The 144,179-nt window shown below is 38.0% G+C and overlaps 1 long non-coding RNA gene across 2 annotated transcripts; it reads right to left on the reverse strand.

The window, feature by feature from the left end:
• Nucleotides 1-43,676: 43,676 nt before the first annotated feature.
• On the reverse strand, nucleotides 43,677-109,538 carry LOC136308629 (uncharacterized). 2 transcript variants are annotated; one of them, XR_010726139.1, is made up of 4 exons: nucleotides 109,324-109,538; nucleotides 54,816-54,908; nucleotides 47,309-47,371; nucleotides 43,677-44,971 (listed from the first exon to the last, which is right to left on the reverse strand). It is a non-coding gene; the product is annotated as an uncharacterized lncRNA (long non-coding RNA). The 2 variants fall into 2 exon arrangements; XR_010726138.1 differs by lacking the exon at nucleotides 109,324-109,538 and adding an exon at nucleotides 60,677-60,865.
• Between the last annotated feature and the right edge of the window lie 34,641 nt (nucleotides 109,539-144,179).

Raw genomic sequence — 144,179 nt, forward strand, 5'->3', positions numbered from 1 at the left:
ATAAAAGGCATTTAAGTTGGAAAAGAAGAAGTAAAACTACCATTATTTGTAGATGATATGATATTGTATATAGAAAACCCTAAAGTCTCAGTCAGAAAACTATTGGACCTGATAAATGAATTCAGCAAAGTGGCAGGATATAAAATTAATACTCAGAAATCAGAGGCATTTTTATATGCCAACAGTGAACAATCAGAAAGAGAAATTAGGGAAACAATCCTGAATTACCCAGTGCAGGCAGCAAGGACGCCCCTTTGCTTACTGCCCCACGGGGTTTCCCCCTTCTACTTGCTTAATTGCTTAAAGTAGAGTGCAATGAAGGAAACCACTAGCGGTACATTTCTTAAGAGCCACTACTAGCTCAATTAATAAAGATGATTTAAATAATAAAATGTTAATTCACATGTCAAAGATCTCTTTGTACACAACATTTCTTGTGTAGATCTTTCCATCATTTTTAAGCTCGCCCTGAGACTTTTGATGGTCATAGCAAAGGCAAGTTTTACAGGAAATTGTCTACGTCTCAATTGAAACGGCAACCCGGTTTGAGATGGAGCCAAATCAATTCTTGGAATGACATGTATTTCTCCTTTAGAGGAGCCAGTCAAAGACTTAGCTATTATGACATTATTTTTCAATTGGAGAACCTCTAGTCTTGTACCATTGCAAAGACCCCTTCTGGTGTTAAGATTTCTTAACAGCATAATAATTGCTCCAATCTTTAACCTCAATTTGTGAGGTAGCATGCCAGAAGGCGGGACTATTTGAATGCCATGGCAACTTCACCCCATTGGCTAGTACAGTTACGCAAGCAACCAATAAGCTATCGGCGACAAACAGACACTTAAGCCGCATATAATAAAGATACTACAAAGCTATTGTACTCAAAACAGCCTGGTACTGGCATAAGAACTGGCATATATATCAATGGAACAGAACAGAGAACCCAGAAATAAACCCACAGCTCTATAGACAACTGATATTTGACAAAGGAGGTAAGGAAATATAATGGAGTAAAGACAGTCTCTTTAATAAATGGTGTTGGGAAAATTGGACAGCTACCTGCAAAAAAATGAAACTAGACCACCAACTTAAACCATTCACAAAAATATGTGAAACCATAAGCATCTTAGAAGAAAACAGACAGTAAGCTCTCCGACATCTCTCAGAGCAATATATTTGCTGATTTATCTCCATGGGGAAGTGAAATAAAAGACAGGATAAACAAATGGGACTATATCAAACTAAATAGCTTTTGCAGAGCTAAAGACAATAAGGACAGAATAAAAAGACAAACTACACAATGGGAGAACATATTTGACAATACGTCTGATAAGGGGTTAATAACCAAAATTTATAAAGAATTTGTAAATCTCAACACCAGGAAGACAATCCAATCAAAAATGGGCAAAAGAAATGAATAGACACTTCTCCAAAGAGGACATACAGATGGCCAAAAGGCATATGAAAAACTGCTCAACATCATTAATCATTAGAGAAATGCAAATTAAAAGCACAATGAGATATCACTTCACACCAGTCAAAATGGCGCTCATCAACAAAACAACACAGAATAAGTGCTGGCGAGGATGTGGAGAAAAGGGAACCCTCCTGCACTGCTGGTGGGAATGCAGACTGGTGTAGTCTCTATGGAAAACAGTATGGAGATTCCGTAAAAAATTGAAAATCGAACTGCCTTTTGACCCAGCTATCCCACTTTTAGGAATATACCCCAAGAACACCATAGACCTACTCCAAAAGGAGAAATGCACCCCCATGTTTGTGGCAGCATTGTTCACAATAGCGAAGATCTGGAAACAGCTCAAGTGTCTGTCAGTGGACGAGTAGATTAAAAATCTTTGGTACATATATACTATAGAATACTACTCAGCCATAAGAAATGATGACATTGGATGATTTACAATAACATGGATGGAGCTTGATAACATTATCAAGTATATACGGAGTGAAATAAGTAAATCAGAAAAATCTAAGAACTACATGAATCTATTCATAGATGGGACATAAAAATGAGACTCAGGCCTGACCTGTGGTGGCGCAGTGGATAAAGCATCGACCTGGAAATGCTGAGGTCGCCGGTTCAGAACCCTGGGCTTGCCTGTCAAGGCACATATGGGAGTTGATGCTTCCTGCTCCTCCCCCCTTCTCTCTCTCTCTTTCTCCTTTCTAACATGAATAAAAAAAATAAAATAAAAAATAATAAAAAAATAATTCTTAAAAACAAAAGAGACTCAGAGACATGAACAAGAATGTGATGGTAACGGGGGTGGGTGGGAGGGATGGGGCGGGAAGGAGAGAGAGGGGGTGGGGGAGGGGAGGGGCACAAAGAAAAGCAGATAGAAGGTGACGGAAGACAACTGGACTTTGGGTGAGGGGTATACAGCATAATAAAATGTTAAAATAATCTGAAGATGTTTTCTCTCAACATATGTACCCTGATTTATCAATGTCACTGCATTAAATTTAATAAAAAAAATTTTTTTTTAAAAAAACCCAAAAAACCCCCAAGAAATATCCACAGTCTTTATAACTTTTTCCATTTTTTTCTTGTATTTTTTATTTTTTATCCTTTTTTTCCCCCTTCCACCTTGGTCATTTTATCCTCTTTCTGTTTTATTCTTTTCTTTTCATTTTGAAGAGTATTACCCATAGGTGTTACATTTTCCATTTTTTTTCCTATGAGTGTTACATTCTAAAAAAATTAACTCAATTTTTTTCCCTCTCTTTTTGTTTCTTCTTTTCTCTTTCACTTTTTCTCTCTATAGAATCTCACCCACAAACAAATTATTTTATTCTGGATTCAAATTTTTTTGTTGTGGCATTTTGTGTGCTTTTTACTTTGCTCTTTATCTCTTTAGAATTTCCCCCAACTACAGCTCTCCATTCTATAGTTTATGTACCACTTAATACAATAGAATTTTAATTTTTCACTATATTGTTTTTCTTTTTTCTCTTTTTCTTTTTTCTTACATCATATTAAATGGTATAAAACTGAGGATTTTCCCCCTAAAATCAGGAACAAGACAAGGCTGTCCACTCTCTCCACTCTTATTCAACGTAGTGCTGGAAGTTCTAGCCAGAGCAATCAGACAAGAGAAAGAAATAAAAGGCATTCATATTGGGAAAGAAGAAGTAAAGGTTTCACTTTTTGCAGATGATATGATCCTGTACCTCGAAAACCCCAAAGACTCCACAAAAAGACTATTAGAAACAATAAACCAATACAGTAAGGTCGCAGGATACAAAATTAATATACAAAAATCCATTGCCTTCCAATATGCCAACAATGAAACATCAGAAAACGATCCCCTTCATGGTTGCAACAAAAAAATAAAATACCTAGGAATAAACATAACAAAGAATGTAAAGGACCTATATAATGAAAACTACAAAGCATTGTTAAGGGAAATTGAAAAAGATATAATGAAATGGAAAAATATTCCTTGTTCTTGAATAAGAAGAATAAATATAGTCAAAATGACTATTACCCAAAGCAATATACAAGTTTTATGCAATTCCCATCAAAATTCCAATGTCATTTTTTAAAGAAATGGAACAAAAATCATCAGGTTTAGGCCCTGGCCAGTTGGCTCAGTGGTAGAGCGTCGGCCTGGCATGCAGAAGTCCCGGGTTCGATTTCCGGCCAGGGCACACAGGAGAAGCGCCCATCTGCTTCTCTACCCCTCCCCCTCTCCTTCCTCTCTGTCTCTCTCTTCCCCTCCCGCAGCGAGGTTCCATGGGAGCAAAGATGGCCCGGGCGCTGGGGATGGCTCCTTGGCCTCTGCCCCAGGCGCTAGAGTGGCTCTGGTCGCAACAGAGCGACGCCCCGGAGGGTCAGAGCGTCGCCCCCTTGTGGGCAGAGCATCGCCCCCTGGTAGGCGTGCCGGGTGGATCCCGGTCGGGCGCATGCGGGAATGTGTCTGACTGTCTATCCCCGTTTCCAGCTTCAGAAAAATACAAAAAAAAAAAAAAAAATCATCAGGTTTATATGGAAGTATAAAAAATCCCAAATAGCCTGAGCAATCCTAAGGAAAAAGAACGAAGCTGGGGGCATTAGAATACCTGACTTCGGCCCTGGCCGGTTGGCTCAGCGGTAGAGCGTAGGCCTAGCGTGCGGAGGACCCGGGTTTGATTCCCGGCCAGGGCACACAGGAGAAGCGCCCATTTGCTTCTCCACCCCTCCGCCGCGCTTTCCTCTCTGTCTCTCTCTTCCCCTCCCGCAGCCAAGGCTCCATTGGAGCAAAGATGGCCTGGGGGCTGGGGATGGCTCTGTGGCCTCTTCCTCAGGCGCTAGAGTGGCTCTGGTCGCAACATGGCGACGCCCAGGATGGGCAGAGCATCACCCCCTGGTGGGCAGAGCGTTGCCCCATGGTGGGCGTGCCGGGTGGATCCCGGTCGGGTGCATTTGGGAGTCTGTCTGACTGTCTCTCCCCGTTTCCAGCTTCAGAAAAATGAAAAAAAAAAAAAAAAGAATACCTGACTTCAAATTATATTATAGAGCCACGACAATCAAAACAGAATGGTATTGTCAGAAAAATAGACATTCAGACCAATGGAACAGAATAGAAAGCCCAGAAATAAATCCACATGTATGCGGTCAAATAATTTTTGATAAAGGGGCCAACAACACACAATGAAGAAAAGGAAACCTCTTCAACAAAGAAATGGTGCTGGGAAAACTGGAAAACCACATGCAAAAGAATGAAACTCGACTACAGTTTGTTCCCTTGTACTAAAATTAATTCAAAATGGAACAAAAACCTAAATATAAGACCTGAAACAATAAATTACATAGAAGAAAACATGTACTAAACTCATGGACCTTGTTTACAAAGAGCACTTTATGAATTTGACTCCAAAGGCAAGGGAAGTGAAGGCAAAGATAAATGAATGGGACTACATCAGACTAAGAAGCTTTTGCTCAGCAAAAGAAACTGACAACAAAACAAACTGACAGCCAACTAAATGGGAAATGATATTTTCAAACAACAGCTCAGATAAAGGCCTAGTATCCAAAATATACAAAGAAATCATAAAACTCAACAACAAGCAAGCAAACAATCCAATAAAAAAATGGGAAGAGGCCTGACCTGTGGTGGTGCAGTGGATAAAGCATCAACCTGGAAACGCTGAGGTTGCCGGTTCAAAACCCTGGGCTTATCTGGTGAAGGCACATATGGGAGTTGATGCTTCCTGCTCCTCTCCCCCTTCTCTCTCTCTCTCTCTCTCTCTCTCTCTCTCTCTCTCTCTCTCTCTCTCCTCTCTATAATGAATAAATAAAATCTTAAAAAAAAAATGGGAAGAGGACATGAACAGACACTTCTCCCAGGAAGAAATACAAATGGCCAACAGATATATGAAAAGATGCTCATCTTCATTAGTTGTTAGAGAAATGTAAATCAAAACTGCAATGAGATACTACTTCACACCTGTTAGATTAGCTATTATCAACAAGACAGGTAATAACAAGTGTTAGAGAGGCTGTGGAGATAAAGGAACCCTCATCCACTGTTGGTGGGAATGTAAAGTAGTACAACCACTATGGAAGAAAGTGTGGTGGTTCCTTAAAAAATTAAAAAAGAACTACCATATGACCCAGCAATCCCTCTACTGGGAAAAAACCCCAAAAGTAAAAAACATTGGTATGTAAAGACACATACACCCTCATGTTCACTGTAGCATTGTTCACAGTGGCCAAGACATGGAGACAACCAAAAAGCCCTTCAATAGATGATTGGATAAAGAAATGTGGTACATATACACTATGGAATACTACTCAGCCATAAGAAATGATGACATCAATCATTTACAACAACATGGATGGACCTTGGTAACATTATACTGAGTGAAATAAGTAAATCAGAAAAAACTAAGAAGTATATGATTCCATACATAGGTGGGACATAAAAATGAGACTCAGGGACATGGACAAGAGTGTGGTGGTTACCGGGGGTGGGGAGGGGAAGGAAAAGGGTGGGGGGAGGGGAGGGGCACAAAGAAAACCAGATAGAAGGTGACAGAAGACTATATGACTTTGGGTGATGGGTATGCAACATAATCAAATGTCAAAATATCCTGGAGATATTTTCTCTGAAACTATGTACCCTGACTGATTAATGTCACCCCATTAAAATTAATAAAAAAAAAATTTGCTATCAGGAGTCCAAAGAAATATAAAATGGTCAGAGAAAATGGCTTGAGAAATATATGGTTTAGGGAATAATAAAAACTTCAGCTTTACTTTGTAAGTTTTTGTGTTGGTTCTCTATCATAAATAATAGAAAAGGTTACATCTCCGGAAATCTTGCTAGGATAATAAAAGACTTGCTCAGAGCACTGTAACCTCCCATGGTCTACTATTATTTTTCCTCCATGTCAGCAAAGTTGACTTTGTAACAGCAAGTTTAGCAATGTAGAAGCCATTTAAAAGAAATTTTAAAAAACAAGTTTAGAAAATGTTATTAGCTTCCTGGAACCAAAGAAGCCATGCAAGAGAACAATGTGACACAAACTTAGTGGTTTAAACAAAACGTAATTACCAGGATTGAACCTCCTAGAGATGAAAAGTTATGTACAAATTTCACCAAAAAACCTCATCATCTCATAATTATTAAGCTTAGAAAAATGTCTTAATACTTGCCTAAACTATGAGATAGATCCAACCACAAAAGTCTAAATGGATAGAAGCTAACACCTTGCATGGTGAATGGGAAATGAGTAGTAAGCATTGCATGGGATAAAAGAAGCAATAATATGCAGCAATTAATAGGATTTACTCCCCAAATTAAATGTGCATAAGATTTGTCTAACCATAGACAGCTTTTAGGTAGGTAGTGTTCTGTACTTTCAGACTTCATATCAGTACCTCAAATTTAGAAATCATTGTTTTAAAGTGTCTTTTTACTCAGTTGAGTAAAATACACCAAATACTAAGTGCTTCTATTTCACATTACTCTCCATCATTTTACACTCTGGTAATAATTTGAATTTTTTTGGGATCCCAAGTTGGAAGCCAAACAGGATAGGTTTGTCTTACCCGTCTTGTAATAAGAAACTCCAAGAGCGCCTGGCTGCAATGTCTGAGGTTCCACAAGTTCTTTTAAGATGAAGGCTGGGGCTGTGCTTTATATTCTCCCACAGTGTTGGACATCCAGCGGTCCAAGCTGAACTGAACTGAACTGAAAATTTTGGAACACTACAGTCTCAGTGATCTGGCACTTGGAAAAATAAGAATTATAGTAGATTCAAAGATGGATGAGGATACTTTATGCAAAGAGTCTGGAAGACAATTCAATTAAAGACTAAAACATAGTATTTTTCTATTTTATGTTTACTTGAGTGATTACAAAATGAGATGAAAATATAGATGTATATAGAAATACCAACTAGTTGAAAGTTACCCAAAATTATACATTTAATCAGTAAAACAGCACAGCCAAAATTGGAATATACATAATTTGCTAATAAAAATATAATGCTACAAGAGTGCTTAGTAAATAAGTTCAGAATGAATGTTATAGGACTACGATCGACATTAAATCTTGACTCACCTCCATAATTAAGTCATGAAAATATACCTGAAGTCAGTAAATCAGGCATATTAGTTAGCTATAACTAAGATGGAAGTACAGAAAAAAATGTTCCCATTTCTGGATAACCTGATTTGAAGTTGTAGGTTCACTGAACTTGGATTAATCAAATGGTTCAAGGATTCCAGTAAATTGGTCTAAAAGATCCTAGCATATCCAGAAGACATATTGTTGAGTTTTTGAGTCTATTTGGAAGCACAGATTAACATTTTAAGTTTTCTTACATGTCATTAAAGTAGAACATATTAAAAATCAATTAAAGATGTAAAATAATAGGGTATTTATCTAATGACATGGCTATTTTTTCATGGCAGGTGGTAACTACGTAAACAGAGCAAGATAATATGGCTTACTAAATAAGAATCCAACATAACAAGGTTTAGCTCTTAGCCAAAATATTTGCTTTCAATTAATTAAAAAATTTTTTTTTGCTTTAGTCACTTTTTAAACTCCTGTGTACAATTTAAGCAGTACTGAATTCCTATTTGATTTTTTTTGGCTAACATTTTTCTTCAGAAGCAAACCCAATTTAGGGTGAGAAGGAGAAAAATTTTCAGACCTCTTAGAACCTTCATTTCCTCTTACCTCTGTTTCTCCATCAAAAACAAGTATTCAAATAAGGAATCTCAATTATCTAAACCATTTTTGGCCAGCTTCCTGAATTTCTTGTTATACCTCCTTTGAAATGCCACTGTTACACTCTTGAAAAACTTGTCTTCCTGGTTTTCAAATTTCTGTTTATTATTACAGCTCTTCAGCCAGAATGCCAGGTCTTTGTGCTGTTCTGTTTCTTGAAACCAGAGACCAGCACATTTCCCACAATTCAATTACTTGCCTTTCCATTTGAGAAATTAAAGTCATGTCAATTTTATAAAGTTTTAACTACTGAACTATTTAAACTTTAAATTTTCAATTTCATTCCTTCAGTCTAATACTGGGAGATTTTTGTTTTATTAATGGAAGTAGAAGTCAAGGTTCAAGAATATTAACACATTTTAGTCACTGATCCTCATAACTGATACAAATGTAGGGATTTTCTTACAAGCACAAGCTTGAGATATGACACTCCAAAGAAAAAAGGGAGAGTTTTAATTCAATTTTGGAAATGTTTATTTAAGATTACATACCTAATCAAATCACTTACATAATATGTGTTTATATATTCCTTTTTAAAAAGAAAGGGATCTACCATGCATAGTAAAGAGCTTCAGTTGGCTTGCCTACACTTGCCAGCTTTATGTGAATACTGACAAATTTACCTCTCCCAGACTGACTTTTCCATGGAATTACAGTTCTATATGTTCAGCAGCCCCTAATCAAATCATTTCAAACAAAATGCCTGCATATCATCACCTGAAATTCAGTATTACAAAAATGGGACTTATCTTTCTTTCTCAAATTTCTGTTAATTGTTCACTTTCAGTGATACCATTTTCTAGTATAGAAAATGTATCATTTTTGACACTACCTTTTTTTCCAATTTATCATGATGTTCTTCAATTTTTCATTTTGAAATTATCTTTACTACTCCAACTCTATTCTCATTGCCACTGTTTTGTTGAGGATTTCTTCACTCTGAGATCACTACCATAGTCACATGCCCAGTTTCCTTGCCATTAGACGTTATTTCTTTTTTTTTTTTTTTGTATTTTTCTGAAGCTGGAAACGCGGAGAGACAGTCAGACACACTCCCGCATGCGCCCGACCGGGATCCACCCAGCACGCCCACCAGGGGCCATGCTCTGCCCCCCTGGGGCGTCACTCTGTGGCGACCAGAGCCAATTTAGCACCTGGGGCAGAGGCCAAGGAGCCATCCCCAGCGCCCAGGCCATCTTTGCTCCAATGGAGCCTTGGCTGCGGGAGGGGAAGAGAGAGACAGAGAGGAAGGAGAGGGGGAAGGGTGGAGAAGCAGATGGACGCTTCTCCTGTGTGCCCTGGCCGGGAATTGAACCTCGGACCTCTGCACGCCAGGCCGATGCTCTATCACTGAGCCAACCGGCCAGGGCCTAGATGTTATTTCTTAGAACCCTTATATACATAGTACTGACACATTTATTTTCCAAAAATTCCATAACTTTGTCAGATTCCACTATGTTGTTTCAAGAGGCTGGCTATGCTGCCTCCCAGTTCTTTGCTGTATCAAGACTAAAGTCCTCAAAGTGGTTTTCCAGGCAAAGGTCTAATAACTTAATTCTAATCTAGTTATCTCAGTTCATGTAACTTTGCCTCAGATTTTGAGATAAAGGTCCCAAGTCTCATTTGGGGGAACACTGCATCCTACTTTGGCTTAAGTTCTCACCCACGAACCACTCCACCACTTGACAACTTAGTGTATCTTCATTTACAAGCATACAGGCCACAAATTACAAAAAGGACATTAAAAAAAATTGAGTCAGCAGAGACAATTTTCTAATCCCCCTGTAATTACTTACAGTTTTGTGTTGAGGGACCATTTCATACGGCATTTGCTGCCCTGCACTAGAGTGGTCTGTTGTCAGGCACAGTGCTCAGTACAGACATGTTTGCAGCTTCCAGTCTCAGTCCTTCCTCCAACTGGTCTAGGTACCCATGGTCCAGTCAGTTCTCACCTGTTTTTGTGTGTGTATGTGTGTGTGGGGGGGGTAGTGGATGGTGTCATAATATATGCCTAGAAAACAGATCATAAAGTAAATCAATATAGAGCGATATTGCTTTGCCATAGGAACCATTATTTAATTGATGGTTAAATTCCTGACTTTTGACTAAATGTTAAGCATAATTTATACCTAGATTCTGGTAAAAAGACATGTTATATTAATAGATTTTACACCAAAGCTCTTGGGTACATAAAAAGAATTGTCACATTATGAATGTGACTTCAATGTCCTAGTAGAAAACAAATACTGTTTTCTTTAGAGACTCACTTTAAAGAACTAAGGATGATACTCAATATATTTGTTTCTGTGATTATGGGAATGGTGTTTCTTTTTCTTTTTCTTTTTTTTTTTGTATTTTTCTGAAGCTGGAAACGGGGAGAGACAGTCAGACAGACTCCCGCATGCGCCCGACCGGGATCCACCCGGCACGCCCACCAGGGGCGACGCTCTGCCCACCAGGGGGCGATGCTCTGCCCCTCCGGGGCATTGCTCTGCAGTGACCAGAGCCACTCTAGCGCCTGGGGCAGAGGCCAAGGAGCCATCCCCAGCGCCCGGGCCATCTTTACTCCAATGGAGCCTTGGCTGCGGGAGGGGAAGAGAGAGACAGAGAGGAAGGAGGGGGGGGGGGTGGAGAAGCAAATGGGCACTTCTCCTACGTGCCCTGGCCGGGAATCGAACTTGGGTCCTCCGCACGCCAGGCCGACGCTCTACCGCTGAGCCAACCGGCCAGGGCCTGGTGTTTCTTGAAAATAAGTTTTTTAATGTAAGGGCTTTTCACTTCACTACTATCTCCTATCTCCTCAAACACACAAATAAAAGCCAACAGAAAACAAACAATACTTTTTTTGGAAAACTTTACATGATCCATTATATCACTAATGGCCCTCAAAAAGGGATATTAAAATTTCACAGGCCTTCCAACTATTTATACCCCACTGATAGGTTTTTTACTTAATTTTTTATATATATAAAAAGGACACTGTAAGGTAGCTAAAACTTGAGGCATAAATGTTAATAGATAGCAGAGAATGAGAAGAACCCCAGTAAGTATCAATAGTAAAAGGTAGAGGACTCCTAAAGTACCAGGAAAGAGTCTAGACATTACATTTATCTAGCTGGCATTTAGCCTTTCCAGAAGATATTAATTTATCATAAAGGCATTACTGCCAATTTTCAGCCATCAATGCCATTTATCAAGCACCTGTTATGTTAGGCATGCAGAGTACACAATAAAAAAGAAGATAGTCCTTACCCATAAGGTAGGATGTATTCATTGTTCTAAGGTATAGAAGCACAAAAAAGAAATAAAATTTGTGGCTGAGGAGGAAAATGAACTAGGAAACTTCATGCAGGAGGTAGATAGCCTAAGATTTAAGACAGTTGAAGATGAGGAAAAGGACATTCTAAAAGTAAATAACTTGAGCTTAAGGCTTGAATGCAAATTAGAGGTTTGGAAAAGTAGTATTTCTATTTGGCTTAATGGTACTTTGGTATTAATTCACAATTATTCCCATGGTGGTAAAGTCAGTCTTACAACGGCAAAAAATATACCAATAGTAATTTTCTATGTAACCCTTTCCTCTCAAGATTTCTCATTTGATTTGTTGAGTTACAAGCCATAGACCCTCTAATGTTTAGGGTAAAATTGTCTAATTTAAGCCTAGATTTCCTTTCAATATTTCTTACAGATTGTGGTCCCCCCCTTCAAATCATCACACCTTGGCTATCAAGGGCTCCTGGCAATCCAGATACTTGTTTTCTTCTTTTAGAAATGAGGGCACCTTTGGTAAAGGAAAGAGAACAATATCAAACATGGTTACACTCATTACCCTACCTATTCACCAATTCAAATTCTGCTTTCAATCTAGTGTATCCTAACTCTTTCCTACCTGATAATACCTTGATTCATGATCCTGCAATTGAAAAGTATACAATTCCTTCATTTTACTGAATTAATCTACTTTTAAAAAAGACTTTATTTATTCAATTTTCAGAGAGGAGAGAGAGAGAGGGAAATGGAGAGAGAGAGAGAGAGTGAGAGAGAGAAAGAGTGTGAGAGAGAGAAGGGGGTTGGAGCAAGAAGCATCAACTTCCACATGTGCCTGACCAGGCAAGCCCAGGGTTTCGAACTGGTGACCTCAGTGTTCCAGGTCAACACCCTATCTCACTGAGCCACCACAGGTCAGGATAATATAATCTATTTTTAAGCCTGGCTCATCTTCCACCTCCTCTAAGTCTTCTCTGATGAGTCTTTGTCTACATTTCCTTTGAGCTTCTGCTGCACTTCAAGTCAGCAAGACAGACTTTATATTCAAATATTCTTTAGCTGTTTATCTGAGTATAATATTTCTATCTAGGCTAAAAGTTTTTTGCTAATAGAGGCTATTTTTTTTTTTTTGAAGACTACAGCGAAATACTGGGCATAGAATAGGCCCTTAATAATAAAAGATGATCTCACTTAAAATGCAAGCAGAAAGAGAAAAAAATACAAGCAGAAATATTTTAAGGCATTTTAAAGTATAATTTAATAACTCTTTTTGATGAATTAAAATTATATTCACTCATTTACAGAACCTGAAATCTCAAATTATCAACACTTCATATTTTTACTATTTAAAAATAGATTTGCATGAATAAAACTGTCGCACTATACCACATATATGTAACATAACCATAATTGAAACGGTCACCAATCTTGATAATCTAATCCTTCTGACAGTAGGAGATATTGCAAGTATAATATATGACCTTGTTTATAACCAAGAGATTAAAACTAAAGTTGGTAATTCAAATCCTTTAGAGCAATGGTCCCCAACCTTTTTTGGGCCACAGACCAGTTTAATGTCAGAAAATATTTTCATGGACCGGCCTTTAGGGTGGGACAGATAAATGTATCACGTGACTGAGACAAACGTCAAGAGTGAGTCTTAGATGGATGTAACAGAGGGAATCTGGTCATTTTTAAAAAATAAAACATCGTTCAGACTTAAATATAAATAAAACAAAAAATAATGTAAGTTATTTATTCTTTCTCTGCGGACTGGTACCAAATGGCCTACGGACCGGTACTGGTCCGCAGCCCAGGGATTGGGGACCACTGCTTTAGAGGGTACATGTTTCAAATGTGTTGTGAAATCATGACAATATGATTTTGTCGAGTTTGAAGTAAACTGAGATTTTGCTTAAAGGAAACTGGAATTCTTAAAATTGAATTTTTTATTTCCTTTTTCTTTTTTTTTTTACAGAGACAGAGAGTCAGAGGGAGAGATAGGGACAGACAGGAACGGAAAGAGATGAGAAGCATCAATCATCAGTTTTTCTTTGTGACACCTTAGTTGTTCATTGATTGCTTTCTCTTATGTGCCTTGACTGTGGGCCTTCAGCAGACCGAGTAACCCCTTGCTCGAGCCAGCGACCCTGGGTCCAAGCTAGTGAGCTTTGCTCAAACCAGATGAGCCCTCGCTCAAGCCGGCGACCTTGGGGTCTCAAACCTGGGTAGTTCCGCATCCCAGTCCATGCTCTAGTCTATGCACTGTGTCACCGCCAGGTCAGGCCAAATTGAATTCTTAGTTGACCTAAATAACACTTTTTTTTTTTTTTGTATTTTTCTGAAGCTGGAAACGGGGAGAGACAGTCAGACTCCGCATGCGCCCGACCGGGATCCACCCGGCATGACCACCAGGGGGCCCACTCTAGCGCCTGGGGCAGAGGCCAAGGAGCCATCCCCAGCGCCTGGGCCATCTTTGCTCCAATGGAGCCTCGGCTGCGGGAGGGGAAGAGACAGAGAGGAAGGAGAGGGGGAGGGGTGGAGAAGCAGATGGGCGCTTCTCCTGTGTGCCCTGGCCGGGAATTGAACCCGGGACCTCTGCACGCCAGGCTGACGCTCTACCACTGAGCCAACCGGCCAGGGCTAAATAACACTATTTAAGAGAAGAAAATATGTTGAAATTGCTGTTTTAGAAAATATTCCAAGTTTAAGATTGTAAACTTCAGCTAGCTAAATCTAATTATGTAGTTAGCTAAATAATTGTCCTATTAATTCAAGTAAATGCTTTATCTGATAAACCTTTAAAAATTTATTATTTTTCACTTATAGTACCTCTCCCTCTCTAAATTCCAGTGGGGTTGTTTGTTCTTTTGGTGCTCATCTCATATATCAAGGTATTGGTCTGATAAATGGTAGGAGAAACAAACCTAAATTATTTTCCTATTATGGCAAAGTTAAACATAACTTTCCAGAACTTTAATGTGATATTGAAGTTTCCCCATAAATCGGTAAGATTTTACTTTTCCCTTTGCTTTTATGAGTAATGTGTCAGTGTTATGGGGGGGAAGTAGTTTATAGTTGTGAATATGTGAAAGTTTATCCTTATATTATTAATTTTCCACAAGAACAACTATAAACCTACTTTTGCCTCACCCTATAGAGAAGACTAACTGTTCTAGGATTATAAAAACTTGAAACGAGTGACATCACGGAAATGGCGCCGTGAGCAGCGCGTCTGACAGATCTCCCCAAAATCACATCAACTAGAAACAGAAAAATTTATCCTCGGAGCATTCCGGAGTTCCACACAAACTGAAAACGAAAGGACTGTTATCACTTGAATCTGAGAAACGAGGGTGTAGAGGAAGCTACCGCAGGGATGTTCATTCAAGCCGCGGAGGGAGTGCGCCTGTGGTGAGTCAGCCCACACTCGGGAGCAGCGAGCAGCCGCTGGCGCGCGCCCGGTCTGGTTGCAGAGCGAGCACCGCTAATGTTCCCAGCGGCCTGCGCACTGCGAGTGAGAGTCCCCAGCCACCGGTGCCCGGAGCACCCCATTTGAGTGCATGCCCTGGGTATTCCACGTGCCCAGAGCGCCCTACTGGCCCGCACACCCAGGGTGCCCCATTATCCTGTGCCCGGTGCGCCCCAGCCGCCAGCAGCGGGGCGAGCGGGAGAGGCACCAGGGCGGTCTTCCCTACTTGGGAGATTCTCTCCGTGGGCGGGGCACCTCACCCAGCCATTCAAGCTAACAATCAAGCGTTGGGTGAGGGGCACTCAGGCAGCCTGAAATACCTTCGGGAGCACAGCTGCGGACCCAATCACTGAAATTAGCTTAACCCATGAAATCTGCGCACCCACGGGTTCTAATTGATAAGATCTCTCTCAGTTCAGCAATCCAAGACAAGAGGCGTGATATTTTTTAGTGCCTCTCGCTAAAGGGGCGGGGGAACTTCTGATTGATAGAGCCTCCATATTCAGGGATAAACGCTAACAAGAGGGACTTGGCAGATAATAAGATCTATACTACACTAGTCGCAAGGAGAGACTAGTGCCTCTTCTTCCCAGCCAAAACAGGCTACAAAGTGTGGAAAGCCTGGGTTGAGTGGTCCAACTGAATGCTAGGCGCTAAACAGTCACCTTGACAACAATTGACTCCCACCCCTGCCTGATTACACTGGAGGTTCTGACTGCCAGAGCCTTTCCCAAAGCCTTGCGCTGAGTGGGGATAGAGTGGGGATTTCCCAGCTCTTTGAGCCTCTTACTCCCCAGGCAGAAGCAGTTGCAGCCTTATAGCTGGATCACCAGGCTGCTAATTCAGGAAGGGGGGACTAGGAGAGAGACTCCAGGAAAGCAAACTCTCTCATCGTTGGACCCTGCAAACACCAACAAGCCTTGACTACCAGCAAGTCTAAAGCCAATTATATGACATTGCCATAGAATCCCATCAACTGCAAATCCCTACCTAAGTGTGACACAAGGGCAGAGCCTGGGGTACAGAGTCACCGACCAGGAAGAGGGAGAGAAAAGAAAAAGGAAGAAGTTAACCTCTCAAAATCAAGAAAAATCCACAGACTTTACAACTTGTTCCACTAATTTTTTTTTTGTTATTGTTTGTTTCTTCTATCTTATTGCCTTTATTATTATTATTTCTATTTCCTCCACCTCGGTCCTTCTATTCTCTGCCCATCTTATGCTTCCCTTTTCTTGAACTACACTACCCATGAGTGTTACATTTTATTTCTCTTCTTCATCCTCAGCCTCCTTTAAGGTTATACTCCAAAACACTTAACTCTCACTCTCTCCTCTTTTGTTTTTTTTTTGTTTTGCTTTATTTTGTTTTTTTTTCTTCCTTCGTTTTTCTCTTTTTCTTATTTTTTCCTTTCTATTCGTTTTTTCTTTTCTTGTTTTACTTTCCTCCCATTTAATCCTCAATCACGAACAAATTAGTTAATTTGGGACTCAAGGGTTTTTTTTGGCTTTATTTTTCTTTTTCGCTTTTGTTTTTGTTTTTTTCTTGTTTGTTTATTTTTGTGGCATTTTGGGTACTTTTTACGTTGCTTTTTAACTCACTGGCATTCCTCCCAAACCAAGGTCTCCATTGTATTTAGTCTTCGCTCCACTTAATACAACAGATTTTTACTTATTATTTTTATTTTTTTTTCTTCTTTTTTATTCTTTTTTTTCCTCCTTTTTTCTGGTTCCCTCTTATCCCTCTCATTATATCTCTTAGATGACCATCACTTACAAGCAAATCATCTTATGCTTGTCTAAGATTTTCTTCCTTTTTTTTTTTTTTTTTTTTTTTTGCATTTAGTAGGTCCCTACTCCCTTTTTTTGCCCCTTGAACTCTTCACCCCAAATCAGGCCCTCCATTATAGGCAGTTTTTGTTCCATTTAGCATAATATAATTCACAGGTCATCATGATATTTCCCTGAGGAGGGGACAGGAGGGAAAGAGAAGAAAGAAAAAAGGGGGAAATAATAAATTATTACTGTTTTTTTTTTTTGTGGGGTGTTTTACCTTTTTTTTTTTTTTTTTTACTTTTTACTCTTTATTAATTCTAATTAGTGCTATCAACAAGACCACCCTCAGATGCCAATAAGAAAGAGGAAATCGAATATTATGGATACAAAAGAAAGAGAGGTAACACAAATAGATGTAGAAAAATCTATGGAGAAAAGACTTAACATATTGGAAGCCTTGGAGCTAAATGACAGAGAATTTAAAATAGAAATCTTAAAAATACTCAGAGATATACAAGAAAACACAGAAAGGCAATTTAGGGAGATCAGAAAACAACTCAATGAACACAAAGAATATATTACCAAGGAAATTGAAACTATAAAAACAAATCAAAAAGAAATGAAAAACTCAATTCACGAGCTGAAAAACGAAGTAACAAGCTTAGCTAACAGAACAGCCCAGATTGAAGATAGGATTAGTGAAATAGAAGACAAACAACTTGAGGTACAACAGAGAGAAGAAGAAAGAGACTTAAAAATAATAAAAAACGAGAAAGCCCTACAGGAATTATCTGACTCCATCAGAAAGAATAACATAAAAATAATAGGTATATCAGAGGGAGAAGAGAAAGAAAATGGAATGGAGAATATACTCAAACAAATAATAGACGAGAACTTCCCAAGCCTGTGGAAAGAACTAAAGCCTCAAATTCAAGAAGCAAACAGAACACCGAGTTTTCTTAACCCCAACAAACCCACGCCAAGGCACATCATAATAAAGATGACACAAACCAATGACAAAGAAAAAATTCTCAAGGCAGCCAGGGAAAAGAAGAGTACAACATATAAAGGAAGGCCTATTAGATTATCATCAGATTTCTCAGCAGAAACTCTACAAGCTAGAAGAGAGTAGACTCCAATATTTAAAGTCCTGAAAGAGAGGAACTTTCAGCCAAGAATACTATACCCATCAAAGCTATCCTTCAAGTATGAAGGAGATATAAAAACATTCACAAATACAGAAAAGATGAGAGAATTTATCAGCAGAAAGCCTCCACTCCAGGAAATACTAAAGGGGGTTTTCCAACCAGATTCAAAGAACAAAAGAAAACAACACCACAAGTAACAGCTCCACCAAGAACACAATAAAACCAAACTTAAACTGTGACAACAAAGGAAAAAAAGGGGGGAGAGGATGGAGATTAACAGTAGCAAAGGACGATGAAGTGCAGAAATTCTCATAAGATAGGGTACTACAATGAATATGGTAGGTACCCTTTTCATTACTTAATGGTAACCACCCTTGAAAAAACCACCACAAAAACACTTGACTTAAAAAAGGTAGCAACAGAGGAAAGAAGTATGGAACACAAACAAACAAAAACAAATGATAGAAAAACAAAAGAGAAGAATCAAACAAGATACAAAACTAACAGAAAGCAATTTATAAAATGGCAGTAGGGAACCCACAAGTGTCAATAATTACACTAAATGTAAATGGATTAAACTTACCAATAAAAAGACACAGAGTAGCAGAATGGATTAAAAAAGAAAATCCAACTATATGCTGCCTACAAGAAACACATCTAAGCAACAAAGATAAAAACAAATTAAAAGTGAAAGGCTGGAAAACAATACTCCAAGCAAACAACACCCAAAAAAAAGCAGGTGTAGCAATACTCATATCTAATAATGCTGACTACAAGACAGAAAAAGTACTCAGAGACAAAAATGGTCATTTCATAATGATTAAGGGGAAGTTGAATCAAGAAGACATAACAATCCTTAATATATATGCACCAAGCCAAGGAGCACCAAAATATATAAGACAGCTACTTATTGACCTTAAAACAAAAACTAACAAAAATACAGTCATACTTGGAGACTTCAATACACCACTGACGGCTCTAGATTGGTCATCCAAACAGAGAATCAATAAAGATATAGTGGCCTTAAACGAAATACTAGAACATCTGGATATGATAGACATCTACAGGACACTTCATCCCAAAGCGACAGAGTATACATTTTTCTCTAGTGTACATGGAACATTCTCAAGAATTGACCATATGTTGGGCCACAAAGACAATATCAGCAAATTTAGAAAAATTGAAATTGTACCAAGCATATTTTCTGATCATAAAGCCTTGAAACTAGAATTCAACTGCAAAAAAGAGGGGGAAAAACCCACAAAAATGTGGAAACTAAACAACATACTTCTAAAAAATGAATGGGTCAAAGAAGAAATAAGCACAGAGATCAAAAGATATATACAGACAAATGAAAATGAAAATACGACATATCAGAATCTCTGGGATGCAGCAAAAGCAGTAATAAGAGGAAAGTTCATATCACTTCAGGCCTATATGAACAAACAAGAGAGAGCCGAAGTAAACCACTTAACTTCACACCTTAAGGAACTAGAAAAAGAAGAACAAAGACAACCCAAAACCAGCCAAAGAAAGGAGATAATAAAAATCAGAGCAGAAATAAATGAAATAGAGAACAGAAAAACTATAGAAAAAATCAATAAAACAAGGAGCTGATTCTTTGAAAAGATCAACAAAATTGACAAACCCTTGGCAAGACTCACCAAGGAAAAAAGACACAGGACTCAAATAAATAAAATCCAAAATTTATTTTGGAGAGATCTTTGGAAAGAGGAGAGATCACCACAGACATCATAGATATACAAAGAATTATTGTAGAATACTATGAAAAATTATATGCCACCAAATACAACAATCTAGAAGAAATGGATAAATTCCTAGAACAATACAACCTTCCTAGACTGAGTCATGAAGAAGTAGAAAGCCTAAACAGACCAATCAGCAGGGAGGAAATAGAAAAAACTATTAAAAACCTCCCCAAAAATAAAAGTCCAGGCCCAGAAGGTTATACTAGTGAATTCTATCAAACATTCAAAGAAGACTTGGTTCCTATTCTACTCAAAGTCTTCCAAAAAATTGAAGAAGAAGCAATACTTCCAAACACATTTTATGAGGCCAACATAACCCTCATACCAAAACCTGGCAAGGATGGCACAAAGAAAGAAAACTACAGACCAATATCTCTAATGAATACAGATGCTAAAATACTAAACAAAATACTGGCAAACCGAATACAACAACATATTAAAAAAATAATACATCATGATCAAGTGGGATTCATCCCAGAATCTCAAGGATGGTTCAACATATGCAAAACAGTTAACGTAATACACCATATCAACAAAACAAAGAACAAAAACCACATGATCTTATCAATAGATGCAGAAAAGGCTTTTGATAAAATACAACACAATTTTATGTTTAAGACTCTCAACAAAATGGGTATAGAAGGAAAATATCTCAACATGATAAAAGCCATATATGATAAACCATCAGCCAACATCATATTAAACGGCATAAAACTGAGGACTTTCTACCTTAAATCAGGAACAAGACAGGATTGTCCACTCTCTCCACTCTTATTTAACATGGTGCTAGAAGTTCTGGCCAGAGCAATCAGACAAGACAAAGAAATAAAAGGCATCCATATCGGAAAAGAAGAAGTAAAGGTATCACTTTTTGCTGATGATATGATCCTATACATCGAAAACCCGAAGGACTCCACAAAAAGATTATTAGAAACAATAAACCAATATAGTAAGGTCGCAGGATACAAAATTAACATACAAAAGTCCATAGCCTTTCTATATGCCAACAATGAAATATTAGAAAACGAACTCAAAAAAATAATCCCCTTCACGATTGCAACAAAAAAAATAAAATACCTAGGAATAAACATAACAAAGAATGTAAAGGACCTTTATAATGAAAATTACAAAGCATTGTTAAGGGAAATCAAAAAAGATACAATGAGATGGAAAAATATTCCTTGTTCTTGGATAGGAAGAATAAATATAATCAAAATGGCCATATTACCCAAAGCAATATACAAATTTAATGCAATTCCCATCAAAATTCCTATGAGATTTTTTAAAGAAATGGAACAAAAAATCATCAGATTTATATGGAACTATAAAAAACCCCGAATAGCCAAAACAATCCTAAGGAAAAAGAATGAAGCTGGGGGCATTACAATACCTGACTTTAAACTATCAAAACAGCATGGTATTGGCAGAAAAATAGACACTCAGACCAATGGAACAGAATAGAAAGCCCAGAAATAAAACCACATATATATGGTCAAATAATCTTTGATAAAGGGACCAACAACACACAATGGAGAAAAGAAAGCCTCTTCAACAAATGGTGTTGGGAAAACTGGAAAGCCACATGCAAAAGAATGAAACTCGACTATAGCCTGTCCCCGTGTACTAAAATTAATTCAAAATGGATCAAAGACCTAAATATAAGACCTGAAACAATAAAGTACATAGAAGAAGATATAGGTACTAAACTCATGGACCTGGGTTTTAAAGAACATTTTATGAACTTGACTCCAATGGCAAGAGAAGTGAAGGCAAAGATAAATGAATGGGACTACATCAGAATAAAAAGTTTTTGCTCAGCAAGAGAAACTGATATCAAAATAAACAGACAGCCAACTAAATGAGAAATGATATTTTCAAACAACAGCTCAGATAAGGGCCTAATATCCAAAATTTACAAAGAACTCATAAAACTCAACAACAAACAAACAAACAATCCAATAAAAAAATGGGAAGAGGACATGAACAGACACTTCTCCCAGGAAGAGATACAAATGGCCAACAGATATATGAAAAGATGCTCAGCTTCATTAGTTATTAGAGAAATGCAAATCAAAACTACAATGAGATACCACCTCACCCCTGTTAGATTAGCTATTATCAACAAGACGGGTAATAGCAAATGTTGGAGAGGCTGTGGAGAAAAAGGAACCCTCATTCACTGTTGGTGGGACTGTAAAGCAGTACAACCATTATGGAGGAAAGTATGGTGGTTCCTCAAAAAACTGAAAATAGAACTACCTTATGACCCAGCAATCCCTCTACTGGGTATATACCCCAAAACCTCAGAAACATTGATACGTGAAGACACATGTAGCCCCCTGTTCATTGCAGCACTGTTCACAGTGGCCAAGACATGGAAACAACCAAAAAGCCCTTCAATAGAAGACTGGATAAAGAAGATGTGGCACATATACACTATGGAATACTACTCAGCCATAAGAAATGATGACATCAGATCATTTACAGCAAAATGGTGGGAACTTGATAACATTATACAGAGTGAAATAAGTAAATCAGAAAAAAACAAGAACTACATGATTCCATACATTGGTGGAACATAAAAACGAGACTAAGAGACATGGACAAGAGTGTGGTGGTTACCAGGGGTGGGGGGAGGGAGGACATGGGAGGGAGGGAGGGAGAGAGTTAGGGGGAGGGGGAGGGGCGCAGAGAACTAGATAGAGGGTGGTGGAGGACAATCTGACTTTGGGCGAGGGGTATGCAACATAATTTAATGACAAAATAACCTAGACATGTTTTCTTTGAATATATGTACCCTGATTTATTAATGTCATCCCATTACCATTAATAAAAATTTATTTAAAAAAGAAATTGAAACAAGATAACCAAATTCAACCTCTTATTTAAAACTGAGGCCTGGAGAGACAGCAACTTTGTTATGGTCACACTAGAAGAAAAGCCAATTTTTAAGTATATGACCACACTTAAGTTCTCTGGAGTAGGAACAGTTTAAGCTTCTACTTACATGATTATTCCTCTGAAAACGTAAGCAAGCTACCTAAACACTTCTTAGCATATTCTCTAGCATAAAATTCAAAAATATAAATTTTACTGCATTATAACCTTTTGTTCTGCTTCATTTCATGGTTTTCTAAACCAGTGGGAAATTTTAGCTTTCTTACTTGCTTGTATATTGATGACATTGAAGAGACTGGTATCAGAGGCAAGTGAATTTGAGCATAGTAACTTATTGCATGAATGTATATACATTACTGAATGAGACTGACATGATGGAAGTTTCATTGAGACAATTTAGATTTTCATGTCTAGAATCATCAAATTAATCTAATGGACATTTTCATTTCTAATTTATATTACTTACTTGACTTTCTATATTATTCTTATTTTGTGTAAACCCTAATTCAGTTACTTTTTCAAACATGCCTTTATCAAACAAAATTTTTTTTCTTTTTTCAGTGAGAGACAGACAGGAAGGGAGAAGTATCAACTCATAGTTGAGGTATCTCTGTTTATTTATTGCTTTCTCATGTGTGCCTTGACCAGGAGGCTACAGCTGAGCCAGTGACCCCTTGCTCAAGCCAACAACCTTGGGGTTTTGAACCTAGGTCCTCAGCATCCCAGGCCGATGATTTATCCATTGCATCACCACCTGGTCAAGCTAAACACCTTCTTTTCCACAGGAGCAAATAACAAAACCAAAAGCATAGCCTAAAAAGATTTAATCTAAAAAATTTATTTTACTATTTCTATAAGGATTTTCATCTTACCAACTGAAAAATATAAAAATATTGAATATTTAAACACTTTGAAAAAAGTCTCTAAAATTATGATTTGCTGATAACAGAATTCTAAAAATTCAAACTTACCTTTTAAAACCATGTTATGTAAATCAGTTAATTCATTCAATATTAATGTAAATGTTTATTAGATATCAGCTATGTGTCAGATGTTTTAATTTTGATGCTGTTCTTACATCTGTAAAGAAATTGTTACTTGAAATAATATATCAGGTACCATATATTGTAATATTCTATGGTACAAATGAATAAATTAAGAAAATTTAAAAAGCATGATTTCATATAATCTAAGACAGGAAATAAAACAATATAAAAATTACATTTATTAAAAAAAACACGAAATGGATTTCCAACCTCTTTAGACCTCTCCAGGGCTAATATCAAATATTTATGCAGGACTGAAGATATTTTAAGATGATTTCATCATTCTTATATTTTCTTCCACAAGTCTCTGGATTTATTCAAGAATAATTATCTATTTAAAGCTAACTAAGTTCTGGCACTGTGCCATGTGTTGTATTTTAAAATCTTGATGTCAAAATCCTATTCTAATGCAACACTATCTTTGGTTTTTTCATTGTCTATAAATAAGGAGGGAAATGAGTATTATCTGGCAGTAAATACTTAATTTTAGAAAGCTTCTTAAAAATAAAAATAACTTAAAGTAGCAGACATATCAGGTAAATTATCAAGGAATACATGTGGCAACTATAAAACATCCAAGTATTTTTCTCACAGGAGGATTTGCCCAATATGGGAGGAATTATGTATGAAAAGCAATAGAGGCCACCAACTGAAATCGATCCAAGAGGCTACATACAGCAAGCAGGGTATTAAGGCTAGAGATCCAGTTCACTTTTGGTTTCCCAAACAAAAGTAGAGCCCAGAAGCCAGATTATTTCCCAATGTAAGGCAAAGTATCTGAATGCCATGGATAAAGCAGAAAAATAATTAATTTTAACAGTTTAAATATTACTTAATACTTTACAACACCCTGAATTATGACATGATTGCAAAGCCAACCGGAATTCCTGACCTCCATAGTGCTTTCTTGTAAATTCTCAGAAAGAACATCTGGGAATCCATCTCAGTCTGCTAAAGACAATTTTTCTTAAGACTTACAACAGACACATTGTCAAAATTCCTCATTATGAGATAAAAAATGCTGTGAAATTATTCTTTAACTAGTACAACATCTCAATGAGAACTAAAGAGCCCTTACAAAGACTTCTTTTACATATAAAACTGTATTACCTGACAAGTACTATTTCATGTTTCTCATTCCTTTTAATCCTTCAATGTAGTTATGATACAGGTGATCCATATAGATTTGACTAAATTGAGCCTGGGAGAATTCCATTGAAAAGTAATACCTAATTTCTGGCTATTTCATCAGTTAATTGTTTTGAGCAGCCATATCAAAATTGGTATCACTGTATTCTATCTGTAATAAGGGAACAAACATATTACTGAGTGCTATGTGAGGTTATCAGCTACATTAGTCACCAAATGAGCTAAGATAGTCTCTGGGCTCAAACCTTCTGGTTCACAGGCTAAAAAAATAAGAAAATAATCACAATATGATGATGTATCATTAACAGTATTAAATTATAAGGGTGATACAGTAAAGGGAGTTTTTTTTTGTGTGTGTGTATATGTGTGTGTGTGTGTGTATGGAGAGGATGGGAGGAGGTTGTCTGTCTGAGGTCATACCTAGGAATATTTCTGAAGGCTATACTGCCTGGACTTGATCTGAGACAGAATGAAGGTAATAATTATTATGGCTTTCCAGAAGTGCAATTCTTTAAGTTGACAGGCAATACTAAAAATGTGTATGATAGCTTAGAGATAGGTAATCTCCAAAATAAGTTTACTATATAGATGCATTATGTAGTTTGCAGCCTTTTAGTTACAAAAGATTGTCTTTAAGATTTTGATGAGCTTCCAAAGACAAGTGTGCTTAAGTGAGATGACAATGTTTGATGCTATAAATGCCTTAAAAACAATGTAACCAAGTATGACATATAGCTTGTGTAGACTTACTCTAGACAGTTGGGCAGGGGCAGTTTTCTCAGCGGACAACTATTACATTAACCCATTTATGTAATAAATACCAGATGTCAAACTTTTTGAATTTCAGTTCTTCAGTTTCCAGAAATTCAAATCACTTTTTGACAAGCTCCCAGCATGCCAGTATCTGCAGTAGTGACTAACTCTGTGCATCACATGGTAACATGTACCCTCAGGAGGCAGACACATGTGAAAAATCAGACCTTGGCAATGACCTTGAGCAGTAGGATATAAAATAACTCCAATGTCACTACCATTCCAATAATGGAACATGAGGCATTAAATGTGTTGAGCTGACTGAATTCACTATCTGCAAGTATATCCATGGACCCCCTCCCCCCACACACATATATACACATACACAGGACACGGGCACATAAAACAGCCATGTGCATGCAGTGTTACATAAACACACACTTTTAAAAACATGCCTCCTTGTAGTGGGACAGTACCACCACCATGGAATATTTGAGAAAATAATTTGTGCTCGGCATAGCACTACCATATACAAACCTATCATTTAAAAAAATTATTTATTCAATTTTGAAGAGGAGAGGAGCAGGAAGCATCAACTCCCGTATATGCCTTGACCAGGCAAGCCCAGAGTTTTGAACTGGCAACCTCAGCATTCTGGATCAACACTTTATCCATTGTGCCACCACAGGTCAGGCTACAAACCTATGTTGAAAACATTCTTTGGAAGGTACCCCTACTGTTTTGTGCATTTCATGGCTTAATATTTGTTAAGTTTTGTCTCCCCTACCTTTTGTTGGCTATAGGACAGAGGATGTAGATATAATTTCTAAGAGCCTGAGCTCTGCAATTAAATAAACCACCTGAGCTTGAATCCTGATTGCACTTACTAGTTATGTGACATTAGGCATGCTATTTCCATGTGACTTAGCTTCCTTACTTATAATGTGAGGATAATGATGTACCTCCCTCATAAGAGAGTTATGAGAATTAAATGGGTTATTAAATAAAATTTCTGGCAAAGGATTAAACAATGTGTTATTATTTCTATCACTAATAGTAGCACCTAAAGCTTGAGTGGTTTCTATATGCCCTTTAAAAAATCAACAACCCTATGGGGTATTAAAATGGTTTGATTGATTTGGGCCATTTTTATTAAATTAACCAGTCAAAATAAACAATAAAAATTTACTGGCCTATTTCCCAGAGTGGCAAATAAACATTAACACATGTGCCAGGACTGATGTTCATAAATCTATGTACAATTCTCTCATATTAAGAATCTCATAGCCCTGGCCGGTTGGCTCAGCGGTAGAGCGTCGGCCTAGCGTGCGGAGGACCCGGGTTCGATTCCCGGCCAGGGCACACAGGAGAAGCGCCCATTTGCTTCTCCACCCCTCCGCCCCGCTTTCCTCTCTGTCTCTCTCTTCCCCTCCCTCAGCCAAGGCTCCATTGGAGCAAAGATGGCCCGGGCGCTGGGGATGGCTCTGTGGCCTCTGCCTCAGGCGCTAGAGTGGCTCTGGTCGCAACATGGCGACACCCAGGATGGGCAGAGCATCGTCCCCTGGTGGGCAGAGCATCGCCCCATGGTGGGCGTGCCGGGTGGATCCCGGTCGGGCGCATGCGGGAGTCTGTCTGACTGTCTCTCCCTGTTTCCAGCTTCAGAAAAATGCAAAAAAAAAAAAAAAAAAAAAAAGAATCTCATATACTTTGGAAGAGAACCGGAGTAGGCTGAAAAGTTCTTGAATTGTAAAAACTAAGATGGCTGCATTAAAAGATGTCATAAAATTCATCTTTATAGCCAAGTCATAACATTGTTTAATCAAGTCTCAACGACGATTTGGGCTCAAAAGACTGGTAAAGAGATATAGAATGACCATTTCCTGCATATTGGATGCCAGAATCAATTAGATCCACTGCCAATTTCAGATTGGTATTCCTGGGAATATCACATTTAATATTTAGCTGAACACCTAGCATGTGCCTGGTAAGATGAGAACAGCTCCAATTGAAACTGAATTCCCCTATATTTAACTACAGGAAGAGAACTCAAGAGTGGTAATTCTAAGACCAAGCTATGAACCTTCAGTCTTATTAATATCCAAACATCTTAGAATATAAACACCAAAGAATAGTCCACTGACGCTATAACCCAAGTCTCCTCAAATCAAAATTGTATGATTTAAATTAACTTTCTTAGAATTGATTCCTGTTAATTTATCCAATTTTTTCAACTTTATTCTCCTTTGAGGAAGTGTAATAATCCAGTTCTGTATTGGATTTGTCTAAGAACCTTCAAGAAGTAACTCTCCTTGAAAACAAATGCCAACTCATAAAAGCTTTTACTAATAAAAAAAATTTATGCTCCAACTCTAGTATTTAATGAAATTGAAACCTTGATCTTGAAAAGAGTACCTTTTCTAGATAGTTCTGTTAAAACAATGACTATTTTCAGTACAAACTGTCTTAAAACAAAATATCCAGAAGTTCCCCTATAATTTTCTTTAGTAAAAAATCCTTTGCTAGTGAAGACACATGTAGCCCCATGTTCATTGCAGCACTGTTCACAGTGGCCAAGACATGGAAACAACCAAAAAGCCCTTCAATAGAAGACTGGATAAAGAAGATGTGGCACATATACACTATGGAATACTACTCAGCCATAAGAAATGATGACATCAGATCATTTACAGCAAAATGGTGGGAACTTGATAACATTATACAGAGTGAAATAAGTAAATCAGAAAAAAACAAGAACTACATGATTCCATACATTGGTGGAACATAAAAACGAGACTAAGAGACATGGACAAGAGTGTGGTGGTTACCAAGGGTGGGGGGGGAGGGAGGACATGGGAGGGAGGGAGGGAGAGTTAGGGGGAGGGGGAGGGGCACAGAGAACTAGATAGAGGGTGGTGGAGGACAATCTGACTTTGGGCGAGGGGTTTGCAACATAATTTGATGACAAAATAACCTAGACATGTTTTCTTTGAATATATGTACCCTGATTTATTAATGTCATCCCATTACCATTAATAAAAATAAATAAAAAAAAAATCCTTTGCTAGCACACATTTTAAAGGCAGGGTTTGTTCAAGCAGATGTGCTTCATTTCAAATGTCTTTAAAGCTCACTTTCTCCCTTATTTCATTTTAAAGGTTCTTTCTTGGTTCAAGCAGTCGAATGCATACATCCAGTGCGTATAAAACCCTTGCTTGTTTTAATTCATATTTGCATCCCTGAAATGTGATCTCCCAAGTTTTGTCATCTAGTGCAATACAGAACAAGTCTCAAAATTGTCTTTTTTTCAATTATTCCTTAATACATTGGAACACATCCTATTTACTCATTTTCTGAATGGCCTCTTCACATCCATATTCTCTGTGGCCTGACATGAGCCACACACACAGATTCCCAATGAACAATGGTTTGGGGAACAAGATTAGCAATATTAACCTGAATCATCTTTAAATCTGTTGAACATTTCCAAATTAAATTAATCTCCAAATTAAATTACCTATTTTGGCTATCCAGAAACTAAGAGTTTCATTGTGCTATTAAATATAACTATAAACCAGATTTCTTTATTTTTATAGTTTCAAAATTAAAATATTTACCTACTACTTTTCTTATACTTACCTTTTGAGATTTTAGGGGCTGGAAGTGTGGAAACGACAGCAAAACCTCTCAACAAATTAAACAATTCCTTTTTAACACTCCTTTGAGAACACAGAGTAGGTTGCTCCACTGAAGTTTAAAATGACACTTATGAAATGATATAATTTTTTTTTGAAAAGATATAATTTTTAAAAATTACCTTCCCGGCCCTGGCTGGTTGGCTCAGTGGTAGAGCGTCAGCCTGGCGTGTAGAAGTCCCGGGTTTGATTCCCAGCCAGGGCACACAGGAGAAGCGCCCATTTGCTTCTCCACCCCTCCCCCTCTCCTTCCTCTCTGTCTCTCTCTTCCCCTCCAGCAGCCAAGGCTCCATTGGAGCAAAGATGGCCCGGGTGCTGGGGATGGCTCCTTGGCCTCTGCCCCAGGTGCTAGAGTGGCTCTGGTTGCAACAGTGACGTCCTGGAGGGGAAGAGCATCGCCCCCTGGTGGGCAGCGCGTCGCCCCCTGGTGGGTGTGCCGGGTGGATCCCGGTCGGGCGCATGCGGGAGTCTGTCTGTCTCTCCCGGTTTCTAGCTTCAGAAAAATACAAAAAAAAAAAAAAAATCTTCCCATGATCACTAATCCTTATCACTTCTACAGCTCCTGAACCAAGTAGGACTTCCATTTACAGATTTCCAAATGGGGTGATTACATGGTGGTAAGGCTGCTTCAAATAATTGGGTTTTTTTTCTTTTTCAAGGATTTTCTTAGTCTCCTTAAAAAAACCCAAAAACCGAAACTTTCCCCCATTCACAAAAATCATACATGCTATTCACAGTACACTGCCTCACTGTAAGATTTTATCTCACACCCATAGTAAACCAGTAATGATTACTTTAGCAAATGTATTCTTCTAATTAGTCTGTTTATACTTTTTGGTCACCTTTTTCATTTAATCTGAACAACTTTCTAGCTCATTAAATGTAACTATATTAATTAAAATAGCTATACAGTATTCAACATGTTATTAAATCAGCTTTTTGTTAGTTTTTTAACTCTTCTAATCTTTTATTATAAACACTATAATAAACACATGGACGACTTCTTAAAAGAGTATATTTATTAACTGCTTTTACAATATTAGAAAATTAAAGTAGATAATTACTTTTATTTATTTATTCATTTTAGAGAGGAGGGAGGGGGGAGAGAGAGACAGAGAATGGGGGAGGAGCAGGAAGCATCAACTCCCATATATGCCTTGACCAGACAAGTGCAGGGTTTTGAACCGGCAACCTCAGTGTTCCCAGGTTGACGCTTTATCCCCTGTGCTAAAGTAGATAATTCACTATTCTTTCAATGTGCTAAAATCCCAAAAATATATTATGGCTGGGCTGGTCCATATTCTATGTGAGATTTTATATATATAATTTTTCATATAACAGAAAAATCAACTATACCACTTGTTAGCACAAAGTTAATATTTAAATTTTGGGACCCGACATTTGGCTGGTGTTTTGAAGTTCTGGCTATCTTAGTCCACCTGTTTTTTCTTCTTATATTTAAAATTCTTGTTCATATTGCTAATATATTTACAGGTTAATATGTATGGATAAATGAGATGCAATTTTCTTCTCCTAGATATGCAAGTAATATGTTTAAATATTTAACTAGAGCCAAATCTACCTCAAAAGTATAGGAAATTAATTTTCCTCCCTTCTGTGAATATTCAATAAAAAACTTTAAAGTTTTCTAACTTTTTCCATGAATAAGGGATAGTAATATCCACCTGCAAAAGGAAAAAAATTGAATTAGAATGTCAACATCTAAATAAATACATTTAGATTATAGCTTATTAAAGCATTATCTTGCTAATCTAATTATGACTAACCCCTGGTCTTGTATCAGTAATGATACTTAGTGGATTAAAACATCAATAATCCTATGACATCCAAAGAATATAAAATAAAAAAAATCTTTACTGCTAAATACAGAATTTAGTCTATGGCTAAATTTTCAAGTCTACTATCACATTATCAACACGTGTGCTCTTAAGAGATTTGCATCTGAATATAGAATGCAAACTAATTTGATGAATAAAATATTCTTCTGCCTGTCTCCTGGATACTTGCCTGCAATCCTTTGAGTTAGTACCAAACTCAATCCATACTCCAAAGTAACATATTTAAGATGCTCAATATTGGATTTGGCATCAATTTAAAAAGAAACCTGAATAAAAAAGATCAGGGATTTTTCCCCCCAAAGATCGAAAAAATGAAACCAATACACACGTGTATAACTATTTATTCCTTGCAAAATAAACAGCCACATTAATATCAGAATTTTATTTTACTATTTGCTTTTTATGTGTATATTAACTTTTACAAATAAAACTCTCACTCTTGTTATCTTACCTAATGAGTTTCAACAGGTACTGAGAGGCTATTTCCTCTTCTCTAATGAAAAGAAGCTGCATACTGTTATAATAAATTTCAATGCAATATTTTCTTACTCTCCCAATATTTCAATTTTTCTTTAATTTATTCTCAGGATTAAAACAAGAAAGTTTTCTTTTATCTATTATAGCCCCAAATGGTCCTTCTTCATAGCTGGAGCACTGAGATATAAAGATTCACCTAGTAAACGTAAAATGCAAGCTTTCTGTCATTAGAAAGCAGCTTAAATATAATTTCCTAAACTTAGACTTCAAATTCATTTAGAAAAACAAAACAAAAAATCAAATCCTGGGTTGCTCTGGAAAATATTGGACAAGCTATGTAATTCACTTGGTAACTATTTCTATAAGAATCTATGTGTTAGACCTGGTAATATTTTTATATTAGATAACCAAAAACTATCATATAATTGTTACAGTCTTCCATAAAATGGTTGAAATGAAATAAAGAAAACAGGTTAAGAGCTCGGTGAATGATTTTTAGAAGCACCAGGCAATACTATTTACATGTGAAAGCTGGCATTTAATTTTAACAATATGGTATAGTGCTTCTTTATTTTGGAAAAAAAAAGCTGGGAAAAAAGTGAGATTGTTCTTTAAAATGATAGCTTAGTCTTATATACAGTGTGTCCGTAAAGTCATGGTGCACTTTTGACCGGTCACAGGAAAGCAATAAAAGACAATAGAAATGTGAAATCTGCACCAAATAAAAGGAAAACTCTCCCAGTTTCATACCTATTCAGTGTAGTTTGATGTGGGCTCATGCACAGATTTTCTAGGGCTCCTTAGGTAGCTATCCCGTATAGCCTCTACAGACTCGTCACTGACTGATGGCCTACCAGAATGGGGTTTCTCCACCAAACTGCTGGTTTCCTTCAACTGCTTATCCCACCGAGTAATGTTATTCCTATGTAGTGGCACTTCATTATAAACATGCTGATATTCATGTTGCACTTTGGTCACGGATTTGAATTTAGCGAGCCACAGAACACACTAAACTTTCCTCTGTACCGTCCACATCTCGACTGGCATGGCCGTGGGCTGCTCCGCTGTGTATACGGTGTTATGTCATCATCTGCGCATGCTGTCACAACATCCTTCAGAAACTGGGAGGGTTTTCCTTTTATTTGGTGCAGATTTTACATTTCTATCATCTTTTGTTGCTTTCCTGTGACCGGTCAAAAGTGCACCATGACTTTACGGATACACTGTATTTTCTTTATCCTCAAATCAGAATTTAAAAAGAAAATCCCTGAATACAATTTCTTAAATTACATCTAATATACCTTTAGGGTTTCTAAAACTGAAAATTATAATCAGAAATAATTCATTAAGAACTTTTATTTTATAGATCTTCTGCGTGGTGATAGAGAAAAGGATAAGATATTCCTGGTAGGAAATAAGACCAGAAGTATGGCACCCTACACAAACTCATTTTAACCTGAACATCAATTTTTAGTTGAATGACTTATAAAACACCAACAGATAAGAAATAAATGGTGAAGAAAACATTTGCCTTCAAATTTTAATAAAAAATTTTGATTTATGTTTGCATCTATAAGATTTATAACTACAATAATTTTGCTTTTACTCTGAAGTTAAATTCTGGGATATAAAAAGCAAATAAGGCCTTCATATCTTTGACTTGTCATACAAAAATCTTAAAACATTTTAATAAAAGAAAAAGAGAAAATAAGAACATAAAGTTAGAAAGCATAGAATTAACATATTAATCTTTCATATATAATAAATTACTTTGAGTTTCTGTTTTCTGAGTTACCCAAGGAATAGGTTGGTCATCTGTAAGATTTCCTACTTTTAAAATTATGATTGAGTGCATTTTGCGACCCAGGATTACAGAATCTTAATTCACACGTTTTGCTACTTTCCCCTTTCCCTTATAAGGAAATAGATAGAAACATTACTAGTCTTCTAAGTTCTGTTCAGAATGTGTATTTCATAATGTATATTTAACTCTGAGATAAGCAAATATCTTTAAATTTCAATTTACTAGAGAAAAAGAAAATAAATATTTGTTTAATAAGTAAAAATCTGAATATTTACATTGAGTATAAATGTTCATTAAGATAAACTTATTTGATGTTTAAGCTCTCTCAATAAACTTTTTTTTTTTTTTTACAGAGACAGAGAGAGAGAGAGTCAGAGAGAGGGATAGATAGGGACAGACAGACAGGAACAGAGAGAGATGAGAAGCATCTATCATTAGTTTTTCGTTGCGACACCTTAGTTGTTCATTGACTGCTTTCTCATAGGTGCCTTGACCGCGGGCCTTCAGCAGACCGAGTAACCCCTTGCTTGAGCCATCGACTTTGGCTCCAAGCTGGTGAGCTTTTTGCTCAAACCAGATGAGCCCACGCTCAAGCTGGCAACCTCGGGGTCTCGAACCCGGGTCCTTCGCATCCCAGTCTGATGCTCCATCTCCTGTGCCACCGCCTGGTCAGGCTCTCAATAAACTCTTGATGGAATTGAACACAATTATTAAACTGCAATTATACTATTTTAATGAACACAATACATCTGAAAAGTTAGTACTTATTTTTATGGAATCATACATAGTAAACATAATATAGGGTTATCAATAATACTGAAAACACACGATCAATAAAACAAAGTACATCAGTAACATTAATACATATTAAAATACAACTGTAGAAATGGCCAACCTTACTTTAGCAGCACAGTTAATACTGGAGATAATTTTAGAATCTTAACGCCAATATTTACGTGCTGCTAAGGCACTGTTGACATCACTATCATGAGAGCTATGAATAAAAAAGAAATACATTTTCTTCAGAAGATCAGATCCTTGTATTTTTGAGGCAGCACAATATGGCCTGCACCTTTTCAAAACCCACAAACCATTATGTGCTGCTACTTTACTCCAAGGTTTTATTTTTTTAAATACACATTAGCACCTAAAGACAAAAGAAAATTTTTTTCTTTTAGAAAAAAAGGATAAAACCATTTAAAAACCCATATGTAAAGACTCTAACATTGACATAGTATGCATAGTTGTTTCTTAGAAGCTTTAAGTAGCATAATTTAATTTTACATCAAAAATTTAAGAAAGCCTATTATATATTTGCTAAGCACATTGCTATAAGTTAGAAAAATAAAAATGCATAAAGTGAGGAAAAGAACATTTTCTCCTGTCAACTCAATAAGTCTATACAGTTAAATATTTAATCAAACTTTTGAATATATTAGTTTTCTTTTCCTTTTATAAAAAGTAAATTAATAATTTGGTTTTTACCTTTTTAAAAGCATAAATTACAAACAGCATTTCATTCCTGGAAGTACACCTTTCAAAAAACATCTCATTAAGTAGGTGAAGACTTCATAGCAAGGGAAAAATAAAAAATGACATTCAAGAGCTCAGTTTCAATAAACTTAAACTAGCAAAATGAAAATACACTTTCTAAAGTCACATGAAATATTTTAATGCTAAAAGTAAAAATAGTCAAAACAAAAAATTTTCTTAGATAATTTATATTTAAAAACTCAAATATTTTACCCTCTACATTTATCTCTATATTATAGTTATTCTGTCAAAGTTGGACACCACTTCATATAAGAATTCTAGAATATGAAGCCCTAGAAAGATGAGTTAACTTTGTACCCAGAGATGATAAATAAAACAGGAATCCTATGGCTCTTGATCTTTCTACTTCCTCCTGTCTCCACTTTTCATCAGCAAAGAAATATACCCCTAAACTGTTTCCACTTATTCAGCTTTGGGAATGAAGTTACTTCTCTCAAAAAGATACCAGAAAACTGCTACCATGCTATCTCAAGGCTTGACACCTCTTTTGTCTCAATTTCTTAACCTTAAAATGGCTATGCTAGAGCTATAATACTTCTATCACAGATTAAGGTGATGTGCACTGAAATTTGGCCATGCCTTCTAATATCTAATTGATTATACAAGGCACAACTGTCATATAGTCTTTATTTTCTTGTGAACATTTTATAGCTAAATCTCCTATCTGGGCAACTTGTGTTTCACATAATACTGATCAATTAGTGTCTTACTTTTCTACACAGTTTTCACTATGCAGCCAAAATAAATGCTTGAAAACACATAATAGTACTTATTTGTATTTATTAATTACAATAAGAAACTGTCCCTTAGGCTACCCTCTCCCCACAAACCCACTTTCCAGACAAAAACCACACCCATTTTTCAGACAAAGATGTTAAGCATGACATTTTCAAATATACAGAACTTATATACATAGTTTTTATTTAACAAATGCTTTACTGAAGACATATGTACCAGACACTGTCCCAGTTGTTACACTAATCGGTACACTAATGTACCAAATAGACAAAATCCCTTCCCAGAAAAAATTTAAAATCATTTAAATTGAGAGAAATGAAATTAATAAGAAATCAATTGGGTCATTTCAATTCCAATCAATCCTTTTTTGCTAAGTCTATATATTTTAAAATAAGTCAGTGTACCATACTTGCAAGAAATGTAAATACTGCAAAATGCACATATTCAGTTTTAAAAGTCTTTAAAGATTTTATTTATTCATTTTAGAGAGGAGATGTCAGGCAGTGTGAGTGGTTTTAATGCCACAGAACTGTATACTTTAAATGGTAACATTTGTTAGGTATATATAACTACAATTTTAAGAAATAATAAGTGACATTCTTACTGTGAAGTTCTTTTTAAAGATTTTAAAAACTGGCCTGACCTGTGGTGGCTCAGTGGATAAATGTCAACCTGGAATTGCTGAGGTGCCTGGTTTGAAACCCCAGGCTTGTTTGATCAAGGCACATATGGGAGTTGATGCTTCCTGCTCCCTGCCTCTAAAAATGAATAAAAATCTACAAAACCAAACCAAACCACTCACACAGTTGTGCAACCATCACCACCCTCCATTTCTAGAGCCTTTTTATCTACACCAACTGAAACTATAACTATTATATACTAAGTACCCATTCCCCCACCCCTGCAACCTCCAGAAATCACCCTTCTTTCTGTCTATAAATTTGACTATTGGGCATACATTTTTAAAATCAGGCTTATTTCACTTAGCATAACTTTTTCAAGGTTCATCCATGTTGATGTATATATCATACTCTCCTTTTATGGTTGAGTAGTATTTAATTGTGTGTATGTATTACATATTGTTTATAATTTATCTGTCTATGGACATTTAGGTTTTCATCATCTAGTTATTATGATTAATACTGCTAGGAGCATGGTATAAAAATGTTTGAGTACTGCTTTCAACTCAAACCAGTATGAGTGATTCATATGACAACTCTATTTTTAATTTTTTTTAAAATTTTATTTATTCACTTTTTTAGTGAGGAGTAGGGGAGAGAAGGGGGGGAGGAGCAGGAAGCATCAACTCCCTTATGTGCCTTGACCAGGCAAGCCCAAGGTTTTGAACCGGCAACCTCAGCATTCTAGGTTGTTTTTATCCACTGCGCCACCACAGGTCAGGCTATTTTTAATTTTTTGAGGAACTGCCATACTGTCTTCCACAGTGGCTGTACCATTTTACACTTCCATCAGCAATGTACAAGGGTTCCAATTTCTTCACCTTTGCCAACACTTTTTTTTTTTGATAACAGCCATCCTAATAAGTGTAAAGTGGTACTTGACTGTGGTTTTGATTTTTATATCCCAAATTATTAGCAACACTGAACATCTTATGTTTATTTGCCACTTGTATAACTTCTTTGGAGAAATGTATAATCAAGTCCTTTGCTGCCTGACCTGTGGTGGCGCAGTGGATAAAGCGTCGACTTGGAAATGCTGAGGTCGCCGGTTCGAAACCCTGGGCTTGCCTGGTGAAGGCACATATGGGAGTTGATGCTTCCTGCTCCTCCCCCCTTCTCTCTCCTTTCTAAAATGAATAAAACACACACACACACACACAAAGTACCCTTCAAGTCCTTTGCTCATTTTATAACTATTTTTGTTGTTATATACTCTGTACATTAATCTCTTATGAGAAATGATTTGCAATTTTCTCACATTCTATAGGCTGCCTTTTTACTTTGTTGGTAGTGTTCTTTTTTGCACAAAAGGTTTAAGTTTTGATGATGTCCAACTTATCTTCCTGTTATTGTTTCCCATGCTTTTGGTGTGATATCAAAGAAATCACTGCCAAGTCCACTGTCATAAAGCTTTCCCCTGTTTTCTTCTAAGAGTTTTATATAGTTTTAGTTCTTATGTTTAGGTCTTTGATCCACTTTAATTTTTATATATGGTATAAGCACCCAACTTCATTCTTTTACATGTGGATATCCAGCTTTCTGAACATCATTTATTGAAAACTGTCATTTTCCCAATTAACAGTCTTGGCACACTTGTCAGTCATTTGAACATACATGCAAAGGTTTACTTCTGGGACCACTAGTCTGTTCCACTTGGTTATGTCTCTATATGCTAATACCATACTGTTTGATGACCATGGCTTTGTTATTGTCTCAAAATCAGAAAGTATGAGATCTCCAACTTTATTTTTTTTAAGACTGTTTTAGCTATTTGATATTCCTTGAAATTCCATATAAATTTTAGGATGGGTTTTCTATTTCTGCAAAAAATGTCATTGGGATTTTAATGGGGATTGCACTGTCATCTTAATATGAGGATACTCAGTACATGAGCATGGGATGTTGTTCCATTTTGTGTGTTTTCTTTAGCTTAGCAATGTTTTTGTAGTTTACAGTGTACAAGTATTTCACCTCTTGGCTAATTTTATTTATAAGCATCTTCTTTTTCATTGGGACTATAAATGGAATTATTTTTTTTAATTTCCTTTTGGATTGTTCATTGTTAGTACACAGAAATGCAACTGTTTTTTGAGTGCTGATTTTGTATCCTGAAACTTTGCTGCATTTGCTTATTGGCTGTAGGTTGTGTGTGTGTATAATAAGGGTTTTCTACATATATGATCATGTCATCTGTGAATAGAAATTTTACTTTATAAATCTTTTAGATCTAAAATTGGTTCAAGAGCTGTCAACAATGTTGGTTCATTCATTCTTTCATTCTTCTGGAAAAACTTCAGACAGGTGTGTCTCTTCTCTTGCTTCAAATTTCCAATACCTTCCCCTCATTCTCACTTTCAGAAAAAGAAGTTATCAGAGAATTTTTGCCAACCTCCACCACATATGTATATCTCTACTACATATATCTATACCCATATAATTCTTTCTTCTCTGTATTATATATACTTCATAAAACCAATACCTTCCCTTGTACTCTGGATTTTATCCTCTTGCTTATTGAAGAATACTCCTCTAGCACTCTTCCTTGCATCTTTAATTTCCCTCTCTATTGGATCATTCCTATCAGCAAACATGCTATCATTTCTCTAATCTTAATTTCATCTCTTAAAGGTTATTACTTTCTGTGACAATACATATTGTTATTTTACACTGTTTTTAATAAACACCTTCAGAAGATTTTTCCTATTCTTGTTTCTATTTTAAACTAGCTGAGATAATTAAAAATAACTACTTTCTATTGGAAAGCTTGACAAATTTACATTAGTAGAAAAAATTTATTTCCATAAAATATGGAAATTCTTGGTTGAAATTATTAATAAATTGAAAGATTTCAGCAGAACATTTCTAGTCAGACAGGGAAGGAACAGCTATCTTTCACGGCCTAAAAGCATTTCTCCTACTTTGCTGCTTAGAAATATCCTTTATGTGTCACTCTATTACTTTAGATTTTTCAAATGTCTTCATTTTACTTTTAATCTGGCATCAAAACAATTTGTAATAGTAATTACTTTCTTCGAGTATGCTTCAGATTCTGCATATAAACCTCTAAGGAGCTGGATACATATAGTCCGTGGGCCACAGAATGATTCTCCTTGTTCAGGACAGAGGAATATTATTTTTATAAAAACATAAATATGCTATTTATCTTAACATTTTTTTTGTACTCAAATTATGGCTACTTGTCTATTTGTACGAACTTTTGAATACAGAATTCTCTGTGCTGAGCACATATCTGGTTTCATTATTTCATATCATTCCTCCATTCAAACTGGACTATATGGCAATGATTCTTGGAATAACCCAGGCCATTTCTCCACTGCTAGTGCATTGGAAATATAGTATTTCCCGTCCCTGCCTTAAATCTCTGCTGCTAAGTTCACTGACTAGAAGAAAAGCTACCTTCCCTAACTAGATATGCAAAAAGACTTAATGGCTAGTTGTAGAACCTCAAAAATAGAGCTATTAAAAAAATCAGAAAAAAAAAATTCAGTTCTTGCCCTTTATATAACAGTCTTACTTCCATGTCTGGTAGATTATATTCTGGCCTGTAGGGCTATTAATGATCTCTACTGGCTTTTGATATCAACTTTTCATTCTTATGATCTTCTAAGACAAACGTCATTTTGAAAGGTGAGATAAAATAAGTAAATGTCCAAATATAATCTGAGTAAATAGAAATCTTTAAATACTTTAGTCTTCTTTCACCTCCTTGTAAATGATTTGCAACCCGACTTTTGTTTCCATTACATTTTTGTTCAGGTAAATTTTTTCTTACTTTTCATTAAGTGAGAGGAGGGGAGGCAGAGATAGACTCCCACATGTGCCCCAACAGGGATCCACCCGCAAACCCCCTACCCTGGGATACTCTGCCTATCTGAGGACGGTGCTCTGTTGCTTGGCAACAAGCTATTTTAGTGCCTCAGGCGAGGCCATGAAGCCATCCTCAGTGACCCAGGCCAACTTAGCTCGAACCATTGGAGCCATGGCTGCAGGAGAGGGGGCCGAGGCAGAGGCGGGGGGGGGGGGGGGGTTGGAGAGGAGGAAGCAGATGGTTGGCCCTCCTGTGTGCTCTGACCAGGAATCCAACCTCGGACTTCCACACACCAGGTGGACGCTCTATTGCTGAGCAAACCGGCCAGGGCCCAAATTTTCTTTTTTAATTTTTACTGCTCTAATTTCAGTTCATCTAACTTATATAAGGCAGTATTGTATTTAACAAAAACATTAATAATTCTAGGCATGTCTTAAGTTCTAAAACTGTCTTGAGTGCAATAGACTCTACTAGTTAATTTCTGCATTTCTAATATTATCAATATAATAAGCAGCAGAAATAATTTATTGAGGCAGCAATAATACAGAACTGTGATTCTGTCACAAGAAGACCCATGATAAAATCTTGACCCTGGGTGTTATTTCATTACATAGAACCTCAGTTTCTTCTTTGTTAGATAGGCCTATTAATGTTTACTTCATAACCCTATTGTTAGACTGTATACTCTTAAACTTTTATGAGCACATCTAGCAGTGAATAGGTATTCAATAAATGGCCGCTGAATCTAAATTTATAGAAGGATTTGAAACACACTTCTGACAAAGTTAGGATTTCAGTGGATTGTAAGTCAATATGAACCAATAGTATTAATGACAAAGAAAGTTTGTGAAATCAGGCTACGTTAATAGAAGTATCTAATTCGTGAGAGATGCACTGTATTTTGTAGCTCAAACCTCTTTGAATATATTTGGTTCTGTTATATAGTATATACAATATTCTAAAAGAAATACTGACAAAGTGGAATATCTAATCTACTAAGCCAGAATTCAAACTATGAGAAATAGTGAAAGGATTTGGGTATGGTTAGCCTACTCTAGGTGAAAGATATAGAAGGACAATATCTAGGGCCAAAGGATGAAATTATGTATGTACTAAACTGAAATCTGTTCTCTTATGAGAATTTTATACTTTATAAATTATTACTGATGAATATAATTTATTACACTAAGGAAAAAGTTTATTATAGCTCTAATTCCTTTTAACTGATTTTAATTTATTGTGTTTACATAGATTCTAGTGTCCCCCCAAATGCATCCCCCCTCCCCCATGTTCCCCTCAACATCTCCTGCCCCCTCCCTTCAATGTCCTCCCTGCTTCCCTCCAGGATTTGCCTTTCTGTATAGCTCTAATTGCAATATACTGAAGCTAAAATAAAATGAATACAGATCAATTTAAAAATTTACTTTTAGAAAAATTCAGTATATTTTACCAAGCGGTCTTATTAACGATTTGGAGGACAACTGCCAACTTTTTTAAAGTTCTGACTCTACAGCAGCAAATACTAGGGGCATAAAAACAAACTGAAGAGCCAAACTAAGGAAAACAAAACTGAAAAAAAATTTTAATGAATTTGTCTGCATATAACAAGAGTGAAACTGACAGTCTAGGCAAAAATATGTGACTGTTGACATCTGAACATATATTTATTTCAATTCTGTATTCAGTTTACTCCTATTTTTACATGGAGATAACTTTGAAAACTCAAATATTTCAGACAAATTAGTGATAAAGGGTAAGACTGCATTAGTAGTCTATTGATAATATCTATTACATTTATCTTTAGAATTTGAAATCCCTATTATACCAGAGTTCATTACATTTGTGTATTTAGTTCCTATTTAAATCAAGACCAGTGCTATTTAAGTTTGCCTTGTGTTCATTTTCCTAAAAAAAATCCACAGTAACTTCGTAAGTAAGGAATTATTGGGGGGATCATTGGGGGTTGAAGGTGTTATATTGAGTGGGACACTTGAATCCATGTTAACACAATAAATTAAAAAATTTAATAAAACCGCATGTGGGAGTCTGCCTGCCCCCCCCCCAACTTCTCACTCCGGAAAAATACAAAAAAAATAAAATAAAATAAAACAACAAAAAGAAATTATTCTTTGAATCTTTCCCCGTGAATCGAGAAGTTGTACAGGGTGAGAAAACAATAAATCCACCCTATTTCTATAATTTTTGCACAAAAATTTAAATTTTATGGTTATAATTTTGTTGAGATAAACATAACCTTGGCTTAAATATAAGAGCTCAGATTTAACTCAATCATTCTGTTAAAGACATATACATCAAATATATAAGACTGTGAGATCATGAACACCTGGCATTTGTTTAAACATTGTCAAATTCTCAAAAATAGCCGTTATTTGAACAATGATGGAAAAACATCTGTAGGATATTGTAAACTTTTTCTATGTTCATAAATTATACATTACACATCTTAAGAGCTTAGATTTTATATATTTACTAAGTTAATATTGATTATACCAGAAAGTTTGCAAAGTCTTCTTTATCACCAAATGCTGACAGTACCTAGCAACCTTACATTTCTGTGCTTTATAAACACCCTTTACTACTAATCCAAGTGCCAACAGCAATTTCTTTCCTCTTTTGGCACACATCTTTCTCCGAGCAACATGCTTATTATAAAATTATTCAAGATAATAACAAAGTCCTCATGCATGTGCACAGGCAGATAGATGGTAACTTAACCAAGAGTAAATTTCCATGACAGATAAAAATAGAAAAATTTCCAGCTATATCTAGTGATGCACACCAAAAGAATTATTTTATTGAAAACAAGATTTTATATCATTTACCATATCAATTACTTACTGTCCTACTGAGTATAATATTCCTATTTCATTTGCACTACTTTCAGTCAGTCCTACATTTACACTATTTATAATTTAAGAACTGTCAATATTTTCTAGATGGATATGATTACATGACATTGATTCTATTGCTAACTTAATAACATTTCTAAAAACTTATCTTGATAACCAGTCCAAGAGAAAAAATTTGTCATTTCTTTTTACTAGCCTAGCTCTTGAGAGCAAGCAAATTTGGTCTCCTGAACTACAAAGTAATTTTTCTAACACTTTTGTTTACAAGTTTACTAATACTGATAACAATGAATGATCAATTTTCTGCTTTATCTTGTTTCCTAGTTATAAAGTTGGTGTCTTAAGATTTCTGTTGTAGATTAAAAAGATAGAAGCAATGATCTTATCTGCTGACAATGCAACTAAAGATATTTTATTTAGCACCAAATGATATATTTAGGAATTTTAAATTCACGTAACAGAATTATATAATTTGTCTATGTACCCCAAAATGCAATGTGAACGATCATAGTTCAAAAAAAGAATTTGTGGGGAAAAAGAAAAGAAATACGATGTTTTGAATGTTTTATGTTAAACAAGTTTTAAGAGCTTTAAATTGAAAATGCATATTTCATTTCTCAATTTATAAAAATAAACCCAAAACACTGCTATTATTTAATTTTGAAAGCATCAAACACGTGAGACAGCAATATTCCACAATTTCTGGATCATCTACATTCCATAAGTGAATAGCTTAAAATAAAATTCCTATCTTAAAGAATCAATGACATTAAAAATTTAAAAAAATAGGCCCTGGCCAGTTGGCTCAGTGGTGGAGTGTTGGCCTGGCATGCAGGAGTCCCGGGTTCGATTCTCGGCCAGGACACACAGAAGAAGCACCCATCTGCTTTTCCACCCCTCCCCCTCTCCTTCCTCTCTGTCTCTCTCTTTCCCTCCCGCAGCCAGGGCTTCATTGGAGCAAAGTTGGCCCGGGTGCTGAGGATGGCTCCGTGGCCTCTGCCTCAGGCGCTAGAATGGTTCTGGTTGTAACAGAGCAACGCCCCAGATGGGCAGAGCATCGCCCCCTGGTGGGCATGCCGGGTGGATCCCGGTCGGGCACATGCGGAAGCCTGTCTGACTGCCTCCCCGTTTCCAACTTCAGAGAAAAAAAAAAAATTAAAGAAAAATATAAAAAAAATACAAGAGGGTATACATATACAATCATACAGAATCACTGACAACTGTCACAATGTCCTATTTTTCTGGATATCACTTAATTTGAAACATCACATTTTAGTATCTTAAGAGGGAACTCCCAGCATATTACCTAGAACAAAAAACAGAAAGCATTCCAACTATGAAATATTACATGTGACCTATGTTTAAAAGATACCGGAGCCCTGGCTGGATGGCTCACAGAGTGTTGTCCCAGTGCACCGTGGTAGTGGGTTCCATTCCTGGTCATGACAATGAGTACACAACTAAATGAAACAACTGAGTGAAACAATGAGTTGATGCCCCCCCACCCAATCAATAGAAAAACGTAAAAACAAGAAATGCTGTTTGTGCTTATAAATTTATAAAGGAGATGAAATAAGGTTAAGAATGTGATGTTATATGTGCTTACGAATTTGTTAAGTTAAATGATACCAGGCCCTGGCCAGTTTGTTCAGTGGTAGAGGGTCAACCTGGTATGCGTATGTCCTGGTTTCAATTCCTGGTCAAGGCTCACAGAAGCACCATCTGCTTCTCCACCCCTCCCTTTCTCCTCTCCCCTTCTGTAGGATAGCTCTATTAGAGTGAGTTGCCCAGGTGCTGATAATGGCTCAATGGCCTCCGCTTTAGGTACTAAAAAATGTAAAAAGAGCAAGGGTCCCAGATGGGCAGAACATCACCTCCTGCTGGGCTTCCTGGGTGGATCCTGGTAGGGGGTGCATGCAGGAGTGTCTCTCTGCCTCCCTTCCTCTCACTAAAACAAACAACAAAAAAAGGTAAATGATACCTATTTCTTTCTGAAATGTAGACTGCCATCTAGTCTATAATAAGAGTGTAATACCAATCTAAAAGACTTCTTTTTCTAAGACTTAGATTGAAGAAAAGCCAAGCTGGCTACCAAGGGACCAATTAAAAAACCCAAGCCTGGATTATATAGGCCTCTTTGGAGATTTGCAAATGTTTCCATTTTTGTTTTCCAGAGACAAAAATGTAAAGGGAAAAAATTAGAAAAATAAAATCGACCTGTGACATTTGGCTACTTACTCTTCAACTGGCTCATTATTAAAAGTTTTCACTATTTAATTTATATCTACCTTAAAAACTACTTATTGCCTGACCAGGCGGTGGTGCAGTGGATATAGCGTCGGACTGGGATGCAGAGACCTAGGTTCGAGACCCCGAGGTCACCCGCTTGAGTGCAAGCTCGTCCGGTTTGAGCCAAAAGCTCACCAGCTTGGACCCAAGGTTGCTGGCTCAAGCAAGGGGTTACTCCGTCTGCTGAAGGCCCGCGGTCAAGGCACATACAAGAAAGCAATCAATGAACAACTAAGGTGTCGCAATGCGCAACAAAAAACTAATGATTGATGCTTCTCATCTCTCTGTTCCTATCTGTCTGTCCCTGTCTATCCCTCTATCTGATTCTCTGTCTCTGTAAAAAAAAAACACCAAAACAACCCATAACCTCCCCCAAAAAACTACTTATTGAGCCTGACCAGGTGGTGGCACAGTGGATAGAATGTTAGACTGGGACGCAGAAGTCCCAGTTTCAAAACCCTGAGGTCGCTGGCTTGAACGCGGGCTCATCTGTTTGAGCACAGTTCACCAGCTTGAACCCAAGGTCGCTGACTTGAGCAAGGGGTCACTTGGTCTGCTGTAGGTCCCCCTCCCCATCAAGGGACATATAAGAAAGCAGTCAATTAACAACTAAGGTGCCGCAATGAAGAATTGATGCTTCTCATCTCTCTCCCTTCCTGTCTCTATCTGTCCCTCTGTCTATCTCTGCCTCTGTCACAAAAAACCCAACTACTTATCAAGTTAAATGGCTGATCATAAAGTCACGCCTTGATAAATACACATTATTTACCAGGACAGTAATGTAATGTTATGAGATAATGTACGAAAAGCATCTGAAGTATTAATTTTCATTTCAAAAAGGGCCATTCTTTGGCCCTGCCATTTGGTTCAGTGGATAGAGTGTGGCATGGCACGCAGATATCCCAGGTTCGATCCCTGGTCAGGGCACACGTGAGAGGTGTGACCATCTGCTTCTTTCCCCCTCCCTCTTTCCCTTCTCTCTTCTTTTGCAGCCTGTGGCTCTACTGGTTCAAGCTTCGGCCCTGGGCACTGAGGATAGTGTGGTAGATTCTAGTATCAACCCCAGGTGGGGGGTTTCCGGGTGAATCTCGGTCAGGGAGCATTCGGGAGTCTGTCTCTCTACCTCCCCTCCTCTCACTTAAAAAAATAAATAGATAAAAATTTTAAAATGAGGAAAAATAGAGGGTCACCCTTCAATATAAAGAACAGAAACAGTTGCACTTGAGTTTCTTTTACTTAGAGATACAGAATTAGTTTAAGAAATAGATGAAAAATGAATCTTTTTGGTATAAGGTCTGAAAAACTGATATTTTTAGGTAAATTAATAACTTGTGCATTTACCGTGACCTGGATAAGAGAGTTTTTCCAGGGGTATAATAAAATTTTCAGCTAACCTATTAGAATTATTCCCTTAGAAGTTATTATTTTCTCAAAAGTTAAAAGAATCAGTGTAAAAATGTTTGTTATTCTAAGAAAAGAGGTATGCATGTGTATATATAAAAGGAAAAAAAAGGGATTGCCTTCCTGTTTTTCTCACTGAAGTTTAACAGCTCCATTTTAAGGACTTCATGAAGAAGTCTGAAGTGTAACCTAGTGAAATATAAATTAATGAAAAACAATTTAAGTGGTGAGGCTACTTCCAAATTATAAAACATAAAAAAAATTGTTATTGAACCTGAATAATGATGATAAGAAAAGACCTTTATGTGTAAATTCCTTTGAAGGAAAAGGGTTTAAAATTGTGATTCTCAGATTTAGAGATGCTCGCTCGGGCCTGGCTGTAAAATACTTTCCCAAATAGAAAACTTTCCTATCGCAATGGCATTATTCTTGCTCTAAATTGGATTAAGAAAATACCAAACTTCAATGTGTAAAGGGTGAGGGGAAGTTAGAAAGCTATCATTCTAGGATGGTAAAAAAAATCATAAATAAAACAAAAAATGACATCAAACAACTTTTTATAGCAATGGCAGAGGGACTGTGAATTAATACTTACAAGGTAAGAATTGCTGAACTAAGCACAGGGTCATTTTGTTATGGTCTTCATTCATTATTAAACCTAGGAAAAAGATAAAGATGAAGACTTTAATAAATTTTTCACATTATATAAATTAGAATAATTTCAACTGAGGTTGACAATCAGTTTTCTGGTCCCTATGAAGCATAGAACAATCACAGATTATAAAAACCAAGAGCAGCATTTATATATTTCAGTCCAGACTATTATCATTAGTTTTGAAAACTCACTTTGCTATTAATATTACTGCCTTGAATTTACAAGTTAAGTGTAAATAATACTCATCGTCTAACTTGAAGTATAATGAACTTCTAGAGAATATCACATAACTGCAGATTTTTTCAGATAAATTCAAGATCATACCTCAAGACCGACCAACCTGTCTCACACATCACAGATATGTATGCTACTGCCAAACCTAAATATCCACATATTACCCAGTTTCAAGAATTCTATTATAATACAGTATGAATACAAAGCTTAAGGAGAAGTTTAAAAATGCAAAAGAACTCTTTGAGCATAGTGTTATAATCATTGGCCAAAAGAAAATATAGTTGTGAAATTGAATTCAAGAGTAAATAAAAGAGCAGCGATAAGAAAAATTATTTCCATTGTTCTTTACTTAGAAGAACAGGAGGAATTAAAAGCCAGTATGCAAAAGAAGAAAACATGACATCTTACCTTTAAAAACTGAAAAAATTTAAAATATCTTAGAAATTTAAGTTGGTTAAAAGGTTTGATTTTTTAAAAATGTTTTTCTAATGTGTTTTTTCTTTATTTTTTCAACTTTTGAGGCAGAGAGAGAGAGAAAAAGAGAGAGAAAAAGAGAGAGAAAAGGGGGGAGGAGCAGGAAGCATCAAACTGCCATATGTGCCTTGACCAGACAAGCCCAGGGTTTCCAACTAGGGACAGCATTCCAGGTCAACGCTTTATCTACTGCGCCACCACAGGTCTGATTTTTGAGGGGCATGTAAGTTGTAGTTTTTACATCAACAGTTAAGCACTTAATACAAGTCATAGACTGGAAAAAAAGAATAAAACCATCCATGCTCTTAGTGAAAACATTCATTCAAATTGTATATCTTCTTGTACCTTCACCAAAAAAAAGGACAGCACATTTTTTCCCCATTAATTTGAAAAAAAAAAATCAACATTTTAAATCCACAGAAAAACCAAGAGAATACCAAAATGGATTTCCACACCCTATCCCTGGCTCTCCAATCCAGCTGTATTTAATTATAATATTCTGCCATGCTCACTTTACTTAATTAAAAATTTAAAAAAATTTCTTTTAAGAAAAGGACTACATGTATAGTTGAGCCCCTTTTGCATCATATCCTGCGACCCCATTCCCCACTCTCTTGAGATACAATCACAATTTGGTATGAATTTGGTATGAATTTCCTATGATGCTTTTACATTATTACTACAAGTTCAAGTATTATATTTAAAACTATATGTTATGCTACCATCCCATATATATTATTTTTACATTGTATGTGTCCTTTTGCAACTTAGCTCTCTTAAACAGCAGTATAACAAAGAGTTCATCATATGACTATGTCACAATTTGCTTTTCTCCTGTTGCTCTCAATTTTTTCCCTATTAACCCTTTGAGTAGTATGAATGTTCATCCTCATTCAAAGGGTTAACAAAAAACTACTCAAAGGGTTAAAAATAAGTCAGTAAGACTTTTTTGCACATCTTAGTTTAGCTATGACATCTAGGACTGAAACTGTTGGTTTCACACCAATGTATATCTTCAACTCTACTAGAATTTTGTCAAATGCCCCCACAAGCAGCATAAGAAAAGTTCCCCTTTCTGTATTTTCTCTATTATTTGAAACTACATTTAAGAAAAATAGCTACTATCCAGATGAAAAATTTAAAAATTCTTAAGTGACCAATTCATCAAGTGTGGGTCTACTAAATGTTGCAAAGAAATAGACTAAAATTTTGCCCAAGGTTCTTGCATAAAAATAAAGCTCACACAATACATATTTTCCTCTTATAACTGAAGAAATGTCAAGACTTAACCTAGAACTACTGATAGAAATGATAAAATTCATAATTAGTTCTTCAGCTTAGATATACAATAACCAAAAAAGAAAAAAAGACCCAGAAAACGTAAATGGTTTATTGGTGTAAAGAATCCTCCCTTCATTTTATTTTGGGCAGTGCTTTTCAGATGTGGTGCTTCTTTAAGAAAAAAAAACAACAAATCACAGCTTGGAAAAAAATCTCAAATTCCTGAGCCTCAGCTCTAGATTCTGATTCAGCAGGTCTGGAAAAATGTTTTATTTGAGGTTATTCTGGTACAGGTAGTACACAGATACTTTACACAGTAATTAGTAAAAACAAGGTGTTTTCAGTATAAAGGATTATGTACCTAACTTTTTAATTAAGGGTCATTTAACAATTAATGTTATCTGTTAAATAACATCTATATTTTAAAGAAAACACTTCAGTATTAGGGAAAAAAGTAATCTAAATATATGGTTGAATATATTTGATTTCACAGTATCAAACTAGGTTTAAAAGAGTGGACTCATTCATCACTTCAGATAACCAAGCACATACTACAACAAAGCTTCTTTTTATAATATTAGGAGAGAACTAAGATTCTTAGTTTATTGTAATAACATTCTTCGTTTATTGTAATTAGTAAGAGAAAACATTAAGAGTGGGAGTGATTAGAGGAGAAAAATATAGTTATTTAGGTGATGTAAATCTGTGCAAATTCAAATTGTAAAAATCAAACACTCTTCTATACTATTTGAAATTACAAAGTCCTATTTTCAAAAGACTTAGAATAAGCTAAACTTGCTAAATAAAAGACATTATTTTAATAGTGAGAAAAAGTAAAGACTTAATGAGTTTCCATCACTAGTTTGCTTTGTATTTAGTTATATAAAATACAAAGATGGTCTTTTTCATTATAGTGAAATCAACAAGTTGGCCTTATTTAGACTGGGCTATAAAATATGGGCTCAGAATATGTCCTCAAATATGCTCCTAGCTGGTTATAGTCAACTTTTCTTTCCTCAGTATATTACCTAATTTGTGTTATCAGCAACTAATTAATTTTTCTCGGTCTACCAGCTTAAATGTGGAAAACATGAAACCCATACATACTTCCAGAAACAGGTTTTGAAACAGAGGAATTAAACTGAATAAAAATTATATTTACTAAAACCAGAGGAAATAGTAAAAATATTAAGTGTCTAAAAATCTTAAGTATCCACTGTTCTCTTATGCTCCTTTGGGAAGAAGATACCTTTTTTGTCAAAAAATGTATTCATTATAGCATATATGGGTTACATTGACAATTGGGCCTTTCCCACCTATCTATAGAAGCTGGTAGGTGCAGGCTCTTTGGCTATCATTATTGCATATTTGAAGCTATTAGATACAATAGCTGGGTAGTAGAAGCAATCTCACAGCCCCTGTTTCCAGCTATAAGGGACAAGACAAGAGCTGTGGTGATACTTGTTTATTCACTGTTGCTGCTGCTGAAGCAGCAAACTGAGAAAAGCATATAAAACTAATAAAAAAAATGGTTCAGCCCAAACCTACCTAGCCGGTCAGCTTACATCATTATATAATATACTTATTTAGAATGATTTTTTTTCCCTTAAAAAGCATGATGGGAAGAGGAAAAGACAAAGTTCGTGTTTTGATTAAAAGGGAACCTAAAATGTAACTAAGGAAATATATTAATAACACATGTAATGATCTGCAACTCCTAGTTTAGATCTAACTGCTCAATTATCAAACTTCCCAGTGTTTTATCCCAGTTCAGGGTAAATTCGTAAAGAGTATCTTCCCTAGCTATTCTCCTGGAGAATAAGAGAGTATCTAAGCTTTAATCATGAAATGAAATTATATTTTGCTTATAAAAAGCTCCAGGCTCCCAGGTTCCACATATCTAATCAACCCCATATGTTTGACATTTGACACTATTACCAAAGAAATAAGATTTTAGTGCATAAAGAGTTTACAAATATTCCAGCTATTTAAATTTTTTTACATGTAATTCACCTACTTTAAAAGTGCAATATTAAGCTGAAAGCTTAATATATATCAATTGATGATAAATAATATATATAGAAATTGTCAGATCTTTAAATTTAATGCTATTTATGAATTTAAAATTTTACATTTAAATGAAATTTTTATCTTCTAACACTTAGAAAACTTTTGATTCTGAAAAATATTTAAAAAGAAAAATTAGAAAATCTACCAATATTTTTATAAATGCCAGAACTGGCTGATAAATTTAAACTATTTGATGAAGAATGCTGGGTTTGAGATTTATTAAAAATATAAAATAGAGTTGTATTTTTAAAAATTTATTTACTGATTTTAGAGAGAAGGCAGAGAGACAAACATTAGTCTCTATCTGTATATGCCCTGACTGGGGATCATACCAGCAATCTCTGTGCACTGGGACGATGTTCTAACCAAGAGAGTTACATAGCCAAGGCTAAAATACAGTAATATTTAAAATTCAGGTCATCATACTTTGTAAATAAAGAACAAAAAAAATCTTTTATTTTTCTCAAAATTGAAAAAGTAAATTTTCTGCTTAGCAGCTCAATAGGAAATAAATACTACTACTAATCATAAAAAATAATTGAGGATCATAACATAATAAAATTACTACATATATGTACTTAATGTAAAAGCTATACAATAAAAAACTAATAGCAAATATCAAGGGATTTTTAAAAATTAAGACATTTACAAACAGTAATAAATTAATAAGTATATTAATCAGTATCAGCAGCTACATTTGAAACATGTTCCAAGTGACTCTAACCATGAAAATAGGAAAATAAAACTAAACCAAATTGTGTTAATGAAATATCAAGTGTGGTTTGTGTTGCTGAGAACTTAAAAACTTCAAAATAATATTTAATAGAAAATGTAAATAAATCCTCACATTAAATATTGCCTTTTGAAAATGATCAGAAAATGTAATTTTGATGCATGAGGTCTTATTTGACAAAAAAAGTAGATTAAGAATATTTGCTAGTCAAGAAAAAAAATATACACACAAACAAAGCTGCTTCAAATATTTTAGAAACTTTTAAGATAATTGTATCTATAATGAATCCTCAGCAACACTATAAAATCTCTATTAAAGAAAGTTTTTATAGCTGATAAATTGTTTAAAATATAAGTTGTCCTTAAAAATTAACATTATACAATGACAAAAATAATTTCAAGTCCATTCATACAGATATATTAAATAACCTCTACTCTAGTTTATCCAAATATTCTTTCTAAGGATAACTATTTTAATAAAATAGAAACACTACGAACAATTAAAAATTTTTCCTTAAAAACAAATTTAACCCTAAAAATGCATTTAACCAAAAATATACATTGTACAAATAAGATATAAATTTATCACTATAAAAAAAAATAACAATAAATCCTTTCCCCCAAGTGCTGACACAATGAACTCAATATACATATAAAGGCTTAGTTAGATACAGGTAAGCAGGTTTGCAAAATCCTTACAAAATATCCTTTTAAGGGGTGGTTAAAAGATGGCCAATCACACTTAGCAGTAAAAGCTCCTACTAACTTGTCTCCTAAAACTACACATACTACAAATTAGGTTCAAGATTCCCACTCTAAAAGAACTGACCAAATATAAGAAAATTATTATCTGCATTGATTCTTTTAGATGTCAAATTATTTACTAAACTCAAAATTGGAAGTTTATAAGCTAGTATATAGAGAGGACAATTTTATGATGCTAAATATTTGTGTCCAAACAATAAGTTTTGACAACTTCAAAGAACACAAATCATAAACTCTAAATTAGAAACAACTGTGGATTTACGTCTTTATCTACAATATAAACGCAAAAGCTGTCTCTCTTCACCCCATATAATTCATTAAGGTTGTGTGTAAATATACCTCAATTGAAAGCAATAAATTGAACTTGGATTTTTTGCCCCAGACACTCAGAAACCATTGTTTTAATTTTCATTTTTAATGTTCTCTAACATGTAAAACACTGATTAAGTTAGAGAGCAAATTTTCATTTTCTTCCTATTCAAACTAAGCTGCCTTTTTTTTATAACAGTCGCAAACCAAAGTTATAATTTCTAATTCTAATTCCAAATTAGAATTTCTAATTCTAATACCTTGTATTTATCTCAATCACCTACAGTATGACATCAATACCTTAACTTCGCCTTTATATAAACTGACTTCTATTAAATTTTAATATTTTATTTAATCTTAACTGTTAATAGATTCAGATTCCTGTATTATCTATCTAATATCTACAAATACAGAAACTTCTAGTATTAGTTTAGTGTTTTGGTATGTATCTCAATATTCAGAAATTCTGAAAATACACGTATGAGAATTTTCTTTAAAAATATTTTAACATTTAAAGATATTGTTTAAAGATAATACATGGCAGTTTTATGGCCATGGTAATTACACTTCACATTTAAGACTAAAATTACACTTATGAAAACAAAACTTTGTAATTTCCTTTATCTAAATTATATAAAGTATATGTTTCTAGGTAAAAAAATTGCAGTACGTTTATTTTAGTAAACCTCACTTTATCTAGCAAAGTTAAAAAAATAGTATGGTTAACTCTTTATCACATGATTAATAATTCATTATGCAAAAATTATCAAGTAAAACAGTAATATTGTTCAAGAGGTTCATTTTCATTATACCAGATTATTTAAAAAACAATTCAGAATTTTATTAGATAAGTATTTTGAAAGTTTCAACTAAAACTATGCAAATAAAAGTACATAAATATGCTATAAAAGTGGTTCTGTTATGTTTTTTGGGAGAAAAGACAGTAAGTCACTAGAAATTTTGGCATTCTACAGTGCATTTTTAAAGTCTGTAACTTTTGATATTAACGATTTAAATATTTTACTTGAAGTACATATGAGTAAGATCCTAGTTTCTGCTTAAAAAGTGGGTTTTTCAGTTTCAACCAAATTGACACTTTTAGTTAGGATACTATTTGGAATACTTTAAATGCTCTTAAAATATTCTAATTTTATCTAATTTTGTAGGCTTTAATTACCACACCACTATACCTGTCACACAGCCAAGCACCAAATTCCATTTGATTTAAAACTTCCATTATATAAGATGTAAAGTCTATTATTAAATTCTTTTACATATAACACTATAATAACAATCTTAAGAGTAAAAAAAAAAATCACTATATATATTTATTTTTAGACTAAATAATTTCAGTTGGAGTTATACTTAATACAAGATATGAGAACATCAACTATATAAAAAAAATCCTGGATTTTTTATAAACAAGAGTATTCAACTGTGGCCACTTCACAGGATGATTTCTGTGTATTAATAAATCTTCACTTATGTTTAGCTCACCTACAAGTTCTAGCTTTACCAACTGTCTAGTCCAGTTATACTGCAAAGATATAAAATTGTATGCCTTTAAAATTCATTAGTATACCTTAATCTCCTAACATGTTCCGATGCATTATGCAAGTGCTCAATCAAAGAAGTTAGGTTGTTCTCCAGAATTGGCTCTCCTAAAGGTCGAAACCTGCAATAAAAATGTCATGTATTATGGCATGAAGACACTCAACAGATTTCCGCCTCCTGCAGTTCCAAAGTGGATCCTTGAACACAGAGGTATGGTCTTCAAAATTACCTCAACCTTGCCTACATTCAACCTCCCCCCAACTAACTTGAAAATAATGTTATTTAAACAACAAAAAAAACTTCATTAGAAACACCTGTGATAATGCTTTATCATTCAAAGACCCTACAATCAGAGTAATAGGTTTCTGCTTTCATTTCTCTTAGGCCCTTAGGGCATTCATTTTCAAAGGGGGCTGGGTGCACGTGTAGTGGGTGTTAGAGAACTGGTAAAGGGGACTCGTGGGGGTGGGGGTGTGGGTGTGGGTGTTACATAAATAGATGTTAATGGTTGTGTGTTACATAAGTAGATGTTAGAAAACTGGTAAAGGGGACTCATAAGGAGATATCAGATCTGTCCTTCTAAAACTCAGAAAACCCAGTTTAGAAACTTTTAACTGCCTTTCTCCTCCAATTGTCAAATTTTTAATGACAGAAATTACCATTATCTTCAACTTTCATTCTTTGCCATGACTGAGGGAACAATGCTGGTATTCCAAATTTCTTAAGACATTACAATTCTAACAGAACGTACTCTATGTGAACCATAATGCTCTGAGTTTTCCATTTTTATTTAAAAATAGCTTAGGAAAAGAAATGAAACCAAATAAACCTTTGATCCTCTGCCACCAAATACCTGATTGTTTAATGGCACAAACCACACAACACGTATAATCCATAAACACTAATTCAAATACCATGACATTCTTAAAAATTAAAATTTCTACATAGTCCTCCTCAAAGATATCAAGTTTTCTATATTTGAGCACTCTAAAAACTAAGGCATCTTTTTTCTTTTTTTTTTAAACTAAGGTATCTTAACTTTAAAAACCACAGAAGGAAAATAGTGGACACCAATATGTACTCTATGCCAAATGTTGTTTTTAAATAGTACAAAAAACAAATTATACTAGAAATCAAGAACAAAGAAAGGTCAAATAAAGACAAATATTAAACCAAATGATAAAAGATGTATAAAAACCTTGAAATAGTAAAACTCAAATCTCAACTTTATTATAAAAGTTTATTTATACTTAGAACCCACAAGTCTTGCCAGCGCAAAAATTCTTTAGTGAAAGACAGGATTGAACAAAATATATTAAACTTCTCATAATTTGATAAAAAATACTTAGAATAAAATTCATATATATTTAATACCAATTCTAATACTGAAACTTATCTTTCTAAAAGGAAGACCTTTTAAAGCATCTCTAAGATGGTCAAGAGGGATGGGGCGGGAAGGCAAAAAGCAAATCACTTCTCCACCTGAAAGCAATATTATAGGAAGGCTTTACAGTCATTTGTATATGCAAATAATCAGACAAATATATAAACACATATTAGTAATGTGATATTCTAAAACTGATATTACTCTTATACTATTAAGACAATCAACTTTAAAGCATTAACAGTCACTAGTAAAAAATGCAAAAGAGCTTCATCTCATTTTTGACACTTATTTCAAAGAAAAGTAGTAGTTTATTACTGATTTCCTTTCATCTTGAGGGGCTACCAAATTTCAGCAAGTCATTGTTTTGAGTTCTAATTACATGTCCAAATTAGTCTCCTGGCACAGTGTTTTAAATATACTGAATAATAATAAAAAAGAACAAAAGTGCATGTAGACGAATTCCCTAAAATGTGACAATTCTTTCTAAGATGTGTTTTCTAGTTATAATCAGATCAATATTCTGTTCCTTTTAAGAAAGGGTTAAAAAGAAACCAATATGGGGATCATTAAGCTTCATTTAACAAAAGGAATAAAAGACAGGAGCTAATTTTAGGCCAGTAATTTTTAAAATATAATAGACAGATTTTTGTAGAATAAAATTTCAAAATAGTGTGTAAATTTATACTTTGATTTTTTTTTTTAACTGGAGAGAGCTTATGTATCATGTAGAAGAAATACCTAATATAGTCTTCTGGCTATTTTTTTCCTTTTTGTAGATCCAATCAACTGATTGAAATTTCTGAATTAAAGTATATATTTTGTTACATTCAAAACTGTTACTATATACCAATATGTAAATAAATAAACAGAAACAAAAATATACATAAGTCTTTACAGAACAAAAATTTAGTATACAAAGCAAGATGAAACAAAGAATCCAGAATATGAAAGTTATTTTGAAATTTTTATCCTTAGCTCTAGTTCATGATAAACATTGTGATACTAAGCTGCTTAGAAAAACGTTACATACAAATACCTGAGGCTACATTTTGTAAATGTACAACTAACACAGTTGACAGCACTAAAACAATTCTATAATTGTTTTATTTAGATTTTAAAAAATAGTAAGAAGGAAATACAGTGTACAGATATATGTTGTAGAATTGGGCACCTGAAACCTGTATAGTTATGTGAACCAGTATCACCCCCAATAAATTCAATTAAAAAATAAATAAAAATGCTAAGTACATAAAAATGAAAATCAGTGCTACCATGTAGACTGATACTTTCTCTAATTCCCTCTCCTACACAATATGTAAACTTAACAATAAAGAGTTGAGATACTGTAGCAACACCTTTCTCTACTATTTTCCTATAATATGACTTCTCTAGTCTTTATAATAAAATAGAAAATAAAATACATGATATAACAATTATAGGCATCTATTGGAACTCATACCTTTATAGCCACAAATCTAAAACCAAAATCTTCCCCTTATCTACTAAGATATCACATAAAAGGGAAAATATTTTGAATGCTGTGGATTTTATTTAGGTGGTAGTGTGCTCTCAAGCTTCAAGTGTAGTATTTTAAATAAAGGAATCCTTTTAAGAATAAAAATGGCTATTAAGCAAAATAACCCTTCACCCATCACCCCCAAAACAAACAAAAACCATAAACCAAAGCACTGAAAAAGTATGGTTAAATTTAACCAACCTGGTGGAATTTGAAAGCCTTCCTCAACCCTCAAAACTCCCCAAGTCATATAATAATTTAAATAAAAATTAAAATACACAAAATATAAAACCCGCACTAGTTCTGGTATCATAGGTAAAAATGCATTTGAAATAGAAAAGAGGTTTCCTACAATTTCATCAAATGAAATTTTGTAACGGATAATTACTATTTTCAATGAAATTTTCATGAGATGACTGAAAATAAAACAGCTTTAAAAAAAAGTAATGAACACAGGTTCTGTAATTGCAATTCATGTTATGAAGGCAATGCAAAATAGTATGATTTGTAAACTCAGGTATTCCACTTATTAATATAAATTATATTTATTGCCCTGCAGAGATGAATACATGACCTAATGTGATAATACAAATGCTGTTTCAAAATTTCAACTATTTAAAAAAGGATATAAATTTATATTAAAAAATTTTTAAAAAGGATCAACATTTATCTTGTTTATCAGTGAGTTTACTGATTTTCTTTAAAAATCACACCCGACTTTTATCAAGATACAACTAAACGGAATGACAAGTGTGGTAATAAACAGAAATATATTGACGGCTGTCTCAAGCAATGTTAACCAAATATTAACTTAAAACTAATCAAATAAGAACCACACCCACTGTTGTATGCAATATTTTCTTCTTAATAAATTTATCAAAGGAATGAAATCATATATCACCTGTGTGTACTTACCTGCTGTATTGTGTAAATTAAACTATACAAATTTCTTGTAAATAAAGTTTTTAGTCCACTGCAATGGCTAAATTAGTAAAACATTTTATATTACATGTGAAGTTTTGAAAATATATCCAATTTTTGCTAAGAATGTGGAAAAGCTCTTTAACAGTAAGAAAATGAAAGTTTCTTTTCTAAAAAAAATTCTGTAATCTGCATCTAATAAATATACGTAGTTTAAGATGAAAAATTTCTGTCAAAAGAATAAAAAATCTAAATGCTTCACTCAGTTTTTAACCAATCGACAACAGGAGCAAATACATAAGTCTTGCAATTTCTGCCAGCAGAATTACTATTTTGCGAAAATTGCCTCCACACTTTTCCTTTAATATAATTTCAGAAATCACTCAAAGTTCTTTTATGGAGAAAAATACCAACTTTTTATTTTTTTTCTTCCCGTTTTAACGTTTTGTAATTATTTCCGTGGTTCTCTAAAAATATAAATTTTTCGTAAAGTCGAGAATTATAATCTCTAGCCTTTAACATTCAAACCCCACATTCCGCTTTCTCCCAGCCAATCAGGGGATAACAAATCCAGTGTTTTGGGAGCTCCGTTACACACAATTTGAAAAACATCACATTGCCCTCTCCTATTCTCTTCGGAGAGAGATTATAAGTGAGGGCGGGTCCTCTAGTCATTACAGAAATAAAAAATCAATCAGCCGTTACACCAATTCCGGGGTGCGGGAGACTTGACGCAGGAGGCCCTGAAGAGTAAGTGGCTGCGGTTCCCCTGAAGCGTTATTCCTCTTTGCGAACAATTGAATAGCTGTAGCAAAAAGCATCTCCAGCGTATTCGCAACCCGGAGCGGTGCGCCCGAAAGGCAAACCACCACGCCAGCAAAGGGTTAATCGACTGGCGCCTTCACCGTAGAAAAGGATTCCAAATCCAATATATTTACAAAGGTCATTATCTAGAAAGTATTACTTAAAGCCGTCACTGGCTCAAATCATTCAAATTGTCGAGTAGAAACTGGGAGCTAAAAAAAAATCAATCACTAAAGGGAAAGACAAATAACATCCCTCTTCCCTCCGCCTCAGAGTCAAGCGAGTTCCCAAGAAAAGGTGGGGGTTGCAAAATTACCGCTAAATTGTCCAGGCAAAGACTTTTCGGGAGGAAAATAACAATGCTGTTTCAGATTGCTTTTCTCCTCGCGACACGTTCCAAAGACTGTAGTAAAAAGTCTAAGAAAAGTGCGACTCGGAGGAAATGGCAAAGAGAAGGAAATCGCAACTCGAAGCCCCATCTTTCATCTCATTCAAGACGCCCCCCCCCCCCCAAAGGACAACACCGGCAAAGCAAATGACAAAAATCCCAAGGAAAAAGCGAAAGTCCAGCATCTTCCCCAGGAGCCCGCTAAAACCTCAAAAGCCTGCCCCCGCCCCGTTTGGCCCAAACTGTGGAAGCGGTCAGTGCTACCCCAGCCCGGACCTGGGCGCCCGGAGCCCGAGGGCAACAGCGGGAAACTCACATTCCGAGGGCACCTCACGTTTGGGCGTCAAAGACGACCGTATACTGGGCCGGGTCCCGCACGACGGACGGGAGCCACCCGCTACTCCGAGTCCTCAATTTTCCGCCGACCTTAACTTTCTTGTCACGAGAGAAGTCGGCCGTCAGCAGGCCGGGAAAACTGCGATAAAAGACGGCTCGCCTCGGCAGTGGGGAGAGGCGCTCGTCCCTCTCCTCCTGTCAAAGGAGCGGCGGTCTGCAGAGCCCCGCCGCGCCCGTCTGGGCCCTCGGGGGTCCTGCTGACAGATCCGCTGGGCGGCGGCCACTCAGCCGCAGCCCGTCGGCGTCCCGCTCAAACTGCAACTCCCCTCCCCCACAGCCCCGTCTCCCCGCTCTCCCGCCACATCCCGCCCAACACCGCCCACTCGCAGACACCCACTTACCCCCAGCCCTATCTCTTCGCATTTTCTGTGCTTAAAAAGAAGGCGGACCAGTGCCCACTCCCTGCAACCCCCCCACCGCCTGCCGGTCCCCCCACTGCCACCTCCCGAGTCCCGCTCTGCTACTTCAGTTTCTTACCGACTGCGCCAAACCCTGCCGAGGCTCCACGAACTGCCCTTTGCTCGTAATAATTTTTGGCGATTTTTAAAGTGATTTTTCGGTGGGGTCCTAGCGGAGATATACTCTCCGACAGGTTATCCCATCTCTTCCGCTAGATTGATGGGATCAGGCATCACTCGAAAATGGCGCCGAAAGCGCTGAGGCTCCTCATTCAAATTCGTTAGAGCCAACCCCGCCACCCCGGGGCATGCCGGGAACGCGGGCTGTCTTCAAAGCTGTCAATACCGCTTCCAGTGCCCCCCTTCTCTTGCTTTCCCGAAAACTTTGCGCACGCGCCGACTCCTCCCACACCTCCGCGCCTCGCACATGCGCAGGATTATTGCTGTTCGCAGCTTTCCCGACGCTTCCTTGATGGAAATCCTCCTACCTCTTTTCCTTGCGCGTGCGTGCAGGTCCTTCTTTACTCAGGCTGGGTGGTAGAGGGACTGTGTGTGGAGTGTGGGCCGAAAGGTCCATGGGCGATCTGTCAGTAGGTAGGCATTTAGTCTACTGTTCGAGGAAAACAGGTAAGGGTGCAGCTTAATTGAAAAGAACAACGGAATGTGTCTTCGAGACCATCTGTATTGCATGGATACACATGTACTTAAAACAGCCCCGCCTCTGTACCCAGCTCTTTCTCTATGTCAACGCTTTACAGGAGCTATCGCACTTAAGCCTCAGAACAACTTTATGAGGTAGGTACTATTATTATTTTCAGTTTGCAGACCAGGAAGCTAAGACTCAGAAACTTTAAGTGATTTGCATAAAGGAGCACAGACCGCCTAAATATGGGGATGTCCGTATTTGTCAGATTATGGAGACGAAGACCTTGCTGTGCGATCCAACCTGAACACAAACAGGGGGTGTGGTTTCCCCAGCTGAAGACTGTGCGCGCCTGCCTGCCTGCCTACTTGCAGTTAAGGAGTAGTACATACAGTACGTACTTAAATTTGCCCGAGTGCGTCCCGGCCCTGTTGCGAAGGCGCTTTCATGGAACCCAGTTTTTCTCACCATCTTTATTGTCTTTAAGCATTCTCTCGCTTTGGACTAGGTGAATGGACAGTCTTTGGGTGTCACGGTGATTTAATAAAGAAAGGCGTGTTAAGTGAACCGAATCTAGCAAGATGGGTTCCGTTGTGCGACACACTTGATAAGGTAATATTACCTAGTTACCGCGTATTGTCTGTGATAGGCACGGTGCTAAATAAACGATTTATGGATTGGTCCTGTTTATATCTCACAACAGCTCTAAGAAGTAGGTGTAATTCTCATTTTACACATGAGGACACCCGAGACTCAAATCAAGAAACTTGCCCCAAAGTCTTCTTAACAACTAGTCAGTGGAAGGACAAGACCTAAGGAAATCTGTGTCCACCTTCAAAAACGGGGCGCTATGGTAGGACTAAATAAATGATGTCAATATTTTAACACCTTAAAAACCAATTTTAATAGTTTCCTTGATAGAGTTAACCTATCTGCCAACAGACAACTGAAAATAAAAAAATTTAATTGCTGTTGATACTAAATAATTAGATAAGGTTATTTTTGATTGGTTACTGTTTTCCCGATTTCAAGTTATCATGAAGTTTCTAAAGAATCCAACAGCTTAAAATCTGTGGTATTACTCTGATTTTTTTCTTCCAGTTTTTGTTGCAAAGTTGTGATGAACCAAAACTGTTTAAGTATCCTAAGACTTATCATTGTGAGGGTTAAAACAATGACTGTGAAAGTGCCGGAAGTACGAAAAAGTAAGGAAATGGGAGAAGGCTGGCACAATTTGCATTACTGAAGTACGATTGGGAAATAAATGGATATTAATAATTTGAGATCAAGAAGTAACATGGCTGAGTAGTGTATGTGTGTCTTATATCTGTATGGTACTTTTGTGCACTAGTTAAGTGAGTGGACTCTGAAATCAAACTGCCTAAGTTTGAATCTCAGCTCTGCTAATTGCTAGCTGTGACCCTAGGGACTTTTTTTCACTTTGATCTTCTGTAAAAGGAGTAATGCTAGTACCTCATTGAGTGGTTGTAAGAATGTAAATAAGCTAATATATTAAAGGCATTGAACCATGCTTGGCATATTAGTAAATATTAGCTAATAGTCTTTAACATCAATCTTTCAAAATGGCTTAAGAATTGTTTTAAAAATCAAACTATAGTTAGTGCCATTAGGAAGTTAGCATTCGCGTTCAAGAATCCCTTAAAATGGTAAATTAGCCTCACCTATGATTTTTGCCAAATATGAGTATTGATTTCTGGCGGATGAATATGGATTGTAATTTGTTTTACCATGTCATAAGAGTAACATGAAATTGAATGCTTTTTCTAATTACTAAAGTTAAAAAATTTAAGCCAGCCTAAAATATATAAAGTAAAAACCATCCAAATATCAATTGTTCAGAGATAATTACATATTCTCTATATTTTAAAAATATAATGTACCTGTGGGCAGAATCAGCTAGAGGAAGTCTTGATAAGTTATATATTTAGGGAACTTATTTGCAAGATTGTAGTGAACTACACGAACTGGTAAATTTTTGATCTAGCTTTCTTTTGGTATAGTCTGTGAATAAAGTGACTGTATAAAATTGTGTTGTTATTGATAAATAACATTGAGTATCTACTATGTGTCAGGTTTTGTGCTAAGTACATACGCATTTTTCCCTTGAATCCTCATAACATATGAAGTGGGTGCAAATATTATCTCCATTTTGCACAGACTAAAGTTTATATAGAGGTTACTTTTAGATTTAAGTCCTGTTTTGTTTGAAATCTTAATTAATAAGCCCCATATCCTTCATTAAAGCCCCTTGATTCACTAAAATGGGAGAAAACAAATCAAGTAACATGGTTCCTATTCTTGAACAAAAAGCCTAAATGGGAAAAATGGTATTTTGCAAGTGAAGAACTTTATTTGACCGCAAGGGGGTGCAAATTCCTGAGTTAAATTTTAAAGGAAAAAAAAACCCACTTCTACTTCAGACCATCAAATTCATTGGTAAAAATCCAGGAAGCCTACCTTCCCCAAATTTTAATACTTCACAAAGTGATATAGTTTATGAAAATAAAACCCTCTATTATTTAGGTACTCAATTTGGGCAGTTTTCAGCTTTCTTTCATCTTGAATACAGTGAAGAGTTAATCATTCCTCCCCCACCCCTTTCACCCATCCAGTTTGTGTCTCTGTATATTTTTTTCTTATCCTAAGAGGAGAACTGAAGTCATAATTTAAAATGAAAGTTTTACTTGGAAACTGGAATGCGATCACCAGTTAAGGAATAGTAAATATGAATAGCGTGAAGAACAGAGGTCTTGTACTTTCGATGCTTGGTTTTTTTCCTCTTGCTATTTCTGAGTGAGCTACAACTGATGGATGTTGGTGTCAACATAATAACTTATTGAGATAAAATTGTGAAAGCTATAGGTCTTTTCATCTTTTAAGAAAGAATGAAGACTCTTAGAGAAGAAAACATTTTGAACAGTAACTTGAGAACTTAGTACATGCTATTGAATTTTCTTTAAAACTTACTTAAATGGGTACCTTTTATTTTCCTGTTGGTCTTCTTTCTCTGAGGTGTGGAATATCTACTGCATTTACGGTTAGCATCATCACAAAATGATGCATACCAATTTGGAAAAACAGTTATATGTGCAACATGTAAGGAAGTGTAGTTAGCATGACTACAACTACTTCTAAAAATACCCAGGGGAAAATACACTTAAGCAAAAACTTCCAACCTATAGTAAGGTTTTCTAATCAAAATTAAAAGTATACATGTTAAAAGGCCAATCTAAAATTTGGCTGTTGACAACACTAAACTATGCTTCTAAGGAACACTGCTGTTCTATGACCTAGTCCAATGATTCTGAAATGTTGAGAATTTGTTGAAAGTTATAAATCCTTTCTCTAGAATCACACATGTGAATAGTTAGCATAATTTCAGAGATGGATGATGGCTGATGGTTCCTGAAGTAAAACAGAGGAAAAAACTGTACATTTATATATATGGTAGAAGAATAATGGGCCTCCCCAAAATGTCCATGTCTCTGGATCTCTGATTGTGTTTTGTTACTTGGGAACGGATGCAGACAGAATTAAGGTTTCTACTCAGATGCCCTAAAAATAGATTATCCCAGATTATCTGAGTAGGCCCATTGTAATTACAAGGTTCTTCTGACTGAGGAAGAGGGAAATGAAAGAGTCAGTGTCAGAATGTAAGATCTGAGAAAGACTCAACCAGCTGTTGCTAACTTTGAAGGTAGAAGGGGGCAAGGACCAAGAAATGAGGGCAGCCTCTAGAAGCTGGAAAGGCAAGAAAACAGATTCTCTCCTAGAACCTCCAGAAAGGAATGCGGCTCTGCCTACCCTTTGCTTTTAGCCCACTGAGACCCATTTTATTTTTAAATATTTATTTATTTATTTGAGAAAGGCAGGGGGAGAGAGAGAAACAGGAACACTGAGCTGCTCCTGTATGTGCCTTCACCTGGAATTGAACCAGCAGTCTCCGTGCTCCGGGATGACGCTCCAACCAACTGAGCTATGTGGCCAGGGCCACGGAGACCCACTTTAGAATTCTAACCTCCAGAACAGTATGATGATATATTTCTAGAGTTTCAAGTTACTAAAGTTTAGAGTAACTTGTTATAGTAGCAATTGGAAACTAACATATACATAAACGGCCATTTTATCTGTGAATTGATATGTGGCTGAGGTAGTGAATATATGTACAACATATAGAGATATATTTCTTGGTTTTGCGAATTTCCTGATAGCTGGGATTATTTCTGTTCTTGTTTTGTGTCTTTAGCAGTTACTGGCATTGATAAATATTTAATAGGAATGAATGGTACTCAGCAGAGAGAGAGAGGGTCACTAATTGCTCTGCCATCTGAACAAATTTGAGAATCACGTTCTATGTATAATCTGTGGGTTAACCTTGTAAAAAATATAAAATAGTAAATATTTGTTATATATTTAATATGAAGGCTATTTTCTAATTGAAATTAATTGACATTTACTGAGTATCTATTATAAACATGGTATTGTGTTTTAAGACTGCTTTGTACTTACAAATATTAATCGACTTACAACCTATGCAACTTACGACCATTTGACCTTATTACCACAGTCGCTAGCCATGACTGCCCCTTGTCTGGCAGCGCAAGCGTTGCCCAGCTGGGTGTACGACAGTGCGGACCAGCTTCCGGCAGCACTACCATCTCCATATGAACCATTTCAACTGTTATCCCAGACTCGGTACAGCAATTTATGTTTTGTGTCTTGGATATTTTTCATCAAACCCCTCCCAAGATGTCTACCAAGAGGAAACTGTCTTTGCAAATATTAAACCAGTTGTACTGGTAATGCATTGTTTTACTTAAACCTGACGAATGTAAAAATAAGAAGCAAAATGGTGTAGAGATGATAAAAATGGCATAAAATGAACAAAGAAAATTATGATATATTACAATAATGAAAGAAAATTATGATAAAATATGACTTAAAGATTTTTATAACATCATTTCACAGTTCTGTACATATAGCCTACTCAACTTATGACCAAATCGTGTTACGACCGGTCTGCTGGAACTAATTGTGGTCTTAAGTCGAGCACTAGCTGTATTATCTTGTATTTAAAACATTGTGCTATAAATAGCTATGCTTAGGATTTTTACCCTCTAGAAATATTATAACTACTAAGCCAGAAGAATTACAATAAAGGCAGAAAGGACAAGGTTTCATAATAGGTGGTTTAAAAATGTTTCTAATCTATGTCCTGTATCAGTGGTCCCCAACCTTTTTTGGGCCACGGACCTGTTTAATGTCAGAAAATATTTTCACGGACTGGCCTTTAGGGTGGGATGGACAAATGCACAAGATAAAGTTATGCAGCCGGCGTAAAAAACTGTGGTATTTTTAAATATAATTGTCGAACTTACGAGACAAGCGTCAAGAGCGAGTCTTAGACAGATGTAACAGAGGGAATCTGGTCATTTAAAAAAAATAAAACATCGTTCAGACTTAAAGAAAACGGAAATAATGTAAGTTATTTATTCTTTCTCTGCGGACCGGTACCAAATGGTTCACGGACCGGTACCAGTCCGCGGCCCGGGGGTTGGGGACCACTGTCCTATATCATAGCTATTTATTTTCTACTATGAGTTTTTAATTTTTCAAGTTTAATATTTACCTGAAATTTTCAAATTAAACTTCTAATCATGGTAAGTATATTTTTAATACCAAATCTAGGTATTTTTCTGTACTTTCTATAACAAATTCATAAAAGATACCTTTTATCTTTTTTAGATCTGTGGAGTGACAGACCTCAAGATGGACAACTGTTTAATTAGATACAGCTAGCTATTAGTCTGCTACTGAAATCATAAACCTACACAACATTTATGAAATTGTTGGTAAGAATGTGATGAGTTTTTCCTACAAATCACTGGTCCACATTTCCTTTTCAAAGTGAAAGCTTATAGTTTATTTTAGATACTGACTATATTTTTGTTCTGCCAAATAACTTTGATAGTTTATTTTCCCTATAGCTATTTGTAACATTCAAAAACAATTATAAAATCTTCCTCAGAGGTTACTTAAATGGTTCATAACTGTGTACTTTAATTAAAGAGGTATCAGTTTAAAAGAACGTACAGTTTAGAAATAGATTTCTACAGTTGGGTAGATTCCTTTAATGAAAGATCAGTGCTTTATTATCTATAATATTGTGGATGATCCTTTAAAAATCATATAAGTCATAAACGAAACTAAAAGTATTTTTGTTTTTGCTTTAAGTAATTTTTAAAGTATGTCAATATTACTTACATGGGAGAAATTTTATGCTTGCATCAGGAAGTGCACTTTTGAGAAATTTACTTTGCATGGTTATAGCCTCAGTTTTCGGAAGTTACTAAAACAGAATCATACATGTATAGTGTTTTCAACTTTGGTTTTATTAAGATGGAGCTATGCCTGACTTGTGGCGGCACAGTGGATAAAGCGTCAACCTGGAAACGCTGAGGTTGCTGGTTCAAAACCCTGGGCTTGCCTGGTCAAGGCACATATGGGAGTTGATGCTTCCAGCTCCTCTCCCTTTCTCTCTCTCTCTCCCCTCTCTATAATGAATAAATAAAATCTTAAAAAAAAACAAAACAAAAAAAAACAAAAACAAACAAACAAACAAACAAAAAAAGATGGAGCTATAAGGTTTCTTCCCTATATGAAGAATTGTTTTGCTCCCATAATCTTAGCCCCAGATTATGGGACTGAACTGTAAAAGAACTGTAAAGGAAGTGTAAAATTCCTTTACAATTAATAATGGTTAATATTCATTGAAAAAGTTTGAACTTTTCCCCTTCTTTACCAATAAGTATACCTGGAATTGGATAAATCCACTAAACTACTTTCTAAAAAGTTAGTGTGACAATGCTGGCTTTAGTTGAAGTATTAACAGTGTTTTGCAATATTAAATACTACGTTTGAAAACATTGTTTTTAAAATAATGTAAATTTCATAAGAGCTTAATAAAGAAAATTTAGCCTATTCAGGTTTGGAGTCATAGACTCTTAATTGTGAAAACATGACTGTTAACTACCACCATTGTCAAAGTGCCCCCTGTAGCTATGCGCAACAAATTCATTTCCACTACATGTGATAACCCTTTAAATATGACCACTGTTATTTTCAACCAGAAGGCAACTGAAACCTCACTCCCCAAATATCCTTTTAATTTCTTTAATGGCTTTATGATATTAAACCCTTCACTATTTTGGCTCCCTTCTTCTGGTTATTCTTTAGTTTAATAGGGCCTCTTTTAAAAAGTGACACCCAGAATGGTAAGTCATAAAGCATATTTGGTCTGAAATATATGAAGGGTTGGTTAACTTTTTTGGCCTAGCCATTAAAATGTTTGTGCTTGGGGAGCAATTTTAGGTAATAAAAAAGATTGTAAAATAAAACAAATAGGTCTGTTCTTGGCTCTTTATCAAAAGAAAATTGGAAGGTTTTAATAAAGTAAATGTTACAATGGATGAAAACTTTTAAAAACTACAACTCATGACTCTCAGAGACTTTACTTACTTGGGACGAGCCTAATACTGAAAGTTGAGAGGACAGGGTACCAGGAATCTATTAACATTTATTTCTTATTTTTAATAAACAAAAAATGAGACCCTCTGTTCTCTCTAGAAGATATGACTGAGGATGCATGACCAAGTTCTCTCTGGCAGTTGAGAACTACATTTATATACTTAATATGTGAAAAATTATTTCTTATAGAACAAATCCATAGGGAAATCAGAATAAAATATAGTACATTCTCTTTTAGCAAAAAGAATGCTTATGTGTTTAAAACAATGTGTTTAAAATTAACTTTTTAAGGCAGCTCTGAAGAATTCATTTTAAATAGGTGAACAGTTTACAGCTTTTGTGGGAATACTTTTTCTGTACTTTCCTTCATCATCGGAGTAGGACCTATGTTTTTAATTTAAAGCCTTTAATTTTTGCTGTTAACATTTAATTTACTTGATGATCCCATACTGTCAACTTTTGACCCAGTGAACTCAGGATGGTATAAACTGCAAAACTATTTATATAGTACGGTCGATACAAAATCTTCTCCTGATAAGAAATTCTTGTAGCATATGGCTAAATCTAATACTCCCCCATGCACCTTTATTTTTACTCGTTTCCTTTCCTTTTATATAAAATTGAAATTCCTAAAGTTTAATTATTTAGATGTAAAAAATGTTAGTACATACAGTTGCATAGAACTTTTATTTGCCCTTAAAACAAGACCTCTGGACTTGCTTTTGAATATTTCTCCCCTAATATAGTTACATGCATTAAAGAAAAATTTTAAAAAATCAAGAATGATTGGAAGGCGTTCCTTCTGAAGGCCCTTTAACAATATACCACCTTTTTTCCTCATTCCCAGTGATAAAGGAAGGCTCTTATTAGTCCTTTGTATATTAGCATTATTGAAATTAATTCATTTATTATCATTGAATTGCTGTTTGTATCTTATAAACTAGAGGGTCTATTTTGTAAGCATCAGAAAGCAAAGTAGGAAAGACTTGGGAGACAATGGGATCCCTCTGATTCACCTAGGTCACACTATTACTGTAAAGGTATCCATGAGAGTACATTAACTTTCATCATTTTGAGGATAAAGACAGGGTAGAGACTGAAGGAGCATAAATAAAGTATTGTCTATGACAGTGGAATAGGAATGAAAGAAAGCTCAGTTTATAGGGAATCCAATTCCTGATGTGGTGTGTTGTATGTGTTTTAAAGAAATTCTGGTGAAATAACAAGTGTACAAATTATGTTTGATTAATAAGAATCCTATTATTATTTATTGAGTTGTTTAGCATGCAGCTTAATAATTATCATGGATATGTTTAAATAAGGCATATTTATTTACTTTACTCAAAAATGAACAGATAGTTAAGCAACAACTGCATTGTGCTAAACACTATTGGGTACAGGGTTATAAACAAGATTTCTTATCTCTGGGAATAGTGCAAGCTGTGTACATTTCTGTATAAACCTTTTTTTGTGTGTGTGACAGAGAGAGAGAGTCAGAGAGAGGAACAGATAAGGATAGACAGACAGGAAGGGAGAGAGATGAGAAGCATCAATTCTTCGTTGCAGCACCTTAGTTGTTGATTGATTGCTTTCTCATATGTGCCTTGATTGACTGTGGAAGGGGAGATACAGCAGACTGAGTGACCCCTTGCTCGAGCCAGTGACCTTGGGCTCAAGCTGGTGAGCTTTGCTCAAACCAGATAAGCCTGTGCTTAAACTGGCGACCTCGGAGTCTTGAACCTGGGTCCTCAGCATCCCAGTCCGACACTCTATCCACTGCGCCACTGCCTGGTCAGGCTCTGTATAAACCTTTATAGTTTGCTAATAAGGTAACATGGTTTTCATTTCATAATTTAAAAACTAGGGGCAATGCAGTAAGATTGCTTTATTATCATTATTCTCTTTTAAATGAAGTTTTTGTTTTCATTTCATAATTTAAAAACTAGGGGCAATGCAGTAAGATTGCTTTATTATCATTATTCTCTTTTAAATGAAGTTTTTGTGTGCTTTTACAGTCATGGTGGGAAATAATGAGATTCTGGATTTGGGAAGGGCTAGGGATAAGAGAGAAGTCTAGAATGACTCCCTCGTCCCTGTTGTGGTTGTAGAGTACAATGGTGGTATAATTCACCAGGATAGAGACGAATAGAGGAGAACAGGGCTTTGGGGAGAGTGTGTGTGTGTGTCTGTGTGCAGTGTGGGGGGATGGAACACTGAGAAAGGAGAAGGCAGTGAGAAACTCATAAAGACATAATTGAATATGGGAGATTAAGTGGCAATGGGATATCTATGTAGAGAAAGAAATTCAGTTGGGAGCTCCACATATGTGTCTGAGGCTTAGAAGAAAGGCCTGGGCTGGATGTGGAAATCACTAAATAGGCGATATTAAGGGGATAGTGTATGCCGTTGCTCCCAGGGACTGAATATAGTGAGATGAAATGAGGATCAACATTAGTCAGTGGGCAAAGAAGAGGCAGTAAAAGAACTGAGAGGAACTAGCAGAAGGGTAGAAGGGGAGCACCAGTAGTGCTCAGTGTTAGAGAAGCCAATGGGGAGAGGTTTCAGAATGAAAGAAGCCAGTAGTATCAGAAGATAAAGACAGGTCAAGTCAATTGAAAAGATCATGGGATTTGGTAATTTTGCTATTAGTAATGTTTGCCAGAACACTGTCAATGGATTGATGGTGGCAGAATTCTGTTTGTGTTGTGTTGAAAATGTATTAAAATTGAGAAAGGTTACAATAGATTTATATTACTCTAAGGCTCTTCATTTCTTCTTTAAAACAGAAATAAAGGGTGATAACTATGGGGAGTAGGTTACAAAATTGAGATCCTACAGGGAAGAGAATTTAAAATGTGGGGGAAAAGTCATCAGAGAGGAGAGATAAAGGTAAAGCAGGACTCTGTAGGAAAAGAGGGACTATGGGATCAAGGGTGCACATAAAGGAATTGACTTGGAAAGAGAAGAAGGATACTTTTCCTCTGATTAGAAGGAAGGAGGTGAAGATAGTTATATGTATAACTGGTAAATGTGGAACAAGAAGATGAAGGAGGTTCATAACTGATTTTTTTTTCTGATAAAGGAAGCATAACAGAGATAAAGACATAGGTGAAATAGCAAGTTAGAGCTGAATTAAGATGGTATAAATATATGCTCTATGGAATGGGACAGGGTATTAGCTAGGGGACAAGGTTATTAGCAGGAGAGACTGATGTGCCTGGGAATCTAGCCTGATAGGAAAAGACAGGAAGCTATGTGGGAGATTGTGATTTGAAAGAAAAGGGAATAGTTGAGCAATGGAGGTTAAGAAAAGTAACAATGCAGGTGTTTAGGGAGTAATTGAGTGGCAAAAAATGACTAGGACAAGTGGTTGTGGTCAGAGATTAACATATTGGAGTCTAAGGCTGTGGAGCAATTTCCTGGTAATCAGAATATTGAGGGTGTGGAATATATGTTGCTGAATGAAGTAGATGTTGGCTGGTAGAGTCGAGAATTCAAGGTTGTGTCCTGGCTGGGTGCTTCCGTGTAGTGTTTTTCAACCACAGGTCTGTAGACCCATCCACTAAAAATTAGTGCCAGTCCACAAAAAAGTTAACCACCCTGATATTGTATGAAGATTATAGACCAAATTATCTTAGTTGAATTCACTTATGCTTAGGGTGATTTCTGCTTTAGTGGTCATGGAAATAATTCTTCTATTTTCACTGGTCCCCAATTGTAAAAGCATTGAAAACCACTGCCTTAGTGGATAAAACGTCATCCTTGTGTACCAAGGTCATGGGTTTGAGTCCCAGTCAGCACAGGTACCAGAAGCAATCAATGAATGCATAACTAAGTGGAAAAACTAAGTGGAACAATGAGTTCATGCTTCTCTCTTTGTGTCTCGCTTTCTAAAATCAAATGAAAAAATTCCAGGTTGTTGGATGGGTTGTCTATATGGACATTTGAAGTGTCACACAATGGCAAAAAATGTAAGGAGATAGATACTGAAAGCCAAGTGCCAAAGTCCTTGGTGAATAAGAGAGTGAATGATTGGGCAATTAAGTAATGAGAATGAATAAAAGGAATAAAGGGTTTCTAAGATTGTTGATTTTTTTCCTCACAAATTAAGAGTCATGAAGGCAAGGACTATGTCTCATTTTATACTGCAAATATTAAATTAATGAATAAACATTATGTCATCATTTAGCGTATTTATTCACATTGAATAAGTATGAAAATTTTGGGTTTTTCTTATTATAAGCAGTTAAATATTCAGCTATAATTTAATGGCTGCATATGTATTTTGTTGTAGAATATAAAGATGTGCCATAATTTAAACAGTTTCTCATTTTAATTGCAACCAATTCATTTTCTACTGGTAAAGGAACAATCTAATAGTTAAATTTTGGCTTATTTATTTCCTTAGGATGTAGTATTGGAAGTGGATTTTTTTGGTAGGGTCTTCTTCATGGTAAGCCCACTATCACTATTTTAGGCCTATTTCTAACAGGTTTGTTTATGTGCATTCTTATCCTATACTGAATTGGAGTCAGAAAATTGGATGGTTTTGCTAACAGCCAAAAGAGTGAGAACTGGTCCTTCTTCATGGGAATAATGATGTGAGTTTTAAAAACTTGGAATGAAGGCCCTGACCAGTTGGCTCAGTGGTCAAGTGTCCTCCCTGCATATGGAAGTCCTGGGTTTGATTCCTGGCCAGGGCACACAGGAGAAGCACCCATCTGCTTCTCCACCCCTCCCCCTCTCCTTCCTCTCTGTCTCTCTCTTGCCCTCCCGCAGCCAAGGCTGCATTGGAGCAAAGTTGGCCCGGGTGCTGAGGATGGCTCCATGGCCTCTGCCTCAGGCGCTAGAATGGCCCTGGCCACAATGGCGCAACATCCAGATGGGCAGAGCATCGCCCCCAGTGGGCATGCCGGGTGGATCCTGATCGGGCACATGTGGGAGTCTCTCTCTCTGCCTCCTCGCTTCTCACTTCAGAAAAATACAAAGAAAAATAAAACAAAACAAAAAAGACTATAGTAGTCAATTCAGAAATGCATATTCAAATTAAATAAAAGCCTCTATAATTAATCTACATTTGTTGACATCCAGTTTTAGGAGATGTTTTAATCATGAATAATCGTCAAGTCATTGCTCCTCAAGCTTTTTGACAAAAGTGTTGTTCAGGGGTCCCCAAACTTTTTACACAGGGGGCCAGTTCACTGTCCCTCAGACCATTGGAGGGCCGGACTATAAAAAAAACTATGAACAAATTCCTATGCACACTGCACATATCTTATTTTAAAGTAAAAAAACAAAACGGGAACAAATACAATATTTAAAATAAAGAACAAGTAAATTTAAATCAACAAACTGACCAATATTTCAATGGGAACTATGCTCCTCTCACTGACCACCAATGAAAGAGGTACCCTTCCAGAAGTGTGGCGGGGGCCGGATAAATGGCCTCAGGGGGCTGCATGTGGCCCGTGGGCCGTAGTTTGGGGACCCCTGGTGTAGTTAATAGCAGAGAAGAATGAATAATTGCCTAGAAGTTCGGTCCCAGGTTAGAATTTTCTTTAGTTTCATATTTTGTCTTAAATTTAATATAAATGTTGCATTGTATACCATAATAATCTGATGTGTGGTATAAAAATACTGCTTATAAATTTTTTCAAAATCTCTAAGTAAAATTGGTATCTGAGAAGATGCTTCATGTTTATTCAGTCACTTTTAACACCCTGGCATGCCACAAGCCCTCTTTCCCCAAACTGGACTTTCAGAGGCAAAGTTCTAGGCTATTTCATGGTTGTATAATATGCTCCTTTTCATTTTTTCTTCTAGAGTTTAGCCAAGGCTACTTATAGTATGGCAGGGAGTAGATTAATTGATGCTTGCTCACTTTGAACCTGAGAGTGTCACAAAGACTCTGAAAATTCAATATCATCTCCAATAGACTGTACTATAAGAAACGTTAAAGTCCTTCACACAAAAGGAAAGTGGTACCACATGGAAATATAGATCTAAGACTGGAACAGTGAGCACTATAAAAGGTAGATACATGTGAAAGATTTTTAAAAATTCTCTTTTAAGATAATAAAAATTATAACAATGTATTGTGGGGTTTATAACACACATAAGCAAAATACATGACAAAAATAGTATAAAGGCCAGGAGGAATAAAATAGAAATATGATACAAGGTTCTTTTGCTGTATGTGAAGTGGTGTAATATCACTTTAAGGTAGACTGATAAGTTGAACATGTAGACTGTAAATCTGAAAGCAAACAGAATAATAAAACAGTTATAGCTAATAAGGCAACAAAGGAGGAAAATCAGTAACAGCTCACTGGAATATCAAATATTTGAAAACAAAATCACATGCTTCTCTATAACCCATTGATTACATAAGGGCTCAAAAGCGAAATTAGCATTTTGAACTGAAAGAAAATAAATATACAACATTATCAACTTTTGTATAAATGAAATGCCTATATTAGAAAATACAGAAAATCTCAAATCAATGGCTTCAATTACCATTTTAAGAAACTAGGAAAAAAAAACTAGAAAAGAAGTGCAAATTAAACTGGAAGCAAAAGAAATACAGTATTAAAGATCAAAGTAGGGATAAATGAAATGGGAAACAAATCAATTAACACTATTGACATAATTCTCTAGATATTTAAAGGAAAATGTCTGACTGTCTCTCCCTGTTTCTAGATTCAGAAAAATATAAAATATATAAAAAAAGGAAAATAAGGTAATACTATTAACAACTTTAGGCAAAAAAATTCAACAACTTAGATGATATGGCAAATTCCTTGGAAGACGTAAACTACCAAAGCTTACTCAAGAAGAAATAGATAACATGAACAGTCATATATCTGTTTTTTAACAACTGAATTTTGGGTTCAAAACTTTCCCACAGAGAAAACTTTTGATTCACAGGGCTTCAGTGGTAAATCCTTCCAGATATTTAGGGGAAAAATAATACCAATTGTTCATAAACTCTTCCAGAAAAATTAAAATGTTTTTTGAGGCCAGCATTACTCTGATTTCCAAACCACACAAGTATATTACAAAAAAGAAAACTCAGATCAATTTCCCCCATGAACATAGCTATAAAAATTCTAAACAGAATTAAATCAATCCAACAATATATTAGAAGGATAATATTATTAGGTGAAGAATACAGGATTGGTTTAACATTGAAAAATCAATCAATGTTAATTCACTAAAAAAAAGAAAAACTGATCATTTCAATAGATGCAGAAAAAAATCTGACAAAATCTATTATTCATTGCTGACTTAAAAACTCAACAAACTAGGTCCTGGCTGGTTGGCTCAGTCGTAGAGTATCAGCCCGGTGTGTGGATGTTCCAGGTTTGATTCCTGGTCAGGGCACACAGGAGAAGTGACTATTTACTTTTCCTTCCTTTTCCTTCACCCTTATCTCTCTCCTCCTTCCACAACCATGGCTCAATTGGTTCAAGCACAGTGGCCTCGAGCACTGAGGATGGCTCCATGGAGCCTCTGCCTCAGGTGCTAAAAATAAGTCAGTTGCAAGCATGGCACCAGATGGGCAGAGCATCAGCTCCAGACCAGGGTTGCCAGGTGGATCCCAGTCAGGGCACAGGCAGTAGTCTGTCTCTCTATCTCCCCTCCTCTCACTTGGAAAAGAAGAAGAAAAAACTCTCAGCAAACTAGGAATGGAAGAGTACACTTCAACAAGGTAATGGCCATCCACAAAGTAACTGCAGGTTAACCTCACAGCTAATTGTGAAAGACTGCATGCTTTCCCCTTAAGATCAGGAACAACACAAAGAAGTCTGCTCTTACTACTTTTATTCAACATTGTTGGCTCTGACCAGTGTAATCAGGCAAGAAAAGATAAAAACACATTCAGGTTGGAAAGGAAGAAATAAAACTGACATAATCATCCATCTATTCCACTTGGTGGTCTCTACAAAAAAGCTATTAGAACTAACAAGTAAGTTTAGCAAGACATGATAAATATACAACAATCATTTATATTTCTACATTCTAACAAACAAATACAAATAAAGATACATAGCATTTACAATAGCACAAATTATGAAATAGGAATAAAGCTGACAAAGAGCATGGAATATCCATATACTGAAAACTGCAAATACTGCTGAGAGAAATTAAAGACGACTTAACTAATTGCAGAGATATATCTGGCTTATGGCTTCATATTGTTAAGATGTCAGTTCTCCCCAAATTGATCTATAGGTTCAACGTAAACCAAATTAAAATCCCAGTAGGCTTTAAAAAATTTGATAAGCTGATCTAAAATTCATATAGAAATGCTGAAATAACTAACTGATTAAAGTTGGAGGGCTAAAACTACCTGATTTTAAGACTTACAATAAATCTACAGTAAGCAAAATAAAGATTTTTGACAAAGGTAATTCAGTGAAGAAAGATTTTTTTCAATACATGGTTCTGGAAGAACTGGATATCCATATACAAAAATATGAACTTCAATTCATATATCACACCACATACAATTAACTCAAAATTGATCAAAAACCTAAATGTAAAACCTAAACTTACTAGACAACTTATACAAAACATAAGAAAATTTTTGTGACTCTGAGTTAAGACAGGTTTTTTTTCCTTTTTTCTTTTAAAGAACAGATACAGAGATGGGGACAGACAAGCAGGAAGGGAGAGAGATGAGAAGCATCAGTTCTTTGTTGTGGCTCCTTAGTTGTTCATTGATTGTTTTCTCATGTGTGCCTTGATTGGGGGAGGGGCTCCAGCAGAGCTAGTGACCCTTTGCTCAAGCTAGTGACCTTGGGCTTCAAGCCAGAGGCCATGGGGTCATGTCTATGATCCCTCGCTCAAGTCAGTGACTCCGCACTCAAGCTGGTGAGCCTGTGCTCAAGCTGGATGAGCCTGCGCTCAAGCCCAGGACCTCGGCGTTTGGAACCTGGGTCCTCTGTGTCCCAACCCGACATCTATCCACTGTACCACTGCCTGGTCAGGCTAGACAAAGATTTCTTATAACCAAAAGCACAAGTTATTAATGAGCAAATTGATAAATGAGACAAATATTACAAACTTCTATTCTTCAGAAGGCATTTCTAAAAAATAGAACAAACCACAGACTGGGAGAAATATTTACAAAGCATAAATCAAGAATTTGTATTAAGAAAATAAACTCAAAACTGAACAATGAGAAAACAAAAGTCTCAAAAAATGGACGAAAGACTTGAATAATCACTTTACCAGGAAGATACCTGGATAGCAAATAAGCATATGAAAAGGCACTCAACTTTATTAATTTCATTAGTCTTTAGGGAAACAAAGTAAAAACCATGATGGAACAACTAGTTATCTGTATATAAAAAAAGTATACACATGTATTAGAACAACTAAAATGAAAAGAGTGTTGAAGATGTGGAAGAATGGAAACTCTGATACACTTCTAGTAGGAATGTAAAATGATACAGTTTGGAAAATAGTTTGCTGATGTCTTTAGAAAGTTAAACATACGCCAACATATGATCTAACCATTCTAGTCTAGTTATTATCCCAAGAAAAGTAAAAGTGTTCTTACAAAGATCTGTACATGAATGTTCATAGCAGCTTTATTTTTAACAGTCTCAAGTTAAAAGCGAATCAAATGTCCTTCAACAGGTGTACGGATAAATTGTGATATACTCATACAATGGAATACTCAGTAATAAAAGGGAATGAACTGTTGTTACATGCAACAACATGGATGAATCTCCAAATAATATTCTGAGTGAAGAAAGAGACAGAGTTGAGAATATCCCATATGAGTCCACAAATACAAAATTCTAGAAAATACAAACTAATCTATAGGGACCAATGATAGACCAGTGGTTGCCTGAGGAGAGGGATGCAAGGATAGAGGGATTATAAAGAAGCAAGGAAACCCTTAAGGATGTCGGATATGTTCACTATCTTATTCTGGTGATGGTTTCACAGGTGTATACATATTAAAACATCAATTGTACACTTTAGGTACACACTTTAAGTTACCAGCTGTACACCTTAAGTTATGTGTGGCTTATTTGAATATATACCTTAATAAAGCTAAATAAGTATATGTTTAAAATGTATCTAAAAAAATTCAACTGTAATATAAAAGGGATTAACATTTACTTGAAACATATTAAGAGGCAAACACTGGTTAGGTACTTTAAATAAGAATTATAGTACTAAGCCTGACCAGGAGGTGGCACAGTGGGTAGAGCATCGGATCGGGATGTGGGGGACCCAGGTTTGAAACCCCACGGTCACTGGCTGAGCGTGGGCTCATCCGCCTTGAGTGGAGGCTCTCCAGCTTGAGCAAGGGGTCGCTGGTTTGAAGCCCTGGGTCACCAGCTTGAGCCCAAGGTCACTGGTTTGAGCAAGGGGTCATTCGCTTTGCTGTAGCCCCCCAGTCAAGGCACATATGAGAAAGCAATCAGTGAACAACTAAGGAGCTACAATGAAGAATTTATGCTTCTCATCCTTCTCCCTTTCTGTCTGACTCTCAGCCTCTGTCAAGGAAAAAAAAAAAGAATTACAGTGGTACCTTGACACACGAGTTTAATTAGTTTCATAGCTGAGCTTGTGACTCAGTTTGCTCATGTGTCAAATCTAATTTCCCCATTTAAATGAATGGGAATGCAATTAATCCGTTCCAGCCACCAAAGACCACACAAATTTTTTGTTTTATATGTTTTTAAATAAGGAAATGTACTTTATAAAAAATAAATACACACATATATATACACACACACACACACACACATAATAAGAGAGAATGTAAAGAAATAAACTGGTTAATGAAGTGTATTTACCTTCAAGGTCAGGTGAAGATGCTGGCAGAGGGGGAGGAGACTGGCGGAGGCTGTTTTCATTTCCTGCGCTATCGCTTAACATAACTTACTCTCCACACACTTAATGCTACATTTAATTGCAAAATTGACCGTATACACTAGGTATGATACTGTATGTACGTTTTATCAATTTACTCGTGTAACCTGTGAAACCAAACTTTCTGCAGGCTATCTAGTGGAGGGTGGTGGAAGCTCATGATTCAAATATCTGCTTGTGACTTAAAGCCAAAAATTCTGTGAGTAACTGCTTGTCTCACATTGCTTGTGATTTAAAGTTCTCATGTGTCAAAGTACCACTGTATAGTATTTAAAAATGTCTCATTTTCTGTGTGCCAGGCACCTTAATGTGCTCTATGTATATTAAGGTATTGAATCTTTACAACTCCTTGAGGTAGGGATTAATATTATCCTCATTTTACAATTGAGGAAATGGAGGCAAAAAGTCACAAATCTTTTGAGTGAGGGAACTGAGATTTTGAACTTGGGCAATATGGTGTTTCAGTAGATCTTTAAGATAACTCATTAAGCTACATAATTTAATTTCCAGCTTACAATGAGAAGACTGACTACCTCACAAAGGCAGTAACTTTTTCAAAGTCATAGAATGTGTAATACAGTTAAAATTTAAGCTCAAACTTGTTTTACTCCGAAATACACATTTTACACTAGCTTACCTCCCATTTTTATTTGTAGTTAACTAGCAGGACTAAGGGATGCTGTAACACTACTGATAATGGCTCAGTTTTAGCCACTTCCACTTCAGGTTACCCATTTCTCTCACACCTCTTTACCACTCACTATGTGTCTGCTATGTTTGTTGGGTATAGATGAGAACATACATAGCACCAGTAAGCAACTATGAACTTAAAATTATTTGTTGCTTTGTTTTGATACAATTCCATTTTCTGTCTTCATAGTGTAGCTGTATCTATTGAAACTAAGAAGTTGAATATGTGACTTTGGAAGATCTTTTCAGGCTGATATTAAAGCCAAAAACTTCTTTATGTATTTCTATAATTACACTTAAGTGGAATTAAACTAGTATGTTCCTTTATTCCTAAAATTGAACTGTAGGACACTTTTTTGTGTGTGTATTTTTCTGAAGTGAGAAGCAGGGAGGCAGAAAGACAGACTCCTGTGTGCCCGACCAGGATCCACCTGGTATACCCACCAGGGGGCGATGCTCTGCCTATCTGGCGTGTTGCTCTGTTGCAACTGGAGCCATTCAAGCTCCTGAGGCAGAGGCCATGGAGCCATCCTCAGCACTCTGGCCAACTTTGCTCCAATGGAGCCTTGGCTGCCAGAGGGAAAGAGAGAGATAGAGAGAAAGGAAAGGGGGGAAAGGTGGAGAAACAGATGGGTGCTTCTCCTGTGTGCCCTGGCCGGGAATCAAACCTGGGACTTTCACACACTGGCTGATGCTCTACCACTGAGCCAACCGGCCAGGGCTGTAGGACACTTTTTATAAAAAAGCAATCTTCCTTTTAAGTATGTGTTGTTTTAATTATGGTTACTAGTCTGGAAGATTTAAATCCAAGCTCTGCCTACTTACCAGCTAGCGATGTTACTTTGAGGATATAACAACTTGTGCCTCAGTTTTGCCCATCTTTGAAATGGGTTAGTAATAACTACCTCAGAACAGTTATGAATGAGATAATATTTGAGCACTTAACACAGAGTCCACCATACTGAATAAATGTTCCATTGGTAGCTACTATGAAGACAGTGGAAATATAGGAATCCAAGCTATATTAGATTAGGTAATGATGAAGTGCCATAAACATAATAAAATCTCCTGTTTACAGAAAATGAATCACATAAATTCCAAAAACTTAGTTCAGAGATGATCAAACTTGGTCCTTTCCTATTTAAGGAAACACGTAGGACAGCACATTCCAAAATTGAATCTGCTTTGAAAGTGGTTTTCTACTTACAAGTTCCACAGCCAATATTTGCTTTGGGGATAGAAATTCACATTGACCCTGACAGTTTTACATTAAAAAGGAAAAAAAAAAGAAAAAAAAACCCCTCCATATTTAAGAGCTAAACAGTTACGATGGCATGTGTTAATGTATCTTATATATTCTACACTTTTTGAAGCCAAAGCTTCTATACAGAAATACATTAGTGAAAAAAAGTTGCAGGCATTTACTTTGTGTGTTTCATTTTAAGGCATTCAATTTTTGTAAACTGTCTAGGAGCACATTCAATTAAAAATTCAGAACACTAGCCCTGGCCGGTTGGCTCAGTGGTAGAGTGTCGGCCTGGTGTGCAGGAGTCCCAGGTTCGATTCCCGGCTAGGGCACACAGGAGAAGCATCCATCTGCTTCTCCACCCCTCCCTCTCTCTTTCCTCTCTGACTCTCTCTTCCCCTCCCACAGCCAAGGCTCCACTGGAGCAAAGTTGGCCCGGGCGCAGAGGATGGCTCTGTGGCCTCTGCCACAGGCGCTAGAATGGCTCTGGTTGCAACAGAGTGATGCCCCAGATGGGCAAAGCATCGCACCTGGTGGGCATGCTGGGTGGATCCCAGTCGGGCACATGCGGGAGTCTGTCTGTCTGACTGCCTCCCCGTTTCCAACTTCAGAAAAATACAAAAAACAAACAAGTAAAAAAATTCAGAGTGAGATAATCTAGAAAAACCAAGCCTTTCAATTTTATTCATTCGGTTTGTTATTCTCACCCACTAAAGGATCAGCCAAAGTGAGGAGATAATGCTTAATAAAGGCCAGCTTTGACCTGAAGCAAAGAGTTCCTAAGCTGTATCACCTACTTGAAGTTGCTCTGAAATTATACTTCATCTTATAATCAAAGTTCATACATAGCCATTTTGATTTTATTGTATTCCCTTATTAGTTCATGGGGTTTCAACCAATTTCTATATGACTTTTGCATTTACGTCATCAGGCCCAGTAGCTTATCGAAAAAGCTTGAGTCCTCCTGTATATTCTAGTGACATCCCACTCAGACCTGACATTTAGTTTGTTTTTTTCCTTCAAGCTATTTCTTTCAAATTTCTTGGCTATTGGTGACAAGTTTTTTTGAACTTATAAACTCTGTTTCATCACCTTACATTTTTTTCCTTCCCAAGGTAAACAATTGCTAAACTTGTTACTTCTTATAGTTACTTCTTTTTAATGTACTTCAGAAATGTCCTTTTTCATTATTTAAATGCTCATTTTCTTAATCCACGCTCTTAAATACCAAGTGTGTGTTGTAGCCTCTTGTGCTGTGTTGTATTGTAGCCTCTTGGTATTCTCCCTGGCCTTCATTCTGTCTTGGCCCTCTCCCACTAGCCTGTACAAAACATAAAATACTTGTCATCAATCATTGTGTAGAGAAGTTTCTGGGTGAATAAGGGAAATCTGATTGACTAGAAAAAGGGAATTTAAATGGAATCTCCTTTTCTTGCAGAGATTCTACCCAGAAGGAAAGTGGGAGCAGAACCTTCAGGGGAATTGAATCACAACTTAGACAAATACCGAATGGGAGATTGTTAGTAGGAAGAAGCTGATAATATAATATAATAATCATTGTAAAGATAAAAGGAGACACCCTGGCCAGATAGCTCAGTCGGTGAGAGCGTCATCCCGATATGTCAAGGTTGTGGCTTCAATCCCCAATCAAGACACAGAATCATCAATGAATACATAAGTAAGTGGAACAACAAACCAATGTTTCTCTCTCAGTTTCTAAAAATTCAATCAATTAAAAAAATAATAAAAGGATACATAAATTCAACTCTTGCTAACTATTCTTTTCCTTTTCATCCTCTGTATACTTTAGCTGGGAATCTATAAATGTGCAGTATTTATTTTGTGTTATACTGTTATTATAAAGTTATCTAGGAGAGCAGTCTTTTCTAACTAGTGACAAAAGGAGTTCAATTCACACCAAGTATCTCTCTCTTGGTTAGAAGCATCCTGGCATTTAATGTGTTTCGTTTAAGCCCATTACCAGTTCTTTTACTTTCTATTTAATTTCTCTCTGCTGTTATTTGTGTTCTATCAGATGTGTCTGGGAGATAACCTGCCTGTTCCTGCTCTGCAGTAGTTTTGTACACTGTATTGCTATCTGTATATTTGAATGTCTTAACACATAGTAAGCACTGAATAAATATTTGATGAAAGAAAGAATGGGTATCTTTTCTCTCTGGCAATCTAAATCCATTACCACTTAAAAAATTCTACATAAGGCCTGGCGGAGTGGTTTAGTGGATAAAGCATCGTCCGAGCACGCTGAAGTCACAGGTTTAATCCCTGGTCAGGGCACTATGAGAAGCAACCAATGAGTACATAACTAAATGGAACAACTAAGTGGACCAACAAGCTTATGCTTTTCTTTTTCTCTCTCAGATCAATGGAAAAATTAAAAATATGTTTAAAAAATTCTACATAAGATTTGGCTATTCTATAAACTTCAATTATCAATCTAGTTTTAAAGCACTTCATTTTTCACATTCCCTTAACACTTATTTATAAATGTTTACACTTCATTATATACTTTTATTATGTTACTTTTTCCGTATACCCACAGCCTTCCTATGTATGTTGAATTTTTAATGCCTCAAATGTTTTATATTTTATGTGCTACAGAAAAGTAGACAATAGATGGGCAGGCGTCCTCCTTTTAGACATTTTGGCTGGATCAATGTGGTCCACCTTGAAAGGGAATTTGGAAACACAGGTCCTGATTTTTGCTGTTTCACTCATATATTCTAACTTTGAGCAAAACTGTTTCTTTGGTGTTTCAAGAACAAATTAAGAAAAGAAAAAGTTTCCTAAGGAAAAACAGCAAATTACAGAGCATCTATATATATGTTGGTAACATTTCTCCAGAAATATTTAATGTAATATAAAAGTTCTAGACTAGTCAATTTGAAACTTTTCTCAGAGTCTCCATAGAAATGTGTGTGTAGCAGAGACACTAGTGTTACATAGAAAATATTATTGACTATTAAAAACCCATAACTTATTCAAAGAGAACCAGAGATAATATTCTGGATTTTTATATACTTAAGGTCTTCCTTAGTTGTCTCATGAAGAAATTAATTTAGTGGAACATAGTCAAAGACGGCTGAGCTGTCAGTGTAAGACTGTACAAAGTGTAAGCTTTTCAAATAGCTAAATCAAGCCATTCACTCTCTGGCCTCTCTCCATCTACACTGTCTTCTGACAACAATAAAATTGGGTAACCTATACATTAAAGCAATTTCTAATAATGCCAAATGGCAGTTTCTAGGTCATTTCCATTCACTCCTCCATTAAAGTGTTCAATTAAATTATTCCACATATGTATTTCCCCTGTACTCCAAAGTGTTTGGTTGCCTAGAAAATTGATCAAATAATATTACTACTTGCTTCATGTAGTCATTCTAAGTACATACAAAATTAGATATTAACATGAAAGTATGAAGGGAAGAAAACATTAAACCATAGAATTGCATTTTAGTTTTACTGACATATATCACACTTCCTATTTATGATTTCAAAAGTGCAACCATGCAGTGCTTCTATTAAAAACAGAATAATTGAGAACAGTTTGGGGATTATAATGATAACTTACCCAAAGGAAAAAAACACTAAACTTACCGCTGCCTTCATTTTGAAAATGCTTATCTTTGTTGTATACAAAGTTGAATATTTTTCAAACAGCATTTACTAAGAGTGTAGTTAAAAGGGAGCTTGATGGCTTTGGGCTCCTAAAACAAGCAGTCAGACAGGCGTTTAGTTCTGAATCTGACTAGTTAATGGAATAAGAAAACCAAGCCAAACTTCCTTACGTTTATGTTAAGGTATGTATTTGTATATGTGTAAAGATAATGCTTGCAAAACTTTGCTTTTTTTCCTCTTTTTGAGGTTTCAGGTGATTATTGTTATACATTCATTAACAGTTCTGCCTGAGGGAGGGGAAGGGTAGAGGTGAATACAATTCTTCAATAAAAGTCAATTTACCTATTGTTCTATTTGAAGTATAATTAGGTGAATTTATTTTTATTTTTTGGTGAGTACTCAGATTGTGTGTGTGTGTGTGTAGAGAGAAGGGGAGAGACCCGTGTGTGTGTGTGTGTGTGTGTGTGTGTGTGTGTGTGTAGAGAGAGAAGGGGAGAGACCTGTGTGTGTGTGTGTAGAGAAAGAGAGAAGGGAGAGACCCGTGCGTGTGTGTGTGCGTGTGTGTGTGTGTGTGTGTGTGTAGAGAGAGAGAGAAGGGGAGAGACTGTGTGTGTGTGTATGTGTGTGTAGAGAAAGAGAAGGGAGAGACCCGTGTGTGTGTGTGGATGTGTGTGTAGAGAAAGAGAGAGGGGGACAGACCTGTGCATGTGTGTGTGTGTGTGTGTGTGTGTAGAGAGAGAGAAGGGGAGAGACCCGTTTGTGTGTGTGTGTGTGTGTGTGTAGTGAGAAAAGGAGAGACCTGTGTGTGTGTGTGTGTGTGTGTAGAGAAAGAGAGAAGGGAGAGACCCGTGCATGTGTGTGTGTGTGTGTGTAGAGAAAGAGAAGGGGAGAGACCCGTGCATGTGTGTGTGTGTGTGTGTGTGTGTGTGTGTGTGTGTAGAGAAAGAGAGAAGGGAGAGAACCTAGGTGAGCAATGATTGCTAGCGAGGCATCAAAATCCACGGTCTCACTTCTGGGCCTCCCTTGCAGTGAGATGTGGCATGTGACTAAGTTATAAGCAAAGGAATGAGAATGGGGACTATATGCACTACTTTGAGTCCCCTTGCCTAAAAAATTCCTCTTCCAACAGACTGAAATAGAAGAGAACTGCTCCCCCACCAACCCCCAAGACCTCAGAATTTAGTACTGGAAGCCTAGGTACTGAAAGACCTAGGAAACAAAATATTGAGGTACTTGTTTATTTTAGCAAGAAACAAATTTGAATCATACATTTGGGGGTTGATCTGTTCTGGCAATTAGCCTACCCTAATTAATTCAATACACAGCTCTTAAAATGCCCCTATGATTTACAACTACAGGGGCACCATTCACATTGCAGTGTATATAAGTGGTATTTCCTGAAGCATGCTTCAGAGGCATATGGATAGACACAAATGTCCCCCACCCCCAAAGGAGTTGTGCAATGATGTAGCTCCTTCAAACTAATTCCAACTTCTCTCTTGGGTTTTATTGCACATGAACAGCAATTTGTGTAATGGTACTTCTCTTTTGTGTCTGTGATAATCGATTAAGTTGGAATGGATAATACAGTAAGAATCTCAAGAGGAAAAGGTATACTTAGGATCAAATTAGACATCTTTCTTGGATTTGTTCAACTGTATTAGCTACATACTCTCTTTTTTTTTCTTTTTCTTTACAGGGACGGAGAGAGAGAGAGTCAGAGAGAGGGATAGATAGGGACAGACAGGAACAGAGAGAGATGAGAAGCATCAATCATTAGTTTTTCGTTGTGACACCTTAATTATTCATTGATTGCTTTCTCATATGTGTCTTGACCAGGGGGCTACAGCAGACCGAGTAACCCCTTGCTCGAGCCAGCGACCTTGGGTTCAAGCTGGTGAGCTCTGCTCAAACCAGATGAGCCCATCTCAAGCTGGAGACCTCGGGGTCTCGAACCTGGGTCCTCCACATCCCAGTCCGACACTCTATCCACTGTGCCACCGCCTGGTCAGGCCAGGCTAGAGTAGTTTTAAAGCAGTGTGTCACATCTTTGATTACTCAGTGAGTAAAGGAGTTTGAAAGCTGATGTAGAATGTGATTATCTGTTGACATAATATATTACAAAATAAGTAAAAAACTAAATAGATTATATAGTTATTCATCAAATTTAGTTCACTAAATTTAGCAGTTAAAATATTTATATAAAATTTTATGTTTCAATTTAATAATACTATAGCAAGTTTAGGATCATGGTAAAATCACCAAAGACATAATATTCTTTGTCATAGTTAAGTAAGTCACATGACTTAGTGCTAAATCACATTTGGGGTATAGTTGACAGAAATGAACCTTTACCTGTTTGCTGGTTCAGTTTTGATCTCATGGAGTTCAACTTTGGTGAAATCTAAAATACACATGATCCACACTTGATATAGAAGTGGAATTGGCTTTAACTCCCATTCTTTTGCTACAACAGAGCTTCAGAAATATGTACCTTACTCAGAGATGATACTGTTTTAGGAAGAAGAAAGGACAGGCTCCACATTGTCTAAAGTGGAGTTTTTAATGTTAAGAGAAAGCCATGTATAAGCTGGAGTAGATATGAAGGAATCACAGTAGCCTCTTTCCACAAAAGAAGACAAAGAGAAAGCTTACAATATTATTTTAAGTACCAGTAGGCAATTATGGATTCTAAAATATTAATTGCTGTTATTAGGAAACAAATCTTTTTTATTTTACAGAGACAGAGAGAGGGACAGACAGGGAAAGAGATGAGAAGCATCAATCCTTTGTTGTGGCACCTCAGTTGTTCATTGATTGCTTTCTCATATGTGCCTTGACCGGGGACTACAACAGAGTGACTCCTTGCTCAAGCCAGCGACCTTTGGGCTCAAGCAAGTGACCATGGGGTCATGTCTATGATCCCATGCTCAAGACAGCAACCCTGTGCTCAAGCCAGCAACCCTGGGATTTTGAACTTGGGTCCTCTGCATCCCAGTCTGATGCTCTGTCCACTGTGCCACCATTGGTCAGGCAGGAAACAAATTTTTTAAATGATAAATAAATTTTGGTATTTCTATATGTTGGAATGATATGTAGATATTAAAAGCATGTTTTCAATATATTTAATAGTATGGGAAAATGGTCAGTATAGACTATAAATCAAGGCCCTGACCAGTTGCCTCCATGGATAGAGCATCAGCCTGGCATGCAGGCATCCTGGGTTTGATCCCGGGTCAGGGCACACATGAGAAGTGACCATCTACTTCTCTTCCCTTCCTTCTCCCACTTCTCTCTGTCTTCCTTTCCTATAGCCAGTGGCTCGACTGGTTCAAGCATTGGTCCTGGGCGCTGAGGATAGCTCAGTTGATTTGAACACCGGCCCTAGGAGTTGCTGGATGGATCCAGTGTGGGAGTCTGTCTATCTTCCCTCCTCTCACTTTAAACCAGGGGTCTCAAACTCAACTCAGCATGTGGGCCACAGAGCAAGATCACAGCCGTTTGGTGGGCCGCATTAGGTCTACAAAAGGCAACTGTTACGCAACATTTTTCTCACTGCAGTTGAAAACAAAAAAAAATCAGTACAACAAGCACAATCGTACATGCAGTTTACTCAGTGTCACAAAACGACCAGAAACTGTAGTTCGCATCACAACTGCTGTTAACTAAGCTAATATCTAGCTAGGATGCTAGAGAAATGAAAAATACAAGTAGGCCCCTAGGCTTACTTAATTTTATCCAAAATATTTTGAACTTTGTGGATTAGTCTGCGGGCCGCACAAAATTGTTCGGCGGGCCGCGAGTTTGAGACCCCTGCTTTAAACAAAACAAAACAAACAAACAAAAAACCGACTACAAATCCATTATTCCTATTAAACAGAAATTTTACTTTTTGCCATTTCCTCACCACTCCTAGTATAAAAAGCATAATGGCAGAAGTGTTTTAAGGAGAGATACATAGGCAGTGAATTTTAAAGCTTGAAGGGATGTCAGAGATCCCTTTGTCAAAAATACATCACTTTGCAAAGAAAACTGACACTCTGGAAAATTAAATGTCTTATCTAAGGTCTCAATCCTAGCATTACCACTTGCTGAAACTTAAGTTTCCTTACTCCAAAATTTGGCACATTGTACCTTCTACCACAACATGGTACGTTTGAGATTGGGTCAGACTAGATTACAGTCTCCCCTTATCCACAGGTGATATATTCCAAGACCCCCCAGTAGATACCTGAAACCCAGGATTGTACTGAACTCTGTGTGCTATATCTTTTTTGCTATACATTCATCCTTGTCTCTTCAAGGAAACACCTTATGATTTCTCTTTGGCAGATTCAAATTGCCAGGTATCACCACTCATGTACTTGGAGGTGATTAATAAGTAAAGTTAAGGTTACTTGAATATAAGCACTGAGATATGACCACAGTTGGTCTGAACAAAGATGACTAAGTGACCAACTGGCCTATAGCATATACGTGTGGATGTATTGGACAAAGGGATACTGGACAAAGGGATGATGATTCATGCCTGACCAGGCAGTGGCGCAGTGGTAGAGCATCGGACTGGGACACAGAGTTCCCAGGTTCGAAACCCCACGCAGGCTCATCTGGCTTGAGCATGGGGTTGCTGGCTTGAGTGTGGGATCATAGGCATGGCACCATGGTCACTGGCATGAGCCCAATGTGGCTGGCTTGAGCAAGGGGTCACTGGCTCTGCTGTAGACCCCAGGTCAAGGCACATATGAGAAAGCAATCAATGAACAACTAAGGAGATGCAATGAAGAATTGATGCTTCTCATCTCTCTCCCTTCTGTCTGTCTGTCCCTCTCTCTGTTATAAAAAAAAAAGAGACCTGTGGTGGCGCAGTGGATAAAGCGTCGACCTGGAAATGCTGAGGTCGCCAGTTCGAAACCCTGGGCTTGCCTGGTCAAGGCACATATGGGAGTTGATGCTTCCAGCTCCTCCCCCTTCTTTCTCTCTGTCTCTCTCTCCTCTCTCTCTCTCTGTCTCTCACCCTCTCTCTCTCCTCTCTAAAAATGAATAAATAAAAAAAAAAGAAAGAAAGAAGAAAAAAAAGAATGATTCACATCCCAGGTGGGACAGAGCTAGATGGTATGAGATTTCATCATGCTATGCAGCAAAACACACAATTTAAAACCTTTGAATTGTTTATTTCTAGAGTATTCTATTTAATGTTTTTGGACCATGGTTGTTGACCCCTGGTAACTGAAACTGTGGAAAGAGAAACCAGGGATAATGGGGTATAGAAGGTTAAGCCAAAGAGTATGAACTTTATCCTAATCTATCTTTTTTTTTTTTTTGCAGTAGGCAGTGCAGGCAGGGCACAAGGAAATGATAATGATCAGTCATAAAATATCTGTAGGGATCATCTACAGTTTCTCATAGTTCTAAACCTTTAACTTTTTTCTTATTACAACTTTAAAAATGCTTGAGGGAGAATCCAGATCATTCCTTTGTCTCACATAAATACTGAGTAATGGAAGTGACTAGAATAGAACTTAAAACTATTTTACTTATTCAATTGTTTGTGTCCATCTCTTTCACCTGAATGTTTCTTCCAGAAGGGCAGGCCTGTATTTTTTGTTGACCACAGAGCCTAGCAAGTGTTTTACACATATAAGATGTTCAATAAGTATTTTAATAACTTGAACAGGTAAGTGAATTAATGAATAAGTGATAGTTACTAAAACACAATAATCCTTTATTGACTTTGACTACATTTCTTCTGGGAATTTTCCCAAGTTTGTCATTCTATTACCATTCGAAATTAATTTTAGAATTGGGTGAGTCTGCTATATTCTTCATATGCTCTGCATTTCAGTCTAGCACAACTGAACTGTTTTATAATTTTAATTTAGGCACTTTTAAAAGATTTGTGCCAGATTTGTTAAGTTTGAGAATGACTTTAACCTGTGATTTTATTTATATTTTTATCCACAGATGAATATGCATCCTTACACCATGCATTAATGGTGTACATGTGAGATTAAACTGATGAGTCAGAGGGAACACTGTTGGGTGAGCATGTTTAGAAATAGAAAAAAAAGAGATGGTGAATCCTCAAAAAATATATTAGGCTGAAATAAGTACACATGTAAACTTACATTTTCAAATTAAGTGTAAGTTTCAAGCCTGACAAAAATAAGTAAATATTTTTAAAAGCACATTTTTCCTTAAAGGTAAAACATTAAAACAAAACCAAACCACTGAAGCTAAATGTAAATAATCTCAGTTTTAAAAGGCAGAGCACATACATTTTTCTCCTTAGATTTATTTTCAATATGAAAATATATTGAGAGAGTTAAAAGATATTTACTTTTTATAGCAAAATTTTGCCAGATGAAGAAGCTTTAAAATGTTGGCCTTATAGACCATTTCTAGGAATTTATTCTAATTTAGGAAATAATATGAAATGTTAAAACAGATTTATGCCTAAAAAAGATCATCGTGACACCATTTATAAGAAAGTAAGGAAAATAGCTTAAATAACCACTTATGGAAATAGTACTCCATACAAGTAACATTATTATGCAGTCATTGAAAATGTTTTTGTAGAGTTTTAAATAACTTGAGAAAACATTTCTGATAAATTATTATGAAAAAGGCAGTATACTAAAACAGTTTAAACTTCATAAACTTAAAAACTGTATGGAAATATGTGAACTACAATAGTCATTGCATCTAAATAAAGGAATTATGGTTTTTTTCTGTTATCTTTCTAAAAATATTTTAATATATTTTCAATTTTTTTTTACCTTTGTGTATGTACTACTTTTATAATCAGAAAAAGAAATCCAGTACTCACCATAAATATGTTTATGTCCCAATGGTACGTTTTCTAATTTATCTATTTTTTTTTTTTTTACTTTTTTAATTACGTGAGAGCAGAGGAGGCAGAGAGATAGACTCCCACACGCACCCTGACCAGGATCCACCTGGCAGGCCCCCTATGGAGCAATGTTCTGCCCATCTGGGGCTTTGCTCTGCTCTGCAACTGAGCTCTTTTTAGCATCTGAGGTGGAGGTCAGGGAGCCATCCTCAGGGCTGGGGGCCAACTCACTTGAGCCAATTGAGCCATGGCTTCACAGGGGAGAGCAAGAGAAAGAGATAGAGAGAAAGAGAGAGAAAGAAGGGAGGGGGAGGGATGGAGAAACAGACGGTGGCTTCTCCTATGTGCCCTGACTGGGAATTGAACCTGGAACATTCACACACCGGGTTGACACTCTGCCAACTAGCCTGGGTCCCAATGATATGTTTTCATTATCATCATGTGAGTATAAATATTGTTGACCAGAAGAAAGGTTTGATATTATTTTAATTCAAATAATGGAGTTTTCAAAACAAACACTGATACATATCCTACAACTTGTAAAATTACAGTGGTTTAGTATAATTTGTTAATTATTTTGACATGGTGGGCTCTCAGTATGTTCACTGATAGTTGATAGTGGAGATATCTCAATTCATTTACCAAGTTCCTTGAATCTGTTAGTTAATAACTCCCAACAAGAGTTTAGTGATATGGTATGATGTCAAAAATCTGTCTATAAATTTGCCATTAGTTTGTGAGGTGCACTTTTGCTAATTATTATTTTGTATGTCAAGAAGAATGGTCTCTTGCCTGACCAGGGGGTGGTATGATGGATAGAGCACTGGCCTGGGACACTGAGAACCCAGGTTGAAAACCCCGAGGTTGCTGGCTTGAACATGGGCTCATTCAGCTTGAGTGCAGGGTTGCTGGCTTGAGTATGGGGCCATAGATATTACCTCATGGTTGCTGGCTTGAGCCCAAAGCTTGCAGGCTTGAAGCCCAAGGTTGCTGGCTTGAGCCCAAGTTTGCTGGCTTGAACAAGGGGTCCTGGCTCAGCTGGAGCCCCCCTAGTTGAGGCACATATGAGAAAGCAATCAGTGAATTACTGAAGTGCCACAACAACAAGTTGATGCTTCTCATCTCTCTCCCTTCCTGTCTGTCTGTCTTTCTAGCTAGGAAAAAAAGAAAAGAAAAGTGGTCTCGTAAGAGCAAACATTTTACTAACACAAAAGAGAGAGAAATTTGTTCTTTGTTTATTTTGGCCAGCTGTGAGCTTCAAGTAATAAATACTCTGTGATCTAGCATCATCACGAGTAAAAAAGGTTTCTTGTGGAAATAATCAGCAACAATACTTACCTTGCAGGGTTGTTATAGGTTGTAGAGATCTTATATGTAAAGTGCCTACTACAGTAAATGGTGGCTATTATACTAATATATAATATTACATGACTTCTTAAGTATTAATATTCTTCTTATAGAGTGAATTGAAAATATATGAAGTACAGTCCATTTAAAACTTTTTTCTTGATTTTCAGATAAAGATGGGAAATGAAGGAAGACCACAAAACCTTCCTATCCAAATACTTTACAAATCGGGCAAAACAGAGAATAGTAAATATTCTAAGAACATTACAGAAGTAGCCAAAAAATGTCTATAACCTAAACTAATGACGGCCAAAGCAATATTGTTATTTCAAAACATGAATTTCGGACAACAAGAAATGAAATAGGCATGACTGGAAACTGAATTCTCACCAAAAGGAAAGACAGGCAATCCCAACACATTCCCTTAGACAACTCATTCTATTTTTCAAGACAGTTATGCCTTCTCTCTCCTAAATCTCCCACGTCTCTACTTCTTACTTCAAATTGTTGTTTTGTTGTTAAAGTTGTCACAAGAGAAACTCTTATTTCCAATACTAATCTACCAACCTGCTTTCATCTCTACTCATATATACTCTCTTCCTTTATAAAGGATCAACTATCCTCCTCCTATCCAAGGCAAACCTCTCTATTTATGTCCCAGACTCCATCTTGTCTTGTATAGTCAAGGATTGTGTTCCTGTGACTATTCCCTCCATTTCCTACATCTTCAATTTCTTCCTCTCTACTGGATTATTCCAGTCAATAAACATACTGCAACATTTCCCATCCTAAACATAGCATCACTCTAGACACCACATCCCTCTCTACTTACCATATTTCCCCATGTATAAGACGCACCTTTCCCTGAAAAATGTGGGGTCTAAAAACTGGGTGCGTCTTATCCAGTGGTTGAATATTTTTTTTACTTGCATTTCCTCCTTTTTTTGCACGGATGAGGAGTTGTATGAATCTTACGATGAATAAAACTTGAGTTCAATAACTATATAATACACTTTTTTTCAAATTTTGGGCCCCAAAATTAAGGTGAATCTTATACATGCGAGCGTTTTACACATGGGGAAATACGGTACATGGTGAGTAGGAGTCTATTTTTCTGCTCCCCTTTATAACAAAACTTTTCAAAGACTGTGTACACTTGCAGTCTCCACATCCTCACTTTACATATCTCTTCAATCCATTCTAGTTATGTTTACTGTCTCCACAGTTCCACCCTACCTGCCCCTTTGGAAAACATGATTACACTTTTACCAGGTCACTTTACTCGTCCCAAATGTTTGGGACCCCCATGCACATTCCTCACTCTTTTTCTGTTTCTCCAGCAACATTCATTTCCCCCAGTCATCTCTGCAACTTTTCTGATTTTAAATATTGTCAGTGTTTTTAGGACTCCTAAAATTCATTTTATAGCCCCTAATTGAGCTCTGAACTCATATTCAACCTTCTGCCTGAGAACTCTACTTAGATGTCTAATAAGGACCTCAAAGTTAGCACATTCACATCTCTTAATTTTCTCCAATTCAATTTATATCTCATCCATGCATGAAAATGACATTTTTATCCATTTGCTCTTGCTCAATGCAAAAACCTAGAAATCATCATTAATTCCACTTTGTACCAGTTTTTAAGATGTTGCCTCTTTAACAATAAAACCCTCTGTACTCTGCTTTGTGATGCTGGGCCTGGGACTTTACAAACTAAACTATATTTCTATTTTGCCAGCTGAATTCTTCCTACAGTTTGTCAATAAGGGTTATTAGAGAAAGACTAGTCAAGAAGAAGGAACAAGGACTTGTTCCTTTTAGGTTTTCTGCACTTGTTAGTATTGCTCTAGTTACTAGTCCTCCTTCTTGACAATGGCACATAGCTCCAAATTTCAACTTTTTTTACTCTTCGGTAATCAGCCCCAACATACCCTCTCAGAAGTACTGCAAGCAAATGGGCAGCACCCCCTCCTCTGAGGCCAGGGTTCCAGCTCTGCTGAGTCTTTCCTCATAGCTTCCGGATTTAATAACTTCCTATCTTCCCCGTGTTTATCCAGTACCAGAGGCAGCAGATCCTTCCTGAAGTTGCTCTATTATCTCAGTACTCCCTCTTTCCTTTTTCAGTTCTGCAACACTTATCTGATCAATTACTCATATAGTAGTCATCCCTTACCCACAGTTTTGCATTCTGTGATTTTAGTTAACCCAGAGATAACTGCAGCCTGAAAATATTAAACAGAAAATTCCAGAAATAGGCAGTACATTTTAAATTGCATGCCATTCCAAGTAGCGTGACAAAATCTCGTGCCATCCTACTCCATCCTGCCCAGCATATGAATCATCCCTTTGTCTCCACTCTGCATACACTCCCCGCCCCTTAGCCATGTCGTAGCTGTCTCAGTGTTCAGATCAACTACTGGAGTATGGAAGTGCTTCTGTTCAAGTAACCCTTATACTAGCCTCGTGCTTCGTCACAATGTCTTCTTCACATTCCCCTCAGTTCATCTCATTGCACAGGCACTTATCACCTCACATCATCACAAGAAAGGTGAGTACAATACAATAAGATATTTTGAGAGAGAGAACATTCATATAAATTATAGTATATCATTATAACTGTTCTGTTTTTATTGTTTTTAATCTCTTACTGTGCCTAATTTATAAATTAAGCTTGATCATAGGTGTGTATGTATAAGAAGAGACATAGTATATGTAGGGTTTGGTGGTATTATCAGTGATTTTTGGGAGTGGTCTTATAATGTATCCCCCACCTAAAGCAGAGTATTGCTATTGAAGTATTTTGTGGCAGCCAGACTGGCTTCCCTAAAGCACTTACCACCTCCCTGCTTCTCATCATACTCAAAACAAAATTCAGCGGTAGAGCCTCGGCCTAGCGTGCGGAGGACCCGGGTTCGATTCCCAGCCAGGGCACACAGGAGAAGCGCCCATTTGCTTCTCCACCCCTCCGCCGCGCTTTCCTCCCTGTCTCTCTCTTCCCCTCCTGCAGCCAAGGCTCCATTGGAGCAAAGATGGCCCGGGCGCTGGGGATGGCTCTGTGGCCTCTGCCTCAGGCGCTAGAGTGGCTCTGGTAGCAACATGGCGACGCCCAGGATGGGCAGAGCGTCGCCCCATGGTGGGCGTGCCGGGTGGATCCCGGTGGGGCGCATGCGGGAGTCTGTCTGTCTCTCCCTGTTTCCAGCTTCAGAAAAAAAAAAAAAAAATTCAGATCCCTCACTAGGGCCCACCACCCCTCTTGTGACCTGCCCCATCCCATTCTCTAGTCTCATCTTTCACCACCTTCTGTTTACTCTGTTGGCTCCAATCATCCTGTCTTGGACATGCCATCTTCCTACAGCATGGCCTTTGTCCTTGCTCTTCTCTCCATCTGGATTACCCAGGTGTCCTAGCTCACTGCCTCACTGCATTCAGGTCTCTTCTTAGATGCCATCGTAGAGAGGCCTGCTTTCACTGCTCTCTGTAAAATGCACAATTCCTTCCCCCACCCTTCTAATTCGTTACTTGGGTTTCTTATTATTACTACTGGACTTTATAAATTTCTTTACTTCTTCCTCCTCACCCTCACTAAAAGCTTTACAGCTTCATAAAAGTAGGGATATGATCTTATTTACTACTGATCTTGGCACTTAGTAAATTCCAGCTGACAAATGAATTTAATAAATAACTTGAAGCAAATACAGAAGTAGACCAAAGTAGTTGCAAAGAAGATAATATTCTAGCAAGATAAAGACAATATAGAATAGCCTGATTCAGCTCCCTGAGTATGTGATACAGCGAATGGATAAGATAAAAGCACTTAAAGATGTAATAAAAGAACATTTCCACAAAATAATGAAAGAACTGACTCTGTAGTAAAATATATATATATAAAAATATACACAATATTCAATATGGAGGCATCTCATGATTAAGCTATTAATGATAAAGAATAAAGGAAAAAACTTTTCAGACCTCTAAGCAGAAAATGAAATAATGTGAAAAGGGAGGAAATCATGTTGGCTTTAGACTTCCTCTAAGCAATATCAAAGCCAGAAAACAAAGGAAAAACTGTCTGCACAGTTTTAAGGCAAAGCCAGGGTAATCCCAACTATTATATCTAAATAAGTGCCAGGTAAGAATTACCGAAAGCTTGATCAGGTGGTGGCAAAGTGGATAAAGCATCAGATTGGGATACAGAGGACCCAGGTTTGAAACCTCGAGGTCGCCAGCTTGAGCACAGGGTCACTGGCTTGAGCATGGGATTATAGACATGACCCCATGGTCACTGGCTTGAGCCCAGAGGTTGCTGGCTTGAAGCCCAAGGTCACTGGCTCGAGCAAGGGGTCACTTGCTCTACTGTAGTTCCCCCGGTCAACGCACATATGAGAAAGCAATCAATGAACAACTAAGGTGCCACAACGAAGAATTGATGCTCCTCATCTCTCTCCCTTCCTGTCTGTTTGTTCCTATCTGTCCCACTCTCTGTTGCTCTCTCTCTTGCAAAAAATAAATAAATAAATTACCAAAAAAGGCAAATACTATATAATGTCTATGAGTCGATGTTAAAAAAAAAAAAAGGAAACTACTTAATTAAGGGCAGATAATTAAATGATGAATGAAAATTAGTAACTAGCATTTGGAGAATCAAGGCACGTTATGAGCACTGGATTTTAAAATCCAGACCAAGAACAAATGACCAAAAGAATTAGGATTACAAAATAAAAATAAACATCAATACCTTGACTTTCTAAAAATAATTATATAACCAATAAAAATGCATTTTTCCTATCAGTCTATTGGCATTTTTACATTTGAAACATACAAAAAAAGTGTCCAAACAATACTTTTTTAAACTTTGGATAATTTAGAAAATAAGATCTTTTATGGCAAACATACTTTTTAAAAATAACTTCAACAATTCCTTCAGTTGATCTTGCTACTATCAAATTGAAATTTAAATGTCTGCCTGACCTGTGGTGGCACAGTGGGTAAAGCATCAACCTGGCTTTATCCCGGCTTGCCTGGTCAAGACACATATGGGAGCTGATGCTTCCAGCTCCTCCCCCCTTCTCTCTCTTTCTCTCTCTCTCCCCTATTTAAAAAAAAAAAAAGAATAAAATTAAAAATAAATTTAAATGTAATACTTTATTATTTAAAAGTAGTGTGCATGTTCCCATCTTAAATAAGATCATATTTGTATAATTGCATAAAAATATGCCTTCCATGAAGTTAATTTAATATTGATGGTAAAATAATCTGGGATCTCTGGAGATTTGAAAACTTTCCTATAACTTGTTTGAATTATTTATAAGTGAACATATATCATTTTAATGAAACCAATAAAGATATCCTTAAAATACTATTATTCACAACAACATAAATCTACTGAACACTACTAAACTGTATACATTTTCAAATGGTTTAGTTGGTAAATTTTCTTTTTACTGCATGTAAAATTTTTTAAATTTAAAATGCTATTATAAAACTTGTAAAATTGATCTAGCCATTATAATTAGTTAGCAATTGAATTTTGATTCTACCAAATTTTCCCCAAATCAATTTTGCCACCAAACTTTACCCCTCAAATTATACCCTCCACATAATACTCTGTACCTGTCTATACCCTATATAATTTAATTTTAGAAAGCATAGATTATTCACTAACAGACATTGTTATAAGTACACAAAATGAAAAGGTACTTATAAAAGGTAACTAATAGCCCAGGCCAGGTTGCTCAGTTGATTAGAGTGTCATCCTGATATGGGAAGGTTGCAGGATGTCCCATCAGGGCATATATAAGAGAATGCATAAATAACTGGAACAACAAATTGATGATTATCTCTCTTTTCCTCTTTCTCTTCCCCTTCCTCTTTCTCTAAATATGTAAATAAAAAATTTGAAAAAGTAACTTATATGTTATGTTCCTTTATTCAGTATCTTAGGTTATAAGAATGTAAGTAAGTACAGTGGTACCTTGACACAGGAGCACTTTAAATCACGAGCAATTTGAGAGATGAGCAGTCACTCGTGGGATTTTTTGCTTTAAGACACGAATGGATATTTGAATCATGAGCTTCCACTACCCTCCACTAGATGGCCTGCCAAACGGTCTGAAAGGGAGGAAGAAACAAACTTCCATGGAAAGGTTTTTGTTGAAATGGCTTCTAAGTGAAAGCGAGGAAAGTGGGGTGAAAAAGCCAAAAGTCAGTGAAGAAGATGATTGTTGGGCAAATGAGTTTGTAAAATTTGTATTTTCTGGCCCTGGCTGGTTGGGTTAGTGGTAGAGCGTTGGCCTGGCATGCAGGAGTCCCAGGTTTGATTCCCGGCCAGGGCACACAGGAGAAGCGCCCATCTGCTTCTCCAGCCCTCCCCCTCTCCTTCCTCTCTGTCTCTCTCTTCCCCTCCCGCAGTCAAGGCTCCAATGGAGCAAAATTGGCCCAGGTGCTGAGGATGGCTCTGTGGCCTCTGCCTCAGGCGCTAGAATGGCTCTGGATGCAACAGAGCGATGCTCCAGAGGGGCAGAGCATCGCCCCCTGGTGGGCATGCCGGGTGGATCCCGGTCGGGCGCATGTGGGAGTCTGTCAGACTGCCTCCCTGTTTCCAGCTTTGGAAAAATGCAAAAAAAAAAAGAAAATTGTATTTTCTGAGTTTTCTCAATTTTATTGTTAAAAATGGAGCTGGGCAGCTATCTGTGAAATTGCTAATTACCTTCCTGCTTAGGAAGGGCCATTGTTATGCTAATGTCTCCTCCCCTTCCGCCAGCATCTTTGCCTGACTGTGAAGGTAAATACACTTCATAAACCAGTTTATTTCTTTACATTCTCTCATTATGTGTGTGTGTGTATATATATACATATATATGTATTTGTTATTTATAAAGTACATTTTCTTATTTAAAAGCATATAAAACAAAAAATTCATATGGTTTTTGGGGGCTGGAAAGGATTAATTCCCATTAACTTAAATAGGGAAATTCGATTTGACACATGAGCAAATTGAGTCACGAGCTTGGCCATGAAACAAATTAAACTCGTGTGTCAAGTTACCATGGTATTTGTCATTTGATTTACCCGTATTTCCCCATGTATAAGATGCAACTTTTCCCAAAAAATTTGGGGACTAAAAACTGGGTGCATCTTATACAGTGGTTGTAGGGTTTTTTACTTGCATTTCCTGCTTTTCTGTGCTTGTTTTTGTGCTCATTGTTGAAGACAGTGATTCGTCATCAGACACAGATGAGAACAAGTTAATGGATGGGAGTTTTGACAGTGAATTTTATGAATTTTATGATGAATAAAACTTGAGTTCAATAACTTTATATAATACATTTTCCCCCCAATTTTGGGCCCCAAAATTAAGGTGCATCTTATACATGGGAGCATTTTACACATGGGTAAATATGGTACATATTTAAAAGAAAATTTTGAATTTTAATTTTTTTCTGATTGTTAAAATAATATGTAGTCATTATAGAAAACATGAAGAAGAATATAAAAATTACTATAATCACATTATATGTTTTAGTATATTTCCCCCTGCCCTTTTTAGGTGCATATAAATAAAGCATTTTTAAATAAATGAGAAATAGTTCTATAACCTAAAATTTTAACTGTACATTAAATATTTCTCTGGCATTATTTTTAGTGGTTGAAAAATATTCCATTAGATTACTTCACCTTTGTTTTATTTACTGCTCCTTAAATGTTGAATATTTAGATTGTTTCCTCTGTATAGATACTGTAGTATATATAAATGTTCAATTTCTTATTTGATTATTTCCTTAGGATTGGTTCCTGAGAGTGGAACTACTGTACTAAAGATTTGGACATTTCTTAAACTCCTGAAAGGTAATATAATAATTGATGAGATTGTAAATTTCACTGTACTCTTAGCAACATTGGTTATTAGCACTTCTTTTCAGTCTTTCTCAATCTAATGGGAAGATTCTGTAATTTAATTTGGTAAAGTTGAGTGTTGTTTACATAATCATATTAATAACTTGACTACCTCGAGGACTTATAATTCTTTGTCTTCTCCTTGATGCTTACTTAACAGAGAGCCTTGTCCAGAACTGAAGTCATCTATTTTTTATTGGCTTTGGCAATATTTCTTTTAAAATAAATATTTTGAATATATAGAAAGGTGAAGAAGACTAACATAAGGGGTCCAAATTATTTCACTTAAAAAGACTGTATTTAGTTCTTTTTTTTTTTTTTTTTTTTTTTCCATTTTTCTGAAGCTGGAAACAGGGAGAGACAGTCAGACAGACTCCTGCATGCGCCCAACCGGGATCCACCCGGCACGCCCACCAGGGGCGACGCTCTGCCCACCAGGGGGCGATGCTCTGCCCATCCTGGGCGTCGCCATATTGCGACCAGAGCCACTCTAGCGCCTGAGGCAGAGGCCACAGAGCCATCCCCAGCGCCCGGGCCATCTTTGCTCCAATGGAGCCTTGGCTGCGGGAGGGGAAGAGAGAGACAGAGAGGAAAGCGCGGCGGAGGGGTGGAGAAGCAAATGGGCGCTTCTCCTGTGTGCCCTGGCCGGGAATCGAACCCGGGTCCTCCGCACGCTAGGCCGACGCTCTACTGCTGAGCCAACCGGCCAGGGCTGTATTTAGTTCTTTATAGACTATTAATACTATCAGCTAGCAATATATTTTATTTTTTAAATGTCTTTATTGAAATCATACTGAGATTATTGTTTAATGTGCCATTTTCACTATGGTACTTCCTAAAATGCTTCTAAATGCTTAATTTATAAGGTTAAGAAAAACAATCACTAGATAACTACTTTGAAATAATTTCCTCAACCCTGCCTTCATCAAGATGCCTAGAACAGACTGGCTCACTTTCAATTTTCTTTCATGTTATCATTACTATGATACCATTGTATAGATAGGGTAATAAGCATTCTAGCATACAAAAAAAAAAGCATCTGTACAACTGTAGGGCACGGTTTGGGGTTGTTCCTCCTTTGGAACTGCATTACGTAATTTAAAAGTGTTTACTTAAGCTCCTTTGGGTTGCTTCCATGGTAGCTGTGAAGTCACAATCAGGAACAGTTTTGGCCTGATAACAAAGTCTGTTCGTTTGACATGAGCACTGTATCAGTTTTATTTTTATCATTGCTAATAAGAATCTTTAAAAACAAAGATGCTTCATTTATTTTGCTTTTTAAAAACATGCTACTTCAAAAACCATTAAGAAGTACACACAAAAAACAAAGGGTTTATAAATGTAAACTTGCTTATTATCTAGATGCACTGATTTTAAAACTTATATTCTATAATATGAATTCAGTTTTATTTTCACTCAATATATCTATAAATATGCAAAGTCAGCAAAATATGATATATAGCGGTATTAGACAGCCTTTAAGAGAGTATGAATTATTAAAATGGCCTAAGCACTATTTCTTTCTCTAAGTCATAAAGGAAGTCTAAGAGAACATCAAAGATATATAAATTATGTCAGTTTTATGAGAATTAAAAAGGTATATGCTATAAGATTATTTACTTTTGATTACTCAATGAAAGGAACTATTTTCAGTTCCTTAGAGAACTCAAGCTCATTTACCAACCAAGTAACTATTATTTTTTTCAAAAGCATGCTACTTCAAAAACTCTGTGTACCGATTTTAAAGAAAAATAATGTGGTCTGCATTGAAAACATGGGAAAAGAGTCACTTAAATTTTGTAATGTAATAACCAAGTGTTATATCACCTTCAAGGAAACATACAAATTCTTATAAACTACCTAAAATCTCAACCATCCTTTTGGAATTACTGAATTTTATGAATAAACAAGTCTAAGTCAAGATTCTGACATCTAAAAACATTTCTTTTTTAGAAATGTCATTTCATTTTAATTATGTAATATGAACTTATTATAAAATTACTTATTGGAATAATCTCCATAGCATTTTGCTTTTTTAACTTTGAGAGGTAATGGCCTTGCTAATGACCAAGTGATGCCCCAAGTCAGGAACAATTTATGGAGAGATCAGAAAAAACTTTTAGGACCTGATCATTGCCCTAGCAGTATAGCCACTGTGGGGGTCCTACCTAGTTTGAGAGAGAGAGGTGTCTGTGTTAAGCAGGCCTGACCTGGAGAAATGTTCATAAAGGAGAAGGGGAGAAGGTTATGAGGGAAACTGCCTATTCAGATTAGCTTGGGATTAGCTTTGCTGTAACAATTAAATGTTTGGGTTTTTATATTTCTTTCTAATATCAAAAAGAGGATGTTTATTTAGTTCCTTATATTTAAGCATTTTAAGTAAACAACACATTGTTTATAAATAATTTTATCTGATTTATAATGTGTGGTGATTTTAAACACAGCAATTTTTTTTTTTTTTTTTTTCATTTTTCTGAAGCTGGAAACAGGGAGAGACAGTCAGACAGACTCCCGCATGCGCCCGACCGGGAACCACCCGGCACGCCCACCAGGGGCGACGCTCTGCCCACCAGGGGGCGATGCTCTGCCCATCCTGGGCGTCGCCATGTTGCGACCAGAGCCACTCTAGCGCCTGAGGCAGAGGCCACAGAGCCATCCCCAGCGCCCGGGCCATCTTTGCTCCAATGGAGCCTTGGCTGCGGGAGGAGAAGAGAGAGACAGAGAGGAAAGCGCGGCGGAGGGGTGGAGAAGCAAATGGGCGCTTCTCCTGTGTGCCCTGGCCGGGAATCGTACCCGGGTCCTCCGCACGCTAGGCCGACGCTCTACCGCTGAGCCAACACACAGCAATTTTTTTAGATCCTTTTTTTTTTTAAGTTTTATTTATTCATTTTAGAGAGGAGGAGGGGGGGAGGAGTAGGAAGCATCAATTCCCATATGTGCCTTGACCAGGCAGGCCCAGAGTTTCAAACTGGCGATCTCAGCGTTCCAGGTTGACGCTTTATCCACTGCGCCACCACAGGTCAGGCACATAGCAAGTTCTTTAACACACCTCCCATTAAAAGATATAATCTAATTTCTCTTTCTAGAATATGTATGGCATTAGTGATTTGCCGCTAATGAATAGAATCTGGAGGTGATGCTGCATTATGTCTAAGGTCATGAAAGGTAATAATAACTGCTTCACTTGTTTCTCAGTCTTGAGACCCTGGAACCTAGCAACTTGCTTAGAGAAGGCCCAGACCACAAGGGGAGGTCAAGAGTAGGTGTTCTGGCTGATAGCCCCAGCTAGGTCCTAGCCTTCAGTCAGTCCTAATCCCTAGACATGCCAGTAAACACCTTTAGATGATGCAAGCCTCCAGCCTATGAGCTGTCCCAGCTGATGATGCCAAGGGGATCAGAAACAAGCTGTCCCTCCCTACAAAGCCCTACCCAAATTGTATATTCATGAGTAAAGTTAACATGTGAAACCCCTAAATTCTGGGGTGTTTGTTATGTACTTGAGTCCCTGCTTCCAAGAAATCTGTAGCTCAGTATAGCTGTAACAAGTAGGTAGGAGATAGAGGAAGCAAAAGAAAATTCCTTTCCCTCCACTTTGGTTTCCTTAGCCAGACTGAAATCTTAGCACCTCCCAGTACTAACTGTTGGTGATTAAGTGTGGTTTTGAAGTGCCATTAGGAACAAAAACACCATCATGGGGACGCAATCTGTCTGAACTTTTTCCTTGAATGTTTAGTGGCTGAGCAAGGAAAAATGAAAGCTTGATTCCCTACACTTCTTTTCTTCTCCCCTAAGTATCCCTAGTTTCAGAAAAAAGGGAAGCAAGATTTAATCCTCCACTCATCTCCCTTCTGAATTAGAATCTTTCAAAAGGTGCTTTCTTTGTCATTGAATGAGTACATAGCCTTTTCATTCTTATAAAGGGACCAAACCAGCAACAGGTTTTCATTTCTTATCAAGGAAGCAGGATTTACTAATCAAAGTTATAAACTAGGGACACCACACTTTAGTCCAGTGGTTCTCAAACTTTTTGAAGTTGGGACACATTTAAAATCCTACAAATAATTGTAGGTGCACTATATACAAATTTCTGAGAAATATGTTATAATAAGTCAAGTATTAAAGAAAAAAAAAGTCCAAGTGTGCTTTTATGGTATTAAATGAAATAAATATGACAAAATTAAATTTATTCTGACATTAAAAAACATTTTTATGTTATATATTTTGAGTTATGCTTTTTAGAATTCCTAAAAAAGAGAGATTAAAAAATAAAAAAACAACAAAATGGTTATCTTTTTATATATAGATACATTCGCAGTAAAATTTAGTAAATTCGGCAGGTCCCAGTGCAAATGTGTTAAGTTTTTTCACTCTTGTGTTTATGAGGAACATGAGCTTGATGTGTCCTAGTGATTTCTTCAATGTTTGGGCATATATTTGAAAGGCCAACTCTCATTTCCTTGTCAATACATTGAAGAATTCCTCTCTTTACTCTTAATTGTGTTGAAGGTAGAAAATCCTAATTCACATAAATAGGATGTTGAAAATTGTAGTAAAATATTCAAAGCTTTTTTAGATATTGCCACATATTCTTTTATACAAATCCAAAAGGCTTCAAGAGACAATTCCTTATGTTTAATCATCAATCCAAAACCCCCACCATACATATCTTCTTAACTTTACACCAAACAAGGGATAGAAGAAACTTGCCTCCAGTCTTTCCAGGGAACATGGGGGTAGTGTAAACAATCCAGCACCACAGCTTAACAGCCTTTTGCAACCTAATCAGGCAAGTGAGGTGGGGGGTTGGGCAGACTGTCAGCTTACAGCCAATTTCCCACACCTTTGTGCCCCCAAAATCTAAACTTCAAAAACCCTATTGGTTTTTTGGTCCCCAACAGGCACATATTTCTCTGGAATACCATAGGGTGCACCTGGAAATCTTCTAGGGCACACACTTTGAGAACCACTGCTTTAGTTACTCATCACTGTCCTTAGAGGTTCCTCTGGCTCCTCTCATTTCCCTAAATGTGGGTGGACCCCAGAGTACCCTCCCCAGAATCCTTCTCAACTAACACACTCCCTAGTCCACTTATGCACTTCTGTGGCTGTAGCTAATTCCTACAGTTTAATGGCTCCAAAGAGCCAGACCTTCCTTCCAACCCTCCTGGGATAGTTCCCGAATACTTTAAATTCCATAGGGACAAATCACAGTTCCTCCTCTGGATTTGAGGCCCACTCCTTTGTCCAGTCCACACCCTAGACCAGAAATTTCAGCATCCCTTGCCCCACAAAGCCAATCAGCTTCCCATCCTTCTGAATCCCTTTAATTACTTTTCTTGAACCTCTCTTCTCTTTTCCCCCTGCCACTAGGTACACAGCAGTGGTCCTAGTCAATTCCTACTTAGATCATAGGCGGTTTTACAGTCCCATCTCCAAAACCCCAGCCAGTGTAATCTTCTCACACCTGACCATGCCTTTCCATTAAAAGAAGTTTTTTTCATGGTTTTCCCTTTCCTATAGGTTTTAATCCTGAGGCCCAATAGTCATTTATTTACTCACAAAGCACAGTAAACCCTTTGAAGTTGTATTCAAAATGGTGCATTTTTTTCCATAGATTCTTAAAAGGGAATGTGTACCCCAAAAGGCTAAAAATTTGTAGGTCTCAGGCTAAAGTCCAAATTCCTCAACACAGAATACAAGGCTCCACATGACCTGGCCTTCCCCATCCTTCCAGCTGCATTTCTCACCCCCTCTTCACTTCCCACATGTCCTACCCATACTTAGTTTGCCTTAATTCTTCACTGCAAGCCCTTGTGTATGCTGCTTTGCTTCTCAGTTCAGGAAACCCTTTCCTTTCTTCTTAGCTGGCCTAACCTTTGCCATCCTGGAAGCCACCTTGAAAGAAGCCACCTTTCTAAGAAGCTTCAGGTCACCCTACCTGCAGAAATTTGTGCAGGCTAGGCAAACGGGGTGTGAATTCTGACTTCCCTGAAGCCAGCCTACCAATTGCTCTTTCTCTTAGTATCTACCTCCTGGACTTTCAAATTGAACCCCAGGCTGTTATTATACATTTTTGTAGTGCTTAAATAGGAAAGAGAAATTGGGGGTAAATATGTAATTTATACTTGCCAGTAGACTTTTGATAATAAATCCCATTCTTTCCTATTACAGAATGTTGTATAGGAATGTTCAACATCAAATTAATAAAGGCAGCTCTGATATTCAGAGATCCACTAGGAGTTAATTTATCTGAATTGCTGTTCCTGATTTACTGCGACTCCACCCAAAAAGGGCAGTCTACCATTATATGTACCTAAAATCATCTACCCCGGAAGATGTTCCAGCTTTTTGGGATAAATCCTGTTCTGCCTAGTCTGCTAATATCTTACAGAATAAGCTCTCTGTCAAACCTTTTCACTTTTAAAAGTCTTATAATTGTTGCCTGCAACGCAGCTCTTTGCCCTTTTTGGGCTGAGGATCTGTGAGAAGTGTATTTCTCTGATCGTAATGCATCAACTTATAAATAAAGCTCACCTCAGTGAGTCACCAAAACCTTGTTTCCCCAAATAAAGAAGGCTGGAATGCCATCCCCTGGAATGGTGACAGGCTCCTACCACATATCACCGGCGCTGGACACTAGGCCTGCTCAGGTGAGCGGGTAACCGACCACCCGGCGTCTAGGGAACGCGGACAAGGCCGCTGATTCCCAGCCAAAAGTCGACAATGTCGGACTTCTGGAGAGCCAACAGCGCTCCCAGGACGCCAGGGAACTTGGCCTTGACAGCTCTGGGGCCGTCCCGGCCCCCTCCCGAGCTGGGAGCTGGGGGGGGGGGGGGGGGAGGTGCAGCACCAACCACCGCCCTGCACCGCCTGCCCTGGCACACAATGGAGCGCCTCCGGAGCAAGTGACTAAGGCTGAGATTCAGGACCCAGGTCCAGGACTCCAGACCGCTGGGGTAGCATGCTGGGGCCAAAGCCGTTAAGAGAACCCCTATGTACTAAGCCCACTCCGCACTTCGAGAAGGCTGCTTGCTAGTACTAGAGGCTGAGGAGTCGAGATTGGGGAGGGAGCGGAAGTGCCACCCCCTGCAGTCAGGGGACGGTGACGTCACAGCTACTGTCAGCCTGTAGCAGTAGTGTCTGCCCACCACGTGACCCAAATCGTGTCGTTGTCGTCGTTGTGATCCTCCTCCTCCTCCACCTCCTCCTCCGTCCCCCGATTCTCCACCGAATCCCGCGCTCGCCCCCTCCACCCAAGCCCAGGCTCCCACTTCTCCCCCCCCCCCGCCCCTTCCCCCCCAACTTTTGTCCTCCCTGCTCCAGCAAGGCTGTCAACAGTGCCAGCTCCGCCCCCTCGCCCTGCGCCCAGTGTAACCGCCACGGCGGCGCGGCGGGCTGGCGCGCTCAGGTTCCCAGCTCCTGGAGGAGCATGCCCTACGCCTCCACCTAGCCCCCCAATTCTTGGTGCGCTGGGTGCGTGGGCGCCGAATCCAGGCTGTGTGGCGGCGTGCAGTAACAGCGCTTTTCTGCTCAGCCGTGCTATAACAGCCGCAGGACCAGCAGAGACGCCAGGTCCAAGCTCCGAGGGGGCGAGTCCCTGGCACGTCTCCACCGGGGGTCGGCCCCTAGGCGGGAGCGGCAGCCGGAGACCCGCCCTCGACCCCCACCCAGCTTCCCGCGCTCCTTGCCGGCGTTCCCTCCTCCGCTCTCCCTGCTGCCTAGGCGGCGCACGCTAGTCCTGCCTAGTTTCTTCTCGGGCGGCGGTGCGGGCACTGGCCTTTCGACTGGGGGGCAGGCGCGGACCGCCTTTTGAGCCCGCTCGGCCACCCCGCCGTGGACTCCTGGGATTACAGATTTGGTGCTGTCATTGCTGCGCCTCGTTCTATATTTCCCCCTCAATTCCTTTCTAAAAGTAGAAGCTTTGGGGAGGGGAAAAGAAAACCCAGTGCAGAAAGGGGCGGTACGGACTGACCTGTCAACGGTGGAGAAGGAAGTAAGACCCCTGGCCGGGGTTAGCTCTCCAGCCCGCGCAGGGACCGGAGCTCTGGGTTCGTGCGGAGCAGCGCGGCGGCAGCTGTACTTCAGCTAGGTGTCCCCCCTCGCGGCGCAGCCCTGCCGCGTCCGCCCCCTCCCCGAAGCCCGCTCCCAGCCCCATCACCAGGGACCAGGGAACCCCCTAGCTCGATTTTTTTTTTGTGCAGTTTCAGCAAAGCTCCGAGGAAGTTGGTCCTTTTGTTCCACTATTTATAGATTGCGTCAACATTGCGAAAAGGAGGAGGCGGAGCGGTGGCCCCTCCCCCTCCCCCCACCAGCGCCTGGGAGAGAAAAGCCCCAGCACACGACCTAAGTACACAGCGCGCTAGTCGCCCGCCTGCCCCTGGCCTCCAGCTCGCCGCTTTCCCCTCCTCCAGAGCGCTGCCAACCCGGTCACGTGCCCGGCCTGGAAAACTAGCTACCGGGGGCTCTGCGCCGCCTGCCAGGCTTCGTGGCTGCTGCGGCTGTCTCGCTCACCCGTGCTCCTAGCTCGTGGGCTCTGTGGCCCAGGCGTCGCGCACAGCGTGGGCACCCTCGCCCTAGCCACCGGCCGGGGACCCCTGGGTCCATGGCTCGTGGGTGTTTTTGCTAGCTTTTTGCGCTTCCGCCCTCGTCCTTCCTTCCCGCTTCGGGAGCGCCACCGCCCTGGTCTCAGAGAGCGCGCGTTTGGGCCTCGCCTGGGAGTAAGGGGCCGGACTTGTCCCTGGCGCTGCCACTTTCCCAGGCCTTGAGATGCCCGTCTCCCCTGGGCCCCGCATAGTGGGGTAGGGGCGGGAGCCTGCGGGGTCGGGGGTGGCTCGCAGCAGCTCGCAGGACTGGCCGCTGAGCGCGGGAAATGCCCTGCGGCCGTTCTGAGACGCGCAGAGAAGCTCTTCCTGCTCCGCAGGTGCAACGAAGGTTGCGCGATCTCGCCGCTTTCCGGACAGTTAGGGACTAGGCATTTTGCAGACCTGAGCCGAAGTGGGGGGAATCTAGTTTTGGAGGAGTTACTGGAAGTTGTTGTATCTGTGCCAAAAACATTCGAACTTTCCTTCTAAACCTGACGGCGAAATGATAGGCCCCGTCATACCCTCCGAAGTGAAACTGAGCTCCCTACCGGCCTAAAGCCTCGGTTCCTGAGCTAAGTGTAAACAAGGCTAGAGGTAAATAAGAGAGGAAGGCCTTATAACAAAACCAAGTGCGAGTAGCCTATTTGAGCGTTTTTTACCTTCGCAGCTTCCGGTCTTTTCCCTAAGTGATTTATTTAGATCGCAGTTGAACTTTCCAGAGTCGGAATAAAATAATTGAGCGCATCAGATCAGGGGTGGGAGAAAGCTGGGGCTGAACTAGGACGAGTGCAGGAAACACGTCGCCTTTCCGGGCAGCTGGATAGTGTGGTAAACAGTCTGGAAGGGTTATGCTATTTTCTAAGGAGTTTGGAGAGACTGTTCCCTGAACTCATCCTCCTTGGGGGCTTCAGAACAGGCTGGGGAGGGGGCAGGGCGGGACACTGCACACACCCGCGCCACCTCCTCACCTCGTCCCGGGCCAGGATTCCTGGCCAGGCTCTGGTCTAGTCCAAACCCAGCAACGCTTCCTCGGGGGCCACGCCCGGCAACAATCAGTTTACCTCAATTTGAGAAACTTTGCCAGGTTTGAACCGATTTTTTTTTAAGAGGGAGACTTGAGGCCATGAGTTCATATGTTTAGCAATGTGAGCTTCACTCGCTGTAAAGAGGGAGGCGAGCGAACTGCGCAGTAGTTGCTGGGTTTCCGAAGTGCGAAGCTGAGCCCAGTCGCCGCAGATTGTATTGCGTGTTGGTGTCCTCACACTGAGGGTGCTCAGACCTTGCTGCCAAGCTGGCTGTATTATATCTCGCGCGCCTTCCCTCTGGGTTTCTTTCTAAGTCAATGCGCGGCCAGCCCTCTCCCAGCGATTCTATTTTGCCTTGTCGTCTCCTTGAAAGGCTCTGCCCGCCTTTTCGTTTCCTCACTAGTTTTGATGCGTATCTGTTTTTTTGCAAAAATAAAACAAGCCGAGGCCTCCTGGCCCTTCTGGCCCCTGCAAGGAACCAGGGTGCACAGGCCTTAGCTTTAGCCTTGCTTCCGCTTCCCTCCCCCAGTTTCCTGCCGAACTAAGGGGTCCCCACACTTTGACGGGAGACGCGCTTTCCACCCCCACTCTGTCCTTCTGCGGTCTTCCCAGCTGCGGAGAGGAGGGAGCGAAAGCAAAACGAAAGCACCCGGGGCGCTTTGGTCGCAGCAGCTCCACAGAGCGCGGCTGTGGCAGGCCCAGGTCTGGGCTCGGAGGGCGAGAGTGGGCGCCCCAGCTCTGCGGAAACGCGGGAGGGGGTGGTCCCAGGAGGGCGCCGGGGAAACTCCTCCTCTCCCTGGAAAACCGACCGTTATAATCGTATACCAGCTCCGAAGGAAAAATTTGGTCTGGGTCTTGAGTTGAAATTCGAGACTGATTGGACCTTGTGGAAGGGACACAGAGGCAAAGGAATGTGGTGTGAAGGCTAACGTTGGTCCCCAACGACGGATTCCGGAGGAAGCCCAGAGGAGAAGAAGCGGGACAAGACGCATAGAAACCACCAGGTGCCAGAGGCCCACGCAATTGTTGCGCTACTGAGGTGGGATAAGTACCCGGCGTCCCATCAAAAACCAGAGTTCTAAGCGGCATAAAAGCTTCAGGAAACTCGGGTGACATCCTCCGCGCCCGCCCTCCTTCCTTGCGGTCTTCAGTGCAGGGACAGAGCGGCCTGTGCAGATTTTGACGAAGCGCAGCCCGTGTGGGCGGCCTTACCAAGGCCGCAGACCTTTTCAGTTAAGGAAAGGCGTGAGAATATGTTCAGACAGTGAAGGTAACTCCTCACAATCACCCCTCAGGAATGGTAGCCAGATCCAGTCTGGTCAACTAAAATAAGTCTTCGATTCCCCCATCCTCCTCCACAGTGAGCCAGCGCTGGAAGATCGGCCTGCAAGGTGCTCGCTCTGTCAAGGTGTACTGGTGTCACGCCAGTACGTTTACGCAACCGAGAGCCGCGAAGACCCCATCTTACCCGAATAAACAACTGTATTCTATTACTGGCGCCTTTGTTCTAGCAGTATCTTTGGGTTTTGGCAAGTGTTAAAAAATCATTTGATCATAAATGAGTCGAACGTGGAAACATAGTTTGTGTGAGTGCTTGGATCTGTACTCTCTCACCGGCACCTAGTGCAGCGCGCCCACTTGCAGTCACACCTCCAGTGGTTCAGAGGCGCGTTCGCACTCTGCCCTTTCACTTCTAGGTAGGGAGATTGGGAATTGTGTGCTTGTTTGCGTTGTTTAGTTTCTGTATTGCTGGCTACTTATTTCACAAACAGGACTTTAAAAATGGCTATAATATTAAAAGATGCAAATTTGAGTTCACTTAGGCAAACTTTGAGAAGGCAATCTTGGTTTCCTACTATAGTTTCACTGGTGAGAGGTAATAGTCAATCTCAGAGTAGCTTTGGGCGATTTTCCTCCTTCCCTCTTCACCACAACTGCAGATACCAGAAAGTTCTAACTGTAAATAAAGATGCCTTAATTCTCCCAAATTTCTTTATATAAGAACAAGAGGAATGATACAGGTGAAATAAAACCTTTCTTAAAAAAAAAAATCATCCAAGCTGTTCTGACACAACTGACTTGATAAAAATGCTTGCTTTCACCGTGCCCCCCCTTTGGTTTCATATGTGTCTATTCTCATTTTCTTGTAAACTTTTCCCCTTGTAACTTATTTTTGTGAAAAATGGGTTCCATCAGGTTATCTTTCTAAAATGAGTGTCTATAATTATGAAGTTGGTCTTTTCTCCTCCGCCCACTTAGAAAGTACACACACACACACACACACACACACACACGCACGCGCGCGCCTTTGAAAGCCGGTAGTTGTCTTTATTACACACACTACTTTAGAACAAACAAGCAAGCAAGCAAACAAACAAAAAACCTTCTGCATTCGCAAATGATGCTCTGCCTCGGTTAAGTGCAGACTTAAGTGCCTAAAACGTTGCCCGGCAGGGCAAGTCCCTTGAGCCATCGAAAGCCCAATCACGCGCACACCACTGGAACCCGCACCAGAAACCTCGATTTGGAATCCAGTTTGGAAACAAATCTGTGCTTTTCGCGATGAAATGGGAACTTGCCCAAGCGATGCATCTGGCTTTAGATTTTATGGGGAATATGATCTGTAGAAGGGAATGCCTGTTTCAGGCGCGGCACCAGCCCCTTGCGATCCCCAGGGGCTTCCTTCTGCAAGCAGCGCGGAGCCTGGACCCACAGGGCCTCAGCCAACTTCGAGGCGCCCTGGTTTGGGTTAACCCCACATCAGCGCTCTTTCCCTTCTCCGCCTCGCGTGGGGTCGCTATCTGCGTCAGATGGTGCTTTTAGACCGGAGGAGAAAGTTTGAAACTGAAGATCACATGCCCTTAAAGGGGCTGGGGAAACGGAGAGGCTCTTCTTGGTACCAAGAAACTCAAGACACCCCGCGCGCGCCGCGAGAGTAAGAAAACTGTCCTAGGGGAGCACAAGTGTTCCCAAGACTTTGCCAGTTTCCAGAGTCCGGAGGTAGCTTGTCTCCTCCCCCCCCCCCCCCCCATCCCTGCCAACCAATGTGTCATTTCACAATCCTCTCGGGGCTGCATTAGGCGTGGGACCCAGGAGGGGTGGGGGGAGGGGTGGGGCGGGCGAGGTGGGAAGGGTGGACCTTCTGTTTCCCGCCCCCTCTGCAGCCGGAAACCTTTAAGGGGTTAAAATGGCGCGCCGGCGTGGAACCGAGGATGGTGTCAGGGTTGGCCCCGACAGGCGAGAGAAGACGGTTTGGGGTGTGGGGATCCAAGAAAGGGCCGGAAAGCGGGGACACAGGGGAGGTGTGAGTCTGAATTTCTGCTATTGGGGGCTGGTTCCAAGGACAAGCTGGTAGGAAAGGTGATGGGGCCCGCAGCAGGGGCGGGGGAGCGGGAGGCTAGCACTGGTTAGTGCACGTCCTGGCCCCCTAGACGGGGTTATGTCAGGAGAGCGCTTTGGCACCGAGCTCCGGGCGGCGGGGAAGATACTCCCTCTCCGCTCTCTCTGAGATCGGGGCTGGGCCGGCAGAGGGGCGGGCGGAGCGCCACGCCGAGCCCGGGGCGCTGAGGTCTGCAAGTTGCCTTCGGAGCAGGCGGAGGCTCTTCTCCAGGCTACGCGGAAAAAAAATCATCTAAAAGATCACCCCCTCGGCAAGCAGTTCCGTGGCCCTGGTAAAGTAGATAGAAAGAAACTCAGGGAACGATGGAAGCTCAGTTTAGAACTTCCCATAGTTTCCAAGTTTGTCAAGAGAGTGGGAATCTTGATAGTGCTAGAATTGCTGCGCCCACTCCCCCTTCAGACAAAACTAAAGGAGATTCCCGCCAAAGGCAGGGTGAAGCTCAGGCCCCACGTGGAGCCCGAGGAGCCCGGCCCGCCGCCCTCTGGCTCGCCTTTCCCAGGGCGGCGGGAGCGTCCGGTCTAAGCAGCCCCAGGCGGGAAGCGCACGGCGCGGGCTCGCTCGGCTCTGGGCCCCGCTGCAGCCCGGGCGTTACAGCAGGAAACACTTTGTCCCGTTTTTTGGTCTCCCAGTCAAAACATTTGGCTGAATCTCTAAAATAACTTTTTTGATAGTCCGTAAAAGAAACAAGATAAATAGAGCTACCATCAGTTTTGCATCAGACAATTTCTCCTGGACTATGTAGTGAGATTGTTTTTTTCATTAGTTGTAGGAACTGAATTTTTGATGATTTACCTGCCTGCTGGAGCTCCTGAGTGTATTCTCCTCTTCATTTTTCCCACTTCAGCTGGTCATCAACTTCTTTTTTTAAAAAAAAAAATTTAATAGTTAACTCCTTTTTCAAAAAAATTTTTTGAAGGTGTGGGCACTCAATTCCGTCGTATCCTTTGTAACACTTGTAGCCGCTAGTCTAATCCAGCCTTTATCGACAGTCACCGTAAGCCACAGTGTTTGCACAGCCCTCTCAAAACTGTCACGTTTTCGGTTCCTCTGATCCACAGCGATGGAAAAATTTTGCTTTGTATGTCCTTCTTCTCTCCCCCGCCCCCCATAGCGTTCGGTGATGGCGCTCTCCTCCTAGTCGCAAGTTCCCTCTCCTCCCAAACAGTTCGGCATTTCTTTATTTTTACAAGGATCTAAAGAGTTATGAGAAATTCATCGTGTGCTGACTCATCTTCACTCCCTCCCCCAGACAAGATTAACACTAAACGATTCAATCAGTTAAACAAAACAGACTTCAATATCATTAAACCATTAACCTTTGCAATTATATCACGTCAAAGAAGGAAGTAAAAACGAAATTCTTGAGAATAAAACAAAGTATCTGAGGTCCGGACACAGATGAAGGAAGTTTTCGTGTTTTAAAAAAAGAGTTCTTATTGATAAACAATTATTAATATGAAATAAACTGCTAAGGCCAGCCCTATCAGGGTGCCTGCATGTAGTAGGTACTCAGTGAATATTTGGTCTCCCTCTCTCCATCTCTTCTTCTCATCCCGGGAAATTTTGGCAGGAGATACAGGCTTCCCAGTGGCTAAGGAAATTATGCTCAAACTTTGTTTCTGGTTCATGTAATCTCCACTCACTTAAAAAAAAACCTCACAAAATGTATCCAGGGAACTTTAATAGCTTATTAAAACTTAATGGAAATAGCTAGACAAAATAAAAAGTATGGTGGTTACATACATATAAATCCGAAACACATTAAATTATTTCAAACTTTTCAGTGACTGTAAGAGGCAACTATTACCATTTGATTTCGTTTACTGATTTCTACAGTAAAAACGAAAACTGTAGGCTCCTGCTCACTTCCCGCATTTCTGTTAGAACAGCTTTCACCCACAAACATTTCTCTTCACTTCACATTTTCGTAGAGCAAATTTTATCTGGACGCTGTTCAGCTACCCATTTTTGAGACTTCTGCTCATTTTAAAGTTTATTTTAAAAAATAAAATGAGAATATAGAGAAGGAGGTTGTAGCAGTCACAGTGGTGAAAAACCACCTGCTCTCTCTTCTTCCTACGCAGGTTTCGGAATTGCCGGAGAAGAGAGGAGCCGGGAGACGCTTTTTGGGTCCCCAGAGGGGTCACCTGGTCGGGGCGCCTTTTCTTTGGGGCTCATTCTGCGGGAGTAAACAGTTACTTCGTAGTCAGTTTCCTGGCAACTCTGCACTGCTCTTTAAACGGAGAGTTCCCGCTCGTTCGCCTCCACTCACAGGCTTTCCTGCCTCAAATTGTTAAGGATTTAAAAAGTGTTCAGCGCAGCCTTTTTGCTCTTTCCACTTCTGAATGACAAGGCCAGTCCCAAAGGGTGACCTCGCCGCCTAGGCAGGTCTCAGTCTCCTGGAGCCGGGTTGCCCTGTGGTTTGAGCCCGCGAGCAGTGGCACCTCCTTAGTCGCCGCAGACCTGAGCAGTGAGCGTGGGCACTCAGGGTCTGTCGCGTGTCTGGAGCGCGACACCCAGGGTCTCCCCGGCTCGGCATGAGAACTGAGGGCACCACACTTTCTCCTTACCCTGCGCCCTTAGAGAATACGGAGAGACAGACGCGCGCAGTTAGGGCTTCGGCACTAGAACTTGACTCTTGAGATCTATTTAGCTCGTTCTAGAAAAATACACCATACATGAATATAATGTTTCTCCGCCCTCCACTCCAGTGACCTGCGAACCCGGGTGCGAGTGTGAATCCTCCTGAGTCCCGCAAGGGTTCCCGCTCCCGCAGAGCCCGAGGCGGGACATGGGGGTCACACTAAGTTCAGAGCCGCCGAGACGAGTCAGAATTGAGAAAAACAAAATCCAAGTCTGGCGGGGGCCGTTGTCCGGGCTCAGCCCAGAGCCCCTCAGAATTCCTCTAAGAGCGCGTCAGTGGGGATTCCTCTGCGCACACTGGACAGCACTCTGGAGGGCCCGCAGCGCCACGCGCTCGCCGTCCGTGGACGCCTGGCATCAGTGTGCCAGGGCATATTAGTTTTGCAAACTGAGGCTTGGGGTGAGCTCCCATCCTCTGTCCCACCCTCACGACCGGGGAATAACGCCAGGACTCTCCCATCCGGACGTCCAGGGGTCGCGCGGGCCGCGGCTCTCGGGACTCCTCCTGTCCCGGGGGGCCGAGCACCCGAGGGGCGCACGACAGCGGGGCCGCGAGGGACATCGCACGGCCGAGTGAGGCACCGAGAGCGGCGGGGAGGACAGCCCCATCGTCGGTCCGGCGCTGCAGAAGTCGTAGGCGCTTCCAGGCTGGGCCTGGAGAGAGGGGAGTGCAGGGGAACTGCTTCTCCAGCTCCGTGGCGCAGGCAAGTATGGCGGGGAAGGAAGAAGGGGCGGGCAGGGGAACTCGGTTCTTCGTGTGCATCTTGCGGGTCTGGGCAGGTCAGCGGAAACCCTCGGGGTGAGGGTCCCAGGATCCTGACAGCTTCGAGCACGGAGAGCATGAAGTATCGAAGCTGGGCCTCGCCTAAGCGGCCCGGCTGCGCTTCCAGCCAAGGGAGTGCAGGGCCCGCCGCCTCCCGCGTGCTGGACACACTTGGCCACAGGTTCTCTCAGTGGAGACCCTCCCAGCTCTTAGAGAAAGCCTCCATAGAGGGCCAGGTGACAGGGAACCCCCAGGGAGAATCCACAAAGGTATTTCCAGGTCCCAGTAGCTTCTGGCTGGTTAGCTCAGAGTCCAGTTTTTTCTTTCACACACACACACACAAAATTACACAAATTTTCTCAGTCTGTAATCAGTGAACTCAATACTGACTGCTTTCTTAGGTTCCTATCGGTATTTTTGCCTGAAGAAGTGAATTTGGGACTTTCTTCTTTCCATCCAGTGAGCTGGTCACACTGGCCAAAGGCAGGTTACAGGCCTGGGAAGGATATAACCCCTATTCACATGTTTCTGCTTCTTGCGACTTGCACGTATGGAGGTCTAGCACTATGTTGAGGAGGTGGGTTCCCTGCAGGACTAGTCTGAAATGGAGGTGAGAGGCCTACCTGACAGACTTGGAGGGACTGCAGGAGGTCATAGAGGATCAAGAGACAGAACCTGAGTGGTGTGGAGGGCTAGGTGTGATTAGGATAGTCCTCCCCCTGAGAAAAAGAGGGCTGGGGAGTTTTACTGCCTTGATTAAGAAGACAGGGTGGATATGCCCCATCTAAAGGTGGACGGGACAAGGCCAGAGATCCCAGAGATCAAGCTAGGATTGAAAATCTATAGTTTTTTGGCTGAGTTTCTTGACTTTTAAGGTTCCTTGCTATTTGTTTTCCATTTACTCTTTAGTCAAGTGTTTTTGAAAATCTTACCCATGGAAATCACTTAGTTAAAGATGTTTATTGAGAGCCTACTATGTGCCAGGCACATGAATGGGATAGTGAACAAGACGGTTCCTACCTTTACAGAGCTTACAGGCAATTAAATTATGCCATGGAAGGGATACATGGACAAATCCATAGTGATACGAGTATGGCTTTTTAGGAGAATTTCAACACCTCTGGAACAGTGGGGAGAGGTCCAGGTGAGTAAAGAGACAGCCTCAGGTGATTAGCCTGGACCCAAGAGGTGAGTTTAAAGCGTAAGCAGTGCATCATGGGGCCCTCCTGACAGGAGGTGAAGCTGAGGAGGCTTCTAGTGGTACCAGAGGTACTGCACTAGATCAGATGCCCCTGGGTTTTGCTCTGGTGTTAAGATTTAAAGGATTTATTTTTATTTTATTAAGGGAACTGGTAATTCTTTGCCAGGACCCACTGAGGCACATATGGATAAATAAAACATATCTATCCCTATTCTTCCTACACAGTTAATACTTCAGCCCTTGAAAAGAAAAGAAAAAACTAAAAACCAGTTTTAAGAGAACCTATCTAGCAGAAAATTTTGTGAAAACATTAGTTAGAGAATTGTATTTTAGATTAAACCTTAGATCGTGAAGAAGACCCTGTCTGTCTTCATGGAGTTTACAATCCAGTGGAAGATACAGAGAACTATGGTAAATACAAAATGTTCAACATCCCTGGAATCTAAAGGGCAGGCTTTAAACCCAGAAAGCCACGTTATGGAAGTGAGACATTTAGCTCAGGGTAGCTCTGGAGTGCCATGGGGAAATCTGAGAGAATATCTATCCCAAAGAGAAAGCTTTTGTGGGTTGACACAGCCCTTATCCTCTTAAAAATGTTGCAGTCTTCACATTTGTGAGTCTCAGCTATAAGCTAGTAACTCTGCCCTAGAGACACAAAAGAAAGGTCTTGCAACTAACCAGTCTTAAACAAAGTATTACTTTGATATCACAATTGCTCATTCTGAAAATACCTAGATGTGGTACTTTTTTTTTTTTTTAATTTAAACTCCTAATTGGAGCTACTGACTCCCTTTGTAGCACTGTCTGTAGGGCAGGAGAGAACAATCCATTGAGTGCCTGCTATGTTTCATAGGCACTTCACACATATTGCTCTTTCTAAGCCTCAGAACAACTCCACCAAGTAGGTGGTTTGTTTTTTTAAAGGTTTTATTTACTTATTTATTTTAGAGAGAGGAGAGAGACCGGGTAAAGCTGGGTGGAGGAATGGGAAACATCAAGTCATAGTTGCTTCTAGTATGTGCCTTGATGTAGTAAACCCAGGGTTTCAAACCAGTGACTTGAGCATTCCAGGTCGACATGTTATCCATTGTGCCACCTCAGGTAAGGCCAACGTAGGTGTTTTAATTTTCACTTTATAGGTTAGGAAACTGAGGCTCAGTAAGTTTATGTAAGGTCACTTGGCAAGTAAGTGGCAGAACTATCTGATTCCAATTCTATGTTCTCACTCTTCTCATGGACTCTCTTCCCAACCCAGAGGGTAGTGATGCATATAAAGACAATCATATTAAGAGAATTCACATGTGAGGACTTTAAATTCTTGTGGAAAAACTGGGGTTGGGTGAACTTACAGTATCCCTATAAATTAGATTTTATGATTGCCAGTGTAAAAATTAAGAGATCACAATAAGTAGAATACCAGGAATGTTTTATATAAATTGAATTCTTACAACATGATTAATTTCTCTTTACCATCCTTTATTTGCTAGAACATTTTCAGAATAAAGACATGTTAGTTTTGTTTTATTATATAGAGAAATGAGTATAAAATCTTACATTTAAATGGAAATGGAAATGTTTGATTTTCTAATGTGTAGGCTTTAGGTCACTTTCCCCGGGTTTTGACTGAAGATGGCTTACCATTTGTATATAGACCATTTGGGGTTTGTGATTGGCAAAGGGGTTATGGTAATATTATAATTTTATAGAATGATAACATTTGATAAATAAAAGGAAAGTATTTTTTAATTTTAGGATTATATTAATCAATCAATTCATTGACTATCTGTTGAATACATGCTACCTTGCAGATACTGTGCTGTGTGCTGAGGATAGAATATTAATCAAGACAAACTGAGTCTTGAGTTGGCCAGATAGCTCAGCTGGCTAGATTGTCATCCTGATATGACACAGCTGGGGGTTAAATTCCTGGTCAGGGCACATATATGAATGAATGGATAAATAAGTAGTACAACAAATTGATGTTTCTCTCTCCTCTCCTCTCTCTCTAAAATCAATATATAAAAAATAAACGACAAACTCAGTCCTTGCTGTGGAAAGTATATAAGGAAGGAAGGAAAACAATGCTTGTTCAGCTCCTGCTATTTGCCAAGCACTTTTCTAGACTTGTTTAATAATCCTTCAGACAAGCTTGTCTGTCCCTTTATATACAGTACATGCACAAAAAAGGAAGATGCAGAAAATGAAAAAAACTTGTTCAAGATCGCACAGCAGTAAATGGCAGAGCTCCATTTTAAACCTAGCAATAAAGACTATGCCTTTACACCATACCACCCTGCATCCTTGACTGTGCAGATACTAAAAGTTGTGGATTCTTGCTAGTGTTATTTTACCTCCTTGGTCTCTCTTTCCTCAAGTATATAGCTGGATAGTGATTCTTATCCTGTTTATCTGATGTCATACCCAAAGGCAGTGTGAAAATTAAAAAAAAATTCTGTTTTTAATAATTTAGCTTAATTTAATCTTACAGGAGAAAAAACATATGAGTTCCAATAACAGGTTTATTATAATAATCTATTGGTGGGGAAAATAACTTCTAGCTCAGTGGGATCAGAATTTGATGAATAACTGTTGTCCTTTGCGTTAGTTAACACCAAAAATGTTTTGGACACAGTATAATTGCACTAAGCCTGCAGATAAGAAATTAAGGCAAATTTCTTGTCCAGAAGTGGATGTAAGAGACATATAACCAGAGAAATTATTCAAATGTGTGATAAGAGATGCACAAGGTCTCTTGGGAACTGACAACATTCTGAGCTGCCCTTGCCTAAGCTAGAAGCGTTGCTCCTAAAAGTGTTTGTCAAGTTAGGTTAGAAGACACCTGGGAAGCTTGTTAAAGGCAGAATCCCACTTTATTCTTGCGAAGTCAAATTTTCTGGAGGTAGAGCCTGACTATCCATTTTAAAGTAGTTCTTATGAAGCTTGCTGAAACCAGAATTCAGGAAAAAGAGCTTGACACTTGATTATAGTCAAGTGGCCTAAAGGAAAACAGCTTCCTAGCCCCTTACAGTACGGACAGAGATGTGTTTATACTCTACCAGCAAAGGTTAAGAATCCAAGCCCACTTAGGGAATTCAGTGTGCTAAGGAGTGAGAAAGATTGACAGGAAATACTGAAAGCAGATATAGATGACGTAGATGTGTTATAACACATCCTATGGGGTGGGGATTGTTTGCGCTAATAGTTTTATCCACGAATTCATTTAAAACTGTTAGTGGATGCCACTCAACTCTGGAGCATAGAATTAATTAAATAAAAGGTGAGCACGGAGTTCCATTTAAAATTTTTTTTTTTTTTTTAGCCAAGGAATCATTATTCAAAGGAAACTGATAAAAGGCTGATGTGCAAAGAACTGCTGTGGCTGAAGAAGAGGTGGAGGCCCAGAAAACCACCGTACAGCCAGCCGTGCAGTCAGCAGCCAAAGAGGGGCTGGAGCCAGGGACTAAGCTGGCCTTGTTTTGTATTACAGGCCTAGTTCTATGTAGGTACAGAAGAGGTGCATGGTATTTGATGACTGCCATGAACTGGATGTGTCCCTCCACCCCAATTCATGTGTTGAAACCAGTGTGATAGTATTTTGGAAATGAGGCCTTTGAAGATAATACATCATAAGGGTGGATCCCTCCTGTATGGCATTAGTGCCCTTATAATTTAAATATGAAATTATGAATCATTTGGCTTTTACAGACCAATTTCCTCTGGGACTATTCAGGAAGAGAACCTAGGTGTAATCAGGAAATCTGGTAAAATTCAGGCTTCTTTTATTTTGGTAGGGGGGAGAGGAGGTGTTGGTGATAAGATAGGACAAAAAGAAAGAAAGAAAACCATTTCTTTTTAAGACTCATACATGACTAATTTTAAAAATAAGATTTATATTTTATCTGATTACAACAGTCATATTTTCATTGTAGAAAATTTGGAAACTTTTCCTGAGATATTGCTGTTATTGGTATCTTGCTTTTATCACTAAATAACATACATGAATATTTTTATTATTAAATATTATTCTATAACATTTTAAAAGTTTTGCATAATAGTCTATGGAAAAATACATCACATTTTTGTCAAATTTCTTATTGTTGCACATTTGGGTTATTTTCCATTTTTTTCACTATTATGAACAGTGGAAAATTGAACACCCTTTAATCTCTGTGTGTGTGTCTGTCTCAGTATTGATGGTATGTGTATTTTTAAAGGTTTTTGACAGATATGGCCAAATTGCTTTCTGGAATGGCCATACCAAGGTAGACTCCTGATGACCATGTATTCAAGTTCTTCTTTCTCACAACAGAGTTCTACTTTTTTGCTGTAAAGACATTCTGGCTATTTATGATCAATCAGTATTGGTGATTTGTTAGTGAGCACAAAACTTCCTAGCTTTGGGAAGGAAGAGAGACTATTAAAGCATTGGGTGTAGATGTTTTCCAGAATTTACAATTAAAAATCTATCTCAATATTTTGTTTTTCTACAGACCCTTAGATACGAAGAGCAAGCTGATGGTTGCCAAAGGGGAGGGGGTGGAGGGATGGGTAAAAAAAATAAATAAAAAAGTTTTTGAAGTCTCAGGAAGGCTGTTTAGCTGGCTCCCTGGCTGCTGCTCTAACGCCCACAAGGCATTCTGACTGTTTCCTTCTTGATTTTACTTCTTCATCTCGAGACCTAAATGAGACATTACCTTAGAAGGACCTCTGCCATGGCCACCATGGATTCGGAACTGAGTCTAACTTGGCCTGTATATTGCTGTGGGAACTTTTCTAGATGTTAAATTTATTTATATGGAGGCTGAAACTAGTCACTTGACCACATTTATGATATGAGTCACATTAGAATAAAGATCTAGAAGGATGGTAAATAGTTCTGCCTAAGTTATAGCAGTAATGACTGTGAATATTAGCATTTATAGCTACAAACACTATCTCTCTTAGTCCTTCTCAGTTCAGTCTGGGTTTGACATTTTTTTAATGATCTGCATTCAAAGTGTGTGTGTGTGTGTGTGTGTGTGTGTGTGTTATTTTGGAAATGTTTAACAAGAGTTCCTATAGCATACTGCTATAACCAAGTGCAAACTCAACATACACACACACTTTACCTATTTGGGGAAAGTACATGGACTTTCTTCTCTTTCTTTGCTTACAAAGCTGAAAAAACTAGCAGAATTTTAACTTGTAATTTGGCAATATTACAAATTACAGGCAAAAAAGGCAAGCCAAATTGGGTAAAAATTGCTTGAGAATTTTTTTTTGACCCTAGACAGTGAAAATCATGAAGCTGAGTGTGCTCATTTGGACTTTTCCTGCTTGAGCTTTGACCATATTCACTGGTATTGACAGAGGGAGAGGTGTTCAGTGAAGGCATGTGATGTCCACAGGTGGGTGGGGGGGTTTATGGCCATCCTATATGTGCTGTTAATATTAAAATGGACTATTATTTTAATTGTTTTGAAATACTGATTGAGGAATTATGAAATGTGATTTTATCCAAGCTTCATGAATCCATCTTAATCATGAATTGTATAAACACAGACTCAAGGGTTGGAAGGTCAAAATCAGACATACTTTCAGGCCTGAGTTTTTTCCATGGGTTGCTGGAACATCTGTGGCACCTGAGACACAGCAGGAAGCTGACAACTCTGAGAACAGGCTTTCTCTTTTGAATGTTGGGGGCTTTGAAATTATCTTCATAATGAGGGAGGGTTTATGAAGTAATGAAAAGCTATTTCCTTTTTAAAAAGTTCAGACAGCAGCACAAACATCTGGGAATTTATTTAAATACTCTGGTTCCCTGAATTACCCGTTTCCTTAACATATATTTTACTTGTTTTTCCTTGGGGGATAAATTTCCACTTTGTGCTTTTCCTAGTTCAGATGTGTCAGGCTCCCCATTTTAGTGTTTCGTTTGCTTGGTATTTAAGGACAGGGGAAAGGCCCCTTTCACTCAAGCTATGATTTGCAGGAAACAGGGGGTGGGGGCATCAGGTGTGAGGGGCAAAGTGGTTTTGCATGTAGAACAAGTTTCATTACATTACAGTTTCACTTCTTATAAATTAAATAAAGAAAGAAATGGCTAATAAAACCTTGTGTATCTTTTTGAAAAACAATTAAGCAACCACGTTTACTCAATACTTGAATTTAGAAAAACTGTCATTCTCTTTCTTCTCAGAACTTAATTCCTCTTTTCAATTTCAGAAGTCATGAAACTTCTCTTTTTCCTTTTTCTCCTTCACCAGCAATGTCCCAAATGGCAAACCTGTATGTGTGGTGGATGGCAGTGGTCAGAATATTCAGGAAGCGAGGATGAGCAGCTTGAGTTCTGCTCTTGGAAAATAGTTTATGTCTATTTAGGTATGTGAGATCTGAACTGATGTAAAAACTTGGATACACTGAAATATTTCAGTAAATAATATCAGATAATGTGACAGTGCAGTGTTTATAGTCTCCTAGATTCTCAGTTTGCATATGTTTCTTTTTCTGTTTTATTTATATTTGTAGTGAGTAAGGTAGGTGTGGTTTTAAATGTTCAGTGTTGGGCTATTTTGCACTAATTTGGCTGTATTATCAAATGTGGCTTGTCAGTATACAATCAATTAAAATATGAGAAAAGATATGAGATATATTGATTAGTGTGATTATATTAAATAGCATTTACTCTAGTTAATTTGTTTAGTAGGCATTTTAGTATATTACAATTACTGTGAACTTCAACAGGTTATAAACAACAATTGTTACTATGAAGCATTGGACATGAAAGTGTGGGGATTTGGACTTAATAGATACAAGTTTAGTATTACAACCTGGAAGTTGCCTATTTGAATATTCTGCTGCCAATTTGAATGCTAGTCATTTGCCCTCATCTCATAAAAGTATGTTGCAGAACATAGTTTTTAAAATTCTAGCTGTATGAACTGGCTAGTTCACTTATTTGTTTTAAAAAGGTGGAAGAGTCTTTAATTGTGATTTGTGGGTTACTTCCTCCCCCCCATTGATTTAATCTCTGTTTTCTTAAATAAATCAAGGAATATTCTGTATTTAGCCTTTTCCACCTCAAATTTAGCTATATTGTGACATGAGCCTATGAAACTTGACAGTGGAAAAGTATATATTTGTATGTCAATAAGTAGGTTCTTTCCTCAGTGTCTCTTTCTGGTTCAGGTGGAATTATTAACTTTATATCTAGGCCTGGTTAAATAAAAATAGTGGGAGAGGGGTCTCCCAGTTCCCTATGTTCTGAAATGTTGTGTTGCTTGACAGGAATGAATATACAGCCATACTCTGATACCCTGAGAATGTCAGTGAATAAATATATGCAGAGATCACTACTAGGAGAGATGCTCTGTGAGGAAAAGATAGGCCTAAGCCCCTTTAACTATCATGATGTGTTGGAACAAGTCACAGAAGTAGTTGATTTTTGAGATCCAGAATTACCCATTTGGCTTTGAGGTACACGGAACTAAAGCATTAGCAAGAGTGAAAATGTCTAATTCTCTGTTATATCAAACTTATTTGATAACACTGAGGAACAAAATTTTTGTTGTACCCACAAAAGCACTTGTTCTTACCTAGTTCGAGTGTGCTGATCTCAAATCTGACATTAGTTTTCCTCTGTAAGCTAGTTTTTTTTGCAATTCAAGATTTTAGGTTTTCATCTTATTGTAAAATTTTCTTTTTTTTTTTTTTTTTTTTTTTTTACAGAGGCAGAGATAGACAGGGACAGACAGACAGGAACGGAGAGAGATGAGAAGCATCAATCATCAGTTTCTCGTTGCGTGTTGCGACTTCTTAGTTGTTCATTGATTGCTTTCTCACATGTGCCTTGACCGTGGGCCTTCAGCAGACCGAGTAACCCCTTGCTGGAGCCAGCGACCTTGGGTCCAAGCTGGTGAGCTTTTTGCTCAAGCCAGATGAGCCCGCACTCAAGCTGGCGACCTCGGGGTCTCGAACCTGGGTCCTTCCGCATCCCAGTCCGACGCTCTATCCACTGCGCCACCACCTGGTCAGGCTTATTGTAAAATTTTCAACATTTAGTTTAACATAATGAAGTAGAATATCTCCTTGGGCATCATCTTTGTGAAAATATAATAATTTATATAACGCAGTAAATACACTAATACACTAAAAGATATGATTGCATTAGATTTTTTTTTTTTTTTTCATTTTTCTGAAGCTGGAAACAGGGAGAGACAGTCAGACAGACTCCCGCATGCGCCCGACCGGGATCCACCCGGCACGCCCACCAGGGGGCGATGCTCTGCCCACCAGGGGGCGATGCTCTGCCCATCCTGGGCGTCGCCATGTTGCGACCCTCCTGGGTGTCGCCATGTTGCGACCAGAGCCACTCTAGCGCCTGGGGCAGAGGCCACAGAGCCATCCCCAGCGCCCGGGCCATCTTTGCTCCAATGGAGCCTTGGCTGCGGGAGGGGAAGAGAGAGACAGAGAGGAAGGCGCGGCGGAGGGGTGGAGAAGCAAATGGGCGCTTCTCCTATGTGCCCTGGCCGGGAATCGAACCTGGGTCCTCCGCACGCTAGGCCGACACTCTGATTGCATTAGAATTTGTCTACAATTTCAAAATAGAACATATTAAAACACTTATTTTAGGCCTGACTAGGTGGTGGCGCAGTGGATAGAGCATCGGACTGGGATGTGGAGGACCCAGGTTCGAGACCCGAGGTCGCCAGCTTGAGCACAGGCTCATCTGGTTTGAGCAAGGCTCACCAGCTTGGACCCAAGGTCGCTGGCTCCAGCAAGAGGTTACTCAATCAGCTGTAGCCCCACAACAGTCAAGGAACATATGAGAAAGCAATCAATGAACAACTAAGGTGTCGCAACAAAAAACTCATGATTGATGCTTCTCATCTCTCTCTGTTCCTATCTGTCTGTCCCTATCTATCCCTCTCTCTGACTCTCTCTCTCTGTAAAAAAAAAGAAAAAAACCCCACTTATTTTAATCATAAAATTTGTGCAAAGCTTATTTAAATTCTATTCAGGCAAAAATTTGCGTTTGTAGCTCTTGCGTTTGTGTACTTGTTGAGGACAATCTCGTTTGATGCTCCAGCAGTAGTCTGCTCATCACTAACAGCTCCAAGATTTTTGGGAAACTTATCAAGGAAGTGAATCTTAATACTCATGTTACATCCAATGTCGTGGAAAGCCAACAGCATCCTTTGAACCAGAAGTTCATAGTTTTCTGCTTTTTTTGTTGCCAAGGAAGTTCTTTGTAACTGCCACAAAAGACTGTCATGCTGCTGTCTTCTTATTATTCATTTTTCTCACAAATTCTTCGTCATGTATAAGGGTTCAAATTTGAGGTCCATCAAAATCACCTGCTTTTATCTTCTTGAAAGACAAGGCAGGAAAGCAGAAATAATATATTGAAAGCAATCACTTTCTCTATTCAAAGCCTGAACAAACTGCTTCATTAAGCCAAGTTTGATGTGAAGTGGGGGGAAATAATCCTGTCTTGATTAACTACAGGTTCATTCACAATATTTTGCATCCCTACTTCCAGAGCTTCACGTTTCAGCCACTCCTTCTGTGTCCAGTGTTTCTTCCAAGCTCGGCTGTCCCACAAACACAGAAAGCAAGGATACTTTGTGAAACCTCTCTGTTGTCCTAGCAGGAAATTTACCATTTTAAGATCCACACAAATGATCCATTATGCTCCTTATACTTCAGAAAGTCAAGGACAATTTTTATGTCATTCTTACTAAGTCATTCAATTTGGGTTGGCTAAACTACTGAGGGGTTAATGACTGCTTGGCATCAGAAGAAGACCCTTCAGATTCTACAACCATTTCCTCATGCATCTTATCAAAATATACTTGATCACTATGTTCAGTTTATTCATCCTTAGAAGAAATAAAACCATTGAAAACTGGCACCAGGAGTGTCTCAGAGTGTGGGGTAGGTCGTATTGCTGAAGGAATATTAGGATATGCGATCATATGCTTTTTTTTCTTGCTGATGCCCTTTGAATGGATCAAACAGAAATAACAGTCACTGCTGTGGTCCTTAGGTTCACGCCAAACCATGGGAATACCAAAAGACATTCCTTTGCATTTTCCTTTTATCCAGTCATGAAGCATTTCCTCACAATTATGACACACAATATGAGGAGCCCAATTCTTGTCTTGATCACCAAGGGGAACTTGAAAATAGGCAACATATGCACGTGTCACAAATGATGAAATACTGCACTTTGACGTTGAAGTGTGTAACAGCCACATATATAACAGAAGTTGTCAGGACTATTCTTACATTTATGCCTACTTGAAGAAGCCATAATTCAATCCTAAAACAAAATAAGAGGTGCTTTTATCAGATAATAATTTTTTACATTTAAAAACAACTACAATTATGTAAAAGTGATGTTTGTAAAACATTAATTGCCTTGTGGTTATGTTTTAATTTAGGCAGAACAATTTACCATCCTTCTAGATCTTTATTCTAATGTGACTCATATCAAGAGTCGTTGCCTTTTAACTCTAATTTAAAAACCAATGCATACCATTAACTGGAACAAAAAGAAATGAAAATTGCATAAAAACTAGAGCATGCACCAAAAAACAGATTTCAGATTTGGAATTAGTGATGCAGAAATATATAGAAACAGTTCTAAAACCTCATGCAACAGAAAATGAAAAAAAAGTTGTTCCGCAGAGGGCTGAGAGCTATGGATGTTTTGCTGTGTGTCTATGTGTACATGGTATTTGGTGAGCCAGGCAGTGTGAGAAATTTTTTTGCGGGGGGGGGGGGGGATCTGATCCCATTGAGAACAACTCCAACATTCTCATCTAACCCTGGTAAACTTTGAATATCACTTAGCACAGTATCTGGCTCTTAATAAATAAATTTGCTTTATAACTAACTGCTATAGAAATTGATCTCTCTGCCACGTGGTTGCATTCTCTCTGGTTCCCTTTTCTCTCATTTGGCCTTTCATCCTTGAGTTTGGGTCACAACCTTTGAGGAAGAGTGGAAAAAAGCAGAATTGGCAATTATCCCAGTAATCTGGATTCTAATTAATTAAGGTCTACTTTTTTGGGAATTGTGCCTGTAGGCATTTTGTGGGAAGGATGCATTTCTTAATGACTAACTGTACCTTAAGCTTTTTTTTGGACCCGGGAGGGAATATAAAAAATAATTAGCTACAAGGGGCACAATCAAGAGTATAAGATTTACACTCAAGCCAAGAAATATATTTGCATATCAAATAAATGACAGAGTCATGCTTGATGTCTCAGAATCTCTAGCTATCATAATTAGTAAAGAAAATGAAACCAGATGTTTTCATTTAAGCTTTGAATTGTGTTACTATTAAAATATAAATCAAGTTTAAGTATCCTTGTAGGTCCAATCTAATCATTCCTCTAAATAGAATTCTCAGAAAGGCCAATGGTATTCTGAGAGTGAAACTTGGTGTTTTAACAGTTCTCCATGATGCTATATCTAAAGTTTGTCCATTTGCCGTTTTGTTGTACATTTCTTAAAGTGCTATTTTTGTTGTGGTTTCAGTGATTCTGATCCAAAACACTGTAGCATCATATCATGGAAAAACACAGGATTGGGAGAATCAATTCTTGTCTGAGTTCTTCAATTAAATGAAAAGATTTGAGCTTTTGAGAAATTACATTAACTCTTTGGGTCTCAGTTTCATCAGCCACATTGATCTGCCATGTTAGAGTTCTTTTTCCCCCTAATATTTTAAGTCTTTAGTAGAACATGAATATCATAGTTAAAAAGATACTCATCTATAGAAATTTGACATCTCAAACTTCAGAGTAATGCTGCTTAACATTTAAAGTGAATGTCGCTGTTGACAGACATGTAAGTCTTAGTTTAGAAAAGCAAATACTGGACTTCCAGTAAAGGTAGTGGCATAGGTAAACACAGTACTCACCTCCTCCCACAACTACATCAAAATTACAACTAAACTACACAACAACTATCATTCAGAATGGCTTGAAATCAAGCTGAATGCAAGTCCTGCAAGTAGATATTAAAGAAGAAGCCACATCAAGACTGGTAGGAGGGGTGCAGATGTAGAATGGGCTGGTATCACACCCACGTGTGATGGATGGAAATCAGGAGGATGTCTCAGCGGTGGAGGTGCCCCTGGGGAACAAGAGGTCCCAGCTCAACACCAAGGTTCCCAGTCCAGGATTCCAGTGCCAGGAAGAGAAGTTTCCATAGATTCTGGGTAGAAAAACTAGGGGATTGAGTCAGAGTCTGCTGAAGTCCCAGGTAGTTCCTCTTATAGGGCCCATGCATGAGCTTAATTGGACTCACTCACTTTGAGCTCCAGTTTTGAGGCAGCAGCTTGAAAGGCACCAGATATATGGGGAGGAATTAAATTATCTTGCATCAGGATGAAAGCTGGGGAGCAAATTTATCCCAAATAGAAGTGCTAGCAGAAGCCACCATTGTTTTGATGACCTCTCCCCTTACAGAGCTGACAGGTGGGCATCATATCAGGGACTCTATGAACCTGACTCACACTGTTTGCCCGGCAAGTCTCTGAGAACCCCATCTCACCCAACTTTCAGGCCCACCCAAGGCATTTCCAGTGGATTTTCCATACAAATGACTTGTCTTGACTTATGCTGCAGATTCTCCTAAAATCTCTCAAACAAGAGCATCTGTCCTCACTGTGTCCTGTACCTCTCACTAAGTGGCCCCAAGACTGGCAGTAAGTAGCAGCAGCTGGCCTTGATTCACAGCTTGGCCTCTCCTGGGCACCTCTAAGCTTATTACAAGTAGCAGCCATCTGCAGATCTTTTTGTAGCTTATGCCAGGTGACCCCAGGCAGAACACAGGCAGCAGCTGACCTTGGCCTGCATTTCCCAGGAGGCCCCAGAGCCAGTGCACCCAGTGGACCACTTCAGACCATATTGAAGCACTATCACCCAACCACCTGCACAGGCTACACAGGCAAGAGGCGGACTCAGCAGGCACCAGAGCTTCACTGAAGAAAGTCCTGCTCTCTGTGGTGAGCCCCTGAACCGCTGATCCTTCACAGTGGTTGGAGGTTGGTGGTTGGTGGTTGCAGCCAGTCCTTGCAGTTGATTGACCAGGGTATAAATCCCTTCCACTGCAGCACCAGCAGCAGTCGGTGCTTAACTATAAGAGGAGGGTATACACAGCACACATGCGGGACACACCTCGATTACCCAGCTTGGGTGATTGGAGATCTGTGCCACTGGACCCTACAGAACACCCATTACATTAAGCCACTCTACAAAGTCCAGGTGATGTAGCAGCTCTACGGGAAACATAGAAACAAACACAGGGAGGCTGTCAAAATGAGGAGACAAAGAAGCATGTCCCAAAAGAAAGAACAGAACAAAACTCCAGAAAAGTAACTAAACAAAATGGAGACAAGCAATCTACTAGATGCAGAGTTCAAATAACTGGTTATAAGGATGCTCAGTGAACTTAATGAGAAGAATCTCAACAGCATAGGAAAGGACTCGTCAGAAATAAGAGGTACACTATCTGAAATGAAAAATAATTTACAGGGAATCAACAGTAGAACAGATGAAGCTGAGAACCAAATCAGCAATTTGAATTATAAAGAAGCAAAAAACACGCAATCAGAAGAGCAAAAATAAAAAATCTAAAAAAATGAAGATAGTATAAGGAACCTCTAGGACAGTTTCAAGAGTACCAACATTTGTGTCATGTGGGTGCCAGTAGGAAGGGAAAGAGCAAGAAATTGCAACTCTATTTGAAAATATAATAACAGAAAACTTTCCTAACATGGTGAAGGAAATAGACATACAAATCCAGGAAGTGCAGAAAGTCCCAAATAAGATGAACTCAAAGAGGCATACATCAAGACACATTATAATTAAAATTCAAAAGGTTAAAGACAAAATGAGAATCTTAAAAGCAGCAAGAGCAGAGTAGTTAGTTATCTATAAGGGAGCTCCCAAAAGACTGTCAGTTGATTTGTCAACAGAAACTGCAGGCCAGGAGGGAGTGGCAGTAAATATTCAAAGTGATGAAAAGCAGGGTTCTACAAATCAAGATTATCCTACCCAGCAAAGCTATTATTTAGAATCAAAGGACAGATAAAGAGCTTCCCAGAGAAGAAAAAGCTAAAGGAGTTCATCAGGACCAAACCAGTGTTATATGAAATGTTAAGGGTCTTCCTTTAAGAAAAAGAAAAAAAAAGATAAAAAATATGAACATTAAATGGCAAAAAATACATATCTATCAACAAATGAATCTAAAAATCAATTGAACAGAACAGAAACTGACTCATAGATATAGCGAACAATCAGACTGTTACCCGTTTAGCAGCGGTTTTGGGGAATGGGGGAAAAGGTGAAGGGATTAAGAAGTACAAATTGGTTGCCACAGAGTAGTAATGGGGATGTAAAATACAGCATAGGTAATAGAGTCAATAATATTGTATGGTTTCAGGTGGGTGCAAGATTTACTGGGATGATTGCTTAGTAAGTTATGTAATATCTAATCACTGGAGTGTACACCTGAAAACTAATATAATAATGTATGTCAATTGTAATTGAAAAATTAAGAAGTGATTTAAAATTTTTAAAAAATGGGGTCGAATTTCAAAATAAGTAAAGCAAATATCACCAACTTATTGAGAAACAGTTAAAATTTTAAATATATTAAGAATAATGTTTGTTTTTCTCTGTTATGATAGTAATCTATGTTCATAAAACAAAATGTATAAAACTCAGGAAAAAAGAAAAAAATAGATTTTAATAGATACTCAGCACTAACCAGTATAATTTTGATATGTTTTCATTTTTTTGCCCTTTATTTTTTTTATATTTTATGCCATACATGATTTATTTTTACAATCTAGGAATCATATTGTTTGTGATGTTTTATATCTTGTGTTTTTGGGGTTTTTTTTCATTTGAGAAAACAGTGTGAGTTGCTTCCTATGCCTTTATTCTGAAACATAATTTTTTAAAGCTTTTTAATTTTTGTTTTTAAAATATAGAACATATCTGCTGGATATAAAGATTTAGGCAGTAAAGTAGTTTTATAAAGCAGAAAATTAACTTTCTCTATCCTACACACTGCCAACCCTCTACTGGTCATATTCCCTGGAGGTAACTTTGTTTAAAGCTGGGGGCATATTCTTATGGAATTTTAAGTTGAACTATACTACATTTGTATTTTTATTTAATATAATGAACTCACATAGATTAATAATTTATATTTTCCTTCCTTTAAATTTTAAAGCTGGCTGACTTAGATTTCCTCTTCTATTAAAATATAAAGTCCTTCGAGAATAATAGCCTATTAAAGCATATTGTCGTTTACATTTCAGTAACTAGAGTCTGGTTTGATTGAGCTTCTAAAAATCCTTGTTAGTAGGGTAGGGAAAGAGGCTAAGATTGTTGGATAGGGCCCCATATCCAAGGGGAAGAGTCATTATTGGAGGAAAGAAAGGGAACCAAATGGAGATTCAATGTAATGAATGGCAATTTAAATACATTGGGGTTTAAAATGACCAAGGTTCAATGCTTTTCCTTTAAGAATATAATAGTAAAGGTAATTATATTTTATCTGCATTGAACAACACATTTTAGCACTTTGATTTTAGTGAACTGTGATGATTAAGAGCAAGCTACAATTTTATTCAATCATTAAAGACAAGTCCTGTGTTACATTTCAGTTGAATGTTTCCCTGATCTTTAAATTTTGTGACCTTGGAGATACACTGCAGTTATTACTAAGCCTTTTTCCTAGGAAGAGTGCTCACAAATAGGCGATGTTTTGAAATACAGCCAACACCATTTTTATATAGCACTCTACTGTGGGGGTTCAGTTTATAACAGCGGAATGCAGCAATAACTAGTCACAAAGGAATTGAGATTGTGGTGTGATAGGGAGCAGTTTCAACCCTACGCCAAGATGCTTGTGTTTGATTCTTGGCCTTGAATTAATTAATAGCCAGGATTATTCTGGGCAGGTAATGTAGTCAATGACAATGTAGGCATCTAATAAACAGTGGTGTGACTGAGCAATTCAGTTTAGAGTTCTAACATTCTATGATATCTTCATTAAACCAGATGGTCAAAATACAACTGGATCAAAGGAATACCTGACCACCACCAAATTTAGTTTGTGCCTTTTATTCCTCTTTGCCTGACTTTCTCTGGCTATAGCAAAAATGTTAGTACCAATAAGACATGATCTAGAATCTGTGACCTTCTTCCTTCACTCGTGTACTATGTGCTACCCAATTAAATTTACACAGAGGAATCAGGCTGGAAGACACAAATTAAAGGAGCCAACCCTCTATTGGGCACCTTGTATTTTGCATTACAATGCAATACCCCAAGCCTGTCAAAATTATATCCTTGGCTTCACAGAGGGAGGTAAGTGTCCATCTTACCCTTAAGATGGACCTTCTTTCAGTTTGCAGAAGTTGGAGGGGAGGAAAAAAAGCAAAATTTGACTATTAAAAGTACTATCCCTCTTCTCATCGATCTTGATTTCTGACTTTCATTATGGTACTAATTTCTTTAGTCATTAGTTTACAGATGGCAGCAGTTTGTTTTTGATAAGTAGCTCAATATCTTTTCAATCAGTGCAAGACCAATTTGTCTACACAATAGGATGGTAAATTAAAGATACATTTCAAATACCTATTTATACACACAATTCACCAATATATACAGGAGCATGTATGCAACTGTTAAGACACCCTGCTTTAGTCCTGAAGAATAGAATTTGACCTATAATCGGGAAATACAAACTGAACCACATACATTTGGGGAAAACATTATGCCTTAAAAAAAATTCTGAGGCAGAAATGTGGTATTTGGGAAACAAGAGCTTGTAAAGCACCACACTTTGTCTTTGTCAACATTGGTGCAATACAAATGGCATCTTGCCAAAGTGTATCTAATTAATATTTAACCTTATTGAGGCCACAAAGTAGGGAAGGTTTCATTTTTAATTTTGAGAAAAACATTTTTCTTTCTTTTTTTTTTTTATAAGTATCTGGTCATAATCAAGAGTAAAAAGTTTAACTGCATACATTTGAATGCATTTATTCTTAGATTCCTGTTTAATAAAATAATATAAAAAGCACTTGTAAAGAATGCTCTTAGTGTGTTATGTGTAGCATATTCTTTGAGGCACAGAATCTCAGGGTGTTTTAAGAAACACTTTGACCTTTACAAGACTTTCTGCCACCTGGGATTTAGATAAAAACTGTGGGGCACATCTGACCATCTTAGGACAAGGACTGTTCTCAGGCCTTGATTATGCTGTATATCTTGATGGAAAGTAGGGATAGAGTCAAATCTGGTATCTTGGTGTGTGATTTTAACATTTGAATTTGGCATTTATTAGCTAATGAGTTATGGAAATTTGCATTTTTTGAGTCAGCCAATATTATCTAGCTGTTTTATTACAGCCTAATGTTGTACTGAAATGTGCCTTGGATAGCGTGTTTTCCAAGTGTTGGGCAAGGCTCACAGTCACAAAACTTGCAGCTGAATGTAATGTTATCCAGTGCTAGTTTTGAAAATACAATGACTCTGCAAGAAATTGTGGAAAATTTAAAATGTCTAAGACTTACATTTCCAAGACTACCTTGGCTTTTTAAACTAAATTCCAGTATATTGTTTAGTTTTCTGTCACCCTGTATTGCCACCCCTTGACCCTGTTGAACAATCCTCAGACCCCTCTGCAGTCTGCTTTATTGTCTCTACACCTCAGATTTCACTTTCAGTAGTCCAGGGCTATTACATACAGCAGGGCAAGAAGAAGATACAGAAAAAAGAAAGAAAAAAAAACTGATCAAAAGATTAAAAAAAATAGGACTTCTGAAAGTTAAAAGAGCTAGGTTATTCAGCTCAGAAGAGAGAAACTGATGAGTGGCTTAATAAAACTTTTCAAGAATATGATGGGATATTGTATGGAGACTGGGTTCTCCTTGCTGCTGAGTAGAGAACAGAAGGAAAAAGTCTTTAACTTCAGCAGAAGAAAGCTAGATTGGAGATGGGGAAGAGGTTTGTTAAGCATCGGAATGATTACTATGGAATTTCTTTTCCTATAGATGTTTGGCAATAAGAAAGAAACTGATGTGGGAGAAATGACTTAGTTAGGTGGAGACTTGCATAGGCCACTTGCATAGGCCACTGCGGAAGCTGTTTGCTGGTCCTTGAAGTCTACACCATGCCAACTGGATCTTGGCCCGACAAGGTATGAAGTGCCAGTCTAATTCATGCCTTCAATTGTTTCAGCAGATGCTGAGCTGGTGTTCGCTTTGCCACAGTCTCAATTTTATTGTTGTCTAATTGCTGTTTGGTGGGAAGTAGTGATTGGGGTACAGGTGGGAAAGAGGTAAAGAGGACAACCTTGTCACAGGCTAAAACATACATAGGCCCCCTTCAGAGAATTCTAAGTGAATAACAGTAAGGTCCGGGAAGGGTGAAGAGACCTCTTAATTTTTTTCTTTTTTCTTTTTGAAGGCCTCAAATACATTTTTCCTCAACAGTATTAGATTCTATGTGCTCATGAAAACTCCTTTCTTTAAGCTTTTGAGGTGAAAGTATATGTTTCTAAAGAAACATTCCATTTAGTTCTTATTAATAAACTGCTTAGAATTGTAGGATTTTAGACTTGTATGGACTCTTACAGAGACCATTTATTTTAACAGAGTGGATGAATTTTTCTACCCTTATTAATAATTCCAAAATTGTGTTGCTGTGACAGCCATACACATATTATTGTAAATATTACCACAAGAATTTAAGTAAAATCATGTTAAAAATAACTCAGTATATTATTTTGTTAAATAACGTGTTAGTATAATACTTTCTACTGAATTGAGCTTTTCAGGTTTTTCAAATTTTATCATGTAGACACAACCTAAGAGAATTGACAATATTTACTCAGTTTTAAGAACTGAAAATTTAAATACTGGCTAATGAAATACTCTTGGTCACTTCAAACATGATTATTGCAATAGAACCGCCAGGAGGGATTGATCCAAAATGAACTGCTGATTATGAAAACACATACACATACTAAACCAAATGTAAACCCTTTGTTCCTGATTGGTTAAGATGAAAGATTATACTACTGCACTTTTCAGCCCAGAGATATTTCTCTTTCAACTATTTTAAGAAGTTTTGAGGTTAAAAATGTGTCTTAAACTTTATTTATGACCTCATTCTACAAAAATGTCATTAAAGAAAATGAAAGTAACATTTTACTGTGCAGCATCAACTAAAGAACATGGTGTATTCTTTCTTTTTCAGTCATTTCCTTTAATGCTCCATTAACAAAGATTCATAAAGAAGCAACTGCAGCGAGGACGTGCTTTGGCAAGCAGGAGGGGACTTGTACTCAATCTCCCACCCTGCCGTCCAGCTTTGAACTATTAATGTAAAGCCCAGAAACCTGAACTCTTACCTTTTCCTTTTCCAAATGGGGTAATTGGACCTATTCATATTAACCTGGTAAACATACAAAATATTAATGGGTTAGTCTGATATTCTTAGGGCTCCTAAATTTTCTTTGTTCTTGCAATATATTCAGGTCTATAAAACTTGATTTATTCTTAGGACTGCCAGTAGACTGAAGTTGGATTTTTTTAATCTAAAGAATACAACAAATGGGGAAGTAAGGGCGAGAAACCGTAGAGAGATTGATGCTTCCAGCCCAGGTAACAGTTCAGTCAACAAGTCTTTCAGCTTTGCTAACAATGGCAGCGTGAAGCATGAGTTTTGTCAGTAAGTAATTATGTGCCCTCTCTCTAATCAGAAAGGTCATATATTATAGAATCTTTTTCAGCTTTAAAATATCTACTGGGAGCTTATACTGATTCTTTGAAACAATTTTTGAAAAGGAAGAAGCTAGAATGTTTGATGCCTCTTCTGCCTATACGATAGGGTTTTATACGTGCACATGCATACTTGTTTGTAAGATTTCTATGCGGTCAGGAACACTTGTTGTTCAGAACTCAAAGCTGGTGTAATAAAAGACACTGGACTGCTTTATTTGTACTGTCTGAACCAAATGTCTTCAAGTTTCATTTTCAATTTTTATCTTAAAAACTGAATGCAAGGTTTAATTCTGAGACTCATGGACATAGATAAAAGCAAAGTGGTTACTAGGGGGAGAAGGATGGAAGGGGAGGGGAGTAAAAAGGGACAAATATATGGTGACAGAAAATGATTTGACTTTGGGTGATAGGCACACAATATAATCAACAGTTCAAATGCTATAGAAATGTTTACCTTATTGATCAATGCACCCCATTAAATTGCATTTTCTAAATAGTAATAAAAAAGACTTGGAGCAGAAGTTTCATATGGTTTTATAAAGTTGATGTTTAATTTTTAAATTTTATTTAGAAAATTAAATTTAATAGGTGACATTGATGAATTAGAGTATGTAGGTTTCAGGTAAACGTTTCTATAGCATTTGATAAAGTTTATGTTTTATAAAATTAATGATGCGTATGTAGTACAAGGTATAAAAATGTAAAGTAACCCAGTAAGAGTAAACAATGGCATGAAGAAAACTAAAAAAGCCTGATGTGTGGTGGCATAGTAGATATAGTGTCGACCCAGAACACTGAGGTTCCTGATTCAAAACCCTGGGCTTGCCTGGTCAAGGCACATATGGGAGTTGATGCTTCTTGCTCCTCACCCCCTTTCTCTCTCTCTCTCTCTCTCTCTCTCTCTCTCTCTCTCTCTCCTCTCTAAAATGAATAAATAAAATCTTAAAAAAAAATCTTAGCTCTTTCCTAGCTAAGAAACTTAACAAAAAAAAAAAATTAAGCATTTTTATTTACTGACCTGAGGTGGTGCAGTGGAGAAAGTGTTGACCTGGAATGCTGTGGTTGCTGGTTCGAAACCCCAGGCTTGCTTGGTCAAGGCATATATAAGAGTTGATGATTCCTGCTCCTCCTCTCTTCTTTCTTTCTTTCTTTCTTTTTTTCTTTCTTTCTTTCTTTCTTTCTTTCTTTCTTTCTTTCTTTCTTTCTTTTTCTTTCTTTCTCTTTCTCTCCTTTCTCTCTAAAAATGAATAAATAAAATCTAAAAAAAAGAAAACTAAAATAATATTCAAAATTGAATTCCTAGTACCCCTTTCAAAATAGAAACCCAGACTTTTAAAGAATTGCTCCATGCATTTAACATGAAAAAATCTGTGAACATTCATTTCTAAAAAACTTATTGTGGTTATATGTTTCTGTCCTTTTATTATTCATATACTGTATTGAGATTCAGTAGTATCATGAGAGAATTTCTAGCATGAGTTGTGGTATATCGTTCCGTGTTATAGTTTCTCTAGGTCTTTATGATTCACATCCTGTTGATTCTACTCATTATGGCAGATAAAAAGGAATTAATTTGGATAATGATTGTGCTACTGATATGCACTTGATACTTTGTCTAAGATAATTATAAATCAGATAAAACCCAGTTTTAACTTTTTAACCAAGATATGCATTTCCCACCTGCTCAGACTAAATACTGTCTTGTAGGGTTAAAAGGATGGGAGAGTTCATGGGAAATCATTTTTAAAGGAAAAAAGAATGACCTATAGAGTTAAAAAGCAACATTATAAATTGTTAAAGGACCAAGATTTGAATGCAAATAAACATCCAAGTTATATAAAAGCCCTGTGTATAATCTGTTTATTGTTATTAGTTTTTAGGTTTTGCTGTCTTGGGGGACTTTGTTGGCTTGAATCTCTCATCCAGTAGAGTACATTCAGCTGTGCTGTGCACTTGAGTTCTGTGGAACCGTTGTGCTTGATCCCTATTTACCTCATCCTGTGGGCAAGCATCTGCTTTAGCGTCTTATTTCTTAGAAGTGCAGCTGGATTTCTGGAATTCTGTGGCTGTCTGGTATTTTCTTCTAGACATTAATATGATTAAATTCTACCAACCAGTGGTTCTCTTTTTATCCCTTCAGAATGAATATGCCCTTAATATTTTTAGATTATAAAAATGATACAGCTTTGTTATAAAAATATTTAAACAGTATACTTTTCTATATAGAGATTAATAACAAAAAAAGTCCCAGAGATAACCACTGGTAATATTATAACATATTGGTGATTATCCTTGTATCTGTTGCTCAGTGTATATATATTCACATATAAATATATGTAAGTAAATATACATGCACTTTTACATAAAGGAAATAATACTATTTGGACTGTCTTGTAATCTATTTCTATAGTAATAACTATACCTCTACACCATTATTTTAATGGATGCATTATGTATATTATGTATTAAATACTGCCTGGCACTCAGTAGGCCCTCAACCAGTAGTTGATGGATAAATGGACAATGACTTATTTAACTAATCTCCTATTTGTGGACCTGGTTTATTTCCAATATTTCCCTATTGTTAATTACACTGTAATGAATATCCTTTGGCTCCTACTTTGTTCACATGTACAATGATCTGTTTAAAGAAACTTCTTAGAAGTGAAATTGCTGGGTCAGAAAATACAAATATTTAACAGTTTGACAGTGATAAACTTGCAGAGTTGCTAAATTTATGTTCAAGTTGTACCAGTTTATATTTATCATCAACAGTATGAAAGATATCTGTTCCACACATTCTCCCCTATATTCTCATTGTTGACAATCTTTTAGAATGTGCCATTCTGATAGAAAAAATAATAATGTACTGGTTTTATTTGCATTGCTTACATACAAACAAAGCTGAATATTTCTCTGTATATTTACTGGCCATTATACTTTGTCTTTTCTTTGGCTACTGGTTTTCTCTTGAATGCCAGAGACCTGTTTTAATCCTGTTGAAGTCATTTAATTATATAATCCTAAAATATACCCCAAACAGGTAACAAAAGACTTTTTTCAGTTAAGTAGACTGATAAGTGACCATATGGAGCCATAGATCTCACTTGTCAGAGATGGTTAAGAAGAGAATTTGGAGATGTTACCTCTTAGTGCAGTTTATTCCTGTCTCAGGATTGCTACAAAAGTCTTAAGAGATTTGTTAAAGAGGAAATCATTGTTTGGAGCAATGATTAGGTTGTCCAACATCTGGATTCCAAAAAATGGGGAAAAATTAATTATTCACCTGTATTAAAGCGACAGTTTATTATCAGCTACTGAATATAGTACTCACCATTCGTCTGTTTGTTATAGTTTCATTATGCTTCGTGTGAGTGTGTGTGTGTATTTAACCAGAAAGAAATCCCTAACCTGTCATCTACTGTTGGGACCATCAGTTATTTAGTGAGGTCATTTTGTTTTCCAGACCCACATTGCTGTTGGATTCCTAATATGAGCATATCACATGGATTTTAGTACCCTTCCATAAACGGATAGTTTTTATTTTTAAAAACAGTAACTTGTGTCCAGTGTGAAGTGTGTTCATTTAAATTCTTTGTGTCCAGGTCAAAATGCAAGAAAATGCATTTCAGTTTCCTGATAAAAATAAAGTAAACTGGCTTCCACTGGAGAGATTCTGTGGCTTTTGTGACAGGCCCGTTTCCTTCTCCAGCCCCATTTTCCAGTTGGCAGTGCAGAGTTGCCTTGCTCAGCCCTCTGGCCTCATGAATGAGTACTCATGGGCTTAGGGCGATAAGGATTCTAAAGTAAAGAGTGCCTTGTTTCAATTCAAATAGTTGGATTATTCACAGAGACACTTAATCCACTTACAAATGGTAGAATCCTCCAGCAAACTTCTTTGTGTTCATCAGAGTATTTTGTACTCATTTCAAGGAAAAAAAAATGAACAAGTGAATGTAAACTGTGCAGAAATCGCCCAGTTAACAGTTCCAATTTTGTTGATTTTAAATAGTGTAAACATTTGGATACTTCAAAATTTTTATTTTTATATATTTTAAATTGTGGTTAAAATATACATAACATACAATTTACCGTTTTGACTCTTTTAAGTGGATAAGTCAGTGGCATTAAGTACATTCACGTTGTTGTCCAGTTCTTACCACCATCCATCTCCAGAACTCTTTTCGTCTTGCAAAACTGAAACTCTGTACCCGTTAAACAACAACTTCGCATTCCTGGCAACCTGTCCCTGCCCCTGGCAACCAGCATTTTACTCTATGTGGAGATTTTTTTTTTGAGAGATATATATCTCTTTCTTTTAAAAACAGGGTAGTAATCTATCTATCAGGACTAGTCTTGGGTGCATTCCTGCCTGGACGGTCCCATAATTTCACATCTTCCTGGAGTACATTTCAGGTTATTTCTACACAGAAGTTAAAAAACAACACCAAAAAAAACAAAAAACTTCATGAATATTGGAGGTTCTTGCTTCTCTTATCTCACTAACTTTTTGAAGCCATAAGAATATCTTAAGGATTATGCAAAATATCCTCCTACAAATCCTGATATTATTATACTGCCCCCAAAACTTCAAAGCATCAGGAAAGTTGTTTTTTTTTTTTTTACTAAACCAGATTCAGCTGCTATCCCACTTGGCTACAGAGTGCTAAAGAAGAGACTGAACTTGATCCTGCTGCCCTTGCATGCACAACACTTCCATTGACTTTAGAGAAGACTTAAGTGCATGAAAGGATTCCAGGATCAAAAGGTTAGCTCTATGGGGAGCTGTGTCTGGCTCAAGCAATCCATTTTTTTCTCTATTGACAGTGAAAATGTTTTATAGTTCTTTTTCAAAGTTTTTCAAAATTTTACAAAAAACAGGCTACTTGTGAAAAAGTGAGAAGGCATCTAATTGAATGACATCCAGGAGAGAGAGATCATGGCGGAGACCAACAGGGAGAAAAACATTTCTAAACCACAGTGATATTGCTCAAAACATTTGTATTTTAAATACAAAGTATATGAGGCACTAGCTGATGGAAATGTTCATTATGAAACTCGGTAGGCTATGAAGCAGAATGTGAGATAAACTAAAACAGGAAGCTCATGAGTTTTGATCTTTGCTAATGATTTAACACTGGCAGGATTATGCAAACTTTACATTTTATGAAATGTATGAAGTAGTAAAAACACATGCTTTGTGTAAATGGTATGGATATACAGAATCTTAACCAATATTTAATTCATTACTGGGAACATAAAAGCCTGAAAATATTTCAAAAAGAGAAATTGTCTTAAGGAGAGTAATTAACAAGCAGAGTAGTAACATCATTTTTGAAGAAAGTGAGATACGGTTCTGAATTTTCAACATTTATTGGAGTTCTTTAGTATATTTTACTATACTCATTCA

This window comes from Saccopteryx bilineata, chromosome 6 (assembly GCF_036850765.1).
Source record: "Saccopteryx bilineata isolate mSacBil1 chromosome 6, mSacBil1_pri_phased_curated, whole genome shotgun sequence".
Lineage (NCBI taxonomy): Eukaryota > Metazoa > Chordata > Mammalia > Chiroptera > Emballonuridae > Saccopteryx > Saccopteryx bilineata.